Source organism: Malus domestica, chromosome 13, assembly GCF_042453785.1.
Source record: "Malus domestica chromosome 13, GDT2T_hap1".
In the NCBI taxonomy this organism is placed as follows: Eukaryota; Viridiplantae; Streptophyta; class Magnoliopsida; order Rosales; family Rosaceae; genus Malus; species Malus domestica.
In genome coordinates, this window is record NC_091673.1 from 36,113,586 (window position 1) to 36,257,764 (window position 144,179).

Consider the following 144,179-nt stretch of genomic DNA (forward strand, 5'->3'; position numbering starts at 1 on the left):
TCCGCCTTTTAATTGTTAAATGCATGCTATAGATGTTATTCAAATGAACATGTTTTCACAAAATCATCCTTCAAGTGGTATCAGAGCCTAGGTCTAGTAGTTGGTGAATCCTTTTGGGTTTTGTGGTTCATAGTTTGTGATTTAAAAGTTGTAATATGTTACAAGTTTTATTCTTGTTTCCTTGAATGTAAATTTTGTTAGAAAATTTGCCATCTCAAATGTTGTAGATGTAGTTCATATGAGCATGAATATTGGAGCTAAAATTTGGTGCCATGTTTTTGGGAATTTTCGGCCAAATCTAAAGGGTGGATTTGTGGGTTCTTGTTTGACTTGTTAAAAGTGTTTTCAAGTAACTTTTGGAACCCCTATGTACCCTAGTTTGGTTATATGTTATTTCCCTAAAGTTTGAATGGTTTTGGGATGTTTTTGGGTGAAAAATGTTCATGGAGCTCTTATGGGTTTTTCATGAATGTTCTTCATTGTTCTTGACATTTTAGCCAAGAACAAAAAGTTTGGTGTTTTGATTCAAAGTTTTGGTTAATTTCATAAAGTCTTTGTTTTAAGTTGGTCGGTGTGACTTTTCCATCATCAAAAACATTTATTTGAAAAGGAGATGGAAATGTTGCTAGTGTGTTTAATTTATGTACATAATTGTTTTTCTTTCTTACACACATGTTCCCACCAACCAATTTCAACTTACAAGGCTTTATGACTTAGTTAAAAAAAAAAAAAAATTCCAAATTTTGTGGCTTCAATTTTTTCCCTCCCTCTCTCCTAAAACCGGCCCTCCCTCAAGTGGGAGTACTTTTGGGGCTTTTATGCAATTACATAAAGTTTTGATACTTTTGTGTATTTGCACTTTGGCCCAAAAGTTTACGTTTTTACGTTTAGGTCCAAAAACGCTAAAGGACAAATTGTTTTGCTCCTTTAATGAAGTTTTTGCATTGTTTAAATTTTGGGTTCTAGTGTAATTACATGAAGTAGTGGACTTTTGTGTTCTTACAAAGTGACCCCAAAAGTTTATGTTTTTGTAATATTGCCCAAAGGTTGTGGTAATTGCATTTTGGCCCAAATTAGGTTGAGAACAAAATTGTTTTGTCTCTTTAAATGAGAATTGGATTTTCATTTCATTTAGCTCCATTTAAATCAATTTTATGGATACAAAAACCAAATGAAAATGTTGCATTCAATTTAATTAGTTAAAGTGTTAATTAATTAAAGGGTGATTATGAACCTAAGCCTAATATAATTGAGCTATGTGGAAGGCCGTTTCAAATTTGTTTGAACCATAGGAATGTGTAGATTAGATTTTAGTTGTAATTTGATTTGATCAAATGTTGTAAAAGGGCATAAGCCCTTCTTTACTTTAAGGTAATTTGTTTTATGCAAATGTTGTAATGAGAATAAGCTCACCTTTACTTTGAAGTACTTCTTTCTTGTTTTATTTGATATGCATGAAAATGAAGTAGTTGGGTCCAACGCCCCTAAGACCACACGCCTTAATGTGATTCAACGCGTAACTAAAATCAATCACCATCCCTAGACCGAGATTCAACACTAGGCTCGTGTTGAATCTAAACAAAGGTTCATAATCATCCTAAGGCCCTAAGGCAACTATATAGTCCATCAAATGAATGCAAACTTTATGTTAGTAGTATCATATACTCTTGCTTTAAAAACCGTTTTATAAGCATAGTGGGAGTATTATATACAACTAAAACAATCAAATGGACCAATAGTTGTAATAGGACCAAAATTATTTTAATAAGATTAAAATAAATGTTTATATGTGATGAGACCTAAAACCCTCAACCAAACCATTATTAAGTTGATAAGCGTGAGAGTTCTTTGAACACTCTTTCGTGGCCTTCCACCATGGTAGCTCCAATCGTTTATGACTTGTACACCGCCTTCACCCTATCATGGGGGAGTGCAAAGTGCATGCTTATACTCAGGAGGAGTCTATATACATACTTGATGAGGTGAGTGTAGGCAACGAGGATGGCCGATATCATATCATTGTGAGGCTATTCTTGAACCCCTTCATGAACTAAGCATGGTGGGACTGACTTAACTAAGTGCAATGGAACCAATATCATATCATTGTGAGGTTACATTCTCTAGAGGCCAAATAAGATGGGTACTTGCAAGAGATGCAAATGAGTAAGCGTACTCTCTCATTATTATTAATGCTAGCCAATATCATATCATTGTGAGGTGGGCTTGGTAATAGTGAGTCTCCCATACCCTACTAAGAGTTTCATCCAAAACTCTCGAATTCCAATGAGGGATATGGAATTTACCAAAAATAGTGGGTGGTGCTATTTGATTTAAAGACCCGAATCAAATGGCTTAAAATCAATCAATTTATATTCGTTATGTATTTGTTTACCAATATATTTGCAAACGTTATCCAAAACTTGACAAAGAAAAGCCGAATGCTTTAGTTTCCGGACTTGGTACAATAATCCCAAAGATTGTCTTAAATGGATTGTAGAAGTACCTAAGTAGTCTCATCCTCACAATCTTCCTATTGATAATGTATCATTGGAAGAACATGTTAGATAAAGTCTATCATAAAGAGGACAACACTTTTAATGTCATAATTCTTCAATTACAATTTGTTGTATGAAGAAATAAGAGTTGCTTTGAACAACCCTTAATCAATGCAAACATTAGTGCTTGTTTCTTTGTTACATGAACAAGGAACTTTAGAAGAAAGCACAAAGGCATGGACACTTAATGTGCCATGATTCTTCACTTACAAATTGTTGTATGAAGAAATGAGAGTTGCCTTGTACAACTCTTGAAAGTTTGTAATTATGTTTAGAACATAATGGTTGTTTGACAAAAATAGTCCATCAACATGGACTTATGATGATTTTGAATCATTGAGTGTTGAAGTGATAAACCAGTTAACGAGACGGAAACTAGGCTAGGACTTCACCTTTATGTCCCTATCCTAATGGTTCACTAAGTTTATTGTAAACTATGTAGTGAACAATAAACACATGCTCTCCAAAATGTTTGATGTGTATAACACAATAAATAAGTTTCAAGAGAGATAGTGGGAGTTTAGGGACCATGACTAATGTAGTCAAAGGTGAAAGTCAAATAAAGAAGATAAAAATAACTCCAAGGGAACAAACTTTCTTTATGAAAGGATGGGCATTGGAAGGGGTATTTGCAAGAAATGTCTTGCAAGTGTCAAGAACACACCTTTCGAAGGTGTTGTAAATTGTTCTTGAATAGTTCAAAACAGTTGGTTCTTCTACTTGAATGCTTGATTTCGTATTAGTAACTATGTTTTACAATCATTGTAAAAGTGTGACTAATAAGAACTAGAAGATATATGAGAGAAGAAAAAGGTGCTTCACATTCGGAACGTGAATAAAATAAAGATCTCTGCGAAAGCAGATAGTACTTACTTCCTCATATGAACTGCCAAAGAAATTGGAAAAACCAAAGATTGTCTTTACATTCCAATTTTAAGGAACTTAATTCCGTCACTATAGTAGAGATGGATAAATGTTTTGTTTGAGAAAACATTGTTCTTTATTAATCAATGATTGGATTATAGTAATCTAATTGATTGTCTCTATAGTAGAGATGATATGGTAGTGTTAACTGTTTAGAATATAATGATGCTTAAAACCCAAAAGGTTGCAAAGTAGTGACTAATCCCAACTAAAGTTGTGATACCTCTAAAACATAAATTACGAGTTGGTCATAGATGGATGCTTTGGATCGTTAGATCCGGATCCAATACCTTCTTGTTAAAATTGTATAGAGGTGAAATGTTCGAATCTTTATTCTTTTGGAAAGAAGAAAGAATCACAAAGTTGTTGAGGTTAATTCACTTAGATGTTAGTGGCACGTGTCCACAAACATAATACTACTCATGTTATATGACATTCACCGAAGATCACTCTCCGTTGGACTATAGTTTATTTTGAATAAACACAAATCCGAATACTTTGCAAAAGGTTTCAAAGAATTCAAGAAATGTAAGTTGATGAGTAAGACGTCTAAAGTATTTACCTCCTTAGATTTGATCCAAGGAAAAGAAACACTTTAGATGAGTCCCCTTGAAAGATATCAAGGAAAGAAGCATCATAAGATAATAAATTTCTCCATTAAGGAGAAGAACGAACTCGAATAAGATTTAGTTCGTTAGATGTTATCTATTACCCATATATAGGATATATACTTCCAAAACAATATGATTGTCAATTAGAAGATCTTCCAAATTTTTCATGACTCCATAAGATGTAGTTGGAAAGAAAGACAAATCTTAAGCATGTTAAGATTTGGGGTTGTGTGCTAATAAGCAATATTTGTTTGATAACAATCTTGTGGGATATCCTTAAATTAACTTTTGGATATCGCTTTTATAAACCAACTAACAAATGTTGTTTTGTTGGGTAGTTCATTGTAATCCTACAATGTGATTTGCCTAAAAGCAAATGAACGAGAGATAGAACTCAAAGAATGGGTTCTTTGAGAGACAAGAAAGTAATGGGTTCTTTGAGAGACAAGAAAGTAATCAACAAATATAAACAACCTAGTTCCTATACCACAAAGCTCCAAGGTAGTCAAGAAGGATTTATAAACCGTCTCAGTTGAATGGTTTGAACTTTATGACTATGTCATAGAGTTGCACCTCTTAATTCGAAAGAAATAAGAATGAAAATCCTTATGACTACATTGAGTGTATATATATGATATATACTCAAGAAAATGGTAAAGTACCATTTGACCCGAAATAATGAAACCTTCATAAGCTAATTGGTAGCTTAAGGTGACTACAATCAAAGAGAATGGTTGACTTTGAAGAAACCATCTTTGACGTAGTCTTGGTTTCAATTAAATCGAAGATAGCTAGCTACAACTAAATGGTGATTCAATGTTTGGACATTATATGGGTTTCCGAAACCATTATTAAGATAGTCTTGATAATACATGTCTAAAACTATAAATCACAAGACATGTAAGTTGTACAGATCCATCCATCATGAATCTAAGCAAGCTAGTGGGAGCTATGAGCATCTTATGAGAAAAGGTTCAAATTGTTTGATTTCTCATAAAGATGTAAATGAATCTTTTGTTTACTAGGTTTACAAAAGATTAGTGGGAGTTAATCATATTCCTAAATTTAAATATATATTTGATATATTAATTTTGGAAATGAAAAGAAAACTTCTTCATTAAAGTTATGACTTTAAACATTCCATAACGATAGAATGTATATGGGAGTTAATCATGTTCCTAAAATTTAAATATATATGATATATTAATTTTGGAAATGAAAAGAATACTTCTTCGTTAAAGTTATGACTTTAAAACATTATATGAAGATAGAATGTATATGGGAGATATAGTCTATATACATGGGATGGAAATCTATAATGATATATTTCATGATATAATTGGATTATATCAATCCCTAATAATAGACAATAGATGCTAGGAAGTTTCTCATATGATGATAAACTTCAATTAGAAGGAAAACTCTAGTGAGACTAAGAAGTTGCTCTTCTCAAAGAGAACGTACTCTTTGACTCCCAAAGAAACAATGCGTAAATAGAATCCTTTATGCATACGCATAAAGGGGATTTATGTATTTCATATTGTATGAAAAACATTGATATGAGTTGTACATAGAATGATACAAGACGATATCAGTGCAAGCCCAGGATCAGAACCATGGCAACTGTCAAGTGAGTCCTTAAGTATTTAAGAAATACTAAAGGATAGATTCCTCAAAAATTGAGGAAGAATTAGAGTAACGTAATGGAAGCGTAAATGTATTAGATTATGAATCTAATCCATCATTGGATGTTTCTTCACTTTGAATGAAAAGATAATCAGATATCTCTTTATTATGACTAAAGAGATATTTGGATGGAAACATTAAAAGTAATGACTTTAGTGTGTTCCATTATGAATGCAAAATATATTGCCATATAGAAGCTTACAACAATGTTGTTTGGATGGGAAAGTTCATTTATGAACTCTCTATTCGGTTCCAACCAGAAAGTGTATCTAGTGTACTGACACTATGACACTAATGGGGCGATAGCTCAAGCCAGGGAATCAAGGTCTCATCAAGGTCCGAACTCAAATGAGAGACTGAACCACATGATTGAGAATCATGTATAATGGTGACGTCGTTATTCTCAAGGTTGCTTCTATGGATAACATATAGATATCCATTGTCTAGGCCTACTATTCAGCCATTTATGAAATGACTACAGAAGAGGTATCATCACTGATGACCAAGCTGATTGGCTCTAGTGCAAGTGGGAGATTGTTGGAAATGTGCCCTAAAACCAATCATATGATGATACTTTACGGACATTTCACATATTAAACTAATCTAGTTTAATATCAAGGGCAACGATTATTGTTTGAGCCGTCTCATATAAATGTTATATGCTTAAACGATAAGTCCAAGGAATATGTGATTGGGAGAATGCGATCTAAAGAAGTTGGATTCATGAGACCATTCTTTCGTAGACACATCCTAAACGTTCCTGATCATAGGATTGCCAATTGGGCATTGACAGTCCGTTAAGATCAGTAAGTGATGTGTCTTCTCTCAGGGAGAGTGACTAGTCTCGAGTCATTGGTGTGTGTGACATCAAGACAAGTACGTAGGTGCTCAATAGAGAATGAGTTCACTGAACACGATCAACGAAGAGTTCTTATATTCATGTCACATGAGAACTCATGGTTGGGATAATGCAAAGTAGTCCTTTGACCTGAGGCATCATAGTTGTCTTATGGTTAAGTCCTTGATCTTTGATTATGTCAAAGTCACTCCATCAGGAGGGTATCCACGGCATAGTTGGGGTTAAGCCACTTAGCCATGGAGGCAAGTGAATGTGCAACAAGGGATCTCTAACCTTCAAACCGTTTGAGGGAGAATACTCTATGATATGATTAAGAATCTCTGGCCAGAGTATGAATGAGATTTAGGAAAGTCGTTCCAAATCACATTCAAGGTAATCATATAAGCACACGAATTACATTGGATAGTAGACATGAATAAACTATCAAACCAAACAATGTGGTCAAGAGTATTGTATTAGAGAAAGACCGTATTGCATTTGTAATCCTAAACTGAATAGGTTCTCTACCTCTTCTGATTAGCTTGGGTAACCATGATATGCTGCTAGGTGTCACTCATGGTTTGTGGAAGCCCTAAACGTGTATAATCACTAAAGGGAGAATTGAAAGTAAGTTTCAATTCACAATCGATTTTAAAGAGTTTTAATCGCCCACTGCCTCGCTAAAAGGAACCTAATGGATCGTACACCGTGTAAGGTAGAGATTGAAGAAACAACGGAGATGAGTAAGAATAATTAAATGGTTTAATTATTTATGGCAAGGATTAATTAATATGTTAATTAATCAAACGAATAAGTTCGTTAAAGACCTCGGGATAGTTTTGGACCTTAAGGCCCAATGGGCTTCGAACGTCAAGTCCATTGACTTAAGTTGTATGACAACTTAATGAATAATGATTCACAAAGGCCCAAATAGTCCAATGAATCCCTATGGCCGGCCATTTAGAGATGGAGTGGGTTTTGGACTTATTTACAAGTTTGCCACTCCAATGAATTAAGGTATAAATATGACTTTATAGCCAAAATTCATTAAGGGTTTCTTTTAGAGAAAATTGGTGAGAACTTGTCTCTCCTTTTCTCTCTAGGAGGCTGGCCCCCTTGGAGGGTGGATCTAGCAATCCCACTACTCCAAGGTCACTTATTCCTTCTCCAATCTCTCCTTGGTGTGGAGACTTAGAGGTTCTCAATTTTGGGAACTTGGAGAAACCTTTTCACCCATCCAAATCCATAGATTTTAGATGCAAGGAATGAAGGCCCTCTCTTTGGGTGATTAGCCTTTGCTTATGCAAAGAGGAATCTACAAAGGTATAAATCTCAACTCACTTTGTTTTGAGTTGATTCTTGGTTCACCAATCTACTAGGCTTTGAATTTCATGGTTAATGTTTTGTTTTTGAATGCATGCAAGCATGATTCCGCCTTTTAATTGTTAAATGCATGCTATAGATGTTATTCAAATGAACATGTTTTCACAAAATCATCCTTCATTTTATAGAGCAAATCACCTCCAAGAAAAACCGCGGCATGGGAAATGTGAATCCTAACACAGAGTAATACGGATGGAATTTGATAGCTCTCTTCCTAGTAGAGGCACCCTCTCCACATAGTTCTTGGCCGCTATCATCTTTCACCCGCTTAACGCGGACCCTAAACCGAATTGCATGCTTGTACGCCTCTAGAAAATTCTGAAACAACTCGTCGGGGTTAATCTTGACATGCACAGCCTTGAAGTAACCCACCTTGCAGGAAGAACCACCTTGACAATACAAAGGTGGAGGATATTCGTCACTGCTGCGGTCAGAAAAAGACATCTCAAGATTTCTGCAAAAAAACATGAAGGAAAAACATTCCAAAGGCAGCTTGCAAAAAAAAAAAAAAACAAAAAACAAAAAAAATACATATACATATACATACACACACACATACACACACACACACACACACACACACATATATATATATATACATATATATGTGCAAGGAGTAGGCCTTAAGGCCTCTCGGCCCTCTTTTTTTCTACTGCATGCAGGCCGACCCAACACAAGGGGAAGCCCACGCCTCCTCTCCCCTTTCCGCTCGTGTACTAGGTGCCCTAGGAAGCAAGGCCAGGTCATGCGACCAAGCCATTGAAGACCGAAAGCCAGCCCAAGCCGGACTCTCCCTCTCCCTCTCTAATCTGCTGCACGGGCCCCTGCTCAGCAGCTTGCAAGGTGCAGCCATGGAGACCCGGCCCAAGCCGATCTCCCCACGCCAGCCAACACCTTTGTCACACCACCTGCAGCCCGTGGCCTCCTTGCCACGACATTCATGCATCCTTGACACCCACCAAGCCAATTCCTCAAGCCCCAAGGCTCCCAAAACTTCAAGAAGAAAAAATTCAAATTTTTCTTACCTTTGTGCAGTACGTAAAAGAAGAAGAACAACAAGAAACTACTCTTCGCATGGGCAAGAAGAGAAGAATGCTAAGGGAGGGGGAAAAAATATCCTCTGGCTTCTCTTTCTTGTTGGAATAATGATTGTTCTCAAAATTTATTTAATCCCCTACTTAAGGCAAAGTTAAATAGGTATTGGGGGCAATTATTTTCCTTTTCCTAGAAGAAGTCTACTTCCAAATCAAGGAAGAAGATCAAGTTCAAATTGGGAAACAACTCTACAAAGCCAAGCAACTTGGGATTTCTACACCTACTACCTTTTCCATGCGTGCAACACAGTAGGTGTGGGGGCATTTGTGGACCCTAAAATAATCCCCAAAATTCTAGAGGCGACACGTGGACTTTTATTCAAGAAGGACAAGATTACCCTCAATAAATGGGCAAACTTATCAGATTCTCCCATGCGCAGCTCACATCCCTGGAGGACTCAGCAGCTAAACACAACTGCCACAACTCACCTGCCCTTGACATGGAATTAAAGATAAGGATTAATTACCCAAATCCTATCTTTAATACATTCCTACTTGAAGGATAACTCCAATCAAGTAAGTAATCCTAATTTATTTAAATTAGGATAATTACACCATTATCTCAAGGTATTATTTCCTATTTAATATCTTGGGAATATTTAGAGAATATCTCTCTATTAAACACTATATGGCCAGCCCTATCCCTATAAATACCCCATATTCTTCCTTTTTAAAGCTTTTTGCAACCCTCAAAAGCCTTAAACACTTTAGTCTTTCAGAGAAACTAATCAGGCATCGGAGATCCGTTCACCTAACCCCCCTCCCACCTCGTGGGTGCGTGAGGCTTAGGTCTTTGATCAAAGGTGTTGATTGTTTTGCAGGTGCATTTTCATCAAGACAGAAGATGGCGGAAATTTGCATCGACGTAGTTCACCTGGGTTTGAGCTTTGAGAGCTATGGAGCTCTCGGCTTCAATGGTGGATCACTCCATGTTGACCCGATGATGCATGCAAACACATATTCATGTTCCTTGCGTCACAGGGATGTTCAGTATATGATTTTTAGGGTTTGAGCTTTGCCATAGTTCTTGGGTTTGTTGGTGGTTTTTTTTTTTTTTTTTTGGCATGCACCGAGAGGAAGAGTGTGAGGAGAGCTTACAGGAGAGAGAGAGCTGGAAGAAAGAAAAAGAAGGGAATGGAGGGAGGGAGGGAGAAAGAGAGAGAGAGAGAGAGAGAAAGAAATAATTAAAATAATAATGTGATGTGTGTGTAAGGAGAGATTTTTCAGTGTGACTAGTACACGGGGTAGTACACCACATGCCACTAAACAAATAGTGGGATATGTGCGCTAAAAAGTTATTAACTTAAAAAATAAAATTTCCCACCATTCATATTAAAACATGTGGTGTACCACTTTTATTCCCGTCACAACTAAAAATTTCTCGTGTGTAAGAGAGAGAGAGAGAGAGAGAGAGAGAGAGAGATAAAGAAAATAATGAAGTGATGTGTGGGTAAGAGAGAGGGAGAGAACCATGTGGGGGAACCGGCCAAAAAGAAGGAAAAATGATGGTGCTGTGTGAGATGGAACAAGTCTGGGTTTTCAAAACCCAAAATAAATATTATTTTGGGAATTGTTATTAGCACTCCAAAAATCCCATTTGACACTCCAAATTTTTCATAATTGGAAACAAAAATACACTTGTGAGGAAAATACACTTGTGAGGAGTGTAGAATGAGATTTTTAGAGTGCTAATAACAATTCCCATTATTTTAATTCCTACTTGTACACTAAATGAATTAAATATCATGAGTGATCTGAACAAAGCCTATTTAAGGCTGATTTAAGCTTCCCCATGCTAGACCAAGGTGCACACTGCACGAGAAAATTAGAATTGATCTCATGTGGATTTGCATTATTTCGAACATAACTTCTTCGTTATAACTCCGAATTGAGTTCAATCTATGGCCACATGTTCGTAACAATGAGTGCTATTCAAGAATAGTAAAATAAGACTGGAAAAATGAAAGAAAATTTGAGGTTCACGTGGCATCTCAGGGGTAATTTGATAATTTCACTACTACTGAGAATAAAATACAATAAATCTCGGGACGGGATGTCACAAGAGAAGAACACATAATATTTTGGAGAAATTTGCTACGCTTGGACGATTTGTATTACAAGATGTTTTCTATTCTTGTTTTTAATAATATTTTGTTTTATGATTGTTAGAAACTAATTTTCGTTTACTAAGGCGAGGCCATGAGCCTTAGCAAGAATATGTAGTTTCTTTTCAATTTGCTTATGATATTATGCATGTAGGTTTGAATTATTAAGCACCGGTTTAAACTATCTAATTGTCTTAATGCTTAGCTACCATTAGGATCTTTAGAAAAGTAATTTGATGCCATTTTCGTCGGAACTTGGTCCTTGAAATTGATGAAGGCTTCTTGCGGTTAATATGTGCAAGTTCACTTAGGTTGAATACCACATCTTAAGAGTTGTATGGTTTTTCAAAAGGTTTCACAAAGCTTAATAAGTCAAGCATGTTTAGATTTGATATGAATACCACAGACGGGTTGCATGTTTGATATACGCTCTATATTGGGGGTCTAAGTAGGCATACTTTAGGAAAACCTAACCTTCAAAATATGCATTTGTAATTCACAAGTAATTGGAAGAACTACATAGGATTGTTAAGATGACAGAGGAACCCTAGGCTTTTACAATTAATTAAGATTTGGTTTGATACAAATTATTCATTCAATTCATGTGGAGAACGACCTTGCCAGAGTCATCTATACTACAATTACCTTGTACTCTTACAATTATTTTAGGTATTTTTATCCCTACTTTTGCAAGTGGTAAAAATCCTATCAACCATCTTCAAAATAATTAAGTGCTCACACAATCTCTGTTTACCGGCCACGCCCTACAAAACACTCCTGAAAAAGATAAGGCATCTAGTGTTATGGGGAGTTGGGAATCAGCCTGGTGGACACAATGAAGACAGACCTAACACCTAGTGTTTGTCAAAGTTTTGGACACCCAATGCCAAATCCCATACACACCAAGGATAACAAGAAGACTCAAGTAGAGCAAAGGTGATGCGAAAAATAAGTTAACACACAAAATTAAACCCTCTTTTTGACAATTGTAGTATAGATGTAAGTAGGGTATCGTTCTAGGCCGGGGATTAGGAGGGATTGCTAATCTATCCTAAATTAATTTAAAAATATTAAACAAGACTCAAGGATACAAAACTAGGCTAAAAACTCTAATAACTCGAAACACACTTAAAATGACTCAAAATAATGAAAACAATTAAATTAAACACTAGGAACTGAAATGGATGGAAATTAAATTAAAAGACTAACAATAAAGAAAACTAAATAAATAATATAATTTAATAATGGATGGGTGTTTGGTTTTGATGAAAAGTAAATTAAACTTAAATAAATTACAGAATTTACAAAAACATGAAATTAAGGTGAAATGATAAATGACGGACTAGCTAGAGGGTTCTTCTCCACACATGACACATATGCAACCTAAATTGATTTTCAGTTGTTCTTTCAATAAATTGTGAATTTCAATACTCCAGATTAACCGTGAACAGCACTTTTTTAATCTTCAAGTTTTCCTTAAGTTATTGAATTGGACGGGAAAACGCATACAACAATTCAAAACATTCTTCAAAAGTCCCCTACGTGAAAAGCACAATAGAGATACAATCAAAGATCATTAAACTTTGTGAAAACTATAAGCATTGACGAGGCATTCGTAACTATGAAAAGCATGATACTCTTGCCAAGAATTTACTTAACGTGATTGTGACCAGCAACCTTTACTACTTGTGAAAATAAGTTCATAACGATTAGGTGAAATTCACTTATATTCTAGCATCAAATTCATGCATGTAAATTAAGTGTGCACTCTCAACCAACATACACAAATCAGTTTTTATACGAACGGATAAGTAAATTGAAATCACAACTTATGAAATCACAACCGAAGGTAATCAATTCATATTACAGATATAATCATGGCTTTGAATTAACCTCTAGCCAAAATCAATTTATTTACACATTATTAAAAACAGAAATAAAAGAGAAGTTTGGAAAAATTAAACCGAAAGAAAGGATCTGCTGCTTGGACTCTGAACTGCATTTTCATGCTGACCTCCTGTCCTCTCGGTCCTCTTCCTGCATCTCTGCGAAGCAGCTTTCACTTGCCCTCCAGCTCCAGCTGCAGCTGCCAAATGGCAACTCTTCTTTCACATCTCCCCCGTATCCAACAGCCTCTCCCTATTGCCCACGCTGCCCAAGGGCAGCCCTCCTGCTTTCCCCCTTTCGCTGCACAAAGGCAGCTGCTTTTATTTTCTTCTCTGGCGCACACGCTGCAAGGGCAGCGGTGCTCTCTGTTTTTTCCCCAAGGCTCTCTGCTTCTCTCTTTTTCTCCCGCTGCCCCCAACGCAAGGCAGCTGTCTTCTTTTCTTATTTTCCTTTTCGCTGGCAGCTTTGCTGCCTCTCTCTCCTCCCGCGTCAATCTCCTTTTCCAGCTGCCCAAAGGCAGCATCTCTCTACTTCTTTTTATTATTCTTTTTGTTTCTGACCTGTCTCTCACCAGCTGCCAAAGCAGCTCTCCCTCTTGGATCCCTTTCACTTATTCTATTCTTTTCTTTCCTTTCTTCCAATCCCACCCGTCAGTCCACTTCTCTCCCCATTCGTTCCTTTCTTTTCTTCTACAAAACAAAACCATCATGATGATGTTTCAAACATCATCATGATTTATCATTATTATATATATATTTTTTTAATTTAATTTAAAAGCTGATCTACACAGACAGTTTTGACGAATTTATTACATAAAATTTCATTTGTTCTATTTTTATTTTCTTTGCATAACAAATCCTATAAACACAAAAATAACGTAAATAGCTCAAAAATATAAGGAACTAACTAAGAAAAGACGAGTGAATTCGAAGTAAAAATATATATAAATATGATCCGATCAAAAGGTTGTAGAAACTTGTTCTTAAACTTTGATTTTTTATTGTTAAAACTTGTCTCATGACTTGAATTCAATCTCTAACTTCTAAAATATGTTTATGAGGTGTTTTTAATATTAAAAATTGTCTCTTATAGATTGATAAATCGAATTGGAGGTGACATTTGTTCAAGCATCACAATAGATCAACAACAATTTGGTATCGACCTGCCCCTTTTGGGAGTCGAACCTAAGACCTCTTACTCAACTAAGACATTTCATGTCAATTACAAAATAGTATAACCTGTAACAAAAACACTTTCCTAAGGAGAATTATAGAAGCTCAAAATTGCAACTATTGGATAATTACAAATCCTCAACTGACGAGGATTAAATTTCCGAGATTAAAGAGGACACCAATAGTCCTTTATTCAAGTGCTATTTAACTTCCACCAACGCACTACTTCTCTTATCAGAAGACATCCTTTCAGCCATTCTATTAGTTATTTGGGCCCTCTTGCTTATGTTACTCCCAGCTTTCCTTTCGATGAACCTCTGCATTATCCTGATCGGTATTCCACCCAAATCAAAGTCTTCATTCAAAGACCTTTTTAAGAACCTAATGTCTGTTTTCAAGAGCTTTTTCTTCCCACTCAGAAAGGCAACAAAAGTGGGTGGTCGGGCCTGTTGAGGAAAAACTAGAGTACATAGAGTACACAACTCTAACACAAGTGTTGGAGAGACAAAACAAGTACACAAATTACTTGTATTACACTTACAAAATATTACAACACTTAAACTCTCAAGAACACACTTGAGAAGCTATGACACTCACTCACTTTCTAGAGACAAACTCTAGATCACTCACACTCCTCACAAGACTACTCTTACTTCTCACTATCACTTGGTTGGTTGGTTGATTGGTTGCTTGATTGATACAAATGGTGTGGATGCCTTCTCCTTTTATAGGCATGGATGGAACTTTGGAGAAGCATGTAATCATCATGCTAGAGATATCTAGATAATTCTACTAACTACTAATCTTGCATGTTGGTGGAAACCTCACCATTTTTCTAGACTTTTCCACAAACTTGAACTTTACTAGAATTCTCTAGCATGTGTATGGATCTTTCTTTGTCCATGGGTTGGATCCATCTTGGGCCAAGGCAAGATTTCACTTCAACACAAACACCAATTGGGTTGGTGTTGATCTTCAACACCCCCCTCAACACCAGCTCATTCTTTCCTCCATGCTGAGTTGATAATGAAAATTTTCAAACTTGCCGGTACTCAAACCTTTAATGAACAAGTCCGCAACTTGTTCATCTGTATTGATTTGTCTCATCTCAATCTCTTCTTGCAAGACTTTCTCTCTAATGAAATGATAGTGTACCTCCACATGTTTAGTTCTTGCATGAAAGATTGGATTTTTCGCCAAAAGAATTGCCGATTGGTTATCACAGTACAATGGTATTGGATAGTCTACTAGTTGATGTAGATCACCCATCAACTGTACCAGCCATGCATTCTCTTGAGCTGCCATTGCTACTGCTTTATACTCTGCTTCTATGGTTGACAAAGATATCGTTGGTTGTCTCTTGCTACACCACGAAACTACTCCAGAACAAATTTTGAAGACATACGCAGTGGTCGATCTTCTGGTGTCATGATCTCCTGCAAAGTCTACATCACAATAACCAACTAACTTGCAGTCTTCACCTTTCTTGTACAAAAGACCATAGTCAATTGTACTTTTTACATATCTCAGTATTCGTTGAACTGCTTCCAAGTGAGGCTTCTTTGGATTTTGCATGTACCAACTCATCACACCAACTGCATAAGAAATGTCAGGTCGAGTAAAGGTTAAGTAGATCAAACTACCTACGAATTGTCGATACATCGTCGCATCTTCCAAATATTTTCCTTCATGTGCACACATTTTGGCATTTGGCTCCATCGGCGTCGAAATCAGCTTGCATTCGAGCATTCCGAACCTCTTCAACAAATCTTTGGCATACTTTTGTTGACAGAGAAATATTCCTTCTTGTGTGCGATCAACCTCTAGACCAAGGAAGTGCTTGAGTTAACCAAGTTCCTTCATCTGGAAACGGACTGATAAATTCTCCTTCGTCCGAAGAATTTCTGCCTCATCATCACCGGTTATGATTAAGTCATCCACATACACTAGCATGATAGCTAGCTTTCCTTCGTTGACTTTGAAAAATAGGTTGGAATCTGCAGGTGTTACTGAATAACAACTTTGGTGAGAAACTTTGCAATCTTACCATACCACGCTCTTGGTGCTTGTTTCAAACGGTAGAGTGCTTTCCTTAACTTGCACATGTACTCAAGATGAGCTTCGCTTTTAAAGCCCATTGGCTATATCATGTAGATCTCTCGATCTTAGTCTCCATGGAAGAAAGCATTCTTCACATCCATCTGGTATAGATTCCAATCTTTGTTAGCTACAAGCGTAAGTAGGACTCGTACTGTTGTAAGTTTCACCGCTGGACTAAACGTTTCATCGTAGTCTAGTCCGTACTATTGAGAGAAACCATGAGCTACCAATCGTGCCTTGTACCTCTCGATTGACCTATTTGGACGGCGCTTTATCTGGTAAACCCACTTGCAGGATATGGGTTTCACATCTCTTGGCTTTGGCACGAGATCCCAAGTCTGATTTTGCTGAAGTGCATCGATCTCTTCTTTCATAGCTATCATCCACTTAGAACTCTACGATGCTTCTTCGAACGTCTCTAGCTCTGTTGCTTCTTCAATTATGGCTACATTGGTGTATTTAGGATTTGGACTTCGTGTTCTTGTTGACCTTCAGAGTTGAGATTGTGGAGTTGATTCTTCCGTTTCACTAGGCCCACCTTCTTCGTTTGGTTGTTGATACACGCCAGTTTGCCAAGGATTCCGAGCCACTCTTTGTTCAACATCATCGCCATTTGGATCTCCTAATTCATCTGAACTTGGTTGGAGTTGGATAGTATGCTCCCCCATCTTCTGTTGCAGCTTTTCTCCAAATTCTCTAGAGTCTGGTAGCACCTCAAGTTGAGGAAGCCCCTTAAGCATCGACTTTTTCACCATCACACTTAGGTTGGAATAGCTAACGTGACCTAACCGCATGTGCCATAGATTTGATGTCTCATATTTCCTTATCCTATCTACATATGCAGATTCTGCTGACATTACGTAGACTGACTCCAATTGTCGCCCCTCCATTGTTGGTATTTCTGAGATTTTGAGGTCAGGATACACCTTCACATCTTGTGGACTGAACAAGACATAGTGGCCTGATGATGTTAATTGGGCCATAGATAGCAAATTTGTTTTCATTCCTGGGACATGATAAACATCTTGAAGTGGCACCTGGTTAGAATTATATCGAGGCGTAACTATCGTCTTACCGATGTGAGCTATCGGTAACCTTGAGTTGTCGGCTGTCACCACCACACGACCTCCCTTGTATTCAGATAGGTTTTGTAACTTCTGTTTATCACCTGTCATATGATTTGAGCAGCCCGAATCTACGATTCAATCATTTTTGTAGTCAATCCGTTCTTATGTTGTTATCGTGTGGGCTAATTCTTCTTCCTCCGTAGCGAATAAGGTTTCAGCATCCCAACCATCTTCACTATTCTCCTTCGAACTAGAAGTAGTAGTATTACTTTCAATAGGCTTTTTCTTGGTCCAACAATCTTTCGCCATGTGGCCCTTCTTCCTGTAGTTGTAACACTCGCCATCAAACTTTCTATTATTACCACGATTCTTCGAAGCTCCCCCTGAACGAGAGCTTCCCTTTCCTTGGTGACTTTTCACCTTGTCTCCATCCTTTTTAGATCCATTACCAATGTACCGCTTGAAAGTGCCTTTGCTTTTGCTGGTGTAGAGTGCTTCCTCTTCACCCTTCAGCGAGACTCCTCCCATTTGCTTGGCCATAGCTTCTTGACCTGCAAGCAACTTTTCAAACTTAACAAGCAATGGTTGTGTCAGCCATCCCTCTATAGTGGCAACAAACCCTCGATATTCGGGTCTCAAACCATGTATAATTATTCTCTTCATCCTGGTTTCCCCAATAGAAGCTATTGGATCTAACTCTAAAATTTCATGGCATATCGACTTCACCTTGTGAAAGTACTGGGCAATCGTCATGTCGCGTTGTGCCATGGATAGCAGCTCGTTCTCGAGAAGTTGCAGTCTTGTATCATTCTTCTTTGAAAAGAGTGTAACAAAAGTGTCCCATGCTTCCTTTGGCGTTTTGGCATCCCGGATGTGCTCCAACTTCTTCTTCAATTGTGGTCTTTAAAGCAAACATTGCTTTGCCTGCTTTCATTTTCCACTTTCGCAAGATGCCATTGGCATCTTCTGCCGTCGGTTGTGTAACCTCACCACTGCCAACAACCTCCCAAAGGTCCTGACCTTTTAAGTAAGACTCCATACATGTTACCCACGTATTGTAGTTTTTGTTGTTGAACTTCTTGATTCCTCCAACTACTTGAAGGTCACCCATCGTGCCGGCAAGATTTCGACTATACCGATCAAGCTTGACTAACAAACTTGCAGAGTACCAAACTCCTCACGACTCAAGATAGCTCCACCAAGAACGATCCTTGACCGTCTCGCTCTGATGCCAATTGTTGAGGAAAAACTAGAGTACACAACTCTAACACAAGTGTTGGAGAGACAAAACAAGTAAACAAATTACTTGTATTACACTCACAAAATATTACAACACTCAAACTGTCAAGTACACACTTGAGAAGCTATGACACTCACTCACTTTTTAGAGATAAACTCTAGATCACTCACACTCCTCACAAGACTACTCTTACTTCTCACTCTCACTTGGTTGGTTGGTTGATTGGTTGCTTGATTGATACAAATGGTGTGGATGCCTTTTCCTTTTATAGGCATGGATGGAACTTTGGAGAAGCATGTAATCATCATGCTAGAGATATCTAGATAACTCTACTAACTACTAATCTTGCATGTTGGTGGAAACCTCACCATTCTTCTAGACTCTTCCACCAACTTGAACTTTGCTTGAATTCTCTAGCATGTGTATGGATCTTTATTTGTCCATGGGCCGGATCCATCTTGGGCCAAGGCAAGATTTCACTTCAACACAAACACCAATTGGGTTGGTGTTGATCTTCAACAGGGCCTTCACCTGCGTGAAGTACTTCACTTTTGGTTGAGCAGACTCATATTTTCAAGAATGCCTGCTCATAACCTGATCAGACACGGGAAAAGACAAACAGTTACTTCCAAATGACCTTTATGATGGTGGATGGATGGATGATGCATAGAAGGTACCATTAACTCACCTTGAGCAACCAACGATTGAGACGAGCTGTTGACAATCTTGAACACCATTTTTCATATGTATCAATAACTTGGTGCGTGACATCTGCGTGGCCCCTTCCTTCCAAGGCTGAAATGTGTTTATACCATACTTAACCAATCCCGAAACTATTAAGCACCGGTCAACATTATACCATCAAGGACCCAGAAGAGTTTCCCTCTAACCAAGAGGCCAATCACAGCGCGACATGTGTCGACATTGGAAGCCAATCATAGCGCGACACGTGTCAACATTAGAAGCCAATCACAACATGACAAGTGTCAATGTCAGAATGAAACTAGAAACTCTCTTCTATAAATAGAGATCATTCTCTCACAATATTTCCTAATGTCATTTGTACTAAATCATTCACTAGTACTCACTAAAGGAGAGCTTGAACCTATGTACTTATGTAGACCCTTCACAATTAATGATAACTCCTTTACTCTGTGGACGTAGCCAATCTGGGTGAACCACGTACATCTTGTGTTTCCTTCTCTGTCTCTATCCATTTGTATACTTATCCACACTAGTGACCGGAGCAATCTAGCGAAGGTTACAAACTTGACACTTTCTGTTGTACCAAAACCCCCACTGATTTTGTGCATCAATATTTAGTGTCGTCTGTGGGAACGACACTTATTCCCACTATTTTCAGCTTTGTTAAGCTGGTTTCCACCATTCGTACACTCTCTTTGGACCAGGCATCCCTCTCTAACATGGGGAGAGAAGGAAGCCACAACACATAGAATGACACCCCTTTTGCACCTAGTGCGAAGAAACGAAAGAAGGAAGGAAAGAGGGTTGCTCTTCAAGCTAAAGTCGATGAGCTAGAAGCTCAAAACAACAAGATAGCAATGAAGAATGAGGTCCTTCAGGAGCAGTATGAGAAGCTCTTTGAGATGCTCCACGAAACTAGGCGTACTCAAACACGCGAGCTCGTTGCCCCTGTGGACATCAACCATCATCTGGGTGCCCCCAACACGGAGGGTCATCTTCCTTCAACATGGGTATCCCTGATGAGGAGCGAGCTAATCATCAAAACATTGATCAACATGAGACTTCTTTCAACCCAGCTGCTTCGACCTGAATTAGGAGAAGTGGAGGAAGACACCTCATTGCAGAAGGGTTAGAAGGATCGAAAGTTGTTTATCGTGACTGCCGAGACTTCTTAAAGCAACGTCGAGAGAATCCCCTCCATATATGCTTGAAGATCAATGACCCAAGGGTTTCTGAAAGACTCGATCCCCTCCCACGACCTAGGCCAGCTGCCAATCTAGGGAAGGAATGACAGGTCCCAGAGGAACATGAAGGTACAGAGGACTCTGAGGTACTCCGACAGACTCGCCCTAGAAGTCAGTACGGCAAGTCCAAGGAAAAATCAAATTCCCTTGCTTAAACTTTCCTACTTCCAAGAGGCGATGGAGACTTACGAAAGAAAATCCCAATGGTACATGACTCCACTCAGGACCCCCTTGTCCCACAGCTCCTTAAGGAACCAACCCAAGCCTGGCCCTTTCATAAGGAGGATCCTAAACACCCTCCTTCAAGTGAAGACAAAACAAAAGCGTGGTTTACAACTCTATACTGGAAGGGAGGACCTAATTGAACACCTTAACCTCTTTAAGTCCACCATGGCATATCAGATGCATACCGACTAAGAGTGATGTCTTCTCTTCCTCTCCACCCTCTTTGGCAGAGCTCTAAACTGGTATTGTTGTCTTCCACCTGAGACAGTAGATTCATTTGAGGAATTGAGGAAACTGTTTATCTCTTAACACATCTTCCAGATTGATTGCTTGCATTCTGCATATGACTTGTACACTATTCGCTAGAAGCCGGACGAGTCACTACGAGAGTATGCCGGTTGTTTCAGCCTTGAGTATTCTCGCTGCGCTGAGGCAGACGACCAGACCACCCTTAAGGCTTTCACGGCAGGCCTACGTAATTGTTTCTTTAAGTACATGATCAATGCCAACACTTGGAAGACTTACTCTAAGGTGATGGCACATGTTTATAACCATGCCTCCGCCAAGGCAAGGACAGATCAAGCGAAACCCCCCACAGCCACCCCTTATCAGCAAGTAGGGAGTGGAAGCCAGATCCAACCAAATGAGAAGACCTTGACCTTCCAAACGACAGCGGTGCCTCCCCCTACCTTACTTAATACTTTGCCAAGTTAACAGGCATATCAATCTCAGGGCAAAAGGAAAGATTTTCATCCTCACCAGTCTCATTTTAGTAAAAGGAGTAAGGGACATTACCACGATTACCAAGGGTATCGCCATGATAATCCTCGACCTCAGGCAGTCAACACAGTGGGTCAAACACGTGTTAGGACAGCCCTTACCTTGAGGTATGAGGCATACACACCTTTGAAAGCCACATGCGTGGCCATTTACCACAGCATAGCACACCTGATACCGAAGCTAAAGCCGAGGCACCTGGATTACAAGCCCACGAAGAACACGAGCATGTTTTGCTACTACCACGAGCAAAACGGCCATGACGGCGATAAGTGTATCACCTTTCGTGATCATATTGAAGCTTTGGCACGTGAAGGAAAAATTGATAAATTCCTCATTCACCCTCTAAGGGGTAACTGTAACCAACGCCAGGTGAATGTGATATATTCCATAAGTGGTGGCACACCCATATCTAAATCTTCCAACAAGGCCAAAAATAGTGAACGAGCTTTAAGTTCTGGCCACCAAGTGTTTCACGTGGAAGACATCAGGGGAGGTAAGTATCAAAAGCCTAACTGGGATTCAATATGTTTCTACCATGAGGAAGAAGGAGGTATCATCTACCCTCACAACGACCTACTGATCGTGGAAGCTCACATAGCCAACTTTGAAGTACGACGAATCCTGGTAGACACGGGGGCTTCGGTCAATATCATGTTTGTTGAAGCTTTCAAGGCACTTAATGTAATTGAACATTTGCTCAGTCGCTCAATTTCCCCTCTAATAAGCTTCTCTGATGATATCATGCAACCTTTGGGGAGCATACACTTACCTTTCACCATTGGTACAGGCCCTTACACAGCTACCATTACCACTAACTTCCTAGTGGTTGATTACCCAACGGCATACAATATCATCTTCGGACGCACATGCATCAATGATCTTAAGGCCATGGTATCCACACATATGTTATTGATGAAATTTCCAACCCCCTAAGGCAATGGTTACATCAGACCAGATCAACTTAGTGCACGATCATGTTACAACACTTCGGTCAAGCAACAGCACCTGCATGTGCCCAAGGAAACCCTTTCTATACATGACCAAGTCATAAAGACCAGCCTAGACGAAGCCAACTTAGATCTTCACGGTGGCAACAACAAACCTGACGATCCTCGAGATGACTCTTTCACCCAGCAAGCACAACCCGCTGAAGAGTTGGAGAAGGTCTCTATCTCAAAAGATTATCCGGATCGTATGGTGAAGATTGGCACCACCTTGTCACCATCCATTCAGTTGACATTGATCTCTTTTTTGCAAGAAAACACTGATGTCTTCGCCTGGTCATACGAGGACATGTCAGGCATCTCTCCCGATATCATCTGTCATCGCTTAAGTATTGACCCCAAGACCAAGCCAGTAAGACAAAAGCGAAGATCTTATGACGCTGAACAGTACGAGGCAATGAAGGCAAAAGTTGAAAAACTCAAAGGCATAGGCTTCGTCCGCGAAGTCAATTATCCAACGTGGGTAGCAAATGTTATCCTTGTTAAAAAGAATCCGACCAAGGAAAGTCTCCTGCTTCAAAAGGTCTTGTAGAGAATGTGTGTCGATTACACCGACCTAAACAAAGGATGCCCGAAGGATAGTTTTCCTCTTCCTCTCATAGACAGACTTATAGATTCTACGACAAGGTGTGAACTTCTGAGCTTCATAGATGCTTACTCAGGATACAACCAAATCCTCATGAACCCTCCGGACCAAGAACACACAGCCTTTACTACTGACAGGGGACTATATTGCTATGAAGTCATGCCCTTCAACCTAAAGAATGCAGGAGCAACTTATCAGAGACTGGTCAATTCATTATTCGCTGAACAGATTGTGAAGAGCATGGAAGTTAACGTTGATGATATGCTAGTCAAGAGCAAATATGCTGACGAACACATCATCAACCTATTTGAAACTTTCACCATTCTGAAGAGGTATCGAATGAGGTTGAACCCCAACAAATGTGCCTTACGTGTAGGCTCTGGCAAATTCTTAGGCTTCATGATAAGCCAACGAGGCATTGAGGCTAATCCCGAGAAGATCAAAGCAATCCTCGATATGAAGGAACCAGTAACTTTAAAAGACGTCCAGAGCCTTACTGGTAAGGTGGTAGCCTTAACTAGGTTCATCTCTAAGGCTACAGACAGATGTGCTCCTTTCTTCAAAGCACTTAAGGGAAGTAAGAAGTACATTACATGGACTGATGAATGTGCTGAGGCATTCAAGAACCTCAAAGGCTACATGAGTAAAGCCCATCTGCTCTCCAAACCTGAGGTTGGTGATACTCTCATGATCTATCTGTCAGTATCGACTTTAGTAGTAAGTTCCATTCTCATTTGAAAGGATGGTAATGTTGAACGGCCTGTCTACTACGCTAGTAAGGCCTTACAAGATGCAGAGACACGATACTCCAACATTGAGAAATTGGATCTAGCATTGGTCATATCTGCTCGAAAACTTCGCCCTTACTTCCAAGCACACTTCATCATTGTGCTTACCAATCATCCTATTCGACTAATACTCCAAAGTCCTGACACTTCTGGGTGAATGATCAAATGGGCGATAACATTGGGTGAGTTTGACATCTCCTACCAACCAAAGCCAGCTGAGAAGGGCAAGTAGTGGCAGACTTCATCGTCGACTTCACATATCCTGTTGACATTGTTTCTACGCCTAAAGAAGTGGCTTCATTACCCTTGAAAACTCAGAAAATAGAACCAACAACCCTAGCATGGAGTCTATATGTTGATGGCTCGTCTAATCAACAGGGTTGTGGAGCAGGACTAATCCTTACGACCCCTAACAAAGTGGCGATAGAGTATGCTTTTCGTTTCAAATTCAAGGCGTCGAACAATGAGGCCGAATATGAAGCCCTCCTAGTAGGCTAACGTTTGGCCAAACACCTTAGGGTTAAAGAAATTGATATCTTCAGTGACTCCTAATTGGTGGTGAACCAGATCACCAATAACTTTGATGCTAAGGATATCTGGCACAAACACAATTGTTGCTCCAACACTTCCACTACCAGATTACCCAAATTCCTCGAGCGACAAACAGTCATGCAGATGCTTTGGCTCACCTCGCCTCAGCGGTGGAAAACAAGATTGGGAGAAAAATTCAAGTCGAATTGTTGGCAGCACCAAGCACCATGGCTGCGGAAGTGTGCAACTTACAACAGGGGGATAGTTGGATTACCCCGATTTATAGATTTCTTGCTTAGGGCACCCTTCCAAATGACAAAGTCCAAGCTAAGCAAATTCAATACAAGGCTACTCGTTACTTGATCATTAATGACCAACTCTACAAGCGGGGTTTTAGCTTACCATACCTCAGATGCCTTATGCCCGCAGACGCGGAAACTGTCATTCGGGAAATACATGAAGGAGTCTACGGAGATCATGCTAGATCTCGATCCCTAGCACACAAGGTTTTTTGCCAAGGATATTACTGGCCAACACTCAACCAAGATGCCATTAGAATATCCCGCTCATGTGATAAGTGTCAACGTTATGCAACTATTCCTCACTCTCCTCCCGAGCTGCTCACTCCTATGATCAGCTATTGGCCTTTTGCCCAATGGGTACTTGATTTGATCGGCCCAATGCCTGCAGGGAAAGGCAAGGTCCGCTATGCAATCGTTGCAATTGACTACTTCACAAAGTGGGCCGAAGTAGAACCTTTGGCAACCATTACTAAGGAAAAAATAGAAGACTTCGTATGGAAGAACATCCTTTGCAGATTCGGCATTCCCAATGCGATAGTCGCTAACAACGGGTGACAGTTTGACAACAATAAGTTTAGGATGTTCTGCTCTAAGTTCAACATCAACTTATGTTTTGCCTCCCCAGCTCATCCCAAGTCTAATGGACAAGTTGAAGCCATCAACAAAATAATCAAGCGAACTTTGAAAACCAGCTTGGACAAGGCTAAAGGTTGTTGGCCAGAATTTGTACCCTAAGTTCTTTGGTCATACCTCACTTCGTATCGGACATCAACTAGAGAAACCCCATTCTCACTTGCCTTTGGTACAGAGGCAGTTGTCCCAGTTGAGCTTGAGCAAGCAACGTTCCGAGTCCAGAACTACGTGCAAAAAGAAAATGACAAACAACTTTCCCTCAACTTAGATCTATTCGAGGAACATAAAAACCAGGCTCACTTGAGGAATGTCGCCTACACTCAGCGCATCTCCAACTACTATGACTCAAGGGTTAACCTCGTTCTTTCAAAGTGGGAGACTGGGTATTAAAGAAAAGATTACTCTGCGATAGAGTCCCGAGTAAAGAAACACTTAGTCCAAACTGGGATGGACCGTTTAAAGTTGTTGGCATCAGTCGCCCTGACCCCTACAAGCTTAGAAGCTCCGATGGCAAGACCCTTGGCCATCCATGGAACGCTAATCACTTGAAGTACTATTACAAGTAAACTCACATTGTACAAGTGTTAAGCTTCAGCCATTCAGCATCCTATGTAACGAAGACTATTTGGCATGAATTCATGCCACCAACCAGGTGATGAAATGTATAACCCGTACTCTAATATCATTTGGTAACTTGCCATTCATGCCACCAACCAGGTGAAGAAGGAACTCATCCTCGTGCCACCAACCACGTGATGAAATGTGATGAAGGAACTCACCTTCGTACCACCAACCAAGTGATGAAAGCAACTCACCATTCATTCCACCTACCAGAAAACGAGTAGTACAACGTGTACATGTGAACCCCTAGCATTCACAAATAATCAAAAACCCTCAAGCTTGACAACTCAACTAAGGTAGCACTTATGCCCAACAAGAGCTTCATCAAAGTAGTTTAACCACAATTCTCAAAAGCTTCACACACTTTTGATCAAGACAGTGTGAAGCAAAACCAATTTATGGTGCCAATAAAAGCTTCATCAAAGGAGTTCAACCACAATTCTCAAAAGCTTCACACACTCTTGATCAAGACAGTGTGACGCAAAACCAATTTATGGTGCCAATAAGAGCTTCATCAATGAAGGGCAACCATAATTCTCAAAAGCTTCACACACTCTTGATCAAGATAGTGTGAAGCAAAACCAATTTATGGTGCCAATAAAAGCTTCATCAATGGAGGGCAACTACAATTCTCAAACCTTCGAAGCAAATTTAAGGATGTTCGAAGCAAATTCAATTTATATGGTTCATCCAAACATTCAACTACTACAAGGTGTGGCTTGCATCACAATCTCTTGCTCAACAATGTGGAAGCAAAATTTGTATATAGTGTCTCTTCCACATTTTCAAATTTCTAGTTTAACAAAAAAAAAAAAAAAAAAAAAAAAGGGAAATTCAACAAAGCTTCATCAATGGAGGACAACTACAAATTCTCAAAAGCTTCACACTATCTTGATCAAGATAGTGTGAAGCAAAATCAATTCATAGTGCCCAACAAAGCTTCTACACAAAAGCTTCATCAATGGAGGACAACTACAAATTCTCAAAAGCGTCACACTATCTTGATCAAGATAGTGTGAAGCAAAATCAATTCATGGTACCCAACAAATGCTTCAACTCTAAAGCTTCACCTACAAAGCTTCAACTCCAAAGCTTTACCTACAAAAGCTTCAACTCTAAAGCTTCACCTACAAAACTTCAACTCCAAAGCTTTACCTACAAAAGCTTCACCCACAATAGCTTCACCTACAAAAGATTCACCCATAAAAGCATCACCAACAAAAGCTTCACCCACAAAAGCTTCAACTTCATAGCTTCACCTACAAAAGCTTCACCCACAAAAGCTTCACCCACCACAAAAGCTTCACCCAAAAAAGCTTCACCCATCACAAAAGCTTCACCTACAAAAGCTTCACCACAAAAGCTTCACACTATCTTGATCAAGATAGTGTGAAGCAAAATCAATTCATGGTACCCAACAAAGCTTCAACCTCAAAGCTTCACTACAAAGCTTCACCTATAAAGCTTAAAAATATATATATATATATATATATATTTTCAGAAATTCAAAAATTCAAAAATTCAAAAATTCAAAAATTCAAAAATTCAAAAATTCAAAAATTCAAAATGGTGAAGTTTTGTTACTTTGGAAACATCCAAGTCACTGAGTAGCTACTAGCAAGAGGTGTCTTGCTAGTAGCCATGTTTCCAAAAATTCAAAACTTCACCATCTTGTCAACTCTATCGACCAGAGACTTGGGGGACTCTTACCATATGCTATTGCACCTTGATACTCGGAAGTCTCATGACTACTCAGTGACTTGGATTTTTTCAAGTCTCCAACCGAGAAGTTTTCCTCACTCGAGAAATTAAGGGAGCACTACCTCAACATACATGCTTTACTCACAAGGCTTTAACATACAAGCTTCAACAAAAGGAAAAATTCAAAGAACTTAGTGAAGAAGGCCTTGGTGTATTTAACACAATACGTTAAAATGAAGCAAAGCTTGTTTATTGATATCTCTGATAAGTTACAAATATGTACATATACATGAATCAAAATAAACAAACAAGAAGGAGCCTTCACAAAGGTTGCTCAGGAGAAGTCTCAGCAGTCAGCAGAGCCCCAGAAAGAGGAGGCATCAGAGGATGATTATTTGGAGCCTCAGTACTAGGCAGAACCCCAGAAGGAGGAGGACTCGAAGGTTGATCATTTGGAGCTTCATTACGCGGTATAGCCCCTGAAGACGAAGGCAATAAATGCCTTTGGAACAAACCCACAAACCTCTGATGATCAAGTAAAATTTGACCATCAGATTCCTGCAGGTGGTCGAGCTTCCTCTTCATGTTTGTAGCATAGTCATGTGCGAGCCTGTGCAACTGTTTATTCTCATGCTTGAGCCCTCTGATCTCTTGTTTGAGACTTATCACTTTAGCCGCCAATGATTCAACTTGGCACGTTTGAGCAAATAGGCGTTGGGCCATATTAGACACAGAACCTGCACACTGAACATTGAGAACCAAAGAATCCTTAACAACCAACTCATTAGACTGTTTGGAAAGTAGTCTGTTATCTTTGGGAGTGAGAAGGTTCTTGGCCACCACCGCAGCAATCATATCATTCTTCATCACAAAGTCCCCAACGGTAAGAGGACCAGTAGGGGATAAGAAGCATGGGCGCCATATGTTGTCTTGAGAAGGCATGGCTGCCTCTTCACCAAAGTTCAAGTTAAAACGATGGTCGGATGGGCCAGACATTCTCAGAAATGATGAAGGAGAAATGAGGTGCAAAAAATCTCTGACGTAAGGGGAAAATTCCTACAAGCAGTAACTCTTTGAATGTACTTCTTGCACACAATTAGTGCCCTTATAAAAGAAAGGGCAACATAACCGTTGGTTAAAAAATCGAAGAGGCACCACTCTCCAGATTCCTAAGAAGCACCACTTTCCACACGCAACAGTAGCTCATCGGGTACCACAAATAACTTTGCCAAATATCTCTGACAAAGTTTAGACACATAAATTTTGAAGGTTCAACTACCCTACCATTACCCACAAGGGTAAAGGAACAATGCCACTGCTTGATAACTGGAAAGTCCTTGTGTGTGTCAACCTCTGTGCTCCGTGGCAAGGCAGACTGGTAAAAAAGCCCAACCTTTATTCACATCGAGAAAACACTTCCAACAGGATTACTTGCTCAAAAATCAAAGAAGCACCGCTCTTCGAATCTCGAGAGCCAAACTCCCACCAGGATTGCTTTCTCAAAAATCGAAGAGGCATCGCTATTCGAATCTCGAGAGCCAGACTCCCAACAGGATTACTTGCTCAAAAATCAAAGAGGCACCGCCCTCCGAATCTCGAAAGCCAGACTCCTAACAGGATTACTTGCTCAAAAATCGAAGAGGCACCGCCCTCCGAATCTCGAGAGCCAGACTCCCAACAGGATTACTTGCTCAAAAATTGAAGAGGCACATCTCTCCGAATCTCGAGAGCCATACTCCCAATAGGATTACTTGTTCAAAAATCGAAGAGGCATCGCTCTTCGAATCTCAAGAGCCAGACTCCCAACATGATTTCTTTCTAAAAAATCGAAGAGGCACCATTCTCCGAATCTCGAGAGCTAGATCCTCGACAGGATTGCTTGTTCAAAAATCGAAGAGGCACCGCTCTCCGAACTTCGAGAGCTAGATTTCCTTAGATAAAGCTTGTCTGCAATCTTCACACGCAACATCAGCTTTCCAGATACCACATACCACTTTTTCAAAGTGCTCTGACAAAGTTAAAACACGTGAATCTTGTAGCTCCCACTACATTGCTATGACCGAGAAGGGTAAAGGAACAACGTTACCACTCGCTGTTGGGACAATTCCTATATATGTCGACCTTCATCCTCCACAGCTAGGCAGACCTGCAAATAAAAAAAATGCTCAACTTTTCTTCACATCCGAGAGGGCACTCTTAGCATAGTCTTTCGAAATACTCAACTTATTTTCCCCTTGATAATACCTCTGAAAACAAGCCACACCAAAGCAAGAGTATCTCATATCATCAGGGTTAAAAGCAAGAGTATCCCATATCATGCTTATTCCCTGTCTTTTCCTTTGGCCTTGTTCTTACCTGCAAGACAAAGAGAAAGAGAGCAATCAGTCAGCACTTGGAATTAAGCTTCCAGTCAGGAACTGACTGCCTGGAACCCCTTACCTGATTACTTACTTGACATTGCTCTCGAGCACTCATCTTCAACATGTTATGCTTCCAGAGGAGATACCACATCTGCCTGAGGAAAAGATAGGGTAAGTGAGAAGGATACAAGGAAGCATGTGGAGACAAGCGTAACAGAATATGTGCCGATACATCCACTACTTTGTCAACAGCAAAAGTATTCCATATCATCAGGGTCCAACGTACTCTAGATTTAATGGACTTGTTTTGACCCTCAAATTCTTGAGTCGGCCTTATTCTCTAGAGGAAACGAGAAAACCCTTCAGCCCAGTTCAAGAATAAGCCTGTGGAAAGTTACTTCTTCAAAAGTAAAAGCATCTCATATCATCTCTTCTCCATTTTCTTCTCCTTATCCTTGTTGTTTTTTACGACACAAGGAAAAGGAGAACAATCAACTGGAAGCCGAAGTCGAACCTCCGATCCAGGTTGCTTGCTTGGAAGTCTGATTGCTTACCTTGTATGTTACCTCATTCGGCAAATCTCCTAGCTTGGCGACTTGGGGTCCTCTTACTATAGGGTTTGTATCGCACTTGACCAAGCTCGAAACTACAAGTAAGCTTAAAGTGAAATTGATACATTACCTTGTGCATTTTCATCGTTTAAAAATACCATCCCTGGATGGAGGAAAAGTACTTCCAGAGAAGAGGCCACATCTACATATGAGACAAATAAGGCAAATGAAAATGATACCACACTTCGGTACTTAGAAGTTTCGTGATTACTCAATGGCTTGGATCTTGCAAGTCCCTAACCGATGAGCTTCCCTCACTCAGGAACTTAGGGGAGCACTGTTTATACCATACTTAACCAATCCGTAAACTACTAAGCACCGGTCAACGTTATACAGTCAAGGACCCAGAAGAGTTTCCCTCTGACCAGGAGGCCAATCACAATGCGACACGTGTCGACATTGGAAGCCAATCATAGTGCAACACGTGTCAACATCAGAAGCCTATCACAACATGACACGTGTCAATGTCAGAATGAAACTAGAAACTCTCTTTTATAAATAGAGATCATTCTCTCACAATATTTCCTAATGTCATTTGTACTAAATCATTCACTAGTACTCACTAAAGGAGAGCTTGAACCAATGTACTTGTGTAAACCCTTCACAATTAATGAGAAATCTTCTACTCCGTGGACGTAGCCAATATGGGTGAACCACGTACATCTTGTGTTTGCTTCTCTGTCTCTATCCATTTGTACACTGATCCACGCTAGTGGCCAGAGCAATCTAGCGAATGTCACAAACTTGACACTTTCTGTTGTACCAAAGTCCCCATTGATTTTATGCATCAACAATATGAATACAATTGGTATCCCAGTCACCTGTTGTTTGCCACAGCCATGCTACCGTATATGTTGAAATTTTCAGGTCAACGGGCTGAAGGTCCACTCCAACAACACCGATACTGTGCCCACTTAACCACCTGCACAATCCTCGGGTGTGGGGTTTTATCACAAAAGGTCTCTGTATTAGTTAGAGTGGGGTAATTCTATTTAAAGTGCTCTCTCTTTTCCCACTTGGCCGATGTGGGACAATGGGTTCCAACACTCCCCCGCACATGAGGCCTCATTTATGGGTCACACGTGAAATTCCACACATCGACAACCATGTGGAGCCATGTCGGGACTCACCCAATCGTGCTGGGTCATTGGGGACCCACCCAAAAACGTGGCATCTTTGGCCTACGTAGACAATCGCATGGGGCCAACCCACCCAATCACGTGGCAATACTGGCCCGCCCTATGGCTCTGATACCATGTTGAAGTTTTCAAGTCATCGGGCTGAGGGTCCACTCCAACAACACCGATACTGTCCCCACTTAACCACCTGCACAATCCTCAGGTGTGGGGTTTTATTACAAAAGACCTCAATATTAGTTAGAGTGGGGTAATTCTATTTAAAGTGCTCTCTCTTTTCCCTCTTGGACGATGTGGGACAATGGGTTCCAACAATATATTACCATTTAAACCATTGCTCAAAACACATTATCGAAGAGAGAACTTGAATCTCCCCCCTCCCCTGTTTATGTTGTTTCCAGATATCTGCTCATACCAACCTAGAGCATCAATCAAAATAGTTTGTGGCATCAAACTAATAACACAAACCAAAATAGTGTGTGGCATAAAACTAATAACCCAAACTTTTATATCATTGTATTTCATATCATTAACACGGAACAGAAACTCCATATTAACTCAGGCAGCCAAGGAGAAGAATGTGAAAAATATTGTTTATATCAAATTTTGTTTTCTATGAGAAGCATGTGAAACGAGCATGGAGCATTATAGACATTTAACTTTAGAAAATAGTACACAGGCGTACCTGGGGCATAATAGTCTTCTTGGGGCACAGCTTCCATGACCTTGTCAAATAATTGCTTCCCTCTTAGGGCTGGTTTGGTATTGCTGTGTTTTGAAAAAAAAATGCTTTTGTTGTGCTGTGAGAATAAGCTCATTTTTGTTGTTTCACGTTTTCAGCTTTTTTTTTTCCCAAAAACTGTGAAAATAAGTTATTTTTAAGTGTTTACCAAACACCTTTTGAGCTTAACTTTTTTTTTTTATATACCCACTCTTTATAAAAGCACATCAGTACCAAACCAGTACTTAATAGATCCATCTTGTTCGCAACCACAACCAAGCCCCGACCTTCTTCAACTACCTGTCTAGTCTAGCTATAACTACTTCATCATGCTTCAAACTTCTCCTAGAAATTGCAATCTGATCATTAAATACATTGTTACAAGAAAGGAATCAGTTCAATATCAAGGAAAAATACACCATATAGTGCATATATCACTCTTCTAATGCAGTCGAAAAAGTTTTTCTTCTTCCGTATAGCGCCCTCTAGAAAACTCTATACCAATTTTAGAGGTTTAGAATGTTCTTGGATCAGTTTAATAGTATCTGCACCTTCCATCACAAATAACCACCATAGGGAATGCATGCTTCCATCCAGTATTCCATTAATCATTTTCATCGCACTAGACAAGACAATAATATGATACCTAAAAGGCTAAAACCCCGTTGAAAGATTACCTAAGAAGCACATCAGTTCACGGAACTGGAAAAGAAAGGTAGTAGAACACACACTAAATTTTTTTACAATACAGACTTGGATCAACAACTTTGTTGAGAAAAAATGAGGTAGTTCTTAGCACCAAGGGCAACATTCCAATCAAGCAATTTATGACAATGTAATTCATTTCTTGAACAAGTTTTTTATTTTTATTTTTTAGGAGACATTTAAAAGAATTAATCACTCAAGGCACCAAACGACAGCAAGAAATATATTTAACATTTTGTTTTAGTCCTCTCCCAATCCAAAAACAAATGCACAAATACTCAAATAGTCAATGGGCTGACGTGTGCACGTTAGGTGCATGTTTCAACATCAGGGTCGGCCCTAGGGGATGCCAGGCGTGTTACCGCACAGGCCCCCGATTTTTAGGGGGCCCTGAATTTTAATAACCTTTATAATATACTACATACAAAAAGAGTGAAAGTAATTCACAACGTTGCCCTAGTGGAATTGGCAAGCGCTGGTACCTACATACCCTTATGTAAGGGTTCGAGTCATAGTAGAACCCTTTTTGGGCCTTTTTTGAACTACATTAATTTTTTCTTTTCTCTTTAATATTTGTAGTTTAATTTCTATCATTATAAAAGATAACTTTTGATGATAAATTTATGATTAGGAATATCATAATTAATTAAAATCCTTAAAAGTTTGAAGATATAATCTTCAAAACCTCCATTTCCATATATGATATCATTTAATCGAATACATGTCAGTCGTTTATTCTTTGGTCAACTTTTAAGGATCATCTATTTTTCATTCTATTTAAAGACCATTTAGTCATCCATATATATATATATATAATACAACTTTGCCCACAACACTAAAGTGGAAGGTGAGCAGGTGATGCTCATCCCCTATTGATTACTGTTAAATTAATTTGGTTTAATTGATTTAAGACACGAATCTCGAATTCTAACTAATCTAACGACAATCAACCGATTGGAGGTTAGAATCATCCTCACTTTAGGGAGTCAGAAAAAATCCAATAAAAAAACTAACAGTTCATTATAAGATGCTACAATATCATAACCAGTGATTTATTTAGCTAGTTCATAATAAAGAGTATGAGTTGTTCTGATTATGATATAGGTACGGTGATATGTTATGTACATAGCCACCACACCTTGCTTTTTGTATTTAAAAAGTAAGAAGTTTCGAACTCATAAACATAAAGAATGCAGATATATAGCCACCAAACCATGCTTCTTTTTTATTTATTTTCTTTTACGTTTATATCAATTTATACACACAAAAAAATATAAAATATAAAAAAAAATATAGCAACCAAAATTTAGACCTTGTAAGAGTTTCCGTTTGAGTCTCGCACAAGGCCTCCAAAATCTTAGGACCGGCCCTGTTCACCATATTAACATGATACACATTGTGCATACTTCAGACCCTTTTTTCATCTTCGAATAAATTTTCATTTTCATAGGTAATTTGCATCACAAACTACCAAATTTTATATAGAAGACATCTAAACATATTACGAACTCTAGAAATTATCGTAAAAATAAACATGTCGCTTGGCACACCTCTTCTGCATCAAGGACCAGAGCAACTACATGAGCTCTCATTAGATTCTTCCTTGTCTGCACAATGCTTAAGGATGATGGTCCTTTCTCTTGTTTAGCTCGTTACAACCAACCTGCAGTGTCGACATGAATAGGAAGACACAATAAATCAAATAAAATAAGCCATGTACATGAAATTTGAGAAGTTAAAACAAATATACTTATAAAAAAAGAATAAATCAAAATTAGAAAGTGAAATAAACATTCAAACTTTATCAACCACCGTATGGTTGCTTATCCTGGACACCACAAATTAGCATACAAATTTGCACTCAATGTCTCACATTTGGTAACATAATACATTTATAAGCTCTGTTGCGAGTTATATATTAGTTAGAGTGTAAATAGTAGTTTATTGTCCCACATTGGTGAAGTACATATGTAATACCAATTGTAACTCCTATATATACTCCACTTTGGAGATTAATGAATATATAAGAAATTCCCAAATATTGTCATATATATTTTTGGTATTTACCATGTTTAGTTCAATATGGCATCAGAGCAGTTCGCTCTTGGTGACCTGTGTGCTTTAATTTTGCGCCCACATTTTTCGTGATTTCCTTCGTTAAAAAAAAAAAAGTGAATAGTGGTGCGCTACAGTACAGTGCATGAACAGTGGTCCTCTACAGTGTCGTAACAGTGATTGCTACAGTGCCGTGAACAGTACTCTGCTACAGTCTGGTAAATTGTTTTCATTCCGCTACGTATCTTTTGTGCCTTTATTGTTTGTGATTTTTGTTCAATGGCTCAATATAATCATAGTGTTGTTATGCATCTTGGTGGAACAAATAAATGGATAATAGATATTTGGGCTCTGATCATGTGACTAGTGACCCTAGAGTGTTTGATGAGTTATGTGACTATGTTCGTGATCCGTATGTTACTAGTGCAAATGGAGCACATTTCCCTGTGAAGGGTGAAGGCACTATCTCTCTGACTCCAACCTTATCATTGGTCCGTGCTTTACTTGTTCCTGATCTTAAGTGCAATCTTTTGTCGGTAGGAAAACTTCTTGATACCTTATATTGTTCTGCTCACTTCTACCCTACGTATTGTTATTTTCAAGATATTCAAACTCAGATAATAATTGGTCATGGTAAAAGAATAGGGGGTATGTACATCTTGACTATGGAGGATACTGTTGTTTCTGGTTCAAATAATCATCAAGTTTTTAGTGCTAAAGTGGATGACAGACATCAAATTTGGTTGTGGCATCGACGATTAGGACATCCATCATTCAGTTATATGAAACATATATTTCCTTCTTTGTTTCGCACTTGTAGTGATTCAGAGTTCAAGTGTGAAACATGTGTCGTGGCTAAGAGTCATCGTGCTTCATTTCCTGTAAGTGATTCTAAAGCTACCGTGAACACGGAAAATTCCTGAAAACGAAAGCGACAAGAACAACGTGCACAAACAAATATTTGTATTTGATGATTTTGGGTTACAATCTCTCTCTATTTTGATCCTCTGATTCGATCTCCATAAGGTGTTGATTTGCGGATGTTTCGTTGACCCAAGGGCCGTCGAGGCTTGATCTTGGATGAACTGTTGGAAGTTTCTTCAAGGGGCCGTGGGCTTGATCTTTGAAGGTGGATTTGAGCAGATCTTCAAGGAGCCGTTGGGGCTTAATCTTGAGGATGAGTGTTTCTTCAAGGGCCGTTAAGGCTTGATCTTGAATAACGGTGATGAACGGATCTTCAAGGGGTTTTGGGCTTGATCTTGAAGAACGGTTGGATGTGTGGCTTTGTCGACGTTGTTGATCCAAGGGCCGTCGGGGCTTGATCTTGGAAGAACGATGAACGAAGAACGAAGAACGCTTTCTTCAAGGGCCGTCGAGGCTTGATCTTGAAGGTGGATGATTGTTGATCCAAGGGCCGTCGGGGCTTGATCTTGGAAGAACGATGAACGAAGACGAATAAGGCTTTCTTCAAGGGCCATCGGGGCTTGATCTTGAAGGTGGATGATTGTTGATCCAAGGGCTGTCGGGGCTTGATCTTGGAAGAACGATGAGCGAAGAACTAAGATCGCTTTCTTCAAGGGCCGTCGGGGCTTGATCTTAAAGGTGGATGATTGTTGATCCAAGGGCCGTCGAGGCTTGATCTTGGAAGAACGATGAACGAAGAACGAAGAACGCTTTCTTGATTCTTCGGGAACCTGGATGCTTGAGAGCTTCGGAGTTTCAGAGCTTCAGAGCTTCAGAATTTTGCCTAATGATTTTGGTTCCTCTCCCCAAATGAATGAAATGGGCTTGTATTTATAGAATTTTCCAAGGCCTAATTTTGAATATAATATCCCAGATGAAATAAGTCGTTTATGCCAGGTGTTGACACGTGTCCTATTTGATGACTTTTCCAACTCATTTCAATTTTCGTTGAGTCACACGCTACGTGTAAAATTTATGTAATACATGAGCGTTGACACTTTGATTTATCGATCAACATTTATTTACCGAAATTTCGATGTCTACAAATGCCCCCACTTCAAGGCACGTCATATACATGTGCTTGTCACGTGTAGGAGATGCGTTTTGAAGTCCCTTACTGTAGATGTCGATCCAAGGGCCGTCGAGGCTTGATCTTGAATTGGACTGGAGATTTCTTCAAGGGCCGTTGAGGCTTGATCTTGAACTTTTGTTTGAAATTTCTTCAAGGGCCATCGAGACTTGATCTTGAAGGTTGAAATTGGACCACAAGGAGCTTCATGTGGTAGATGATCTTTGGCTTTGGTAGTGGGTGAATCGACACGTATTTTGTTGCGCTTGTTGACTTTCCACAGCTTTGATCTTGAACTGGGTTGAAGGATTTTCTGGATTCCTCCAATTGTTGATTTTCCACAGCTTATTCTTGAACTAGGTTTTGATTCAAGGGTGGTAGACACTTAATCTTGAATCGGACTTGTGATTTCTTCCAGGGCCGTCGAGGCTTGATTTTGAATTTGGCTGGAAGCTTCTTCAAGGGCCGTTAAGGCTTGATTCTTGAAGGCTGACTCGAACACATGGCAAGCAGGCACGAGGTGAAGGTGACGACTTGTTGCTTTGTTCAATCTTTCTAATTCACACCTGAGCAGTTTGGTCAACGGTATGATCTTCAAGATTGATGGGCTCTTCTTCCAGTTGGTGACTTGATCTTTAAGGATTTGATTCAAGGGTGGTGCATCGGCACGTGTAGCCCACAACGCCTGGCGAGTCGATCCAAGAATTTGAGGGTCAAAACGAGTTCACCGTCCAGAGTGATTGCAACCCTGATGATATGAGATGCTTTTGATTTTGAAGAAGTAGCGGATGAATCAGCCCGTGCTTGGTTGCACTTGTCTCCACATGCTTCAATGTATCATTTCCCTTGCCTTATCTGTTCCTCAGGCAGATGTGGCATCTTCTCGAGTTCTTCATCTCAGACTCTTTCTGCTGAGTTGATTGTGCATGCTGCATTCTTCTCTGGTTGTTTCTTCAGGCAGATGTGGCAGCTTCTTGAGGTTCTTCAGCTCGGACTCCTTCTGCTGAGTTGACTGTGCAGACCGCATTCTTCTCTGCTTGTTCCTTCTGCACGTTGTCTCCACATGCTGCAAGGTATCATTTTCACTTGCCTTATCTGTTCTCCAGGCAGATGTGGTAGCTTCTTTGGAAGTACAGCAGCAGTGGGAGACGAGTACTCGAGAGCAGTGCTAGGTAGGCAATCAGGGAAGGGTTCCCAGCAGTCGGTTCCTTACCCGAGTTTGAGTGGAAGTCCCGGCATATTGTTTTCTTTATCCTTATCTTTGTAGGTAGGAACAAGGACAAAGGAAAGGACAGGGAGAACGCATGATATGAGATACTCTTGCTTTCTACCCTGGTGATATGAGATACTTTTGCTTTGGAGTCATTGGCTTGCAGAGGTACCCCAAGGAATAAGGAACACTGAGTGACCCGAGAGGCTTCGTTGGGAAGGCATTCTCAGATATGAAGAAAGGTTCTGTATGTCTGCCTTGCTATGAAGGGTGAAGGTGGACAGTTATAGGAAATTCTTTAGTACCTGTAGAGGTACTATTCTTTTACTCGTGTCGGCAACCAATGCGTGATTGATCAGTATGGCTTCACGTGCTTTCTTCTTTATCAGAAATCTTCGACAAATTGTCCGTAATTTTCGTCAAGCTGAGTGTGCATGTGATCGGCGCTTCGACAAATTGCCCGTGATTTCCGCAAAGCCAAGTTTGCACGTGACGGGTGCTGACGAGGCTGAAAAAGACTGGCGCCTCTTCGATATCTGGGATTGGCGCTTTAACAAATTGCCCGTGATTTCCGTAAAGCTGAGTTTGCGTGTGACGGGTGCTAACGCGTCTGGAAAAGCAAGATGCTTCTCCGATTTCTGAGCTTGCCTCTTCGATTTTTGAATCTGCATTTTCTAACGCTGAGCTCACCTCTTCGATCTCTGAAATCCCGTCGAGTGCTGATTTTTTATAGAGGCACGCAGTTTGTTTCAAAGCACACTTGAATTTTAGTTTGTAGAAACTCTCTTCTTGCACTTCACAGATCTTGATTCGTCCGACCTCTTCTTTCTTCAACACTCTTTGAAAATGTCTGGACCCTCCGACCGTCGTTTTGATTTGAACCTTGGTGAAGAGGCAGCCCCGCCTTCTCCAGACAACATATGGCGCCCATCATTCATATCCCCTACTGGTCCTCTTACCGTTGGGGATTCGGTGATGAAGAACGATATGACCGCTGCGGTGGTGGCCCGGAACCTTGTCACTCCCAAAGATAACAGACTACTTTCCAGGCGGTCTGATGAGTTGGCTGTTAAGGAGTCCCTGGCTCTTAGTGTGCAGTGTGCGGGTTCTGTGTCCAACATGGCCCAACGCCTATTTGCTCGAACCCGTCAAGTTGAATCGTTGGCGGCTGAAGTGATGAGTCTCAAACAAGAGATTAGAGGGCTCAAGCATGAGAATAAACAGTTGCACAAGCTCGCACACAACTATGCCACAAACATGAAGAGGAAAATTGACCAGATGCAGGAATCTGATGGTCAGATTTTACTTGATCATCGGAGGTTTGTGGGTTTGTTCCAACAACATTTGCCTTCGTCTTCTGGGGCTGTACCTCATAATGAAGCTCCAAATGATCAACCTTTGGTGCCTCCTCTTCCTGGAGTTCCGCCGAGTGGTGTGGCTTCAAACAGTCAACCTTCGGCGCCTCTCATTTCTGGAGCCCTGCTGAGTGGTGAGGCGGCCCGCGAGCAATAAAGGCTTATTCCTGTTTGTTTGCACATTTTTTTTTTTTTTGTTTTGCACGTGGAATGCGAATTTATGTAATTTTTAGAGAAATAAATAAAAGATGGACTTTACTCCACTAACTGCATTATATATATATATATATATATATATTTTATATGGTGCCAGATGCACCCAAGACATATATACATATATAATTATAATCTCCGCTATCTTTTGGTGCTGGATGCACCATCCTTTTTTTTTTTTTTTTTTTTTTTTTTCTTGCACATGGTGCCAGATGCACCATCCTTTTTTTTCTTTTTTTTCACATGGTGGTTCTGATCGACCAAGATTTTTTATATTTTCTTTTCTTTTCTTTTGCCAAAAGCATCCCCCTTTTTTTTTCACGTGGTGACAGCACCACTTTGCTTTGCTCCACCATCCTTTATTTTTATTTTTTTTTTATTATTTTTTTTTAATTTAATTTAATTTTTTTAATTTTTTATTTATTTTTGTATTATTTTTTTTTTGTATAAATTTGATGATGGGCTGGGGGAATTTGCAGGGAAGGACGAAGTCGAGGGGGCCAGGCGCTGCGGTGGAAGGAGTCGATGCCGAGAGCGCAGCCCAACTTGCTCCAGGTGTGCGCACCATGTGCAGCAGGTGGGGTTTGAGTGGAGTGAGGAGTAGGCAAAGACGGAACAAAAGGCTTACATCTAAAAGAACTACAATCCACAGGCAAGCAATTCCTCTTGTTGTCAAAGCCCGCCAGTCTCAGACACGCCGGCGGCTCACCCGCGAAGAAGTTATACGAGTAAGTGAAGTTCTGCAGACTCAGCAGCGAACAAATACTCGCCGGAATCTTCCCCGACAGCAAGTTGTGGGCCACATTGAGCTACTCCAAGCTCACCATCCCTCCAATCGTCTCCGGTAGCGACCCCAGAAACTGGTTGAAGCTGACGTCAAACACCGTCAAGTTTTTCAGCACCCTTGTGGCAGCCAGATCTCTGACACCTCATTTCTCTGCTGTGGGCTCCATCCGCGTTCTCATCCGACGGACAGTATTGCATCTTCCTCTGCGTCAGCAAGCAGCACAGGAAACACGAGCCGTCCATTGGATGAGCCTTCAACACCTGCCTAGTTGTTCCCGCCAATTCGGTGATCGTGTTCACTTCCTTCAGAGGCGGTAATGGCGTCGCCGGAGATGATGCCACCGACTCGCAGACGTCTGAGTTCTCCGCCGACTTAGTGAAAGAGTTTTCCTTCGAATTGCCGGGGTAATCACTCGATTTGCTCTTCATGCTGTCGCGTCGCCGGCACCGGAAGCTTTCTCCCTTTCCCATCAGGTCGCGGTACCCGACCGTAAATAACTCGCTCACCGCCGGAGCCAGATACGAGCCGTCGATCACCATCGCGGCCATATTCAACATGCCTTGGAATCTTCCAGAAGGTCTCACTGAAGCAGCCGACGGAACCTTGGACGCGACGTCGAGAAAGTTGTTGATCAGAAGTCGGACGGTGCCGACGAGGTGATCGCTGAAGCAGCCGACGGCGTAGATCTGGATGGAGACATGGGAGGTCTCTCTTGAGAGAAATGCGGACGGGACCTTGAAGAGGAACCGATCATTCCACGTGGGGTTCTCGCCGCCGATCTTGTCGACCCGGGAGCGGATCTTGTGGGCGGAGTCGACCCAGGCGAGGGCGGAATCGTCCTTGGGGATGGCGACGGAGAGAAACGCCGCGAGTTGCTGCTGTTGGTGATGGAGTCCTTGCATCGTTATCTTACTGCTGATGCTGCTTCTGCACTAGATCTAGAAGCATCTCTCATTCTCTCACTCAACTGAGTCGGCTCTGGAACTCTGACTCGGGTTTTTTGATTGGTTTATCCGCAGCTGCTGTTGCTCTGCGCTGTCTCTGTGTCTCTGGACTCAACCTGATCCGTCTTCTGCAGGTGGTGGGACTGGGCCTGTGAATTGAGCTTTTTGCTGCTGTGCCGAGACACAAGTGAGGATGGGCCTGGCATTTGGGCTGCTCCTTTCTGTGGACTTCAACTTGTGTTTATTTGATTTGGCACGGGTCTTAAGTGTAGGAAGACCCACATTAATATGTATACATTTTTTTTTTTTAATTTTAATACCAAGAATATATATATATATATATATATTTTTTAATAAAATTGACTCTCACTAGTCAAACATTTAATAAAACCTAATTTTATTATTATTATTATTATTTTTTTTTTATTTTGACACGACTGTACTCGAAGTTGAACATTTGAGTTGCCTACGTACCCTTCCAAAGAAGAGATCAAGTCATAACGTAGTTCAAATACATTTTTTTTTTCTTGGTATTTTCTTTTTATGCCGTTTGCAGTTTCAGCTCGTGCAGGCAAGGAGTGTTGGTGTTGCCTTTTATGCTCGTGCAGACCAGGAGCTTTGTGCCATGCAGTTTAGACTCGTGCGGGCGAGGAGAATTTGGTGCCGTTTGCAATTTCAACTCGTGCAGGCAAGGAGCATTTGGTGCCGTGTTGCAGTTTCAACTCGTGCAGGCAAGGAGCGTTTTGCCATGCAGTTTTAGGCTCATGCAGGCGAGGAGCCTTGTGTCCTACAGTTTAGGCTCGTGCGGACAAGGAGCTTTGGTTCGTGCAGTTTAGGCTCGTGCAAACAAGGAGCATTGGTGTTGCCTTTTATGCTCGTGCAGACCAGGAGCGTTTGGTTCGTGCAGTTTAGGCTCGTGCGAACAAGGAGCATTGGTGTTGCCTTTTATGCTCGTGCAGACCAGGAGCTTTGTGCCATGCAGTTTAGACTCGTGCGGGCGAGGATAATTTGTGAATTTTGTCAAACAATTTTGGAGAGGCGTTCCTCACAATCTTCATAGCAAGGAGCCTTGACCGAGTGATTGAAGAAGTCTTTGGGAAAGAAATCGCGCATTGTGATGGCAATGGACGATCTTTGTGTCGTAATTTCATCATCCTCAACACTTTCACGTTGCTTTGAAGGTTGACAAGAGCTGCTTTGCTCCCTTTCCGATTGGCGGACTTGTGGAGGAGACATACGCTTCTTGTGCAATTTCTTATGAGTGATTTGAGTCCATCCTTCAACTTTGCTTGTCTTGGAGGATGCCCCCAGTGGTTGAGGTAAAAACCTTAAGTCGGAAGAGCCAGAAGTGATGGTGGTATAGTTTGACTTCACCACATCGTCAAGATCTAGCTCGATGATTCCTTTCTGAGCCAGCTTCATGATGAGATCTTTCAGCACGAAGCATTTTCTGTCGGATGACTGATGAAGTGGTGGAATTTATAGTATCTTGGACTGTCGGTACGATTCATCTCTTCCGGCCGTCTGCACTCAGGTAAACCGATCACCTTCTTGTCCAACAGGTCATCCAGCATGGCAACCACAAAAAAGAGAGACGGGGAATGGATAAGTCTTCTCCTTAAGCTCCTTCAAAGTGCGTCTACGCATCTCTTGATCACGAAAAGCTTCGGTTTGAATCGCCTTGCCTCGTGTAGGGATTTTGACGGGAGCTGTGTTGACCGTCATTGCTTCCTTGGTGGATTTCCATGCAGCCTTCTCTACCTTTGTCTCAAGAACTTTGTCGTTCTTGTAGTCGGCGATCGGTTCCTTCTTCCCATGATGGGCGATGCTTAACTCCATGTCATAGGCGCGGGTGGCTAGCTTTTCGAAGGTCCGTGGTTTGATGCCTTGAAGGATGTATTGCAAACCCCATTGCATGCCTTGGATGCACATCTCGATTGAAGAGGTTTCCGAGAGCCTGTCTTTACAGTCGAGGCTTAGAGTGCGCCATCTGTTGATGTAGTCAATGACTGGCTCGTCCTTCCACTGCTTTGTGCTCGTTAGCTCTAGCATGCTCACAGTGCGGCGGGTGTTGTAGAAGCGGTTGAGGAATTCCCGCTCTAATTGCTCCCAGCTGTTGATGGACTTAGGCTCTAGGTCCGCGTACCACTCAAAGGCATTTCCTTTCAGCGAGCGCACAAACTGCTTGGTGAGGTAGTCTCCCTCCGTCCCCGCGTTGTTGCAAGTTTCGACGAAATGTGCAACGTGCTGCTTTGGGTTTCCTTTTCCATCAAACTGCATGAACTTTGGTGGTTGATAACCCCTTGGCATCCTTAGGGCATCAATCTTCTTGGAATAGGGCTTCGAGTAGAACAAGGAGGTATGTGAGCTCCCTTCGTGCTGTGCCTTGATGGTGTTGGTGATCATCTCCTGCAGCTACTGGATAGAAAGAGATCCCATGAGTGCCGCTGCTTGGTCTGGCTCCGGCTTCCCATCGATTTTCTTCACCGGGGGTTCTTCGTCTCCGCTAGCTCCTCCCCTTAGTGGATCATCCTCTGGGTCGGGTTTATCGCCGTCCTGCGCCTCCAGTCGGTTGACTAGTGCTGCAATTTGCAAGTCTTTTTCTTCCACAGTTCGGGTTAGCCTTGCGATTGCTTCATTCATTTGAGCCAGCTACTCATCGATTGAAGTTGCTCCAATGGTCATGACTTGCATGGCTGAACTGTCGCTTGAATCGGCATCGGAGAGCATGGATTCGGAGTATTTCCTTGGGCTTTCCCCCCTTGGTGCCCTTAGTGAGGCTAAGGTGATCAAAGGCTCGTGCCTTGGGTGCTTTTGTTCCCTTGGCAGAGTTGATGCAGAGGTGAAAGAGGCGGCAGAAGTAGCTCTTGCCATGCTTCGAGTCGTGATGCCCAAAGTGACACCAGTTGCGACGAGGACGCTTTTGTTCTTTGCGCCGGTTGCGGGAACAGTTTGAGCCTTCCTTGATGCCATTAATTTTGGAAGTGCGCTTGAATTTCTTGAACGGAGAAAGAGATGAGAGGCAGAGATGGTCCCACTGGGCGTGCCAATTTGTGAACACGGAAAATTCCTGAAACGAAAGAGACAAGAACAACGTGCACAAACAAATATTTGTATTTGATGATTTTGGGTTACAATCTCTCCCTATTTTAATCCTCTAATTCGATCTCCGTAAGGTGTTGATTTGTGGATGTTTCGTTGATCCAAGGGCCGTTGAGGCTTGATCTTGGATGAACTGTTGGAAGTTTCTTCAAATGGCCGTGGGCTTGATCTTTGAATGTGGATTTGAGCGGATCTTCAAAGGGGCTTTTGGGCTTGATCTTTGAAGAACAGTGATGAACGGATCTCCAAGGGCTTTTGGGCTTGATCTTGAAGAACAGTGATGAACGGATCTTCAAGGGCTTTTGGGCTTGATCTTGAAGAACGGTTGGATGTGTGGATTTGTCGACGTTGTTGATCCAAAGGGCCGTTGGGGCTTGATCTTGGATGAACAGATGATGAACGATGGTGCTTTCTTCAAGGGCCGTCGGGGCTTGATCTTGAATTGGTGGATGGTTGATCCAAGGGCCGTCGGGGCTTGATCTTGGAAGAACGATGAACGAAGAATGAAGAACACTTTCTTCAAGGGCCGTCGGGGTTTGATCTTGAATTGGTGGATGATTGTTGATCCAAAGGGCCGTTGGGGCTTGATCTTGGAAGAACGATGAATGAAGAACGAATAACACTTTCTTCAAGGATCGTCGGGGCTTGATCTTGAATTGGTGGATGATTGTTGATCCAAAGGGCCATTTGGGCTTGATCTTGGAATAACGATGAACGAAGAACGAAGAAGGCTTTCTTCAATGGCCGTTGGGGCTTGATCTTGAAGGTGGATGATTGTTGATCCAAGGGCCGTCGAGGCTTGATCTTGGAAGAACGATGAACGAAGAACAAAGAACGCTTTCTTGATTCTTCAGGAACCTAGATGCTTGAGAGCTTCGGAGTTTCAGAGCTTCAGAGCTTCAAGAATTTTGCCTAATGATTTTGGTTCCTCTCAAATGAATGAATTAGCCTTCTATTTATAGAAATTTCCAAGGCCTAATTTTGAATATAATATTCCAGATGAAATAAGTCGTTTCTGCCAGGTGTTGACACGTGTCCTGTTTGATGACTTTTCCAACTTATTTCGATTTTTTGTTTAGACACACGCTACGTGTAAAATTTATGTAATACATGAGCGTTGAAACTTTGATTTATCGGTCAACATTTACTTACCAAAATTTTGATGTCTACAGCTACTTTGCCATTTGATTTGATACATTCTGATGTGTGGGATCCAGCGAAAGTTACTTCTAATGGATTCTGTTGGTTTGTTACTTTTATTGATGATTGTACTAAGTTAACTTGGGTGTTCTTGATGAAGAATAAGAGTGATGTTCCGTTACTTCTTCAAGAATTTTGTACAATGGTGTCTACTCAGTTTCAGACCAAAGTTAAGGTCTTCAGGTCAGATAACGAGGGAGAATATGTGAATCACACTTTGACATGTTTTTTTCGTGATCATGGTATTATTCACCAGACGACTACTCCATTTACACCACAACAAAAATGTGTGTCCGAACGGAAGAATCGTCAAATAATGGAAGTTGCTCACTCCTTGATGTTGGATAAATGTGTTCCTAATCATTTGTGGGGTCATGCTGTTTTGGCTGCTGTGTATTTGATCAATCGTGTTCCAAGTAGGTTTCTTGATTTTCAGACACCGTTCGATGTGCTACAACAACATGTTTCTCTTGTTTCTATATCAAAGCTTCCTCCGAAAGTGTTTGGGTGTATTGCGTATGTGCATGTCTACTCTCATCAGCGGAGTAAACTTGGTGCATGTGCTCTCCGGTGTGTCTTTATTGGGTATGCTAACAATCAGTAAGGCTATAAATGTTATCATCCTCCGACTAAAAAAACTTATATTACCATGGATGTCACCTTCCATGAGGAAGTTTCGTATTTTGTGAAACCCTCTTCCGACTCTCCACTTCAGGGGGAGAGGGGGAGTGAAGTGCAGATTCGAAGAGATGGTATGGATGATGGGTTACAGGCAGAGTTAGGAACAGAACCTATTATGTTGCGTGATACTGATCAGTCGACTACAAATAGTGATCAGTCACCTGTTATTCTCGGAATTATTTCTATTGATGATATATCAGATGTGCCCAGCGAGTTGCCTGTTAGTATATTTGACGAATTACCTTCTAATGATCGGTTGCCTGCTGCTGATATGTCAAATGAGTTGTCTGATGATGGTTCGTCTAGTGATGATTCTTCTAATAGTTTGGTACAAGATGGTGGCATACATGAGGTAAATTCTGACGATTCTTCTACTTATCAGTTGCCTCCACGAGCTAATCGTGGAAAACCTAAAATACAATATGAGCCTGATATGCATGCCAAAGCCAAATATCCTATCAACAATTATATGTCTACTCATCGTTTATCCAAACCATATGCATCTTACATATGTCAGCTATCTAGTGTATCAATTCCAACAAAATTGCAAGATGCCTTGTCTGACCCTAAGTGGGTTAATGTCACGCAAATTGAGATGGAAGCTTTGGAAAAGAATTCTACTTGGGATTTGGTTCCTTTACCAAACGGAAAAAAAGTTGTTGGATGTAGATGGGTGTTTATTATTAAGTAGAAAGCAGATGGTTTTATTGACCGGTATAAAACTAGATTAGTTGCTAAAGGTTATACTCAAACCTATAGGGTGGACTATCAGGAGACATTTGCTCCTGTTGCCAAACTTAATACTGTGCGTGTTCTTCTGTCCTTAGCAGCAAACCAGGTTTGGCCTCTGTTGCAGTTTGATGTTAAGAATGCTTTCCTTCATGGTGATCTTAAAGAGGAAGTGTATATGGATCTCCCACCTGGTATTGGAACATCTCCTGGAAAAGGTGTTGTATGCAGGTTACGAAAGGCCTTGTATGGTTTGAAACAATCTCCTAGAGCGTGGTTTGGGAGGTTTACAAGTTCAATGAAGAAGTTTGGGTATATCCAGAGTCATTCAGATCGTACTTTGTTTCTAAAGCGACAAAATGGTAAGCTAACTGCATTGATTATTTATGTTGATGACATGAAAGTGACTGGTGATGATCAGAAGGAGATACAACGTCTTCAAAAGTACCTAGCTACTGAGTTTGAGATGAAAGAATTGGGTGAATTGAAGTATTTTCTTGGAATCGAGGTTGCACGATCCAAGCATGGTATTTTTATGTCTCAACGGAAATATGTTCTTGATTTATTAGCTGAAACAGGTATGTTAGATTGCAAACCTGTTGATACTCTGATTGAGCAGAATCATCGTTTGGGCTTATTTCCAGATCAAGTTCCTACTCATAAGGAACGGTATCAGAGGCTTGTGGGGAGATTAATTTATTTGTCTCACACTCGCCTTGACATTGCTTATGCAGTTAGTGTGGTAAGTCAGTTTATGCACTCACCTAGTGAAGCTCATATGGATGCAGTAACCCGTATTTTGAGGTACTTGAAGATGGCTCCTGGCAGAGGCCTATTTTTCTCCAAGAATGGTCATTTGAATGTCGAAGGGTATACAGCTGCAGATTGGGCAGGTTCTATCACTGATCGGCGATTTACATCTGGATACTTTACGTTTGTGGGTGGTAATTTAGTTACTTGGAGAAGCAAGAAACAAAAAGTGGTGGCTAGGTCAGGTACAGAAGCTGAGTTTCGTGGTATGTCGCATGGTGTATGTGAGTTGTTGTGGTTGAAATTTTTTTTGAGAGATCTTGGGTTTAACCCCAAAGGTGCTATGAAACTTCATTGTGATAACAAGGCTGCTATTGAGATTGCTCATAATCCAGTGCAACATGATCGAACAAAACATGTGGAGATTGATCGACATTTCATTAAGGAAAAATTGGATGCTGAAATTATTATGTTTCCGTTTGTGAGATCTGAAGATCAACTTGCTGATGCTTTTACTAAGGCTGTGTCTAATAGTGTGTTTTCCAACTCACTTGACAAGTTGGGCATGCGTGACATCTTTGCACCAACTTGAGGGGGAGTGTTGCGAGTTATATATTAGTTAGAGTGTAAATAGTAGTTTATTGTCCCACATTGGTGAAGTACATATGTAATACCAATTGTAACTCCTATATATACTCCACTTTGGAGATTAATGAATATATAAGAAATTCCCAAATATTGTCACATATATTTTTGGTATTTACTATGTTTAGTTTAATATTAGTATTTACCATGTTTAGTTCAAAAGCTGAAGATTGAAATCCAAAGTGAGGGCTAGTGGTTGCTATAACGAGTTGTATTTAGCACAGGCCCCGCTTATAATTGTAGCATGTGTTCTCAAAACTCAAAATGCTTGAAAGAAACATTTTTGAAGTTTTCTCATTCCAAAACTTCTAATTGATTTCTCTAGCCAAGAAATAGAAAAGTATGAAGTCTACTAATATCACTCAAGCTCTTTATGAGCAAAGATGCGATCCTACAAGTCTATCAGTTCAAGTACACTATAATGAAATAGAATTAACTAACCCCCTTCCCAACTCCCAAAAAAAGATTCCTACATTTAATAGCATATGATATTTGATATATACCATAAAGTTGGGGTTGAGACAATATAATCTCCGACAGATATAAGACAGGGTAATAAAGAGAAGGTCAAAAGAATATGAAGGACTAAAAAATATAAATACAGGAAATCAACTCGTATTGAGAGATTAGAAGCATTATGCTTCTCAGATAATCAAAGAGGTGGAAAGGGGCTGGTGTAATTATCTAGCATTATAACAGGAAAAAAGAAAACAGCACCAAACAAATAATATAATATGTACCAGGTATATAGTTCTCCCTTCAAATTCAAACTGAGCTCTAATTGAATCTCTTGTCAATTCAGCTTCTGGGCCGACCAGCACACGTTCTTCCTGTAACAATGTATTCAGCAAGGTTGATTTCCCAACATTGGGTCTTCCTACAATTGCCAACTGTAATTCCAGCTTACTCTCCTCAACATCACAAGAGCAGCCGTCCTCATCAGTACCTTCTTCATCTAGGATTAGGAAGGAAGCAAAAATGGGGTTATCAATTAGGATAGCATAAAAATTGACCGCTTCATCGCTTAATCAATAAAAGAATTTGAATGATGCGGTGAAGGAGCAACTTGTTTACAGGTTGTATTACAATCAAATATATGAAACCATATGTAGCAGCCTTTTTGCACGATAATAAAATATATAAGATTATAAGTATATCCTATTAAGGGCAATATTGTAAATGCATCATCTAGGGATAATACTTGGAGGTTAAGGAAAATTGTTAGTTGTTATGATTTAGTTAGCCTACACAATTTGTATATATACTTAGATTGTAATCTCATTCATTAAAATGGAATGTAAATATCTTTTCTCAATATGGTATCACTCGCCGACGTCTCACGACTTCTCTCTCTTCGATCCCTAATTTTCCCGCTTCTCTCTGCTGCGAGCTTCTCTCCGTGCCTTCTTGCAAATTGATCCTCTTCGATCTTGCTACTCTCTTATTGTCTCTGAGTTCTTCTCTCTCTCATTCTGGCCATGGCGACTGTGGATGCAAATTTCTTCCTCCTTGATCTTGGACAATTTTGCACCTACAAAACAATTAACACCTTAGGTTAAGGCCAAGAGCCTCACGCACCCACGATGAATGGGGGGGCTTTGGCCGAAGAACCTCCGATGCCAAAGTTAGAATTTAGAGAGAAAGAGTGTTTAGAGAATTTTGGGATTTTTGCCAAAGTGTTGGAATTGGCTTTTTTGGTGAGAATGAGAGTATATTTATAGGGATAGGAGGTGGCTAGGGTTTTTTGGGTTTAATTTAGGTTTAATTAGGAGTTACAAAATTGATTATTTGTATAAATGGGGTAATAAAATGGAGAAAAATGAAAAAGGTTACAAAAAGGGAGGTGGCTGGCCTCTTAGTAGTTTTAGGTGTGAATGGGTGTTTTATTTGATAATTAAGGGATTGATTAGGTAATTAATCCCTTAATTAATCAATTTTTAAGGAATATGAAAGGAAAATATCATTTAGCTAATTGATTAGCTAAATAATGGAATACAAAATATATAGAATAAATTAGGTTTTAGGAATTACCTTATAGAAAGGATTTGATGAAATAGGCTTTAAATTGTTACCTATTTTGGGCACTTTTGACTTGGTTTAGGGATGATTGCCCGCTGATCCCGCGTAGGAATCCCAGTATGCCTCAAGGGTATTTTTGTCCTCTTTTACCCAAGAATCCACGTGTCACCTTGTGATTATTTTTGGCTCCACAAATGCCCCCACACCTGTTGGGCTGCTCATAGGAAAGAGCAGCAGGTGTAGAGATCATCTTGCTTTAGGAAACGTGGGATTGCTTCCTATTTTGATGTAGATTCTCTCTTTAATAGGAAATTAGATCCTTTTAGGAAAGGGAAATAAATTTCTCTCAAAGCCTATTTAAGTCCACCTTAAGTGGGTTATTAAATCAACTTTGGAAAGTGATTTATTCTACCCTACAAGAGCGAGATAGCTTAGAGGATATTTGTTCCCCCTCCTCTAGCAATTTTCTACATCTTGCCCGTGCAAAGGATCGTCTTTCGTTGCTTTATTCGTCTTCCTCATGCCGCACTGAGGTAAGAAAAAATTAATTTTCCTTGTCTTCTTCTTGGATGGTGCTACCTCGGGGCAGCCGTCGGGGTGGTGCGGCATGTAGGCTGGCATGGTCCAGGAGTCGACTCGGCATGGGCCGATGAGGTATTGTGGCAGGGACCACTGTTTTAAGCTGCTCGACTTGGCTAGAACCAAAGGCAGCTTGTATGGCTGGGGCCACGGATTGCGGCGATGTGGCGCAGTGCTAGGCAAGTCACATGGCTCATGTCTTTTTGAGCTTTTGGACATGACGCAAGCTAGGCAGGTGATTGAGAGAAATGAAGAGGTTGTGGGCCTCATGAGCTGCTGGAATGTTGGGTTGAACTCCCCTGCTGGGTACCACGAATGGCGTTGGCTACTTTGACTCTCTTCGTCAGGAGAAACGTGGGCTGCTCCCAAAATAAGAGGTGAATAGGATCAAGGCGGATGCATTGGCTCATCCAATCACCGTTGTGGATCTTGCTGCAAGTGAAGGTGGAAAAAGGGATCTTCCCTGCCTGCTCAAGAGATGCCGGCTAAGAAAAAAAACCAAAGACTTCTTTCGATGCTTATGCAAAGGATGAAAAGTTGATTGCTGCTTATAATCAAGTGATCCACTTCAAGAGAATCGTCGATAGGCTTGAACCCCAAGTGTTGGAACTTCAAGGTGTACTGAAGATCAACGAAAGTTTGAAGAAAGAAATGGATGAGCTGCAGCGCGTCCATGTTGCTATTGGTGAAGTAGTTGGAGAAGTTGGTGCCCAGGCTGAAGCAGTCGGGGGTGATGCCACTGCTAAGAGCTTCGTGGTTGCTGAAGGTGTGGCGACCGAATAGTCGTGGGATGTCCAGGCTGCTAAAGTGTAGTCATCTAGGTAGCCTTTAAGATTTTCTTTGTTTTTCCTTGTAGCTCTTGTTTTGCTTGAACTCTTTCGGCCTTTGCTAGTCGTTTATAAACATGTTTTCCTTAGCTTTTCTTCATTTTTGCTTTTTTTGTTCATGCCCTAACCTTTAGACTTGATAGACCAGTGGCAAGCATGCTACTTTTTATAAGCAGACAAGCTCGCGTAGCCTATGCAGCCGTAGGTGTTGGTGTAGAACTTTGCAAAGTTGTTAGCCATTGGGTTGGCAGCCGGATGCCTTACTTACAGAAGCAGACAAGTTCGCGTAACCACTAGGCTGTTAACCTTGACTTTCTCCAATTCCGTAGGTTACGTAGCAAGTATCACAACACTTTAGGACTTGGTGTAGGTTGTTCCGCGCTTGGTAGAAGTGAAGCTTATCAACTACGTAGCATGTTGGCAGTGGATAAAACTTTGTATATGCGTGCTAGCTTGTTTAACCTTTCACAAGAATGTGCGGTTGTATAAGTCTAGTGCGGCTTTACTGCTTGAAGGGCAAGCCGTAGGTAGTCTTCCGAAATCCGTAGGCTACCTTAGTGCACTCGGTAGTAGCTTTAGGATTCCAAGGCAGCCGTCCATCGAATGTACTGTGTAATGTGCCCTCTCCGTCTTTAGGGCCCGATTCCCCACGGATTAGGCCAAGAGACCCAAAATCCTTCAGTTAGCTAAGCCTTGAAAAAGACCATTGCGACTACTTCTAGGAATCCCGGCGCAAGCCATCATGCATCTAGTTATACTAGGGCAGCCCGGCTCATCCACGCTTGGATATTCAAAGTGTAGAGTTTATCCTCCCGTTCTTGGAGAGCTAACCCATGTGGGTGTCGGGGAATTGGTTTACCCTCTCGTGTTGGAGAGCAATTAGTTTAGCCTCTCGCACTGGAGAGCATGGTTGGTCCCTCGGGGAGTGCAATTCCTGCGGTAAGTCCCTAAGAAGGGCGCGGTCTTCTTTTAAAGTGCAGGAGTGATCAATTGTTGTAAGCATGCAGCCAAGCCAAGTCGTGATTACTTCTGAATTCCTCATTGAAAAATGAGTTAAACGAACGAGAACTTAGATGTAAGGTAAGAACTGCATAACAACTGGATAATCCTCGGTTGGTGAGGTAGTGCCCGTCGAGCTGCTTGAGTCTTCGGGCTTTGATGTAGCGAGAGGTCACACATGGTACTTCCTCATATTGTAGGCGTTCCACTGTTTTTTGATCTTTTTGTCATTTTATGGTGGCGAGGGTGTAATTGTTCTTGCCACATACTCTGCTGATCTTGTACGGACTTTCCCAGATGGGATCCATATTTTTGGAGCCTTTTCTGCTGGCAGTGATGAAGGTTTTTCTTATGACCAGATCTCTGGGCTGGAACTGCTGGACCTTGGCCCTTTTGTTGTAGCTGGAGAGGAGTTGATGCTGGTAGGCTGCAATGCGAGTGATAGTTTGTTCGCGCCTCTCTTCTGCCAGATTTAAGCTTGTGGCCATCTCCTTTCGGTTGCTCGTCTTTTGGTTGTGTGATATGCCCATAGACATTCTTGGAGTTCGTCTGGCCATTTTTTTTTCTTATTGGTGGGGGATTTCTTGTGGCAGTCGAGGATCATCTTAGTGGATGCTTTGGCCCACCTATTGCCTTAAGGATATCTTGGCGTAGACATGTGCTACTTGATGCCATATTTTTGGAAGAACTTCGCCAAATCTTTGCCCATGAATTGCGGGCCGTTGTCGGTGACAATGGATTAAGGGATGCCAAATCGGCAAATGATACTTCTTCATATGAAGCGCTCTATGTCCGTCTGAACCATGATCGTCATGGGCTCTGCTTCTACTTATTTGGTGAAGTAGTCGGTTGCCATGATCATCATGCCTTTGCCCCTAGTAGTCTGGCTGGTGATTAGCTAGGACTCGGAATGAATGGAAAGCTTTTTCACCACCAAGTCTTTTGTCATTCGAAGGCCTGCTAGTGGGGCTTCGTACTCTGCTTCGTTGTTAGATGCTTTGAAGCTTAGAGTGATCGCCTGCTTGAGCATTGACACGTCTGGGGTGGCAAGAACCACATCTGCTCATGAGCCTTCGTAGTTGGATGCGCCGTCGACATGCAAACGCCAGAAATCTCCATTGAAGGAGCAGGTGTGGCTAAAGTGTGCTCGGTTGCCTTCGGGGCGTCGTTGGGCCAAGTTGTTGCGTTCGTCAGAAAACTTTGCATCTGCCAGGGTCTACGCCTTTATCGTCGTCGGTTTGGATTTGACGGAATAGTGCATCATGATGATGACTGCTTGCGTTTGAAGGTAAAACTTAAGCTTTTGGGTTACAACAATTATCGCCAAAGTTAGCTTTTGAATTTTTAATAGCATCGAGGAGAGCTTATGAACTGTAGAATACAGGTAGTCGGGCCTCCATCTCTTCTCGCATGATGGTAAAGCTTATTGTTACTTTAGATACCGTCAAACATGCGAATAAGTCCTCCGCTGCTTCTAGGGAGGTGATGTCGGGTACTTCTTCAAGTCATTGAATGTGCATTGGCAAGCCTCATCCCAAAGTGCATGCTTCTCTGCCAAAGCAAAAGAGTCTGCCAGAGTTAGATCTTCTTTCATGATTAATTTTCCGAATAGCGAGTGGTCTGCTGGAAGTCCTTTTTGGAAGGCTGCTCTAGCTATCGAGTCGTTGCATCCGACTATGTTTACCTTCTCTACTTTGAATCTCCTCACATAGTTGCGAAGCGACTCCTTTGGGTTTTTCTTGACGTCGAACAAATGGTCAGACTTCTTTTTGATCGAGCAATAAGATGAATATTCTTTGGTGAAAACCAAAGAAAGTTCGTAAAAATTTCGGATGGATTGTGGCGGCAGGGTGTAGAACCAATCTTGCACCTTGCCTTGTAGAGTGGTGGCGAATATCTTGCACATGAGATCATCGTTGTTTTGATAAAGGATCATTGCGGTTCGGTAGTGCTTTAAGTGTCTCTCCGGGTCTTTATCCCCTTTGAAAGATGTGAAATGTGGCATGCTGAACTCGCGTGGAGGCTCTACCTGCTTGATCTCGTCCGTGAAGGGTGACCTGCTTATGTTGGTCATGTTCCATTATAGTGCCTCGTTGGTGACCTCGTTGCGTTGGAAATCATGCAATCGCTTAGTCAATAGTCTCTTTACTTCTTCCTGAATTTGCCTTTGTTGGGGTAGCGGAGCTCTTGGCTGCCCCCAGCCATGACTTGCTGGTCTAGGCTGCTATTCCATGTGTTTGGCTCATCTATGTCATGGATGCAGTGCATGTGGTGCGTTCTTAGTAGGCGAACGAGTTCTTCGCAGGCTACTGGTTGAACTTGAGCGGGATTGAGTGACTGCTTCTCTCCGTCCGCCGTGCTACCTACTCTTATGTGAGGTGGAGGATGCTCATTGTGGGCTTAGCCGCGAATGGACACTTTGCCCGGAAGGTTGCTCATGTTGACTATCGGAATATGACCCCAACCATGAATGTACGCTCATCCATGGCCCTAGTCGAGAGTGCATGCTCCTTCGCGCGCTAAGACGGGAATGTGCACTGCCCAAACGTTCAGCTCTTGGCTAGTCGAGTGGCTGCTTGCTGGGATGCTGCTGGAAAGGTCTGTCTGCCCTTGTCCTACTTCGGGATACCTCGTCCGGGCCACGTTGGATCCTGATGTGTTGCAAAAGTTGATTCACCAAGGTTGTCTGTTGTGCAAGGGCGCTCGTCAACTCTATGACTTGTCGAGACAAGTGTTGTTCGCCATTTGGATTGGAAGAGCTTGGAAGGAATGCGCCTCCTTGGGCAGTGGAAGGGTGGTAGACTCTGGGCGCGAGATTTGAGTTGGAAAATGTCAAATCCGTGAAAAAATATGGTGAGAATGCCTCCGGCTCGATGGTAGGTCTGGATGGTTGAGATAGTCTTGGGCCGACTTGGGCTGCTTGGAAAGCCATGAGAGCAGGCTAGGCCGTGAGAGTGGGCGGCTCGACTGGAGCTGGCTGGGCCACGGGAGTGGGCTGCTCAACTGGAGTTGGCTAGACCATGAGGGTGGGCTGCTCGTCGGGAGTAGGCTGGGTCATGACAGCAGGCTACTTGGGAGGAGCAGGTTGGGCCACGGGAGTGGGCTGCTCGACGGAAACAGGCTGGACCACAGGAGTGGGCTGCTCGCCGGGAACAGGCTGGGTCACGAAAACAGGCTGCTTAGCAAGAGCAGGCTGGGCTGCGAGAGCAGGTTGCTTAGCGGGAGCAGGCTGGGCCACAAGAGTGGGCTGCTCGTCAGGAGCAGGCTGGGTCATGAGAGCAGGCTGCTTGGCAGGAGCAGGTTGGGCCGTGAGAGCAGGTTGCTTGGCGAGAGCAGGTTGCTTAGAATGTGATGCAAGCGAATGCGAGGCTTGGGCCCTGGCCCGTGCAAACTTGGATGGCACGACTTAGGCCGTGGCCTTGGTGTCGTGAGCCTTGGATGGCACGGCTCGAGCCGTGGTGAAGGCACCATGAACCTCGCCACGGGTGGCTACCGAGGTAGCCACCGTGGTGGTTCCCATGGTGGAAACTCATGGTGGTGGTGCTGCTCCACCTATTGTCGCATTTAGCCTCACGGATCTCCGCAATCCCATTTCTTGAACATTAGAATTTTCACTTGTGGAATTTTCTAAATTTCTAGCCATTATAATTTGCTTATACGTTTTATCAAAGAACCTTTGCAAGTAAAAAATTCTAATAATAAGAATGTATGAAAAATATTCAAATGGACTAGAAAATAAAGAAAAAACCTTGTTGTGCGAGAGTCTTCTACGAGTATGGATTTCAACTCTCAATGAAAGCACCAATTTGTGGATGCAAATTTCTTCCTCCTTGATCTTGGACAATTTTGCACCTACAAAACAATTAACACCTTAGGTTAAGGCCAAGAGCCTCATGCGCTCACGATGAATGGGGGGGCTTTGGCCGAAGAATCTCTGATGCCAAAGTTAGAATTTAAAGAGAAAGAGTGTTTAGAGAATTTTGGGATTTTTTCCAAAGTGTTGGAATTGGCTTTTTTGGTGAGAATGAGAGTATATTTATAGGGATAGGAGGTGGCTAGGGTTTTTTGGGTTTAATTTAGGTTTAATTAGGAGTTACAAAATTGATTATTTGTATAAATGGGGTAATAAAATGGAGAAAAGTGAAAAAGGTTACGAAAAGGGAGGTGGCCGGCCTCTTAGTAGTTTTAGTTGTGAATGGGTGTTTTATTTCATAATTAAGGGATTGATTAGGTAATTAATCCCTTAATTAATCAATTTTTAGGGAATATGAAAGGAAAATATCATTTAGCTAATTGATTAGCTAAATAATGGAATACAAAATATATAGAATAAATTAGGTCTTAGGAATTACCTTATAGAAAGGATTTGATGAAATAGGCTTTAAATTGTTACCTATTTTGGGCACTTTTGACTTGGTTTAGGGATGATTGCCCGCTGCTCGTGCGTAGGAATCCCAGTATGCCTTAAGGGTATTTTTGTCTTCTTTTACCCAAGAAACCACGTGTCGCCTTGTGATTATTTTTGGCTCCACAGCGACCACCGCCTCTCCATCCTTAGCATTGGATTCTCAAACTTTTCCTCCGCCTGCATCCTCAAACCCTAATTCCTTAAATTCTGCTTCAATTACTATTCAGAACATCGCCTCCATGGTTCTGATTAAGCTTACTACTACCAATTACCTAACATGGAGTGCTCTATTTGCTCCAATTTTCCGTCGGTATAATCTCACAGGTTTGATTGATGGTTCTTCGCCGACGCTGCCTCAATTTCTGACTGATTCTTCAGGAAATCGTAGCCTAAATCCGGAGTATGTTGCTTGGTTTGAGAATGATCAAAACATTCTCATTTGGCTCAACCCAACTCTCTCTAAATCCCTAATTCCGTACAATGTTGGAGTTTCCTTAGCTCGAGATCTATGGGCCAAATTAGAGTCGCATCTTGCTGCCGCCTCACACTCTCACATTCATGAACTCCGATCTCGCCTTCGAAGCCTCACCAAAGGCGATCTCACTGCTACTCAATATCTTCAACGCACCGAGGAAATCGCTGATGCTCTAGCTAGTGCTGGTGTTCCGGTGGAAGACTTTGAATTAATCTCTGTGACTCTTCACGGCTTACCTCCAGAATTTGATTCCTTTATGGATGCCATTTAGTTTCGCCTTGGTTCCATAACAATTGATGAGTTACATGGTTTACTTCTTAGCAAAGAAATCCAACTGAATAATCGTAAGCAGAGTGCACCGGTGTCATCTTTTCAGGCTTATAACACCTTCACTGGTATTCTTCCTCTACTTGTTAACTCTACCTCTCAAGGCTATATTGCTCATAATACATCTTCCTTCAATACTTCAAGCCTTGAAATGGAGCATAATTTCAATTGCACCACCAACAACAATCGTGGAAACTTCAGGCACAATAATAATCAGAGGTTCAATCATTTCCCTCGGGGTAATAATTAGCGTTATAATCGTGGAGCTCAGTCTAATTTTTCATCCAACAACAAGCTCTATTGTCAAATCTGTCATCAACCTGACCATGAAGCATGCGATTGTCCTCATCATATGGATCCTCACTACAATGGCAAGTCATTTCAATCGGCCTTGGTTACAAGTGCCTTTACTTCATCTCCTACATGGATTGTTGACTCCGGAGCTACATCTCACATGACCAACAACTATGCCAATCTCTAGAATCCTGATGCTTACACAGGCCCTGAACAAGTGTATATTGGTGATGGTAAAGGTTTGCCTATCACTCATTCTGGCTCTTCTACTATTACTACTTCACATAGCAAGTTTGCACTCACGAATGTGTTATATGTGCCTGCTTTAAAACACAATCTACTCTCTGCAAATCAATTCTTAATTGATAATCATTGTTCTATGCATCTTTATCCTTATCACTTCATTATGAAAGATCTTTCTTCGGGGATGATGCGTTTTAAAGGTCCTGTCCATCATGGTTTCTATCCATTTCGTCACTATTCTCAAATTGATGATAGGCAGCAAGCACTCATTGCTACCACTAAAGATTCAAGGAACCTTTAGCACAGTCGATTGGGTCACCCTTCAGCCAAGATTATCAATAAACTAGCTTCTAAGTCTTGTATCTCAGTTGTACAGAATGTAAATAAATCCTTTTGCTCAGATTGTGCATTAGGAAAATGCTCTAGACTACCTTTTGCATCTACTACTTATACCACCAGGAAACCACTATAACTCATTCATACAGATGTTTGGGGCCCTTCTCCTATAGTATTTCATGGTGGTTTCAGGTATTATGTCATATTTGTGGATGATTTTACCAGATAGTGTTGGTTTTATCATCTGAGGAACAAGTCTGATGTACTCTCCATCTTCATACAATATAAATCCTTGGTTGAAAATGTTCTGTGTACAAAGATTATTGCCTTACGATTTGATTCTGGTGGTGAATTCATGAGCAATCTCTTTTCTAATTTCTTGGCCAAGTATGGTATCCAACATTAACTCTCTTGACCACACACCCCGGAATAAAATGGGTGTGCAGAACGTAAACACAGACATCTTGTGGAAACTGCACAAACCCTTCTGGCAGCATCTAAAGTTCCTCATCACTATTGGGTTGAAGCATTTGGAACTTCTATCTATCTGATCAACAGGTTGCCTACTCTTACTTGTTGTTCACCATGGAAGTCTTTATTCAAGAAGGTACCTTCTTATAACACACTAAAGGTTTTTGGCTGCCTTTGTTTTCCATGGCCGAAGCCTTATACCTCTTCAAAATTGGATCCCAAAAGTAAATCTTGTGTTTTCTTGGGCTACAGTCTCAATCATAAGGGGTACAAATGTCTTGATCCCATCATAGGGATCATTTATATCTCTCGACATGTGCTCTTTTATGGGGGTACAATTCTATTTCATCAACCTCATCCTCACTCTCCTATCCCTCACCATAATTCTCTTATTTTATCTCCTGTCATACCATCAACCTTAACCTTTACCTTCAATCCTAACATGCCTTCCCCACCTATCCTACTTGTACCAACCCCATCCTCATCTCACTCTATACCTTAATCAACTTCCACTTCTTCACAAATTCCTTCCTCAGGTTATTTACCAAGCAACCCTGTCATAACTCCAATTTGCAATCACCCTATGCAAACCCGATCTAAGTTAGGTATCTACAAGCCTAAAGCTCTTACTTCAACAAAACATCCTCTTCCCTCTCATTTGTCACTGGATTATATTCTTACAACCTATCTACAAGCCTCTAAACACCCACATTGGCGCCAGGCAATGCATGAGGAGTTCAATGCTCTCCTCAATACCAGAACATGGTCTCTTGTTCCACATCATTCTTCTTAGAACATAATAGGTTGCAATTGGGTTTTTCGCATCAAACGAAAACATGATGGCTCGATAGATCGATACAAGGCCCGGCTGGTTACCAAGGGTTTTCACCAATAAGAAGGCCTCAATTACACTGAAACGTTTAGCCTTGTGGCTAAACCTGTGACAATCCGAATCCTACTCACCATGGCTGCTCAATTTGATTGGTTTTTGAACCAACTCGATGTTAGCAATGCATTCTTGCATGGCACTCTCTCTGAAACTGTTTTTATGCAACAACCTCTTAGATTTGAAGACTCAACCAAGCCAACTCATGTGTGTCGTGTCAGTTTCATAAATCCTTATATAGTCTAAAACATGCTCCCCGAGCCTGGTATGATAAGTTACATGCTGTTCTTCATTCCTTTGGCTTTGTTGGCTCTCCCAGTGACCACTCTCTCTTTGTCAAAAAGGACAAATCCTTGGTCTTTATTCTCGTGTATGTGGATGACATTTTAGTGACTGGTCATTCATCCATTAATTGTCAAACTGTGATCAAACAGCTCAGCACTTTGTTCCCAATTAAGGATCTTGGTCCTTTACACTATTTTCTTGACCTTGAGGTCAAACAATCTTCTACTGGTATTTTCCTATCACAAATAAAATACATTCTAGATTTGCTCACTAAAGCCAAAATGGTTGGCGCCAAACCCTGTAGCACACCACTCAGCACTTCCAAACTCGATCATGATTATTCTCCTCTTGATAAAGCCTCCGAGTATAGGTCTTTGGTGGGTGCTCTTCAATACCTAACCTGGATAAGGCCAGATCTCAGCTTTGCTGTAAATCTTGTATGTAAGTTTATGCATACTCCCAAGGTGCATCATTTCCAAGCTGTCAAGCACATACTCAGGTATCTTAAGAGCACCATTGATCACGATCTCTGGTTTTCTAAATGCTCATCTCTTCCATCTCTCAAGGTCTTCTCTGATGCCGACTGGGCTGGTTGTGAGTTAGATAGGTGATCCACTGGAGGTTATTGCATTTTTCTGGGTAATTCTATCATTAGTTGGAGTGCTAAAAAGTAACCAACTGTTGCTTGTCATCAACAGAGGCAAAGTATCCATCCACTGCAAACACTGCTTCTGAAATCACTTGGATTTGTCAATTGCTCACTGATATTGGCTATTGTCTGCCTTGTTCTCCTCAACTTTGGTGTGACAATGTTTCAGTCATGTCCCTTGCTAAGAATCCTGTTTTTCAAGCTTGGACAAAACATTTAGAGATTGATTATCACTACATACGAGAAAAGGTTGTAGCCAAGCAAATCTCCCTTCATTTCATCTGCACACATGACCAAGTGGCTGATATATGTACCAAATCCTTGTCTAAAGCCAGATTTTTGTTTCTCAGAGACAAACTTCAGCTTCGAGTATCTTCGTTTCGTTTGCAGGGGGATATTAAGGGCAATATTGTAAATGCATCATCTAGGGATAATACTTAGAGGTTAAGGAAAATTGTTAATTGTTATGATTTAATTAGCCTACACAATTTGTATATATGCTCAGATTGTAATCTTATTCATTAAAATGAAATGAAAATATTTTTTTCTCAAAATATCCAAGATCTGAAAGACTAGCTTGCTGGTATTGGACTAAGTAGTCATCATTCAGTGAAAAATCCACCAAACATGTTCTGAGACAATCAAGAAAGGTATCCAAAGGTTCAGGGCCAAAAAAAAATGTTCAGACTTTATTATAATACAAACTAAATATTTAAGAAAGTAGATTTGCTTATAGAAAAATCATAGGATTAGATTTTTCGCTCCTCTTGGGGCATCAATGTCAAAGAATTTTAAGGACATTCCTTAGTGTAATTGTGCTTGATGGTGGAGAAGGTTAGTTTTCTGCTTTTGTCTGATATGTTGGTTGATTTGTTTTTTCATGAACATATTTTCCATCCTCCTTGCCCTTGAAATTTTAATATTTTTTGTAGTTTCTCATAAATAAATTATAAACTAGGCAGTATTATATATAGAGCAAAAAATGTATACGATAAGATGTGTGAAAACTAACACTGCAACCCACATCCAAGTTTATATAAGCACGATAGTCTTCATTAATGTTTTCCAAATTTCCTTACTGTTGAATACTTGGAGCATATAGTTCTCAAGCTTAGATTTCAGGCTTTCATAAAGATCTTGCATTCCCAGTCCAGTTTCACCTGATATGGCAACAGGGTCACCAAATCCTAACCTATAAGCTTCAGCAGCAGCCGTCATAAGAGAATCACTACCATCAAAAAGTGCTTCAGACTTATTCAGGGCAACGACAAGATTGATTCCAGGTGCATTTTTGCGCAACCAGCTCTAGTCACAAGATAACACAAAGGAATAAATAAATTTGCATGCAAAAGGCAAAGAGGCAGTGGTGGCGGCTGTCGCAGTGTGAGGTGGTAGAATTCAAGGTGTTCTTTCAAATTAAAACAGTGAACTAAAAATTTCAAGAGAAAGGCCCTAAAATATTACCCCCTAGTCAACCAGATGTGGCTTACTACTAGATCACATTGTTTGTACTCAAAATATACCTATTTTTACTTATTTGGGCAATTTGGGTAAAATATGGCATTTGGAGGATTAATATGCAAGAAAGCTAATTTGGAAAGATATTTAGATGCAAGTAGAGGGGTTGGACACTATAATATTGTTCTTCCAATTTGTTTTGGTGGTGGAGATTTGTCAAGCATTGTTTAATCCAGATACATGCATCCTTGCAAATGGGTTGGAAGGCAACATACGGGTGTGGATGCAAAGAAAATGTGAAGGAGGCCAACTTGCTTCTTTTAAATGTTAGTTTATTACAAGTGGGAAAACATGTGCTAAAAACATGTGGTGGAGATGCAAATTCCCCTTTTAATATTGTTTCTACATGCAAGTTGGCAAAAGCAATGCAAGCTACCCAAGTAAGGAAATGCAAGCTGCCCAAGCTTCTTTTGGGCAAGTACAAAACCTCAGCATGAGGTTTCCTCCAGACCTCTATAAAAAGGAGCAGATGCACAAGGATTATGGACACTCAAAACAACCAATCAAAACTCTACTCAAATTAGCTCACCAGCTTCCTTGTAGACATTTATTTTTAGCCAAGCATCCTTTGCTTTTCTTGTTTATTAGCTCTGCTACTCACTTGTAGTATCGATCTTATTTGTAGCTTTTATGTACTCATTTCCAGTCATATAAATTACAAGCAATCTGCAATATCAGTCACTTTCCTCTGTCATCTATATTTCCAAGCAACCTTGTCATTTACATATTGTTCTATCTCTCCATATAAGTAAAGTCCTTATTTTTAAGGCAAACAAAGAACCTTAATTTGAGCAACTCCCACTCAAATGGCACAATCTCTTGATTTGAAGTCAAAAGGCGCAACCTCAATCATTCAAATCCCATCTACTAACGGCATCTAGTAGTGGCACACCCGCACCCACCAATCTCGTATGTGCAGTAAATCCCCGGCTTGCCCGCAAGGCACCATGGCGGATTTAGGGAGCAAACATATTTTGGCACGCCCGGTGGGATACTTAGATGGAGTTAGATCATGAACAATCCTTATGTTCATAATTTTTCTGCTTTTTCGAAGGATGACGGTGTGGAAGAGCGCCCAAGCTATGACTATCACATAGAGCCAACCTATGAGTTGCCAACTTATGGGTACATGGCGGAAGAGTACTCAAGTCCCATGGAACATGATTGTCGGCCAACTAATGGCCATCAAATAAATAATAATCTTGCAGATTGGCCAACTTATGGCTATGATGAAGGTTATTATTCTTTTGAAGACAATCATATTCATGAATACTATGATAGGCCAACAAATGGCTTTGAGTATCAAAATGCTTCCAATGAGTACGTAGAGCCAATTTATGAGATGCCAACTCATGATCATCCGGATGAAGAGTTCTACAAAGAGGATGTGGGCAAGTTAGAGAATGTGTCCAAACTCCATAAGGCAAGCATCGAATATGGTGAAGAGGTGACTAAGTGTTTTAAAAAGGTGGAGGAAAGCTATACAACTTTTGGAGAAACTTTGAGAAAGTTGATAGATCAAATGTGTCAAATCCCCTCTACAAAGCACACTCACCCTACTACAACCAAGAAAGAACGGATCATACATGTTGATGAAGGCCAAACAATGGCCCCACCCAATGAAAAATCTATGAAAGTAGATATGGTTGTAGAAGACCAAGCCGACATATCAAAATCGATAACGGCTAAGATGGAGCTTGTGGCTATTGTAGGCCAAACACCAACGCTCGGGGGGCACGAGCCCACACCTCATGTGGAGCCCGAAGAAGAAGAAAATAGCTCCTACACTCTTCCCCGCCAACACGAGCATGTTGTCCACATCGAGATCTCAAGGAGGACAAAGCTTGGGATCAAACATGAATGGCCACCTCCTATGGTTCCCAAGCTATATGGCATGGCCAATTTAAATGGTGGGTATGATCTCTCTACACTCAATTTTAAAAAGAGAAAAAGATTTAAGTGTTGAGAGAAAAATAACACTTGAGCAGCCAAAGGGCTTCATCCAATCTGCCCGAATGGCTTTCTTTTGTGTTATTCTTTTGTGCATTTTCTCCAGTACCTTTCTCCTCCTTTTCCTTTTCCTTCCTTTCTCCTTTTCTTTCTTTCTTTCTTCCTTTCTTTTCCTTCCTGTCTCTCTCTCTCCTGTCTTTCTGCTGCCCAAAACACTTTTATATCTATGTATCTATATTTATATTATATTATATTCTATGATAAAAGTGTTTTGCCCGACAGGGGCTGTATGTACATGTATGTTATAGTGGGGGATGGAGTATATATATATATATATATATATATATATATAGTAATATATTTTATAAAATGTTGCCCGAAAGGACTATATATATAGTTTTTTTTATATATATTTTATATGTTAAATTGCTTTGCCCAAAAGGGCTATGTCAATATATATATCTATATATTATATGTCAAAAAGGACAGTGGAAGTTCTTTGCCCGATTGGGCTTGTCATATATATATATATATATATAGTATATTATATTATATTATATGTATAGCTTTGAAGATAAGACAACAAAGAAAATATAAAAAAATTTGGTTTGTTTTAATTTGCCCGAGAAGGGCTCTCTCTCTCTCCTTTTTGCTTTTAAAAATCTGGGTAACCTTTTTCACTTAGCCCGAGTGGGCATTTCTGTTGCCCGACTAAGGGCTTTCTTTTTGTTGTTTTGGTTCACCCAATAGGGCTTTGTCTTTATGTTCTTTATGTTTTACTGTTTTAATAGCCTGACAAGTCTTTTTATTTATTTATTTTTATATCCACTTGCCCGTTAGGGCCTTTAATTTCCTTTTTCTGTTTGCCCAAAAGGGCTCTGTTTTCTTTGTGTGTTTCCTGTGTTGTTACAAAGAAAAGCCATAAAAATTAAAAATTCCAAAAATTACAAAAACATTTTGCTTTCATGCTTTTGTTTTTTCTTGCTTTCTTTCCCTTTTTGTTTTCTTGCTGGGGAACTTTACAGTAAATATCAAAGAGTTGGGCAGTTTGTGAATAGCCATTTTCACCCTTCTTTCCATTTTTCTCTTATCCAATGAATGTATTTAGCCCGAACCCAAAAGTTGAAATTAGAAAACCATCCAGTGGCTGTACCCAAATTCATGGAATGAGGAGTTTCATAAAAAGCTGAAACTATGGCTTTCTTGCTGAAAAGCATGTCATCTGTGTCTCAATGGCTATTGCAAGAAGAACATGGGGCTATCTTGCCCGACTGGTGGTGCCCGATGGAACCATAACCATGCCTGACGGGAGTGACGTCTTCCCTGCTCACCACCAACAGACTCTGCATGTCTCCCTAACTCTCACCAGCACCTACGACCAAAGCTCGGGCTAATTCGGCAGCTACCAGTAGCGGCTAGAAGAAAGCTCGAAGAAGATAGCAGAAAATGGATGTTGCAGTTTGCCCGACTGGGTTTTCTTTGCATTTGCCCAACAATCTTTCACTCAAATATAGCTGGGGGAGCTTTATATTGAAGATTTTGTCACAGAGCCTCCCAAAGTCTCCGCAGCTATTACAGAAGGGGCATGGAATGTTACTATTGCCCGATGGAGCTATAATCTTGCCCGAAGGGCATGACATCTTCTACACTGCAAATATTTAAATATTGTCAATTAGACATGGGCCCCATGTTTGATCTGGCAAACATATTTGAAGTATTCTTGCCGCAGCTGCTGTATCCCAATCCCTCTGGTGTCTTTGGCTCTTCTTGAAGCCTTTGTGAGTCGTGCAACGCTAAAAATGAATGAGGAAGTCCGCAGGCAGTTCAATATCATTCCAGGTCTCATGAAGGGTATTGCTAAGCCCGACTATGCTACCTGCGTCATGATCTCCACTAATGCACACTTTAAGAAAATGATTCCATCAGATGGCAATATATGCTTCTTACACTGGCGGTGCATAGAACAATACTAAAAAGTACATTCAGGCTTATGCTTCAGAGCATGCAAGGAGTCTTGGGTCGAAGGGTTCAGACCCATACAAGGCAGCAGTAATTGGTGACACCATTGGAGACCCACTCAAGAACACCTCAGTTTGCCCGAATGACCGACAGTTTCTCTCGGTCCTTCTGTTATCCAAGATGAAACCATCAGGGTAGTGTACTCTTCCCAAACCATGGCTCATGTTTCAACGGAGCAGGCCTCTTCCTCAACAACCAGATGGAAATTTTGCGTAAGATGAATCTGTCAAAAATGAGGCGAGCAGCGAAAAAACCAAAAGTGAGGTAGACAACGCGAGGAAATCCCATGAGCCCGGGGTGGCGTTGTGGCTCCAGAACGAATACATGGGTGGTGTCTTGGAGTTGCAGCTTGTGCGAAGAACATCAACCAGCAGAGCAAATTCCAGTACAGCTCAATGGAATGGATAAGTGAGCAACAAATGCAATCTGATTATCTCTCAGTATGGGAAGAGAAATCTGGATTTTTGCTGGCTAGGGAGAGGAGTGTGTGAGCACTAATCATACAAGACTGTAAGGCTCTCTCTCTTTCCCTGTCCTCTTCCTTTTCTTCATTTTTCTTCCTGTTTTCCCCTCTTATCTCTTCTGTTTTCCTTTGGTCCGAAAGAGGGTCTCCCCCTTTTTCTTCTTGTTTATTTTTTATTATTTCTTTCTCTTCCTCTCTCTCCTTCTCTTTTTATTTCTTTTCCTTTCTCTTTCTCCGTGTCTCTGTTAAAGTCTGTTATCTTTACTTTGACCAAGTGGGATATATATATACATATAGAAGAAAAGTACTGAAAAGAAACAAAAAAAAATATATATATCTTATAAGACTGGCTGCTTTTCTTCCTGCAGCCTGAAATGGCTGTCTCTATCTTCTTTTCCTTCTTGTCCCCTTTCGTTTCAAGTTGCCCGAATGGGCTATGTATTATATATATATAAATGGTCTAAGATAGGCAAGTCTAATCCAACCTTTCGGGCAAAGAAAAGGTTGTTGGACTATAATATAATATATATAGTAGTATATTATATTATGTAAATATAAGGGAATTAGAGTACTTTTGCCCGAAAGGAGTAGATTATATATATTATATTATATATTATATATTATATATGAAACAGGCAAAAAAGAAAAAGAAGAATAAAAATGATAGTTGCCCAAGTTTCTCTCTTCTCCATCTGTTTCTATACTTTCCAGTTTGCCCGACTTCGGGAATTTGTCCAGTTTATTATCTATGTAACCAATGAGGATGCTTCCACGTTTTTTTGGTATCAACAAGAAGGATGCATAAGTCAGACAACATTTTTCCAATGCTAGTTGCACTACCAATTGCCTTGCTCATCTTGCCAAGTTTCTCAACGACAAAAGGATCGAGGAGGTAGACGTGCCTCTTCCTTCGACATCAATTCTAGCAGCATTGGAGTTGTAAGTTTCACAAACTTTGCTCAAATTTGTAAAACTTGGGGGGCACTGTTTGTACTCAAAATATACCCATTTTTACTTATTTGGGCAATTTGGGTAAAATATGGCATTTGGAGGATTAATATGCAAGAAAGCTAATTTGGAAAGATATTTAGATGCAAGTAGAGGGGTTGGACACTATAATATTGTTCTTCCAATTTGTTTTGGTGGTGGAGATTTGTCAAGCATTGTTTAATCCAGATACATGCATCCTTGCAAATGGGTTGGAAGGCAACATACGGGTGTGGATGCAAAGAAAATGTGAAGGAGGCCAACTTGCTTCTTTTAAATGTTAGTTTATTACAAGTGGGAAAACATGTGCTAAAAACATGTGGTGGAGATGCAAATTCCCCTTTTAATATTGTTTCTACATGCAAGTTGGCAAAAGCAATGTAAGCTACCCAAGTAAGGAAATGCAAGCTGCCCAAGCTTCTTTCGGGCAAGTACAAAACCTCAGCAAGAGGTTTCCTCCAGACCTCTATAAAAAGGAGTAGATGCACAAGGATTATGGACACTCAAAATAACCAATCAAAACTCTACTCAAATTAGCTCACCAGCTTCCTTGTAGACATTTATTTTTAGCCAAGCATCCTTTGCTTTTCTTGTTTATTAGCTCTGCTACTCACTTGTAGTATCGATCTTATTTGTAGCTTTTATGTACTCATTTCCAGTCATATAAATTACAAGCAATCTGCAATATCAGTCACTTTCCTCTGTCATCTATATTTCCAAGCAACCTTGTCATTTACATATTGTTCTATCTCTCCATATAAGTAAAGTCCTTATTTTTAAGGCAAACAAAGAACCTTAATTTGAGCAACTCCCACTCAAATGGCACAATCTCTTGATTTGAAGTCAAAAGGCGCAACCTCAATCATTCAAATCCCGTCTACTAGTGGCATCTAGTAGTGGCACGCCCGCACCCACCAATCGCGTATGTGCAGTAAATCCCCGGCTTGCCCGCAAGGCACCATGGCGGATTTAGGGAGCAAACACACATGATATAAGGTTTCTCATTCACAATCAATAATCCCACATACACACATATTCGGATGTATTTGCATGCATGCATAGTTTTACATGTATACCCAAAATCCCCCAAAAACATACATTTCATTTAATAAACCAAATTAAACCACATTTTCATTTTACATAAAGAAAGCCATGCTAGCCTCCACATAACTAACCTTACATCTATCAGGAAAACCGCAAACTGAGACCTTGCAAGAACGCTTGCAGTCATTCCTGATGTTCTATCAAGAATAGAGCCTGAAGATGCAGCCGTTTCTAAGCCAGCTGAGTCCAATACCCTAAATCGTAGATCACCCAATTTGGCAATGCCTTCTCTTATGTCACGAGTAACATGATCATCTGGTGTGTTGTAGACAAAAGGCTCCCACCTCCGGATTAAACTAAAAAGAAACCCACACAAATTAAAAATAAAAATAAAAAAATTAGAAAGCAAGGCCAAGAACATTACAAATTACAACATCTGCCTTCATTTTCTCTTTTTGACAAGTAAAACGAAAATTATGCCAAATGCACGTAGTATACAAAGTTTAATGAAAAAAAGGGCAACATGAACTACTGACCGATTAAACAAAGCTGACTTTCCCACATTCGGGCACCCAACAAGAACTACAGTGGGAAGCAGATTCTTGTTCACTTTGGTGAAATCCACTGGGTTTTGGTACAATCCCCTAATTTTCTCGGCAGTTACATTGCAATCAGAATTGACATTGGGTTCCTCCAAATGACCAGCTGTACCCTTGCAAGAATTAGAAGTAGACAGTTGATAACTGGGTAGTGTGCAAAGCTCCTTTGTGGCCTGAAGAATCCAGGGATGCAAGATTGATTTTGACCTGCAGTGAACCCTAAACCATAAAGATGGATTTCCAATGCAACTTGTTGATGCACAAAATCGGTGAGGACTTTGGTACAACAGAAAGTGTTAAGTTTGTGACCTTCGCTAGATTGCTCCGGTCACTAGTGTGGATAAGTATGTAAATGGATAGAGATAGGGAAGCAAACACAAGATGTACATGGTTCACCCAAATTGCCTACGTCCACGGAGTAGAAAAGTTCTCATTAATTGTGAAGGGTCTACACAAGTACATAGGTTCAAGCTCTCCTTTAGTGAGTACTAGTGAATGATTTAGTACCAATGACATTAGGAAATATTGTGAGAGAATGATCTCTATTTATAGAAGAGAGTTTATAGCTTCATTCTGACATTGACACGTGTCGTGTTGTGATTGGCTTCTGTTGTTGACACGTGTCGCGCTATGATTGGCTTCTGATGTAAACACGTGTCGCGCTGTGATTGGCCTCCTGGTTGAAGGGAAACTTTTCTGGGTCCTTGACAGTATAACGTTGACTTGTGCTCAATAGTTTCGGGATTGGTCAAGTATGGTACGAACATTGCTCCCCTAAGTTCCCAAGTGAGGGAAGCTCTTCGGTTGGGGACTTGGAAGATCCAAGCCATTGAGTAATCACGAAACTTCTAAGTACTGAATAGTGGTATCATTTTCACTTGCCTTATCTGTCTCATATGTAGATGTGGCATTTTCTTTGGAAGTACTTTTCCTCCATCCAGGGGTGGTATCTTTAACCGATGAAGATGCACAAGGTAATGTATCAATTTCACTTGAAGCTTACTTGTAGTTTCGGGGTTGGTCAAGTGCGATACAAACCCTATAGTAGGAGTCCCCCAAGTCACCGAGTTAGGAGATTTGCCGAAGGAGGTAACATACAAGGTAAGCAATCAGACTTCCAAGCAAGTAACCTAGATCGGAGGTTTGACTTCGGCTTCTGGTTGATTGTTCTTCTTCTCCTTGTGTCGTAAACAGCAACAGGGATAAGGAGAAGCAAATGGAGAAGAGATGATATGAGATACTTTTGGTTTTGAAGAAGTAACTTTCCACAGGCTTATTCTTGAACTGGGCTGGAGGGTTTTCTGGTTTCCTCCAGAGTATAAGGCCGACTCAAGAATTTGAGGGTCAAAACAAGTCCATCAAATCTAGAGTACGTTCGACCTTAATGATATGGGATATGTTTGCTGTCAACAAAGTAGTGGGTGTGGTATGGCGAGGCTTTGCTTTTTAGCGATGGTGTCAGCGAAAGGTTGTTGAAGCTTCTCGAGTTATTCGGATAGGGCAGCGATGCTGGGTTTGGATTTGATTTAGACTTCTTTGTCTGGGTGGTGTGGTTCTATAGGAAGGGCATTGTGTTGTAGTGATATGTTCCAACTCATCATTGATCTTTCTGCTTCAATCTCTTACAGCATTTGTACTCGATGTAGGAGTGGAATGCAACCTTTGCATTTAAATGGTCCTTAAGAACACTACTTCTCAGCGACTCATCTATGTGTGTCAGCTTCAATGTAAAAGGTCAATATCGTATCAACTATTTTGAGGTATTTGTAGAAGGGCTTTGTGACCTTGACAACAGTTGAGGATGAGTACTCGAGAGCAATGTTGGGCAAACAACCATGCAAAGATTTCAGGCAATCAGTTCTAGATCGAAAGTTTGATTTCAGGTTCCGACTGATTGCGTTTTTTCTCCTTGTTCTGCAGGTAAGAGCAAGGGCAAAGGAAAAGACAGGGAAAAAGCATGATATGGGATGCTCTTGCTTTTAACCCTGATGATATGAGATACTCTTGCTCTGGTGTGGCTTGTTTGCAAAGGTATTATCGGGGGAAAAAAAGCTGAGTATTTCGAGAGACTATGCTGGGAGTGCCCTCTCGGATGTGAATAAAAGTTGAGCATTTTTTTTTATTTGCAGGTATGCCTGGCTGTGGAGGATGAAGGTCGACATATATAGGAGTCTCCCTAACAACAAGTAGTAATGTTTGTTGATGCACAAAATCAGTGAGGACTTTGGTACAACAGAAAGTGTCAGGTTTGTGACCTTCGCTTGGTTGCTTCGATCACTAGTGAAGATAAGTACGTAAATGAATAAGGACAGGGAAGCAAACACAAGATGTACGTGGTTCACCCAGATCGGCTACGTCCACGGAGTAGAGGAGTTCTCATTAATTGTGAAGGGTTTACACAAATACATAGGTTCAAGCTCTCATTTTGTGAGTTCTAGTGAATAGTTTAGTACAAAATCACATTAGAGATTATTGTGGGAGAATGATCCCTATTTATAGAGGAGAGTTTCTAGTTTTGTTCTAACATTGACACGTGTCGTGTTGTGATTGGCTTCTGATGTCGACACGTGTCGAGCTGTGATTGGCTTCTGATGTCGACACGTGTCGCATTGTGATTGGCCTCCTGGTTGAAGGGAAGCTCTTCTGGGTCCTTGATGGTATAACGTTGACCGGTGCTCAGTAGTTTCGGGATTGGTCAAGTATGGTACAAACAGTGCTCCCCTAAGTTCCCGAGTGAGGGAAGCTCCTCGGTTGGGGACTTGCAAGATCCAAGCCATTGAGTAATCATGAAACTTCTAAGTACTGAAGTGTGGTATCATTTTCACGTGCCTTATCTGTCTCATATGTAGATGTGGCATCTTCTCTGGAAGTACTTTTCCTCCATCCATGGGTGGTATCTTTAACCGAGGAAGATGCACAAGGTAATGTATCAATTTCACTTGAAGCTTACTTGTAGTTTCGGGCTTGGTCAAGTGCGATACAAACCCTATAGTAGGAGTCCCCCAAGTCGCCGAGCTAGGAGATATGCCGAAAGAGGTGACAGACAAGGTAAGCAGTCAAACTTCCAAGCAAGCAACCCAGGATCGGAGGTTCGACTTTGGCTTCTGGTTGATTGTTCTCCTTCTCCTTGTCTCTCATTCAGCTCCCAGGATAAGGAGAAGCAAATGGAGAAGAGATGATATGAGATACTTTTGCTTTTGAAGAAGTAACTTTCCACAGGCTTATTCTTGAACTGTGCTGGAGGGTTTTCTGGTTCCCTTCAGAGTATAAGGCCGACTCAAGAATTTGAGGGTCAAAACAAGTCCATCAAATCTAGAGTACGTTCGACCTTGATGATATGGGATACTTTTGCTGTTGACGGAATAATGAATGTGGTATGGAAAGGTGTCGTGCGGTAGTGATCTGTTTCAGCTCACCGTTGAACCTTCTGCTTCAATCTTTTGTATGGCAGAAGTGGTGTGCAACCTTTGCATTTAAATGGTCCTTCAGAACATTCCTTCATAGTGACTCATCCACGCTTGGCAGCTTCAGTGTAAAGAGCCAATATCTGATCAACTGTCATGAGGTATGTGCCGGTGGAATTCATGACCTTGACAGCAGTTGAGGATGAGTTCTCGAGAGCAATGCTAAGTAAGTAACCAGGCAAAGGTCTCAGGCAGTCAGTTCCAGATTGGAGGTTTGATTTCAGGTTCCGACTAACTGCTCTCTTTCTCTTTGTCCTGCAGGTGTAGACAAGGACGAAGACAAGGACAAGGAGAAAGCATGATCTGGGATACTCTTGCTTTCGACCCTGATGATATGAGATACTCTTGTTCTTGGTGTGGCTTATTTGCTGAGGTATTATCGGGGGGAAATAAAGCTGAGTATTTCGAGAGGTTATGTTGAGGGTGCATTCTCGAATGCGAGAAAGGGTTGAGCATTTTTGCAGGTTTGCCTATCCGTTGAGGAGGGAGGTCGATGTATATAGGGATTTCCCAATAACAAGTAGTAATGCTATTCCTTTACCCTTCTTGGTCACAGCAATGTAGTAGGAGCTGCCAGCTTCACGTGTTTTAACTTTGTTAGAGCACTTTGAAAAAATGGTATGTGGTATCTGGAAAGCTGATGTTGCGTGTGAAGATTACATACAAGCTTTATCTAAGGAAATCTGGCTCTCGAAGTTCTGAGAGCTGTGCCTCTTCGGTTTTCGAACAAGCAATCCCGTCGGGGATCTGGCTCTCAAGATTCGGAAAGCGGTGCCGCTTCGGTTTTTGAGAAAGTAATTATGTTGGGAGTCTTTTCTCGAATGTGAGTAAAGGTTAGACGTTCTTGCAAGCCTGTCTTGCCACAGAACACGGAGGTCGACACACATTGGGACTTTCCAGTTGTCAAGCAGTGGTTCTGTTCCTTTACCCTGTGGGTAATAGTAGGGTAGCTGGAACTTCGAAATTCTCGTGCCTAAACTTTGTCAGAGATCTTTGGCAAAGTTATATGTGGTACCCGAGGAGTTGATGGTGCGTGTGGAGAGTGGTGATTGAACAGTAAGATTCACGTGCTTTCTACTTCACCAGAAATCTTCGACAGATTGCCTGTAATTTCCGCAAAGCTGAGTGTGCATGCGGGTGCTGACGAGGCTAAAAAAGCAGGTGCTTCTTCGATTTCTGAGATCGGCCATCGTGGTCTCTGAGCAGCTCAGCTTTCGAGAAAGCAAACGCCTTTTCGATTCCTGAAGCTCCGTCAAGTGCAGATTTTTATAGAGGTTGGCATTAAGTTCCACAGCACACTTGAATCTCCACCAGTAGAAGCTCCCTTCTTGCACTTCTAAGATCTTGATTTGTCTAACCTCTTCCCTCTTCAACACCTTTGAAAATGTCTGGCCCCTCCGACCGTCGTTTTGACTTGAACCTTGGAGAAGAGACAGCCACGCCTTCTCCAGACAACATATGACGCCCATCCTTCATATCCTCTACTGGTCCTCTTACCGTTGGGGATTCTGTGATGAAGAATGATATGACCGCTGCGGTGGTGGCCAGGAAACTTCTCACTCCCAAAGATAATAGACTATTTTCCAAACGGTTTGATGAGTTGGCTGTTAAGGATTCTCTGGCTCTTAGTGTTCAGTGTGCAGGTTCTGTGTCTAATATGGCCCAACGCCTATTTGCTAGAACCTGCCAAGTTGAATCATTGGCTGCTGAAGTGATGAGTCTCAAACAGGAGATTAGAGGGCTCAAGCATGAGAATAAACAGTTGCACCGGCTGGCACATGACTATGCTACAAACATGAAGAAGAAGCTTGACCAGATGAAGGAATCTGATGGTCAGGTTTTACTTGATCATCAGCGGTTTGTGGGTTTGTTCCAAAGGCATTTATTGCCTTCATCTTCTGGGGCTGTACCGCATAATGAAGCTCCAAATGATCAACCTCCAATGCCTCCTCCTTCTGGGGTTCTTTCCAGTACTGAGGCTCCAGATAACCACCCTCCGGTGCCTTCTCTTTCTGGGGCTCTACCGACTGCTGAGACTTCCCCTAAGCAACCTTTGTGAAGGCTCCCTCTTGTTTGTTTATTTTGATTCATGTATATGTACATATTTGTAACTTATCGGGAATATCAATAAACAAGATTTGCTTCATTTCAACGTATTGTGTTAAATACACCAAGGCCTTCTTCACTAAGTTCTTTGAATTTTTCCTTTTGTTGAAGCTTGTATGTTGAAACTTTGTGAGTGAAGCATGTAGGTTGAGGTAGTGCTCCCTTAATTTCCCGAGTGAGGAAAACTTCTCGTTTGGAGACTTGAAAAATCCAAGTCACTAAGTGGTCGTGAGACTTCCGAGTATCAAGGTGCAGTAGCATATGGTAGGAGTCCCCCAAGTCTCTGGTCGAGGGAGTTGACGAATGAGGCATTTCCTTTCTAAGTGGTAGCCCAAAACTCCTTCTTCATATATATTTGTTATGAAAGTTGTTAGGCCCAAAGAAGAGGAGGCCTAGGCAATTTTTTTTTTTGATTTTTTTTATTTTATTTTATTTTATTTTATTTTGAATTTTCAAATTTCCGGATTTTTGAATTTTCGAATTTCCGAAAAAATAAAAATTAAAAATAATATATATATATATATATATATATATATATATATTTAAAAGCTTTGTTGGTGAAGCTTTAGTGTTGAAGCTTTGTATGTGAAGCTTTGAGGTTGAAACTTTGTTGGGCATCATGAATTGATTTTGGTTCACACTATCTTGATGAAGAGTGTGTGAAGCTTTTATATGTTTTGGTGTTGAAATTTTGTATTGTAGGTGAAGCTTTGGGGTTGAAGCTTGATAGGTGAAGCTTTGGTGTTGAAGCTTTATAGGTGAAGCTTTGGTGTTGAAGCTTTATAAGTGAAGCTTTGGTGTTGAAGCTTTATAGGTGAAGCTTTGGTGTTGAAGGGTTGAAGCTTTATAGGTGAAGCTTTGGTGTTGAAGGGTTGAAGCTTTATAGGTGAAGCTTTGGGGTTGAAGCTTTATAGGTGAAGCTTTGGGGTTGAAGCTTTATAGGTGAAGCTTTTGTTGGCACCATAAATTGATTTTGCTTCACACTATCTTGATGAAGATAGTGCAAAGCTTTTGAGATTGATATTTGTCCTCCATTGATGAAGCTTTTGTTGGCACCATAAATTGATTTTGTTGGCACCATAAATTGATGAAGCTTTTGTTGGCACCATAAATTGATTTTGCTTCACACTATCTTGATGAAGATAGTGCAAAGCTTTTGAGATTGATATTTGTCCTCCATTGATGAAGCTTTTGTTGGCACCATAAATTGATTTTGCTTCACACTATCTTGATGAATGAAGATAGTGCAAAGCTTTTGAGATTGATATTTGTCCTCCATTGATGAAGCTTTTGTTGGCACCATAAATTGATTTTGCTTCACACTATCTTGATGAAGATAGTGCAAAGCTTTTGAGATTGATATTTGTCCTCCATTGATGAAGCTTTGTTGAATTTCCCAATTTCCAATTTCCTCTTTTTTTTTTTTTTTTTTTTTTTTTGTTTTTTTGTTTTTTGTTTTTTGGGAAAACTAGAAATTTGAAAATGTGGGAGAGACAACGTATACAAATTTTGCTTCCATACTGTTAAGCGAGAGATTGTGATGGAAGCCACATCTTGTAGTAGTCGAAGGTTTGGATGAACCATATAAATTGAATTTGCTTCGAACAGTCTTGATCAAGAGCGTTTGAAGCTTTCTATGAGTTGTAGTGTTTGCATTGTTACAGAGGAGAAATGTCTGAAGCAGATGCAAGAGGGCTGAAGAGCTTGATCTTCGTATACCATGCACTGAAGCCATTGTTGGCTTGCAATAAGACTTTGTTGGTGACTATAGCTCTTGTTAGGCATAAGTGCTCCCCTAGTTGAGTTGTAAAGCTTGATGGTTTTTGATTATTTGTGAATGCTAGGAGTTCACATGTACAAGTTGTACCACTCGTCTTCTGGTTAATGGAATGAATGGTAGGTTGCTTTCATCACTTGGTTGGTGGTACGAATGTGAATTCCTTAATCACCTTTCATCACATTTCATCACCTGGTTGGTGACATGAAGGAGAGTACGCGTTGTACATTTCATCACCTGGTTGGTGGCATGAAGGAAAGTACGCGTTGTATATTTCATCACCTGGTTGGTGGCATGAAGATGAGTTCCTTCTTCACCTGATTGGTGATAAGGGTGGCAAGTTTCCAAATAATATTAGAGTACGTGTTGTACATTTCATCACCTAGTTGGTGGTACGAAGGTGAGTTCATTCATCACCTAGTTGGTGAGAATAAGGGCAAGGTGTCGAGGCACATTGTGGCAAATGTCGAATGACACAAAGTGTGTTGAACCTTTTCGAAGCACAGTTGGCTTATGTATGGATGTGTTGGAATGTATGATGTTTATGCATGAATGTGTTGGAATGTATGATGTTTATGTATGAATGTATTGGAATGTATGATGTTTATGTATGAATGTGTTGGAATGTATGATGTTTATGTATGAATGTGTTGGAATGTATGATGTTTATGTATGAATGTGTTGGAATGTATGATGTAGATCCTTTGTATAGTCTTGTTGACACATACTTAGATTTTGTTTTGTATTGGAAACATTTGCGTTGAAGCTTCAACACTTGAGTGTTTCATTGCTCAGAATGGAAAAGAGTTTATGGCCGAGTTGGCTAAATCACCTCTTTATTGAATTCATACCAAATGGTCTTTGTTACATAGGATGCCGAACGGCTGTAGCTTAACACTTGTACAATGTGAGTCTATTTGTAATAGTACTTCAAGTGGTCAGCATTCCATGGATGGCCAAGGGTCTTGCCGTCGAAGTTTCTGAGCTTGTAGGAGCCAGGGCGGCTGATGCCGACGACCTCGAACGGTCCGTCCCAGTTAGGACGGAGTGTTCCTTCACTCGGGACCCTATCACAGAGTAATCTTTTCTTCAGTACCCAGTCTCCCACTTTGAAAGAGCGAGGTTTGACCCTTGAGTCGTAATAGTTGGAAATGCGCTGCTTGTAGGCGACATTCCTCAGGTGAGCCTGATTTCTGTGTTCCTCGACTAGATCCAGGTTGAGGGTGAGTTGTTTGTCGTTCTCACTCTGCATGTAATTCTGGATTCGGTATGTTGCTTGCTCAAGCTCAACCGGGACAACTGCTTCTGTACCAAAAGCAAGTGAGAATGGAGTTTCTCCTATGGAAGTCCGATATGAAGTGCGGTATGACCAAAGAACTTAGGGTACGAATTCTGGCCAACAACCTTTAGCTTTGTCCAAGCTAGTTTTCAGAGTGCGCTTGATTATTTTGTTAACGGCCTCGACTTGTCCATTAGACTGGGGATGGGCTGGAGAGGCAAAACATAAGTTAATGTTGAACTTAGAGCAGAACATCTTGAACTTCTTGTTGTCGAACTGCCGCCCATTGTCCGTGACTATCGCATTGGGAATACCGAATCTACAGAGGATGTTCTTCCATACGAAGTCTTCTATTTTTCCCTCAGTAATGGTTGCCAAGGGTTCTACTTCAGCCCACTTTGTGAAGTAGTCAACTGCAACGATTGCATAGCGGACCTTGCCCTTCCCTGTAGGCATTGGGCCGATCAAATCAAGTCCCCATTGGGCGAAGGGCCAAGGGCTAATCATAGGAGTGAGCGGCTCGAGAGGGGAGTGAGGGATAGTTGCGTAGCGTTGACACTTATCACATGAGCGAGATATTTTGATGGCATCTTGGTGGAGTGTTGGCCAATAGTATCCTTGGCGAAAAGTCTTGTGTGCTAGGGATCGAGACCCAGGATGATCTCCGCAGACTCCTTCATGTATTTCCCAAAGGACAATTTCCGCCTCCGCAGGTGTAAGGCATCTTAGGTAGGGCAGGGTAAAACCGCGCTTGTAGAGTTGGTCATTAATGATCAGGTAGCGAGCAGACTTGTATCGAATCTGCTTAGCTTGGACTTTGTCATTTGGGAGGGTGCCATGGGCAAGGAATTTATAAATTGGGGTGATCCAACTATCTCCTTGTTGTAAATTGCACACTTCCGCGACCATGGTGCTTGGTGCTGCCAACAATTCGACATGAATTTTTCTCCCAATCTTGTCTTCCACTGCCGAGGCGAGGCGGGCCAAAGCGTCTGCATGACTGTTTGCCGCTCGAGGAACTTGGGTGATCTGGTAGCGGAAGTGCTTGAGTAAAAGTCGTGTTTGCGCAAGATATACTGCCATGGAGCTATCCTTAGCATCAAAGTTGTTTGTGACTTGGTTGACCACTAATTGGGAGTCACTGAAGATATCAATTTGTTTAACTCCAAGATGCTTGGCCAAACGTAAGCCTGCTAGAAGGGCTTCGTATTCGGCCTCGTTGTTCGATGCCTTGAATTTGAAACGAAGAGCGTATTCTATCGCCACTTTGTCAGGGGTAGTGAGGACTAATCCTGCTCCGCAGCCCTGTTGGTTGGATAAGCCATCAACATACAGACTCCATGCTGGGGTTGTTGATTCTATCTTCTGAGCTTCCGATGGTAATGAAGCTATTGCTTCAGGTGTAGAAGCGATGTCAACAAGATATGTGAAGTCGGCGATGAAATCTGCTACTGCTTGACCCTTTTCGGCTGGTTTTGGTTGGTAGGAGATGTTAAACTCACCCAATGCTATCGCCCATTTGATCATTCGCCCAGACGTATCAGAACTCTGGAGTATCTGTCGAATAGGGTGATTGGTAAGCACGATGATGGCGTGTGCTTGGAAATAAGGGCGAAGTTTTCGAGCAGACATGACCAATGCTAGAGCTAATTTCTCAATGTTGGAGTATCGTGTCTCCGCATCTTGTAGGGCCTTGCTAGCATAGTAGACGGGCCATTCGACACCACTGTCATTTCGAATAAGAACAGAACTGACTGCTGAAGCCGAAACCGATAGATAGATAATGAGAGTGTCACCAATTTCTGGTTTGGAGAGCAGAGGGGCTTTACTCATGTACTCTTTGAGGTTCCTGAATGCCTTGGCACATTCCTCCATCCATATAATGTACTTCTTATTTCCCTTGAGTGCTTTGAAGAAAGGAGCACATCTGTCTGTGGCCTTAGAGATGAATCTGGTTAAGGCTGCCACCTTGCCAGTAAGGCTTTGGATGGCTTTTGAAGTTACTGGCTCTTTCATGTCGAGGATTGCTTTGATCTTTTCGGGGTTAGCTTCAATGCCTCGTTGGCTAATCATGAAGCCGAAGAATTTGCTAGAGCCCACGCCGAAGTCACATTTGTTGGGGTTCAACCTCATTCGATACCTCTTTAGAATGGTGAAAGTTTCAGATAGGTTGGTGATGTGTTGGTCAGCATGTTTGCTCTTGACTAACATATCATCAATGTAAACTTCTATGCTCTTCCCAATCTGTTCGGCGAACATTGAATTGATCAGTCTCTGATAAGTTGCTCCTGCATTCTTTAGACCGAAGGGCATGACTTTGTAGCAATATAGTCCCCTGTCAGTAGTGAAGGCTGTGTGTTCTTGGTCTGAGGGGTTCATGAGGATTTGGTTGTATCCTGAATAAGCGTCCATGAAGCTCAAGAGCTCACACCCTGCCGTAGAGTCTATAAGTCTATCAATGAGAGGAAGGGGGAAACTATCCTTCGGGCATCCTTTGTTTAGGTCGGTGTAGTCGACACACATTCTCCACAAGACCTTTTGAAGCAGGAGACTTTCCTTGGTCGGATTTTTCTTAACAAGGACAACATTTGCTACCCATGTTGGGTAATTGACTTCACGAACGAAGTCTATGTCCTTGAGTTTTTCAACTTCTGCTTTCATCGCCTCGTATCGTTCAACATCATAAGATCTTCGCTTCTGTTTTACTGGTTTGGTCTTAGGATCAATACTCAAGTGGTGACAGATGATATCGGGAAAGATGCCCGGCATATCTTTATATGACCAAGTGAAGACCTCGGCGTTCTCTTGCAAAAAGGAGATCAGCGACAACCGAAGGGGTGGTGACAAAGTGGTGCCAATCTTCACCATGCGATCTGGATGGTCTTTGGAGATAGAGACATTCTCTAACTCTTCAGCGGGTTGTGCTTGCTGGGTGAATGAGTCATCTTGAGGGTCGTCGGGTTGACTGTTGCCATCATGAAGATCCGAGTTGGCTTCATCTGGACTGGTCTTTACTACCTGGTTATGTATAGAGAGGGTCTCCTTGGGGACAAGCAGGTGTTGTTGCTTAACTGAAGTGTTGTAACATGATCGAGCACTAAGTTGATCTCCCCTAATGTATCCATTGCCGAAAGGGGTTGGAAACTTCATCAACAACATATGCGTGGATACCATGGCCTTGAGATCATTGATGCCTGTGCGCCCAAAAATGACATTGTATGCCGTCGGGCAATTGACCACTATGAAGTTAGTGGTAATAGTAGCTGTGTAGGGGCCTGTACCAATGGTGAGGGGTAAGTGTATACTCCCTAAAGGTTGCACGATATCGCCAGAGAAGCTTATCAGAGGAGAAATTGAGCGATCGAGCAAGTGTTCAACTACATTAAGTGCCTTGAAAGCTTCAGCAAACATGATATTAACTGAAGCACCTGTGTCTATCAGGATTCGTTTCACATCAAAATTTGCTATGTGAGCCTCCACGATCAGCGGGTCATTGTGAGGGTAAATGATACCTCTTTCTTCCTCAGGGTAGAAACATATTGGATCCCAGTTAAGCTTTTGATACTTGCCTCCCCTGATGTCTTCCACGTGAAACACTTGATGGCCAGGTCTCAAAGTTCGTTCACTGTTTTTGATGGCCCTATTGGAAGATTCAGACATAGGTGTGCCGCCGCTTATAGAATATATCACATTCACCTGGCGTTGGTTACGGTTATCCTTTGGAGGGTGAAGGAGGAACTGATCAATTTTTCCTTCACGTGCCAAAGCTCCAATATGATCACGGAGAATGACGCACTTCTCGCCATCATGGCCATTATACTCGTGGTAGCAGCAAAACATGCCCGTGTTTTTCGTGGACTTGTAATTTGGCTGTCTTGGCTTTGGCTTTGGTATCAGATGAGCTATACTGGGGTAGATGGCCGCGCATGTAGCGTTCAAAGGTGTGTATGTCTCATACCTCGGGGTAGGGCCTGTCTTGACATATGATTGGCCCACTGCATTGACTGCCTGGGGACGGGCGTTATTGTGACGATATACTGAGTTATCGCGATAGTGCCCCTTATTCTTTTTATTAAAATGAGATTGGTGAGGATGGAAATCTTTCCTTTTGCCCTGGGATTGATATGTCTGCTGACTTGGCGAAGCATTCAATGAGGCAGGGGGGTGTGCTGCTACCGTTTGGAAGGTTGAGGTCTTCTCATTCGGTTGGATCTGGCCTCCACTCCCTACTTGCTGATAAAGGGTGACTGTAGGGGGTTTCCCTTGATATGTCCTTGCCTCGGCGGAGGCATGGTTGTAAGCTTGTGCCATCACCTCAGAGTAAGTCTTCCAAGTGTTGGCATTGATCATGTACTTAAAGAAACAGTCACGTAAGCCTGCTGTGAAGGCCTTGAGGGCGGTCTTGTCATCTGCCTCAGCGCAACGAGAATACTCATGGCTGAAGTGGCCAGCATACTTTGGTAAGGACTCGTCCGGCTTCTGGCGAATAGTGTACAAGTCATCTGCAGAATTCAAGCGATAGGTCTGGAAGATGTGTTGAGAGACAAACAGCTTCCTCAACTCTTCAAATGAGTCTACTGTCTCAGGCGGAAGACCGCAATACCAGTTTAAAGCTCCGCCAGAGAGGGTAGAGGGGAAGAGAAGGCACCGTTCTTCGTCGGTGTGTCTCCGGTATACCATGGTGGACTCAAAGAGGTTAAGGTGTTCAATCGGGTCTTCCTTTCCAGTATAGAGTTGTAAGCCAAGCTTCTGCTTTGTCTTTGCTTGGAGGGGGGTGTTGATGATCCTTCTTGTGAGGGGGCCAGGCCTGGGTTGGTTCCAGTCAGGTATCTCGGCTTGACGTTCAGCCTTCAACTTGTTTACTTCCTCCAGGAGTTGTAGGACAAGGGGGTCCTGAGTGGAGTCGTGCACCACTGAAGTTTTCTTCCGTAAGTCCCCATCGCCTCTTAGAAGTAGGAAAGTTTGATCAAGATAGCATGATTTTTCCTTGGACTCGTCACACTGACTCCTAGAGTGAGTATGTCAGAACATTTTCGAGTCCCCTATACCTTCATGTTCTTCTGGGACTTGTTGCCCATTCCCTAGATTAACTGCTGGCCTGGGTCGTGGGAGAGGACCGAGTCTTTCAGAAACTCTTGGGTCATTGATCTTTGAGCTTATGTGGATGGGATTCTCTCGACGTTGCTTTAGGAAGTCTCGACAATCGCGATAGACAGCTTTTGATCCTTCCACTCCTTCTGTGAGGAGGTGCTTTCCTCTACTCCTTCTGCTTCGGGTTGAAGCAGCTGGATTAAGAGAAGTCTCATGTTGATTATCATATTGATGTGTAGCTCGATCCCTATCAGGGATATCCGTGTTGGATATCGGTGACCCTCCGTGTTGGGGGGCATTCAGATGATTGTTGACCTCAGCAAGGGCGACAAACTTGTGTGCTTGAGCATGCCTAGCCTCGTGAAGCATCTCGAAAAGTTTTTCATACTGCTCCTGGAGGACCTCGTTCCTCATCACTATCTTGTTGTTCTGAGATTCTAACTCATCGACTTTGGCTTGAAGAGTAACTCTATTTCCTTCCTGCTTTCGTTGCTTCATACTAGGTCCAATGGGGGTGTCATTCTGTGTGCTATGGCTTCTTTCGCTCCCCATGTTGGAGAGAGATGTTTGGCCAAAAGAAAGTGTACGAGCGGTGGAAACCAGCTTAACAAAGCTGAAGAGAGTGGGAGTAAGTGTCTTTCCCACAGACGGCGCCAAATGTTGATGCACAAAATCAGCGAGGACTTTGGTACAACAGAAAGTGTCAGGTTTGTGACCTTCGCTTGGTTGCTTCGATCACTAGTGAAGATAAGTACGTAAATGAATAAGGACAGGGAAGCAAACACAAGATGTACGTGGTTCACCCAGATCGGCTACGTCCACGGAGGAGAGGAGTTCTCATTAATTGTGAAAGGTTTACACAAATACATAGGTTCAAGCTCTCATTTTGTGAGTTCTAGTGAATAGTTTAGTACAAAATGACATTAGAGATTATTGTGGGAGAATGATCCCTATTTATAGAAGAGAGTTTCTAGTTTTGTTCTAACATTAACACGTGTCGTGTTGTGATTGGCTTCTGATGTTGACACGTGTCGAGCTGTGATTGGCTTCTGATGTCGACACGTGTCGCATTGTGATTGGCCTCCTGGTTGAAGGGAACCTCTTCTGGGTCCTTGATGGTATAACGTTGACCGGTGCTCAGTAGTTTCGGGATTTGTCAAGTATGGTACAAACAATGTTATTCCTTTACCCTTCTTGGTCATAGCAATATAGTGGGAGCTGCAAGCTTCACGTGTTTTAACTTTGTCAGAGCACTTTGAAAAAGTGGTATGTGGTATCTGGAAAGCTAATGTTGTGTGTGAAGATTGCAGACAAGCTTTATCCAAGGAAATCTGGCTCTCGAAGTTTGGAAAGTGGTGCCTCTTCGGTTTTCGAACAAGCAATCCTGTCGGGGATCTGGCTCTCGAGATTCGAAGAATGGTGCCTCTTCGATTTTTGAGAAAGTAATCCTGTTAGGAGTCTGGCTCTCGAGATTCGGAGGGCGGTGCCTCTTCGATTTTAAGCAAGTAATCTTGTTAGGAGTATGGCTCTCGAGATTCGGAGAGCAGTGCCTCTTCGATTTTTGAGCAAGCAATCTTGTTGGGAGTGTTTTCTTGAATGTGAGTAAAGGTTGGGCATTTTTACCAGTCTGCATTGCCATCGAGTACAGAGGTTGACACACATAGGGACTTTTCAGTTATCAAGTAGTGGTGCTGTTCCTTTACCCTTGTGGGTAATAGTAGGGTAGCTGGACCTTCAAAATTTATGTGTCTAAACTTTATCAGAGATATTTGGAAAAGTTATCTGTGGTACCCGCGGAGCTGATGTTACGTGTGGAGAGTGGTGTCTCTTCGATTTTTGAACCAATGACCCTGTTGCCCTTTCTTTTATAGAGGCACCAATTGTGTGCAAGAAGTACATTTAGAGAGTTATTGCTTGTAGGAATTGTCCACTTATTTTTGTACATCAGACATTTATTGCACCTCATTTCTCCTTCATCATTTCTGAGAATGTCTAGCCCATCCGACCGTCGTTTTGACTTGAACTTTGGTGAAGAGGCAGCTATGCCTTCTCAAGACAACATATAGCACCCATCCTTCTTATCCCCTACTCGTCCTCTTACCGTTGGGCACTCTGTGATGAAGAATGATATGACCGTTGTGGTGGTGGCTAGGAACCTTCTCACTTCCAAAGATAACAGACTACTTTCCAAACGGTCTGATGAGTTAGCTGTTAAGGATTCTCTGGTTCTCAATGTTCAGTGTGCAGGTTCTGTGTTTAATATGGCCCAACGCCTATTTGCTCGAACCCGCCAAGTTGAATCATTAGCGGCTGAAGTGATAAGTCTTAAACAGGAGATCAGATGGCTCAAGCATGAGAATAAACAGTTGCACAGGCTTGCACATGACTATGCTACAAATATGAAAAGGAAGCTTGACCAGCTGCAGGAATTTGATGGTCAGATTTTACTTAATCATCAGAGGTTTATGGGTTTGTTCTAAAGGCATTTATTACCTTCGTCTTTTAGGGCTGTACCGTGTAATGAAGCTCCAAATGATCAACCTTCGGTGCCTCCTCCTTTTGGGGTTCTGCCTAGTGCTGAGGCTCCGAATAATCACCCTCTGGTGCCTCCTCTTTATGGGGCTCTACCGACTGCTTAAACTTCTCCTGAGCAACCTTTATGAAGGCTCCCTCTTGTTTGTTTATTTTGATTCATGTATATGTACATATTTGTAACTTATCGGAGATATCAATAAACAAGCTTTGCTTCATTTCAACGTATTGTGTTAAATACATCAAGGCCGTCTTCACTAAGTTCTTTGAATTTTTCCTTTTGTTGAAGCTTGTATGTTGAAGCTTTGTGAGTGAAGCATGTAGGTTGAGGTAGTGCTCCCTTAATTTCCCGAGTGAGGAAAACTTCTCGGTTGGAGACTTGAAAAAATCCAAGTCACTGAGTGGTTGTGAAACTTCCGAGTATCAAGGTGCAGTAGCATATGGTAAGAGTCCCCTAAGTCTCCAGTCGATGGAGTTGACGAATGAGGTGTCTTGCTAGTAGCCAAGTTTCCAAAGTAACAAAACTGTTGGAAGTATGCCCACAAAGCCACTCATTTGATGTAATAGCTTTTGGAATACTTATTGTATTAAACTATTATATGTTTAATGAAGGGCAAAGCTTATTGTTAATCACTATTTATTGTATCATGTGTTTAAGCAATAAGGGAATCCAAGGAATGTATTTGATCTAAGAGAGAAGTGATTTAAGTAAGTTAGATTAATGAGACCTTTCTCTTATGTTCATTCCTAAAACGTTCCTAGCCATAGGATTGCTAATTGGGCATTGACAATCTGCTAAGGTTAGTATGTGTTATGTCAACTCAAGCGTAAGTATAACTAGTCTCAAGTCATTTAGTGTTGGACACTAAGACAAACACATAGGTGCTTGAAAGAGTAATCAAGTACACTGAACAACGATCAAAAGAGAGTTCGAACATACATGTCATGTAAGAACTTGTAAGTTGCAATATGCAAAGTAGTCCTTTGACCTGAGGCATCATAGATGTCTAATGGTTAGGTCCTTGATCTTTGATCATGTCAAAGGCATTTCATCGAGAGTGTCCACTCATAGGAGTGAGCGGCTTAGGAGATGAGTGAGGAATAGTTGCGTAGCGTTGACACTTATCACATGAGCGAGATATTCTAATGGCATCTTGATGGAGTGTTACTAGTAATATCCTTGGCAAAAAGCCTTGTGTGCTAGGGATCGAGATCCAGCATGATCTCCGCAGACTCCTTCATGTATTTCCCGAAGGACAATTTCTGCCTTCGCGGGCGTAAGGCATTTTAGGTATGGTAGGTTATAACCCCGTTTGTAGAGTTGGTCATTAATGATCAAGTAACGGGTAGCCTTGTATCGAATCTGTTTAGCTTGGACTTTATCGTTTGGAAGTGTACCATACGCAAGGAATTTATAAATCGGGGTAATCCAACTATCCCCCTGTTGTAAGTTGCACACTTCTGTAGCCATGGTGCTTGGTACTGCCAACAATTCGACCTGAATTTTTCTCCCAATTTTGTCTTTTACCGCTGAGGCGAGGCGAACCAAAGCGTCTGTTGACTGTTTGTCGCTTGAGGAATTTGGGTGATCTGGTAGTGGAAGTGCTTGACCAACAATTGTGTTTGTGCCAGATATGCTGCCATGGAGCTATACTTAACGTCAAAGTTGTTGGTGACCTGGTTAACCACCAATTGGGAGACACTGAAGATATCAATTTGTTTAACCCCAAGGTGTTTGGCCAAACGTAAGCCTGCTAGGAGGGCTTCATATTCAGCCTCATTGTTCGATGCCTTCAATTTGAAACGAAGAGCATAATCCATCGCCACTTTGTCAGGGGTCGTAAGGACTAGTCCTGCTCCACAACCCTGTTGGTTGGACGAGCCATCAACATATAGACTCCATTTTGGGGTTATTGGTTCTATTTTTTGAGCTTCCGAGGTAATGAAACCATTTCTTTAGACATAGAAACAATGTCAACAGGATATGTGAAGTCGGCGATGAAGTCTACCATTGCTTGGCCCATCTCGGTTGGCTTTGGTTCGTAGGAGATGTCAAACTCACCGAATGTTATCGCCCATTTGATCATTTGCCCCGAAGTGTCAAAACTTTGGAGTATCTGTCGAAAATGATGATTGGTAAGCACGATGATGGAGTGTGCTTGGAAGTAAGGGCGTAGTTTTCGAGCAAACATGACCAACGCTAGAGCCAATTTCTCAATGTTGAAGTATCGTGTCTCCGCATCTTGTAAGGGCTTGCTAGCGTAGTAGACCGGTTGTTCGACATTACCATCATTTCGAATGAGAATGGAACTTACCGCTGAAGCCGATATTGACAGATAGATAATGAGAGTGTCACCAACCTCAGGTTTGGAGAGCAGATGGGCTTTACTCATGTAGTCTTTGAGGTTCTTGAATGCCTCGGCACATGCATCGGTCCATTTAATGTACTTCTTACTTCCCTTCAGTGCTTTGAAGAAATGAGCACATCTGTGTGTGGCCTTAGAGATCAACCTAGTTAAGGCTGCCACCTTGCCAGTAAGGCTATGGATGTCTTTTGAAGTTACCGGTTCCTTCATGTCGAGGATTGCTTTAATCTTCTCGGGATTGGCCTCAATGCCTCTTTGGCTTATCATGAAGCCTAAGAATTTGCCAGAGCCTACGCCGAAGGCACATTTGTTGGGGGTCAACCTCATTCGATACCTCTTTAGAATGGTGAAAGTTTCAGATAGGTTGGTGATGTGTTGGTCAACATGTTTGCTCTTGACTAGAATATCATGAACGTAAACTTCCACACTCTTCCCAATCTGTTTGGCGAACATTGAATTGACCAGTCTCTGATAAGTTGCTCCTGCATTCTTTAGGCCGAAGGGCTTGACTTTATAGCAATATAGTCCCCTGTCAGTAGTGAAGGCTGTGTGTTGTTGGTCCAGAGGGTTCATGAGGATTTGGTTGTATCCTAAGTAAGCATCCATGAAGCTAAGGAGTTCACACCCTACCGTAGAGTCTATAAGTTTGTCTATGAGAGGAAGAGGAAAGCTATCCTTCGGGCATCCTTTGTTTAGGTCGGTGTAATTGACACACATTCTCCATAAGGCCTTTTAGAGTAGGTGACTTTCCTTAGTCAGATTCTTCTTAACAAGGACAACATTTGCTAACCATGTTGGATAATTGACTTCGTAGACTAAGCCTATGCCTTTGAGTTTTTCAACTTTTGCCTTTATTGCCTCGTATCGTTCAACGTCATAAGATCTTAGCTCATGTCTCACTGTCTTGGTCTTAGGGTCAATACTTAAGCGATGACATATGATATCGGGAGAGATGCCTGACATGTCCTCGTATGACTAGGCGAAAACCTCAGTGTTCTCTTGTAAAAAAGAGATCAATGCCAACCGAATGGGTGGCGACAAGGTGGTGCCAATCTTCACCATGCAATCTGGATAATCTTTTGAGATAGAAACCTTCTCCAACTCTTCAGCAGGTTATGCTTGCTGGGTGAAAGAGTCGTCTCGAGGATCGTCGGGTTGACAGTTGCCACCGTGAAGATCCAAGTTGGCTTCGTTCGGGCTGGTCTTTATAACTTGGTCATGTATAGAAAGGGTTTCCTTGGGCACAAACAGGTGTTGTTGCTTGACCGAAGTGTTGTAACATGACCCTGCACTAAGTTGATCTCCTCTGATGTAACCAGTGCCATAGGGGGTTGGAAGTTTCATCAACAACATATGTGTGGATACCATGGCCTTTAGATCATTGATGTCTGTTGATAGGAGCATATTTATGCGACTTAGTATGTTTGTTTTCGTGCATTTATGTTCTTAGTTCTTAGTTATGTTAGTAGTTTAAGCCATTTTTGTGTGTTTGTAGGTTCTATGGGCCAAGGATGCAAGAAGATGCATTTGGAGCATTTTGGAGCATTTTTGGGCTAAGATTGGATGGTGCAAACATGGAGACATGAGGATGGACGTTTTGGGCTTTTGTGTGTGCAAGTGTGTGTGTGTAATTGCAAGGATAAACACATGCAAAGAAGCCCACATGCAAACTCAAGGCAAGAGGGGAAGAAAACCAAAGAGAACACAATCCACCCATCCACCCTTCACCATAACCCACCTATATCCATCCACCACCATAATTTACCACTCATCCATCAAACCACACCTTGTGCCGCTACAAAGAGAAGAAGAAGGATCTTGGACGTGCTTGCCATTCAAATTGGATTGTTGGAGCGTTTTTAGGTGTTTTCTTTCTTTTGTTTTCAATGTTTAAATTTGTTTATCTTTGCTTTGTAAGTATGAGTGGCTAAACCCCTATTTAGTTAGGGGGAAGTTTGAAGCCATGAACATGCTTGAGATTTAAATTGATTTCTTCCAATTGTGATTTGATAAGTTGTGATTGCAATTCAATTATCTATTTTATTCATAACTAATTCTTGTATGTTTATTAAGGATGCATACTTAGTTTTCATGCATGAATTAGATGCTAGAATATAAATGAGTTTCACCTAATCGTTACAAGTTTATATTCATTGGTAGTGAAGGTTGCTAGTCACAATCGCGTTAATTGAATTCTTGGCAAACATATCATGCATTCATAGTTACGAATGCCTCGTTAACACTTATGATTTTCATAGAACGTAATGATCTTTGATTGTATCTCTATTATGCATTCATGTAGAGGACTTTTGGAGAATAATTTGGATTGTTGTATGCATTCATCCAATTCAATAAATCAAGGAAAATCTGAGGATTAATTAGTGCATCACGGTTAATCTGGGGTGTTGAGTTTCATAGTTTATTGAAAAGCAATTGGAAATCAATTCATATACAAGTGTGTCATGTGTGAAGAACGGACCTCTAACTAATCCATCCATCATCTTATTTCTTAAATTTGTTTTACAATCTTCCTAGTTTTATAACTTGTTTGTTTGTTTCAAATTCATCAAAACTAAAATCCCCCTTTTACTTTCTTGTTTCAAAGTGTTTAAAATTTGTTTGTTTGTGTTTTAGAGTGTTTTGAGTCAAGTCAAAACCCAAATTTCGTCCAAAGTTGTGCTAGAGTCAGAAACTGCCTAGTTTGTGTTTTTAGGCAGTTTTGAGTGTCTTTAAGTTATTTTGAGTCTTGTGAACCTGTTTTGAGTTCTTTAAGTCTATTCAAACGTTTTTAACTTTGTTTTTATGTTTTTGAGTTAGTTTAGAGGTTTTAGCAAGCCCTCCTAATCCCCGGTTTAGAACGATCCCTACTTGTGTGCTTATATATTTCGCATCAAATTTTGGCGCCGTTGCCGGGGATTAGCAAACTTTGCTAATCCCTTGGTTCTTTTCTTTTTGTTTAGTTTGTTTTTGTTTTAGTTTCTGACTTAGTTTTGTTTTCCTTGTTTTGTGTTACTTTTGATATTTGATTTATTTTTCTTTCTTTGATTTTAGGTACAAATGGAGCGAGACATGGCACTTGCGACCATTCAAGCTCAATTGGCACAGCTCACTGCTCAATTGACTCATAATGCCGAACGGACCACAATGCCAAGTGTCCCTACATTTGATGTGCCCTATGGGCAAGGTTATCAAAGTCCTCAATTTTATGCAAATGAAGATGTTTGGGGATATCAAGGCCATAACCAATCGAGGGGCAACATTTTTTCCAACGCTTACAATTCAGATTGGAGAGGTAATTCAGATTATATGTGGGATGAACCTCAACAATTTCAACAAGGTGGATATTGGCAGCAAGACGAGTTCTATTCAAGACCTATGCAGCCACCACAGCATTCCCCACAACAATTCCAATCAAATCAAAGTATGCCCATGAATTATAATGAAATTCTTGAAGGACTAATTTCTGTAGCGCAGGGTTTACGAAAAGAAGAACAATTGCCGCCATCGGAAGAGTTCTATCAGTGGCCATATGAACCGTCACAGCCACCACAACAATCAACCCAATTCAATTCAGGTACGTCCTTGGATAATGATACACTTAATAAGTTACTCACCTCTTTGAATCAGGGAGTAGAAAATCAAAACCAGGAGATGCAAGACCGAGTCAAAAGAGTGGACGAATTGGAAATGCAAGTTGGGCAGATTGTGGAATTCATGGCACAGATTCAAGATCAAAGTGAATTTTCTAACTCAAACATTGCAAATTCAAAGGCAGAAAGTGAGATCGATGAAGCCACCACCTTGGAAGGTGACATGAAGGATGAAGCTGTCCCAGAACCATCCAAACACAGCCCAAACATGGATGAATTGCTGCTGCAAGCAGAAGAGGAGGAGGACGACCTGGGCAGTTTAGAAGAATTCTTGCTGCAAACTCCTCAAATCCCTATGTCATCTAACTCAGGTGAGGAAAGTCTAAATTCACTTCATTCTAACATTATTCCACCGAATGTCCTTTGTCCTTGCAGGTTTTTGATTCCAAATATCAAAGAGAGTGAAAAAGACATTGTGGAAGCTCTTCCAAAGGTGCAAAGTGATATCCCAATTCTTGGTGCACCAAAACAAGTTCCCGATGGTATTGAAATGTTCAAAGAACCTTGCACACCAAGAAAAGGGATTCAAGAGAATGAAGTGGTTGAAGCAGATCAAGAATACATCCAAGAGGCTGTGCATGAGACAATCAAACCCAAAGCAGTTGGATTTGATGACACGGGACAAGCCACAACCATTATAGTAAACCTGGCCGAGTTCAAAGTCCCGGAAATGTTCACAAATGTGGTGTTTGTCATTGAGTTTGTGTCGAAAAAAGAAAATAAGCCATTTTCTCCAATTTCAATTTTAATTTATACTAACATGTTTCTAATTTTGATGATTCAGGCACCCACTCTTGAATTTAAACCATTGCCGAATCATTTCAAGTATCACCTCCCATTAAAAGATAAATTCCATGCTTTGGAGCCGAGGGGAGTTTAAAGGAAAGTTTCGTCCGGCTAAAGACGTTAAATCAAGCGCTTCTTGGGAGGCAACCCAAGCATTCAACGAAGGGAGACTTTGGAATCGCTAACCAAATCAGATTTGAATTCTTATACCCTTATCTTTACTGCTTTCATTTTGTTTTGTTTAGTTAGTTGTGTTATTTGGTTGATTTCTGTGAGTTTGTGTTATTTAGTTTAAGTGTGGGGGAAGGTTAACCAAAGTCTTTCTACATTAATTTACATATTAAAAAAAATAAAAATAAAAAAAAATAAAAATAAATAAAAATAAAAAAAAAATAAAAAAAAACAAAAAAAAAAAAAAGTACAAATATTTTACAATGATGTAAACTAATAGTATTCATTGGTCGGGTGGTGCTTCAGCAGTCGGCGGGGCCACAGAAGGAGGAGGCGGCAGAGGTTGATCAGTTGGAGCTTCACTACGCGGTGCCGCTTCAGAAGACGAAGGCAGATGTTGTTGGAACAAACCCACAAACCTCCGATGATCAAGTAAAATTTGACCATCGGTGTCCTGCATCTGGTCAATCTTCCTCTTCATGCTGGTGGCATAGCTGTGTGCGAGCTTGTGCAATTGTTTATTTTCATGCTTGAGTCCTTTAATCTCCTCTTTGAGACTCTGTATTTCAGCCACCAACGATTCAACATGACGGGTTCGGGCAAATAGGCGTTGGGCCATGTTGGACACGGAACCGGCACACTGCACGCTAAGAGCCAGAGACTCCTTAACCGCCAATTCATCAGATCGTCTAGCGAGCAGTCTGTTATCTCTGGGGGTGACAAGGTTTCGGGCCACCACCGCAGCGGTCATGTCATTTTTCATCACCGAATCCCCCACAGTAAGGGGACCGGTAGGGGATATGAAGGATGGGCGCCATATGTTGTCTGGTGAAGGCGGGGCTGCCTCTTCACCACGGTTCAAGTCAAAACGGCGATCGGAAGGGCCAGACATTTTCTGAAAGTGTTGAGAAAGAAGAGATCAGACTGATTAAGATTTTGGAAGTTTACAGGAGGGAGTGTTTACAGGAGGGAGCTCAAGTGTGTTATGGAACAAAATTAACGCCTCTATAAAAAGAAGAAATCAAAGAGGCGCTCCTCAGAGAAGCGTCCTCTCGCAAATCGAAGAGCTGGGGCTCCTTTCTCAAAAAGCCGGATTCTTTTCTCAAAAGAGGCGTTTCATTTCTTAAAGGCTGGGCTTGCTTAGAAACCACGAGCCGAACCCCGGATTTCAAAAGATCAATTTGTCCTGACGTGTCGTCACTTGTCACACGCAAATTGCTTTGCGAAATTCTCGGGCAGTTTGTCGAAGCACCAATTCAGAAATCGAAGAGGGAAATTCAACAGTCAAAGACATGCTAGCTTTCTCAAAAGCTGGGCTTCAACCCACGGGCAAATCTTCTTTTCCAGATTTATCCGCACGTGTCACATGCTACCTCTACAATCGACGATGCTCAGAGCTCGAAGCGCCGATTCCAGATATCAATGAGGAATCTGCTTTGCGGAAATTACGGGCAGCTTTGTCAGAAAGCGCGTAATTTGTACTATTCATCCATCCACCGGCTGCCGACAATGAGTGAGAGAATAGTTCCGGTTGTGAAGAAAAGTCCTACAAGTATTTACCTTCGCCTTCCACAACAAAGGCACACCCTCTCAGCACTTCTTCATCTCCGAGAATGCATTCCCAAAGAACCCTCTCGAGTCACTCTGTATTCCTCATTCCCTGGGATACCCCTGCAAACAACCCATCCAGAGCAAAAGTATTTCATATCATAATGGTTGAAAGCAAGAGTATCTCATATCATGCATTCTCCATGTCCTTTTCCTTGTCTTTGTTCTAACCTGCAGGACATGGAGAAATTGCTCTCGAGTACTCGTCTTCCACTGCTGATGTACTTCCAAAGAAGCTGCCACATCTACCTGAAGAACAGATAAGGCAAGCGAAAATGATACCAACAGCATGTGGAGACAACGTACAGAAGAAACAAGCAGAGAAGAATGCAGCTTGCACAATCATCCCAGCGGAAGGAGTCCGAGCTGAAGAACTAGAGAAGCTGCCACATCTGCTTGGAGAACAAATAAGGAACTGCAACATCACCAAAGAGCAAAGCTTCGCCGTACAATATCATCAAATCATCACTTGCAAGTAAAAAGCTAAGTGTCACCCTGTTCAAGAGGAAAGCTGTGGAAAGTCAACAAGCACGACCAATGATCACTTATTAGTTCCATTCATTGTCTTTTATCGTGATTTTCAATTTTTCGTTTGCAATTTTTTTTTTTTTACATTTTCTTGCGTTACTTAACTGAATTATTTCTTTTCTTTGCAGGAATTTTTGGTTATTTCCACCCTTGAAGTTGATTGCAGAATTTTAGCTTGGGGGGTCATCGCTTGGTTTTACTGCAAACTAGGGAAGTTTTCAGTCCAATTGCTTTATTTTGTTTCTTATTATTTATTTATTTTATTTTTATTTGCATTATAGTGTTTTCTGACATTGGGGTATAGATTTCATGGGTCCTTTCCCTCCATCTTTTGGTTTCACTTATATCTTGCTAGCTGTTGATTATGTTTCCAAATGGGTGGAAGCCAAAACCACCCGGACTAACGATTCAAAGGTTGTTGCTAGATTTTGTGAAAACTAATATCTTTGCTAGGTTTGGCATGTCTAGAGTTCTCATTAGTGATGGAGGCAACCCATGGAAATAAAGAAGACCTAGGAATTTCCGACTCCAAAACCAGGTGTTTGCGTTCTTTAACCCTCCTCTCTGTTGCTTTTACTTTGCCATGTTTATCATGTTTCCTCGTTGTTTGTTTGTTTGCTTTTGTGTGAGTTTATGTTTGAAACATTGAGGACAATGTTAGATTTAAGTGTGGGGGGGGTAAACAAGTTGTTGTTGCATGATTTTCGTGGGATTTTATTCACCTATCACTTACAATGTTGTTTCTTGCTGTTTTAAGTGTTTTTAGTGTGTTTTTAAGCATGTTAGTATGTTTTGACATAAAAATCCGAAAATTTGACAAAAGTTTGAAAAAAAAAATTGTTTTGAAAAAGCCAAAAAGAGTTGTTTTTGTGTGTTTGTTTGTGTCTTAGGATACCTTCCAACACAATAATGAGGATTTGGTTTGTTAATTGCATGACTGTTAAAGAAAGTTATAAACATGGATGAAAGTTTGATATGCTCTTGATTTATGCTTGGTTATAGTTATAGTTTACGAATTCACATGTAATCACAAAGAAAAAAAATCAGTTTTTGTAACATGCTTGAAGGAAGGAACTCAAACTAACACTACAACCTTGAGAGACTTGAGCCTAATACGTTCTTTGGAGAGTTATTAATCTGTGCATTTTTGTTTTCTAAAGTCGTTGCATGATCTCATCATTCTTTGCTTGGTTGCTACTTAGAAGGCGTTTCATCATTTAGTTCCAAATACTAGAACTTATGCCCGTTCCATTCAAAGCATGACATTGATTTGCATAACACATATTCAAGATGAAGTTGTGTAGTGAACTAGAGCCAAAAAGCTTATCCCGTGCATATTTGTTTAAGTTTAACCCCATTGAGCCTTGTTTAGCCTGTTTTCTTTGTTAAACCACATTTCCCTTACCTAGCCTAGATTAGGACTATCCATACCCTTGTTTTTAAAGCATAATGAAGCATGACTTAAAATGAATTCCTTTTGATTGTCCTTATGCAGAAAACAAGTATGGGGGAATGAGATTTTTGTGTTTTGTGTGCCAAAAGAAAGTAATAAGGCACGGGTTAGAAAAGAAAAAGAAAAAAAGAAAAGAAAAAGAGTTTGAAATAAGTGAGGAAAGACTCACAAGTGTTGTTTATAGTTGAAATCGGCCCTAAAAAGTTGAATGAATAACCCCATTGTGTTTAAAGTTAGTTGCTGCATTCAAAGGGAATTCTAAGCATCAATTTCATTACTTTGCTTATTATGCTTTAAAAACGTTTGTTTCCTTACCTTTCATTGTTAGCCAATCACCCCTAACCCCGTTACAACCCTTAACTTCAATCTTGAGTGTTATGCGTTTCAATATGTGGAGTTTGGGATTGGTACGAGCATATGGTGTCCCTGGTTCTCGCATCTAAGTAGTAGCATTCCAGTCATGAGATCATATCTATACATGCTTAATAACTCCAGAAATTGCTTTCTTTGCTATAAACATATGTGAGTGTTCGTTTTCATGTTTACATCACTCTTCTCACATACACCTAGTGTAGGGTGTGTAGTCAGAAAATCGGAGTGAAAATAAGAGTGTATCTTGTAAGGAATTGAGCAGATTCTCTAAGGCATGTTACTACATTCAAAACATAGTTTTAATTGGTTATATGTGAACTAGTATGTGGTGACTATGATTAAGTATGTGCTCAAGGGTAGGGAAGGCCAACATATGTGGTTATGATGATCTTTTGCATGTCATGTTGCATTGAAAATCCCTAAGGTAAATATTGGAAGGTTTAGGTTTTGTTTTGTTCTTATGTTTTGTTTCTTTGTTTTGCTCGAGGACTAGCAAAAGCTAAGTGTGGGGGAATTTGATAGGAGCATATTTATGCGACTTAGTATGTTTGTTTTCGTGCATTTATGTTCTTAGTTCTTAGTTATGTTAGTAGTTTAAGCCATTTTTGTGTGTTTGTAGGTTCTATGGGCCAAGGATGCAAGAAGATGCATTTGGAGCATTTTGGAGCATTTTTGGGCTAAGATTGGATGGTGCAAACATGGAGACATGAGGATGGACGTTTTGGGCTTTTGTGTGTGCAAGTGTGTGTGTGTAATTGCAAGGATAAACACATGCAAAGAAGCCCACATGCAAACTCAAGGCAAGAGGGGAAGAAAACCAAAGAGAACACAATCCACCCATCCACCCTTCACCATAACCCACCTATATCCATCCACCACCATAATTTACCACTCATCCATCAAACCACACCTTGTGCCGCTACAAAGAGAAGAAGAAGGATCTTGGACGTGCTTGCCATTCAAATTGGATTGTTGGAGCGTTTTTAGGTGTTTTCTTTCTTTTGTTTTCAATGTTTAAATTTGTTTATCTTTTCTTTGTAAGTATGAGTGGCTAAACCCCTATTTAGTTAGGGGGAAGTTTGAAGCCATGAACATGCTTGAGATTTAAATTGATTTCTTCCAATTGTGATTTGATAAGTTGTGATTGCAATTCAATTATCTATTTTATTCATAACTAATTCTTGTATGTTTATTAAGGATGCATACTTAGTTTTCATGCATGAATTAGATGCTAGAATATAAATGAGTTTCACCTAATCGTTACAAGTTTATATTCATTGGTAGTGAAGGTTGCTAGTCACAATCGCGTTAATTGAATTCTTGGCAAACATATCATGCATTCATAGTTACGAATGCCTCGTTAACACTTATGATTTTCATAGAACGTAATGATCTTTGATTGTATCTCTATTATGCATTCATGTAGAGGACTTTTGGAGAATAATTTGGATTGTTGTATGCATTCATCCAATTCAATAAATCAAGGAAAATCTGAGGATTAATTAGTGCATCACGGTTAATCTGGGGTGTTGAGTTTCATAGTTTATTGAAAAGCAATTGGAAATCAATTCATATACAAGTGTGTCATGTGTGAAGAACGGACCTCTAACTAATCCATCCATCATCTTATTTCTTAAATTTGTTTTACAATCTTCCTAGTTTTATAACTTGTTTGTTTGTTTCAAATTCATCAAAACTAAAATCCCCCTTTTACTTTCTTGTTTCAAAGTGTTTAAAATTTGTTTGTTTGTGTTTTAGAGTGTTTTGAGTCAAGTCAAAACCCAAATTTCGTCCAAAGTTGTGCTAGAGTCAGAAACTGCCTAGTTTGTGTTTTTAGGCAGTTTTGAGTGTCTTTAAGTTATTTTGAGTCTTGTGAACCTGTTTTGAGTTCTTTAAGTCTATTCAAACGTTTTTAACTTTGTTTTTATGTTTTTGAGTTAGTTTAGAGGTTTTAGCAAGCCCTCCTAATCCCCGGTTTAGAACGATCCCTACTTACATACTTTACTACAATTGTCAAAAAGAGGGTTTAATTTGTGTGCTTATATATTTCGCATCATCTGTGCGTCCAAAGATGACATTGTATGCCATTGGGCAATCAACCACCAGGAAGTTAGTGGTAATGGTAGCTGTGTAAGGGCATGTACCAATGGTGAAAGGTAAGTGTATACCCCCTAAAGGTTGCACGATATCATCGGAGAAGCTTATCAAAGGAGAAATCGAGTGATCGAGCAAGTGTTCAGCTACATTAAGTGCTCTGAAAGCTTCAGCAAACATGATATTGACCGAAGCCCCCGTGTCTACCAGGATTCATCGTACTTCAAAGTTGGCTATGTGAACCTCCACGATCAGTTAGGCTTTTGATACTTACCTTCATTGTGAGGGTAGATGATACCTCTTTCTTCCTCAGCGTAGAAACATATTGGATCCTAGTTAGGCTTTTGATACTTGCCTCCCCTGATGTCTTCCTCAGCGTAGAAACATATTGGATCCTAGTTAGGCTCATACTCTATTTTTCATGGCTCTATTGGAAGATTTAGATATGGGTGTGCCGCCGCTTATGGAATATATCACATTCACTTGGCGTTGGTTACAGTTATCTCTTGAAGGGTGAAGGAGGAATTGATCAATTTTTCTTTCACGCACCAAAGCTTCAATATGATCACAAAGTGTGATACACTTCTCGCCGTCATGGCCGTTATGCTCGTGGTAGCAGCAAAATGTGCCCGTGTTCTTCATCGGCTTGTAACCCGACTGCCTCGGCATTGGCTTCGGTATAAGGTGTATTATGCTGGGGTAAATGGCCACGCATGTGGCGTTCAAAGGTGTGTATGTCTCATACCTCGGGGTAGGGCCTGTCCTGACACGTGCTTGGCCCACTGTGTTGACTGCCTGGGGGCGGGCATTATCGTGGCGATACACTTAACTATCACGATAGTGTCCCTTACTCCTTTTACTAAAATAAGACTGGTGAGGATGAAAATCTTTCCTTTTGCCCTGAGATTAATATGTCTGTTGACTTGGCGAAGTATTAAGTAAGGCAAGGGGAGGCACCGTTGCCGTTTGGAAGGTTGAGATCTTCTCATTTGGTTGAATCTGGCTTCCACTCCCTACTTGCTGATAAGGGGTCGCTGTGGGGGGGTTTCCCTTGGTATGCCCTTGCCTCGACGGAGGCATGGTTATAAGCCTGGGCCATCACCTCAAAATAAGTCTTCCAAGTGTTGGCATTGATCATGTACTTAAAGAAACAGTCACGTAGGCCTGCCGTGAAGGCTTTGAGGACAGTCTTGTCGTCTGCCTCGGCATAACGGGAATACTCTTGGCTGAAGCAGGCAGCATACATACGTAATGACTTGTCTGGCTTCTGGCGAATAGTGTACAAGTCATCCGCAGAGTGCAAGCGATCGGTCTAGAAAATGTGTTGAGAAACAAACAGTTTCCTCAATTCCTTAAATGAGTCTACTGTCTCAGGTGGAAGATGGCAATACCAGTTTAGAGCTTCACCAGAGAAGGTAGAGGGGAAGAGAAGACATCGCTCTTCGTCGGTGTGCATCCGGTATGCCATGGTGGACTAAAAAAGGTTAAGGTGTTTAATTGGGTCCTCCTTTCCAGTACAGAGTTGCAAGCCAAGCTTCTGCTTTGTCTTTGATTGGAGGGGGTGGCAAGGATCCTTCTTGTAAGAGGGCCAGGCCTAGGTTGGTTCCAATTAGGTATCTCAGCTTGTCGTTCGGCCTTCAACTTGTTTACTTCCTTAAGAAGCTGTAGGACAAGAGGGTCCTGAGTGGAGTCATGTACCATTAGAGCTTTCTTTCGTAAATCTCCATCTCCTCTTGGAAGTATGAAGGTTTGATCAAGAGCATGTGATTTTTCCCTGGACTCGCCGTACTAATTTCCAAGGTATGTCTGTCGGAACATCTCTGAGTCCCTTATACCTTCGTGTTTCTCTAGGACTTGTTCCCCCTTCCCCAAATTGGTAGATGGCCTAGGACATGGGATTGTCTCGACATTTCTTTAGGAAATCTCGACAATCGTGAAAGACGGCTTTCGATCCTTCCACTCCTTCTGTATGGAGGTGTCTTCCTCCACTTCTCTTGCTTCGGGTCGAAGTAGCTGGGTTGAGAGAAGTCTCATGTTGATCAATGTTTGGATGATTAGCTCGCTCCTTATCAGGGATACCCATGTTGAAGAAAGGTGACCCTCCGTGTTGAGGGGCACCTAGATGATGGTTGATGTCCACAGGGGTAATGAGCTCGCGTGCTTGAGTATGCCTAGTTTCGTGGAGCATCTCAAAAAGCTTCCCATACTGCTCCTGGAGGACCTCATTCTTCATTGCTATCATGTTGTTCTGAGCTTTTAACTCATCGACTTTAGCTTGAAGAGTAACCCTCTTTCCTTCCTTCTTTCGTTGCTTCGCACCAAGTGCAAGAGGGGGTCATTTTGTGTGTTGTGGCTTCTTTCACTCCCCATGTTGGAGAGGGATGCCTAGTCAAAATAGAGTGTACGAATGGTGGAAACCAGCTTAACACAGCTGAAGAGAGTGGGAATAAGTGTCGTTTCCCACAGATGGCGCCAAATGTTGATGCACAAAATCAGTGAAAACTTTGGTACAACAGAAAGTGTTAAGTTTGTGACCTTTGCTAGATTGCTCTGGTCACTAGTGTGGATAAGTATGTAAATGGATAAAGACGGGGAAGCAAACACAAGATGTACGTGGTGCACCCAAATTCGCTACGTCCACGGAGTAGAGGAGTTCTGATTAATTGTGAAGGGTCTACACAAATACATAGGTTCAAGCTCTCATTTAGTGAGTACTAGTGAATGATTTAGTACCAATGACATTAGGAAATATTGTGAGAGAATGATCTCTATTTATAAAATAGAGTTTCTAGTTTCATTATGACATTGACACGTGTCGTGTTGTGATTGGCTTCTGATGTTGACATGTGTCGCACTATGATTGGCTTCTGATGTCGACACGTGTCGCGCTGTGATTGACCTCCTGGTTGGAGGGAAACTCTTATGGGTCTTTGATAGGAGCATATTTATGCGACTTAGTTGGCTTGTTCTTGTGCATTTATGTCGTGTTTCCTTAGTTATTTTAATGTTTAAAGTCATTTTCGTGTGTTTTCAGATTTTATGGACAAAGTAGGCAAGAAGATGCATTTTGGAGCATTTTGGAGCAAAATGGAGCTTGGAATGCATGTCACATATTTGGGCCAAAGTGGATGGACGAATTTGAGAACTAAAGAGGCCAAGAATGTGAAGAATTATGGTCCAAAAGATGAAGAACTCAGCCGAAAAATTTGTCACCCCAACTTGCCTTCATTGCCATGCAAAACAACATAGAATTCCCTTTGGATTCCCATGCCATGCTTGATCACTCTTGTCCCCTACATAATTTCTGATTTCATGCTTCAATTCATTTAATTATTACACTTAATTGCTTGATACCTCTTGTTCCCTTCACCCACAAAAATGTTATACAACTTTCACAACCATAACATGCACCAATTGATGCTCCATCATTCACATTTGGAATCCCATGCCTTGTGTACCACATGTTGCTGCACCTTTGACCCATTTATTGACACATTTTCACCTCCCTTTCCATCTCTATGCAATGTACATAATCATTCATGCCCCCTAGCTACAAGACCACTCCATTTTACCCTTCACACTTTGCATCATCACTTCATTTTCACCCTTGGACCATTGCACACCATATACACTCTTTGCCGTGCTTTCTCCCTAGCCTAACCTGATTCTCTAAGGTTTTTGGGGCCTATATATACATGTTTACACCCCTTGGCAAAGGGTTCACACTCTCATATTCACCATTCATCACAGAAATTCGTCCATACTCACCCTAGGTAGCAAAACACCCCAAAAACACCATTCTAGTGCCTAGAAAACATAACAGCCACTCCACCTTCTTCCACCCTCTTTGCCTAGTTCTCCACCACCCTCCAACCCTCAAACACTCCTCCACACTTACCCTAAACCTTTCCATACCATTCCCCATCCATTCTACATCATAAAACTACCCAAAAATCCGTCCACAAAGCAATCTGCCGCAAGCAAGCAAAGGAGAATTCTTGGATGCACTTGCTACCCAAGTTGGAGCATTTTAGGTGTTTTCTTTCCTTTGATTTTAATGTCTAATTTTATGTATCTTTGCTTTGTGAGTATGAGGAACTAAACCCCTCTTAGTTAGGGGGTGATTCGAAACCATGTTCATACTTGCAATATGATTTGATTACATCCAGTTGTGATTCATAAGTTGTGAATTCAATTTACTTATCCGATCGTATAAAAAATGATTTGTGTATGTTGGTTGAGGGTGCACGCTTAATTTTCATGCATGAATTTAACGCTAGAATATAAGGGAGTTTCACCTAATCGTTATGAACTTATATTCACAAGTAGTGAAGGTTGCTAGTCACAATCACGTTAAGTAAATTCTTGGCATAAGTTTCATGCAAATCATAGTAACGAGTGCCTTGTCAATGCTTATGTTTTTCATAGAACTTAATGATTCGTGCTTGTATCTCTATTATGCAATTCATGTAGGGAACTTGTAGGGAATGTTTTGGGTTGTCGTATGCAATCATCCAATCCAATAACTTGTGGAAAAACTGAGGGTTAATTAGTGAAATTCACGGTTAATTTGGGGCGTTGAGTATTCATAGCTTATCGAAAAGCAACTGGAAATCGTTTTGTATGCAAGTGTGACATGTGTGGAGAAGAACCTCCTAGCTAGCCTTCCATCCATAAGTTTCATTCAAATTCATTTTACAATCTGTTTTGATTCACTTAAATTTGTCTAAGAATTTGTTTACTTTGTTCTTGTCTTAATTTAATTATTTTCGTCCAAAATCAACCCCATCTTATTTCTTTGAGTCATATTAATTAGAACTTGTCTTAGATTATGTTTTTAAGTGTTTTAGTTCATTAGAAAACCAAAATTCGTCCAAGTTTGTGTTAGAGTCCCAAAACTGCCCAGATTGTGTGTTTAAGGTAGTTTTGAGTGTTTAGGGGCTGTTTTGAGTCTTTTGGTTTGTTTTAGTGTTTTAAAGTATAGTTTTGCATTCTTTGAGTCTAGTTAGTGTTTTAAACTTTGTTTTTACGATTTCAAGTCAGTTTCCAAGTGATTTAGCAATCCCTCCTAATCCCCGGCCTAGAACGATCCCTACTTACATACTTTACTACAATTGATAAAAAGAGGGTTTAATTTGTGTGCTTATATATTTCGCATCAGTCTTTGACAGTATAACGTTGACCGGTGCTCAGTAGTTTCGGGATTGGTCAAGTATAGTACGAACACAACTTAAAAAGGCAGCGGTGATTAATGATCTTGAAAGAAAACAATTATCAAGCACATATAGTTGCAACTACTCTTGGAAATTAAAAAATATAAGAAGTTGATAGCAGGAACAACAAATTCTTACTAAAATTAGTTGGGCACTTCTGTTTCTCTATGTACAAGTTGGGGATTGTGTTGGTGGAAATCTGAAACAGATTATGGAGGAGACCAAAACCAAACTTCTTCTTCCAAGCTGGAAGTGAGCGAAAGCACGAATAAGACATACCCAACAAGCTTCCTCTTCCTCTTCTTCTTCCTCTTCCTCTTCCTTCTCAGAATATGAAGACATGAGAAGATTGTCCTAATTTCATTCTTCGGTCACAAAAGAGAGAGAAGTTCAGCTTAACCATTCAAAATCAAAAGGGACTGCTTGCATTGAAAATTCAACACGAGCAACCCAATAAGCTTGTGCTTTGGTAACATTTTTCTTTTTGTACATTATTGGCATGCAATCTATATAACTATAAAATGTGGAGAGCAAGTATAACAAAGATATCTAGTGCTATGGGTGTGGCAGAGGTAGAGCAGAAGATGGGAATGAAGGGTGGCTGACAGAAAAGTGATGTAGAAGGGACGAAGATAAGGAACTTGGATGGGCTGAACTATAAGCCATTGTCCCTAACGAAATTTTGGCAGAGTTTCCTTTGTATGTATGACATTTCCAAAATATGCAGAAGCTATTAAACACCTGTGTTATTTATTTCTACATTTCCACTGCATTCTGAAGTAGAATATAATGAATTACTGAATGATGGCGGATGAAAAGAAAGAAAAAGGAGAGAGAATGGGAGGTTGTGAAAGAGGAGGAGGAGGAGGAGTAGCCTACTCGCCCGCCTACTGCTGGCTGGGTATTTTCTTATTATTGGGGAGGAAATGACATATATAGTTACAAATTGTTTTCAGAAGAATGGATATATGGCTGGGTATGGGTAGAGTTTCAGGTTTTTTTTTTTTTTTTGTCCTCTGTCAAAAAAAATTTCCGTTCACTATATATTTATGAGGTGTTGTGTTGTGCATTTGCACATCCTTTCGAAATATTAGAAAAGGTTGTTTCCATCCCAGCATTTACACATTATTTCCAAAAGATTTCAATGGAAAAATCCAAAAAGCGGTATGCTTTGAAATAAAATTTTATTATTTGAACCTAGGTTTTGTAAAATTGGGAAATTTGGGTTTTGGGTGTGAATTAGTGTTTTGTACTGCTAGGGTGTGTTTGTTTGCCCTCACTAGCTTTCATTGGACTGGACTGGATTAAGTGCTAGTCCAATCTCTTGTTTGTTAGCTGCATAGACTAAGTTTAACGAGACAAAGTGGGACTCGCATGGACTAAACGCTTCGTTAGCCAATCTTAGCGAGATCCGCTGAAGCAGAGTAGACTACTAAGACCGCTTTGTCCCTCCTCGCTTCGCCCATCCCACCTGCTTCATCTTCCTCACTTTGCCATTCCCATTTGCTTCATCTTCCTCTCTTCACCCGTCCCACTGAGCGCATCTCGAGTTTTTTTCCATTCGGAGCCAAATACCACAACCCAATTGAAAATCGATCAGCAAGATCAATAGAGAAGCAAGAAGGGTCGTCATCGTCCTCAATGTTGAAGATCAGCAATAGTAGCAGAAGCGGCAGCGGCTCTGCTCTCAATGTTGAAGTTGGTCATCACTGTCTAATCTCTCCTCCATTCCGATTCATATTGATCGGATCATATTTATATATATTTTTACTTTAAATTCACTCGTCTTTTCTTGGTTAGTTCCTTATATTTTTGAGCTATTTACGTTATTTTTGTGTTTATAGGATTTTTTATGCAAAGAAAATAAAAATAGAACAAGTCAAATTTTATTCGTGAAAAGCAAATTTAAATTACAATATTGCTAACCCATTGTGACGCTAAATGATAAACCAATATTTAAACTATATATTTCATCATTTTATATTTCTTTTCTTGTCTAATTTATTTGGAAGCTTTAAGTATTTATGATACTTTTGATATATTGTGTTTGTAGGAGTAACATGATCGAAAGAACTTATTTTTCTACTATGTGGGGCTGCTAGAAACTAAATGAAAATAAAAGGAGAGCATCGGGAGGAGAATATAGAGGAAAGCAAGCTGCCTTTGCAGCTGGAGGAAAGCAGGTCAGCGACAAAGGGATCCAAGGAAGTCAGAAGAATTAGGGGACAGCAACTGGCAAAGCAGAGGAAATGGAGGAGTCCACACGGGGGACGGAAAAAGAATCCAAGGGAGAGAACCGAGAGCTGGGGGTGGTTTAGCTGCCCTTGCAGCTTTGAAAAACACGTGCAGGGAGAGAAGGCGACTGACGCAGGTGGGAGGTCCACACAGACAGCCACACGGACAGAAGAGCGCAGGAGAGCTGAGGGAGGACAGACAGCTGCCCTTGGCAGCGTGAGTGCACAGGAAAAAAGGCAGCATAGGCGAGAGGTCAGTACGCAAGAAGGGAAGGCAGGCGAGAGAGGTCAACAAGAGGAAAGCTGCCATTTGGCAGCATGAGAATGGGGAGGATGGACAGAGTGAAGACTTGCGAGGAGCTGCGGGAAAGAAGGAGGTCAGAGTCAGTACGGGACAGCAAGAATAAGGAGGGCACGAACGCAGCAGATCATCCCCTTTCGGTTTAATCTTTCCAAACTTCTATTTTATTTTTGTTTTAATAATGTGTAATTAAATTTATTTTGGCTAGAGGTTAATCCAAAGCCATGAATATATTTGTAATATGAATTGATTACCTTTAGTTGTGATTTAATTTGCTTAACTGCTTGATTGATAACTTATTTTTGTATGTCGATTAAGGATGCATACTTAATTTACATGCATGAATTTGATGCTAGAATATAAGTGAATTTCACCTAATCGTTATGAACTTATATTCACAAGTAGTGAAGGTTGCTAGTCACAATCACGTTAAGTGAATTCTTGGCAAGAGTATCATGCTTTTCATAGTTACGAATGCCTCGTCAATGCTTATAGTTTTCACAAAGTTTAATGATCTTTGATTGTATCTCTATTGTGCTTTTCACGTAGGGGACTTTTGAAGAATGTTTTGAATTGTTGTATGCGTTTTCCCGTCCAATTCAATAACTTAAGGAAAACTTGAAGATTAAAAAAGTGCTGTTCACGGTTAATCTGAAGTGCTGAGATTCACAACTTATTGAAAGAACAACTGAAAATCAATTTAGGTTGCATATGTGTCATGTGTAGAGAAGAACCCTCTAGCTAATCCATCACCTATCCTTTCACCTTAATTTCATGTTTTTGTCAATTCTGTAATTTATTTAAGTTTAATTTACTTCTCGTCAAAACCAAACACCCCCCATTATTAAATTATATTATTTAGTTAGTTTTCATTGTTGTTAGTCTTTTAATTCAATTTCCGTCCATTTCAGTTCCTAGTGTCTAAATTGAGTGTTTCCATTATTTTGAGTCATTCTAAGTGTGTTTCAAGTTATTAGAGTTTTTAGCCTAGTTTTGTGTCCTTGAGTCTTATTTAATATTTTTAAATTAATTTAGAATAGATTAGCAATCCCTCCTAATCCCCGGCCTAGAACGATACCCTACTTACATCTATACTACAATTGTCACAAAGAGGGTTTAATTTGTGTGCTTATATAATTCGCATCACATCAGTTTTCATTTTCTAATCCAGAGTTTCGTTTTTATGCTTAAGATTTTTTAGATTCGTTTATAATATACCAGAGCCCATTGAGGGGGCATGAATCTCAAAGAGGTTCATGCACTGACAGTGCCCCCTTTTTCTCCCAAAACAAGAAAAAGAAGGTCCACAAAATAAGAATTAAAACTTTAATTAATCTAAAAAGATGAAAAATTTCACCCATTTATTATCTTATTCTTTCCTTGCAAAACTACAACTTTGTTTAGTCACCAATTTTAGTTTTTGTCCAGCTATCGAAATCTTCTGCAGGTCAGTTAGGATAAAAATATTTGCTTAAAAGCTCCAATCTTTGTTGATCCAAATGCATTTTGTGCGGCGGATTCTGTTTCTTAATTATATGCATGTATATTATGTTTGGTTTCTGAGAAAATAAGAGATCATAAACTTGATTAATTGGATTCCAGGTTGATGTTTTGGCTCATTGCATTCTATGTATTAATGTCGAAGATATAAGGAAAATAGGTAATTTAATTGGAAGCCTAGGAATTGATCTAGAATTAGAAGTTAGTCCATCTTTTTAGTCCAACACTGCACCAAACGCTTCACATGAGAGTGTCGTTGTTGGCGTAAAGGGTCATGGCACTTCAGTAATGCATCAAGTGCCTGTCCGAATCTTCATCTCCCCTAAACGAGGTGAAATGTGGCGGGTTGAACTTCCACAATGGCTCTGCCTGTTCAATCTCATCTGTAAAAAGTGACCTACTCATGTAAGCTACGTCTCTATGAAGGGCATCGTCGGTGTTATCAATGCGCTAAATCCGCGCAGCTGCCCTGCTACGAGCCTTTGTGCTTCCTCTTGGATTTGCGCCTGGTGGCGCAACGGAGCCTCTAGTTGCCCCTGGTGTTTACCTGCTGGTCTATGTTACTCTTCAGCGTGTTTTACTCGTCTGTGTCACTGTTGTGGTGCACTTGGTTCACCCTATGTTACTCGCCATCGCTCTGGGCTAGGGCTGCCAATAGAACTTAAGTTGGACTGCTCATGTACTCTTCTCTGGGCGTCATGCAGCTGCCTACTCCGTTGCCTCACAAGAGGATATCCTTGTGAGCCTAGCCTCGTATGGACGCTTCTGCCGAAATGTCTTGAGTGCTCGTCGGAGTGTGAACCCAACCTTGTATGCACACTGACTCGTGAGCCGAGTCGAGAATGAACGCTGTACATTTAGGCAGGAGAAGATGTTTCCCTGAGGGCCCAAATGAGAGTGCACACTACCTGAACACATGGTTCGTGGTGGGCTAAGCGACTCTTTGCTGGCACGTCGTTGGAATGAGTCATGTTCTTCTGCCCTTATCCTGTTTCGGGACACCTTGTTTTCGGCGTGCTGCATCTCGATGCGCTCAAGGAGTTGGTTCACTAAAGTGGTCTGCTACGCAAGGGCATTCGTCAAATTGGCGACCTGCTAGGGTAGGTGGTGCTTGCCATTTGGATTAGAAGAGCTTTAATGATAGGCGTCTCCATGTGTGGTGGAAGTATAGTGGATTGCAGGTACAAAGCTTGAGCCCAAAGTGGGTAGTCCTGCAGAAAAATAGGGTGTAAGTAACCCTGAATCGATTGCAAGACCTGTGGTCAGAATTTGGATCGCTGGAGGTGGCCTCATAATGGATTAGGTCGCGGGCCAAATCGTCAGAGCGCGTCATGAGGCACGTTGGACCGGCACCTGTTCGCCTTGGATCTGCATGGCCGTGGGCTCTTCTGGCCGTTAGGCTGCGACATTCTAGCCTGCTGGCTGAATGGCTTAGGCTTGGGCCCGTTGAGCTGCCTAGCTGGAGGCAGCTACCACAGTCTGGGCTCGGGTTTAGGCCTACTATGTAACAAGGCCTACTGCTGCATTGGGATGGGCCTCTTACCCAGGGCTTGCTATGGCATCTGCCAAGTTCTAGGCCTCCTGCCTTGGGTTTGATTGCCTAGGGTTTGGTGGGAATGGTGTCATGGCCTGGTGGCCTTGCCATAGCTACTGGGTCACAATGGTGATGGTGGTGGTGCGACTCCGCAGTGATGAGGCTCCTCCTGCCATTGTGTTGAGCCTTGAGGATCTCCATCGTGGGGCTATGTCCCCGTCTCCACTCTCCGATCCAAATCCTTCCACGTATGGGGTTCTGTTCATCGTAGCTTCTGAATTTCCTACCATTGTATCCTTTCTCTAAGGATTGATCAAGAAATTTTTCTAGGAAAAGTTAATTAATACGACGTGTAAGAAACTCAACGTAACAGAAAATTCGAGCAACTAATGCGAGAGGCTTCTTCAAGTATTTTGAATCAGCTCTCAATGAAAGCACCAATTTGTCAATGCGAATTTTCACGGTCTTCAGTCTTGATGAAAATGCACCTGCAAAATAATCAACATCTTTGATCAAAGACCTAAGCCTCACGCACCCCCGAGGTGTTGGGGGGGTTAGGTCAACGGATCTCCGATGCCTAAGTTAGTTTCTCTGAGAGAGTAAAATGTTTAGGGCTTTTTTAGGGTTGCAAAAGCTCTCAAAAATTCGTAGAATATAGGGTATTTATAGGGCTAGGGCCAGCCATATAGTGTTTAATGGAGAGATATTCTCTAAACATTCCCAAGATATTTAATAGGAGATAATATCTTAAGATAATGGGGTAATTATCCCTAATTGATTTAAATTAGGATTACTTACTTGATTGGAGTCAATCTTAAATTAGGAATGAATTAAAGATAGGATTTGGGTAATTAATCCTTATCTTTAATTCCTTACCAAGGGCAGGTGAGCTGTGGGCAGTTGTGTTCAGCTGTTGAGATCTTCAGGGATGTGAACTGGGAGTGGGAGCATCTGAGAAACCTGCTCATTTATTTAGGGCAATTTTTTCCTTATTGAATAAAAGTCCACGTGTCACCTCTAAAATTTTTGGGATTATTTTAGGCTCCACAATATTAATACATGGGTGCATGAATACAAAATGACACTGAGAGAAAATCCTTTACATAAATTCATATAATCTTTTCATCTAAATCGTTGTTGAGAATTTATACCTTTCGCTCAACCTTAAGATCTGCAATTTTGGTTGTTTCCTGCTGTAGATCCGAGTGTCCTGCACAAGATATACACATGCATTAGGTACATCTCATCTCTCTCTTCCATTTCATCTAAGCAAAAGCACAAAAATCACAGACGGAGAAAGCATTTTTACCTTGCATGGAGGACAAAGATTACAGTGATGGCTGTACTAAGATGGGATGGATCTGGTGATTGAACAAGGAGGCGAGTTTGTTTCAAGTTTAGGGGTAGCAGGTTGTAATTCGAATTTGAGCTATGGTTATGGAGGCACGGCTAGGGAGCAGCAGTTTTGTGTTAGGGTTTGAGAGAAATGAAGAGAAAGGAAGAGAGCTCTCATGGCTCTGGGCTCGAGACTAAAGAGAAGAAGGGAGAAGAGCTCAACGGCATAAATGGGAAATGAAGGAGCATGGGCTGCTAAATGGTTATATAAAGAAGCATCTAGATTTATTCACACATGTGGTTCTGTGTGTTGTGTAAAGCTCAGCACCTCTTAATGTGATCTAGGTTAGGGGTTCCACTCCAAAGCTCAACACCTCTTCTTATACATTTTCAAAATTTTACGATGCTCCCTGGTCCTCTTCCGGGTCCCGGTTCGAATCCCAGGTGTGTCAGTTTCCTTATCTTTTCTTTTCTGTTTTATTTGTTATTTTATATTTTTTTTATTGTTTTCGATTTTTATTTCCTAATTTTATTGTCCTAGTTTATTTTCTTTATCTTTGTTAGTTGTTTTAAGTTTTTATTTTACGACTTATTATTTTTGTTTCTTTTCGTTTATTTTATTTTCCACATTAAGGACAATGTGTGATTTAAGTTTGGGGGTGGGAAATAAGAATTTTTAAATTTTTATTTTTGAGTCATGTTAAAAAATTTCGTTTTTAAGTTAATATCCATAGATTATTTTAAACATTAGAACAAATGGACATGGTGAATGTTAATCTCACAGTAGAGTCTTTTCTATTTACCGTTGCTTAGACACTAATTCATGAGTTGTACATTGAAAATTTGCACATTCACATCAACATGATTTGTGGGGAGTGAGATGGGAACACTTAATTTTGGTCTATGTTAATTTTTAATTTTTGTTCTTAATAAAGTAAAGTTTAGTTCGTATCATAAAAAATAAAAAATAAAAAGAGTAATAATTGTTCCACCAAAGACTTTGCTTAGTAACCAGGTCAGTTCTGCTTGATCAACAGTGATTCTCGCTTCAAACGGTAGTGTCTTGACATGGGTTGGTTCAAACGGTAATGCCTTTTTAGCGCGAGTTAATAAGTTCTTAGAGGTGTTCTACACCTAGTGCCTTCACGACCTTGTGGTTTGGGAGTCATTGACCTAAAGCTCGTTACATGGGTTGATTCGAAAGCTTAAGGGAACTGACATTGCATGACCACTACTATTACTGAAAGAAAAAAAATTAAAAATATATACATATATCAAGTTAGTATGTGACACACCCCAACCCGGAATGTCCACTAGATCTTTGAAATTGAGATGTGTTGGTTGGCACCTGGAAGGTGACGAAGCCATAAAGTGTAGTTGTGTGGAAGATGTGAATAAATTTAAACCTAAAGGTGCCAAAATATAAGAGTGCGTTGGTGAGCAGGATTGAACCCACCTCACACGTGATGTCAGAGCATAAGTAAAGTACAGTATAATAGGGTGAGAATTATAGCATCGAAGGTACTCGTCTGCACCAATATTTGCCAATATTCCTCGTCAGCACAAAAGCTCTGCTACCAGAACCTGGAAGGGTAAAAAACAGAAGGGTGAATGGGCAAAAACAAAACTTTAGAAAACACATTTCTCTTTTCTAAAAGTTATAACCCCTCGCTATAAAACTTGTATAGTTTCCAGAAAATACTACTACGTAGGTATGAAAACCAATGCACAAAAGCATAAAAAACTGAAGTATGCCATGTCATAATATCTCAGCAATAATAAATGTAAGCCAGGTATGAAACCAATTTAAAATAGTATGCCAGTCGGAGTCACCTAACGTGACATGTACGACTAGACCTGTAGCTCATCAATCTAGGCTAACACACGAGTCGGAGTCACCTGGTGTGACCTGTACAACAGGCTAGGTATAAATATGTACGCTCAAGTGCTACGATCACATAAAAGCTATGCAATAATTCGGGGGTCACCTATGAGTCGGAACCACCTATTGTGGTCTGTACGACAAGCTGGCACCAAACTTGGATCCAAGGTGAGCGTGCGGTATGGGAGGTGAACAATCAAGTGAAGGCTGGCCCTAGCCCCGAGCGGGAGCCCTAATACCGGGCTACAGCCATGATGAGCTCTAAATAAATGTGTGCATACCAATGCAATACAACTCATTCAATCACATAATACTCACATGAAGCTTACCTGAGTCTCCGCAGCATTACACAATACAATTCACAAGTGCAACAATGCAATATTTAAAATGTAACTTATTTATGACATGGCAAGCAAAGCATAATTCCATATAAAAACGTTTTTGGAAACTGCATATAAATATATATATATATATATAACAAATGCCCACTCACAGAACATGATGTCGGGTCAAACCCGCCTCGCGGACTTCGAAGATCCTTGCAATGAGTTTCACCCTTAGAAGGCCCAATAGAGATCGAAGTTGGCTGGAAAAATGGCTGGAAAGTGGCCAAACGACCATAGATTGGAAATTTCCAGGATGAACAGTGACCTTCCTTTGTGTTTTTCTAAGCTCCTTGGCCGGAAATGGTAAAATTCACCGAAGAAGAGTCATGCACAGTGATGGTACTGTGCAATGCGGGGAGGTAGTTTTCAAAGTACTTTTCTCCTATTTCTAGATCCAATGGCTCACAAGGATTACAAAGGATGATGGTGGGGGTGTTGCCTTGCTGTGGTTGCAAGTGTAGATGTGGGGGTGTGTCTCGACAAAAGAGGAAGAGAATGAGCAATGGTGAGTGAGACTAGAAGAAGAAGAAGAAAATAGAGAAAGTGAAAGAGAGATATCACAGGACAGAAAAGGAAACCCCTAGAAAAATGGGGAATCTTGCCACATGTCAGCGCAAGTGTGGTCCAAAAATGTAGAAATATCTCCAATACAGAAATTACCCAAAATGCCCCTATCATTATGAGTTCCGTAAAATCTTCATTTTCGCTCCAAATGCAATTCCGCTTATGCCCACACATTCGTATCGTCGAGAACTACGCAAATACGCTAACAGAATGAGCCCTATGTCCCTCTAACCGATGGTCAACGGGAGTCAAAATGCTTGCCTCTAGGAGCATTGTCGTCAAATCACTCATTTAAAATTAATAAAATTATAAAATTAGGGATGAATTGTCATAGTATGTGTAGAAGTATTAAATAAAGAGGACAAAATGTAGGGACTTTAGTCAATTCTCTATGTTGGTTCACTTTACATCGAAGAAAGTTCATGAATTCTTTTCTAATTGATTCTAAATGGCTTAGACTATGTGGTCATCTTAGTTGGAACTTTTGGAAAGATGTTTTGATTTTTAACGTTTTCTATGGATTGCAATTTGAAAATGAAAATTTTGTCTTAGTTGAGTTTTAATAAAGTTTTTAAGTTTGTTAGTTTTTGTTTTTGTGTTTGATTTTTGTTTTTGCTCGAGGACAAGTAAAAACCTAAGTTTGGGATGGGTGATGCGTAAAATAACTAAACACACAAATTAAACCCTCTTTTGTCAAATTGTAGTAAAGATGTAAGTAGGGATCATTCTAAACCGGGGATTATGAGGGATTGCTAAACTCTTGAAAACTAACTCAATAATGTAAAAACAAAGTTTAAAACACTAAACTAGACTCAAAGAATGTAAAATTAAAAGTTAAAACACATAAAACTCAAAACAACAACCTAATGACTCAAAACTGCCTAAAAACCACTTTATGGGCAGTTTTGAGAACCTAACAAGAAATTGGACGAATTTGGATGAAAACTTGGATCAAAACACTTAGAAACACAAATCAAAACGCTTTCTAACTAATCTAAGACTTCAAAATAAAGGGGGATATGTTCTGGACGAAAATTGAAAACAAAACAGAAACTTTAAAACAAAACAGATTGTAAAACGTTTTTGGATGAAAAGGATGGATAAAAGGCTAGTTAGGAGGTTCTTCTCCACACATGACACACTTGCAAACAAAACGATTTTCAGTTGTTCTTCCAATAAATTATGAAACTCAACACCCCAAGTTAATTAGATACGTTTAAATTAACCTTCAAGTTCTCCTTAAGTTAATGAATTGGATGGGAAAGCGCATACAACAATTCAAAGCATTCCTCAAAGGTTCCTTACGTGATGAGCACAATAAAGATACAATCAAGAATCATGAAGCACAATGAGAACTATAAGTGTTGACGAGGCATTCGTTACTATGATGAGCATGAAACTAGTGCCAAGAATTCATTCAACGCGATCGTTTTCAAGCGACCTTCACTACTTGTGATTATAAGATTGTAACTATTAAGTGAAACTCCCTCATAATCTAGCATCATATTCATGCATGAAAACTAAGCGTGCACTCTCAATCAACATACAAAAATAAGTTATCAATCAAGTAGATGAACGAATTGAATCCACAACTTATGAAATAACAACTGAATGTAATCAAATCATATTGCAAGCATGTACATGGTTTCGAATCACCCCCCAACTAAGGGGGTTTAGTTCCTCATACTCACAACACAAAGTTTATTGAATTGAAACATTGAAAACATAAGAAAGATTACACCTAAAAGTTCCAGCAATCTGCAATAGACTAGCAAGCACATTCAAGAGCACTTCTTCTTCCTTCTTGCTGCGGCACAAGGTATGGAGATGGTTTGGATGGGTTTTGGATGATGGAGAATGGTGGGAAGGTGTCTAGGATGGGTGTATGGCACGGCTAGGAAGGTTTGGGGTCAGAAGATATGGATTTGGGTGAAGGTTGGGCACGGCAAAGGTAGGGGAAAGGTTTCTGGCGTGAATGGATGTGAATGGGTGTGTGTGGAATGTTTTGTGGCTGCAACAAGGAGGTTTATTTAAAGGAAAACAGAAATTAAAACCCTAGGTTGATTAGGAAATCAGAAATTAAGTCTAAGGATTCTAGAATTAGGAAATAAAATCAGAAACTTAAAGGAAACCCACCAAAAGTTGCGGCAATCACTTAAAACACAAAAGGAATGTGTTTTAAGTCAGATTTTGGGAAAGAAACCCTCTCCCTTGCACGGCAAGGAAGAGGAAAAGTCAGAAATCCCTTACAAGGTGCGGCAAAGCTTTAGGAAAGGTTTAAGTGTCCTAAAACTTAAAGGGAAAGGGAAAGCTTGTGCGGCAAGGACAAGGGATTGGTGTATGATGTGCGGCAAAGGTCCCTAAGAATTCTAGGGCCTTTGTTTGGTGTCCCAAAATGCATAAAAGGCAATCAAAGTGGCTGGAACTTAAGGACATTTAGGAATAGGAAAGGTCAACCAAAATAGGAAACCTTGGCTTAACTTTCCTACTTCAAGTAGGAATCCTTGTTGGAGTAGGAATCCTTGTTCTTCTAGGAATCCTTTTTCAATTAGGAATCCTTTGTTGATTAGGAATCCTTCTTGGATTAGGAAACCAACTTTCTTCAAGACTTCAATTCATCCATTCCTTTTGCTCCAAAAGGCTCCATTTTGCTTCTTTTTGCACACTTTGACCTTAGAACCTGAAAACACACAAAAGTGACTTTAAACACTAAAATAGCTAAGTAAACACAACCTAAATGCACGAGAACAAGCCAATTAAGTAGCATAAATATGCTCCTATCAAATTCCCCCACACTTAGCTTTTGCTAGTCCTCGAGCAAAACAAACAAAAGAAAGGAAACAAAACGAAACAAACTAACCAAAACAAAATCCTAAACCTTCCAACGTTTGCCTCAGGGATTTCCAATGCACATGACATGTTAAAGATTGTTATCCCCACAGATTTGAGTCATCTTTACACAAGCACATACTTAATTAAAGCCACTACTTACTCGTTCACAAGTAATCAATTAAAACAATGCTTTGAATGTAGTAACATGCCTTAGAGAATTCCCTCAATTCCTTACAAGATATACACTCTATTTTCACTCAGATTTTCTAACTCCACACCCTACACTAGTCATATGTGAGAAGATTGATGTAGATATGAAAACGAATGCTCACATATATGTTTCACAAAGAACGCAATTTCTAGAGTTAAGCAGCATGTTTAGATATGATCTCATGAATGGAATGCTACTACTTAGATGCGAGAACCAGTGACACCATATGCTCATACCAAATTCAAACTCCACAAATTGAAACACATAACACTCAAGATAGAAGTTAAGGGTTGTAATGGGGCTTGGGGTGTTGGTTAACAAGGAAAGGATAGGGGAAAACAAACGTTCTTCAAGCGATAGTAAGCAAAGCAATGAAATTGAGACTTAGAATTCACTTAAATTGTAGAAATTAACTTTAACACACAAGGGGGAGACTTAAACAACTCCTTAGGGCCGAATTCATTGTTTTGGACCCTCACTTCAACAAACAATACTTTGGAACTCTTTTTCTCAACTTTTCAACTCTTTTTTCATACTTTTCACACTTTTCTTTTTTTTTTTCTTCTTTCAATGCCGTGCCTATGGCACACTAATTCACATGAGAACACTTCCCCCACACTTGTTTTCTGCTAACATAGATCAAAAGGAATTCAATTCGAATTATGCTTTACTATGCTTTAAGAACAAGGGTATGGATGGTCCTAAACTAGGCTAGGTGAGGAAAACATGGGTTAACAAATAATGAAGGCTAACAAGGCTCAACGGGGTTAAAAACCTACAAAACATAATGACATAGGGCACACGGCATTTGGCTAAGGTGGTGGTCACTACACAACTTCATCTTGAATATATGTTATGCAAATCAATAACATGCTTTGAATGAAATGGGCATGAGTTCTAGCATTTGGAACTAAATGATAAAACGCCTTCTAAATAGTAACCAAGCAAGGAATAATGAGATCATGCAACGACTTAGAAAACAAAGAATGCATAGAATTTAACTCTCCGAATAAACGTTTAGGCTCAAGTCTCACAAGGTTGTAGCGTTAGTTTGAGTTCCTTCCTTCAAGCATGTTACAAAAACTGATTTTTCCTTTAGGATTGCATGTGAATTCATGAGTTATAACCACAACTAAGCATAAACAAAGAGTAAATCAAACTTTCATCCATGTTAATCACTCTCTTTAACAGCCATGTAATTACAAACCGAATCCTCATCATTGTGTTGGAAGGTACCCTAAGACACAAACAAACACACAAAAACAACTCTTTTTGGGTTTTTAAAACAAATTTTTCAAATTTTTATGTGATTTTCGGATTTTTGCATCAAAACACACTAAAACACACCAAAACTGCTCAAAAACACTTAAAAACAGCAAGGAACAAGTCTCCAAGTAAAGGGTGATAAAATCCCACGAATTTGCATCTAAAACACTTAGTTACCCCCCCCACACTTAAATCAAACATTGTCCTCAATGTTTCAAGCATAAAACCACACTAAACAAAAAGAAACACACAAACAGCAAGTAAATAACAAAACTGGGCAGATTAGAAACAAGCAACAAAGTGAAGGGTTTTAGGAACGCAAATCTGGAATTGGAGTGATTCCTAGGGCTTCCTTTGTTGAATTGCATGGGTTGCCTCCCAAGTAGCGCTTTCTTTAACGTCTTGCAGCCGAACGAAAAACATAATCATGCCCCATTGGAGCCCACGGCATCTAGTGGGATTTCTTCCACAACATGCTCAACAAAGTTCTCGTAGTAGGGCTTCAATCTATGTCCATTCACCTTGAATTCTTGGCCGGTTTTCAAACTTTGTATTTGGACTGCACCATGCACAAAAACATTAGTGATAACAAATGGGCCAACCCACTTAGAACGTAACTTACCGGGAAATAGACGAAGACGGGAGTTAAATAGCAACACTTTCTGCCCTATGGAGAATGTTTTGCCTCTAATCATCTTGTCATGGAACGCCTTGGTCTTCTCCTTGTAAATCCGGGCATTCTCATAAGCATCATGCCTAATCTCCTCAAGCTCATTCAATTGGAGCTTCCTATGATTTCCAGCCATGTCCACGTCCATATTGAAAGTTTTGACCGCCCAATGTGCCTTGTGCTCAAGCTCCACGGGGAGATGGCATGGCTTGCCATACACTAGCCGAAATGGGGACATACCTATGGGTGTCTTGTAGGCCGTTCTATACGCCCACAATGCATCCTCCAAATGCAAGCTCCAATCTTTTCTATTTGGCCCAACGGTCTTCTCCAAGATTTGTTTGATTTCTCGATTGGAAACCTCGGCTTGGCCACTCGTTTGGGGGTGATAAGGTGTGGCAACCCTATGCATCACATTATACTTCCTCAACAATGCCTCAATGGTGCGGTTGCAAAAGTGAGATCCACCATCACTTATAAGCACTCTAGGCATCCCAAATCTAGAGAAAATGTTAGATTTAACGAAATCTGCAACAACTCTAGAATCGTTAGTTCGGGTGGCTTTAGATTCCACCCACTTCGACACATAATCAACAACAAGTAATATGTAAGTAAAGCCAAAAGATGTAGGAAAAGGACCCATAAAATCAATACCCCACACATCAAAGATTTCAACAACAAGAATGGGGGTTTGCGGCATTTGGTCCCTTTGGCCCAAATTTCCCGTTCTTTGACATCTATCACACGTCAAGCAAAACGTCCTAGCATCTTTAAACAATGTAGGCCAATAAAAACCACATTCAAGAACCTTATGCGCTGTGCGTTGTGTGCCAAAGTGTCCACCACATGCATATGAATGGCAAAAACTCAAAATGGAATGAAATTCAGATTCAATCACACAACGACGTACAATCTGATCCGGACAGATTTTCCACAAATATGTGTCATCCCACACATAAAACCGTGCCTCCTTTCTAAGTTTATCACGTTGGGCCTTGCTTAGGGTGTTAGGAACTTGCTTAGACACCAAGAAATTGACCAAATCGGCATACCAAGGGGTACTTACCTTAATGGACAGAAGTTGTTCATCCAGAAACGTCTCAGAAATGGGGAGGGACTCTTCTTCACGCACCAATCTGCTCAAGTGGTCAGCCACCACGTTTTCACAACCTTTCTTGTCCCTAATTTCAATATCGAACTCTTGAAGTAGGAGCATCCAACGAATGAGCCTTGGTTTAGCCTCCTTTTTGGTGAAAAGATACTTCAAGGCTGCATGGTCAGTGAAAACAATTACTTTAGTACCAATTAGATATGATCTAAATTTATCTACAGCAAATACAACCGCCAAAAGTTCTTTTTCGGTTGTAGAATAATTCAATTGAGCATCATTTAGAGTGCGTGAAGCATAATAAATAACATGGGAATGTTTATTTTTTCTTTGACCCAAAACAGCCCCAAGTGCATAATCCGAGGCATCACACATCAATTCAAATGGAATGGACCAATCCGGAGAAGTGATGATGGGTGCCGTGGTAAGTAGCTCCATGAGATGCTTGAATGCCTTCTCACATGCCTCGTTGAACTCAAAAGACACATCCTTTTGGAGGAGGCGGCATAGGGGTTGTGCAATCTTGGAAAAGTCTTTGATAAATCTTCTATAGAATCCTGCATGACCAAGAAACGAACAAACCTCTCTAACCGAAGTAGGAGAGGGTAAGTAACGTACAAGATCTACTTTAGACTTATCAACTTCAATTCCTTTTTTAGAAATTATATGACCCAAAACAATACCTTGTTTAACCATAAAGTGACACTTTTCCCAATTCAACACAAGGTTTGTTTCAACACAACGTTTCAAGATTAAAGTGAGATTATCCAAGCATTTGTCAAATGAATCACCAAACACACTAAAATCATCCATGAATATCTCAATAATCTTTTCAACATAATCCGAAAATATGCTTACCATACACCTTTGAAACGTGGCAGGAGCATTGCACAAGCCAAATGGCATGCGTCGATATGCAAACGTTCCAAAGGGACAAGTAAAAGTGGTCTTTTCTTGATCATCCGGGGCAATGACAATTTGGTTATAACCTGAATATCCATCAAGAAAACAATAAAAGGAATGACCGGCTAACCTTTCCAACATTTGGTCTAGAAACGGCAAAGGGAAGTGATCCTTCCTTGTGGTGGCGTTTATCTTCCTATAATCAATGCACACACGCCAACCGGTTTGAATCCTCATGGGTACAAGCTCATTCTCGGCATTTTCCACAACTGTCACTCCGGATTTCTTAGGCACACATTGGATAGGTGAAACCCAACGACTATCGGAGATGGGATAGATCACCCCACAATCTAGAAGTTTAATTATCTCCTTTTTCACAACTTCCATCATTGGAGGGTTAAGACGGCGTTGAGCCTCTCTAGTTGGTTTGGCCCCCTCCTCAAGAAATATGTGATGCATACAAGTCGTAGGGCTTATACCTTTGATATCGGCCAATGTCCAACCTAGGGCAGATTTGAACTCCTTCAAAACTCGAAGCAATTTCTCCTCCTCTTATGCCGTGAGGGAGGAAGAAATGATGGCAGGTAGTGTTTCATTTTCTCCCAAGAAAATGTACTTCAAATGGCTTGGCAAAGGCTTGAGTTCAAGGATAGGTGCCTGAATTATGGATGGAAGCAATTTGTTAGTCGAAATGGGAATGGACTCACGGTTAGTATACTTACCATCAAGCTTAGGTGAGGACTCAAGGGCAGCCACAACTTCAATTAGTTCCTCACTAGGGGGCACGGCAAGAATGGTGTCATTCATGCCGTGGGTTTGCATGAAATCTGCCCCTTTGTTTTTGCCTTCCACGCCTTGTGTAATGACTTTTTCAAGCACATCCTCGTTCAAATCTTCAAGATATCCCTGCGCCAAAGAGTCAACAATATCAATAGAGAAACATGAATGATCTTCACAAGGATATTTAATAGAATCAGAAAGATTGAAGTTAACAACTTCCCCATCAAATTCCATGGACAAAGTTCCATGAAACACATCAATTTTAGTCCGGGCCGTCTTCATGAATGGCCTTCCAAGTAGAATGGGCAGCGAGGGTGCATGATCTGATTCATCCATCTCAAGAACATAGAAATCCGCCGGAAATATCAAATGGTTAACCTGCACCAAAACGTCTTCCAAAACTCCCTTTGGATAGGCATTAGATCTATCGGCCAATTGTATGATAACACCATCATTTTTCAATACTCCTAGGTTCATAGATGCATAAATGGAATATGGCATAACATTTATAGAAGCACCTAAGTCAAGCATGGCAGATTCAAATCTAGTGTTACCAATGACACAAGGAATGGTAAAACTACCCGGATCTTTGCATTTGGGAGGTAATTTGCGTTGCAAGATAGCGGACACATTCTCACCTACCTTTACCACTTCTTTGGTCGAAATCCTCTTCCTAGTGGTGCACAATTCTTTCAAGAACTTAGCATACCTCAAGACTTGCTTGATTGCATCTAACAAAGGTATGTTAACTTGAACTTTCCTAAAAGTTTCAAGGATATCCTTTTCTGCCTCTTCTTTCTTCGTTTGCATGAACCTACTAGGAAAAGGCACATTTGAAGGGAAAACATTAGTATGAACTGAATTGGACACATTCTTACCCTTATTGGCCGAATTGGACAGATTGGGGGCCTTAGGGACTTGCGGCAAAGGTGGAACCTCCTTTGCCGTGGGCATGCTTGATTCCTCCTCTTGTATTTGCACATTTACATCACTTTTGGGACCTGTTTGTGATGGTGTAGAACCTGCCCCAATCTCTTTTCCACTTCTCAAAAGTATTGCCTTTGCACTTTCGAAACCTCCCTTCGGATTTGGAATGGTGGAACTAGGGAGTTGTCCGAGATCTCGAAACTTACCTACAAACTCGGCAATCTGCCCAATTTGTTTCTCAAGTTGATCCACCCTTTTGTCTTGGTTTTGCATAGCTTTAGCTTGATCTTCCTGCCCATTAGACAACTTAGTTAGTATCTTAAGAAGTGCATCATTGTCAAGAGACGTACCTGAGGCACTTGGGCCGGATTGGGCTTGATTTTGGGGTGGGCCGTAAGTTTTGGGAAAGAACCCCGGGGGTTGTTGCCTAAAGCCTCCTTGGTTTTGAGGTTGTTGGGGCTCCCTCCACTTGAAATTTGGGTGGTCTCTCCAACCGGGATTTTATGTGTTTGAATATGGATCGTTCCTTGGTTGGTTTTGACCTTGAAACCCAATTGCATGGGTGCTTTCCCATCCACCATTTTCAATCAACTGTGGACACTTTTCAGAGGCATGTCCTTGGATGGAACATACGCCACATACAATTGGTCCTTGCATCTTCATGCCCTCGGCCATCTGAGACACAATAGAAGTAAGATTAGCCAATTGTGAATGAAGATCGGAAGTTGAACTTACCTCATGTACTTGGTGCCGTGGGGGTCCCCTTTGGCCTACTCCTTCGTATTGTTGAGCGTTCAACGCTCGATTAGAGATCAAGATCTTGGCAGCCATGGGTGTTTTGTCCACCAATGCTCCCCCCGCTGAAGCATCAAGCATTTGACGTTCTAGAGGTAGGAGACCCTCGTAGAAGTATTGCAAAAGCAACTTTTCCTTCATCTGATGCTGTGGACAAGAAGCAACAAGTGATTTAAATCGTTCATAATATGTAGGAAAAGACTCACCTTCTTCTTGCTGGATTCCGCTTATCTTTTTGCGTAGGAGGATGATGCGAGAAGTTGGAAAGAACTTCTCCAAGAATGCTCTCTTCATACTCTCCCAAGATGTGACAGTGCCAGGAGCTAACGCGTAAAATAACTAAACACACAAATTAAACCCTCTTTTGTCAAATTGTAGTAAAGATGTAAGTAGGGATCGTTCTAAACCGGGGATTAGGAGGGATTGCTAAACTCTTGAAAACTAACTCAATAATGTAAAAACAAAGTTTAAAACACTAAACTAGACTCAAAGAATGTAAAATTAAAAGTTAAAACACATAAAACTCAAAACAGCAACCTAATGACTCAAAACTGCCTAAAAACCACTTTATGGGCAGTTTTGAGAACCTAACAAGAAATTGGACGAATTTGGATGAAAACTGGGATCAAAACACTTAGAAACACAAATCAAAACACTTTCTAACTAATGTAAGACTTCAAAATAAAGGGGGATATGTTCTGGACGAAAATTGAAAACAAAACAGAAACTTTAAAACAAAACAGATTGTAAAACGTTTTTGGATGAAAAGGATGGATAAAAGGCTAGTTAGGAGGTTCTTCTCCACACATGACACACTTGCAAACAAAACGATTTTCAGTTGTTCTTCCAATAAATTATGAAACTCAACACCCCAAGTTAATTAGATACGCTTAAATTAACCTTCAAGTTCTCCTTAAGTTAATGAATTGGATGGGAAAACGCATACAACAATTCAAAGCATTCCTCAAAGGTTCCTTACGTGATGAGCACAATAAAGATACAATCAAGAATCATGAAGCACAATGAGAACTATAAGTGTTGATGAGGCATTCGTTACTATGTTGAGCATGAAACTAGTGCCAAGAATTCATTCAACGCGATCGTTTTCAAGCGACCTTCACTACTTGTGATTATAAGATTGTAACTATTAGGTGAAACTCCCTCATAATCTAGCATCATATTCATGCATGAAAACTAAGCGTGCACTCTCAATCAACATACAAAAATAAGTTATCAATCAAGTAGATGAACGAATTGAATCCACAACTTATGAAATAACAACTGAATGTAATCAAATCATATTGCAAGCATGTACATGGTTTCGAATCACCCCCCAACTAAGGGGGTTTAGTTCCTCATACTCACAACACAAAGTTTATTGAATTGAAACATTGAAAACATAAGAAAGATTACACCTAAAAGTTCCAGCAATCTGCAATAGACTAGCAAGCACATTCAAGAGCACTCCTTCTTCCTTCTTGCTGCGGCACAAGGTATGGAGATGGTTTGGATGGGTTTTGGATGATGGAGAATGGTGGGAAGGTGTCTAGGATGGGTGTATGGCACGGCTAGGAAGGTTTAGGGTCAGAAGATATGGATTTGGGTGAAGGTTGGGCACGGCAAAGGTAGGGGAAGGTTTCTGGCGTGAATGGATGTGAATGGGTGTGTGTGGAATGTTTTGTGGCTGCAACAAGGAGGTTTATTTAAAGGAAAACAGAAATTAAAACCCTAGGTTGATTAGGAAATCAGAAATTAAGTCTAAGGATTCTAGAATTAGGAAATAAAATCAGAAACTTAAAGGAAACCCACCAAAAGTTGCGGCAATCACTTAAAACACAAAAGGAATGTGTTTTAAGTCAGATTTTGGGAAAGAAACCCTCTCCCTTGCACGGCAAGGAAGAGGAAAAGTCAGAAATCCCTTACAAGGTGCGGCAAAGCTTTAGGAAAGGTTTAAGTGTCCTAAAACTTAAAGGGAAAGGGAAAGCTTATGCGGCAAGGACAAGGGATTGGTGTATGATGTGCGGCAAAGGTCCCTAAGAATTCTAGGGCCTTTGTTTGGTGTCCCAAAATGCATAAAAGGCAATCAAAGTGGCTGGAACTTAAGGACATTTAGGAATAGGAAAGGTCAACCAAAATAGGAAACCTTGGCTTAACTTTCCTACTTCAAGTAGGAATCCTTGTTGGAGTAGGAATCCTTGTTCTTCTAGGAATCCTTTTTCAATTAGGAATCCTTTGTTGATTAGGAATCCTTCTTGGATTAGGAAACCAACTTTCTTCAAGACTTCAATTCATCCATTCCTTTTGCTCCAAAAGGCTCCATTTTGCTTCTTTTTGCACACTTTGACCTTAGAACCTGAAAACACACAAAAGTGACTTTAAACACTAAAATAGCTAAGTAAACACAACCTAAATGCACGAGAACAAGCCAATTAAGTAGCATAAATATGCTCCTATCAATGGGGGCATTTGATGAGTCATATTATACCGTATATTTTACCTTATTCTTAGTTATGGTTTATTAGTTCTTTTGGTAGAATTTTGATACTTTGTTATGTATATTCTACTAAGTCAAACTTCAAAACTATATTAGAGAACTTTTGGGGGAATATTTGTATAACGATGACCTAGAAAATGATCTAAGTCAAATTATAGAAAAGCATTGTAGAGCTGGCCAAATGAACAGTTAGTGCCATATTAACTTACTAATTAACTAGCATTTGCCTACACACTTTGTGTGTATGGACATATTTTTTTAGAAAATGAGAAGGAGAGAGGGAGAGAGGGAGAGAGAGAGAATGTGGGCGGAATGGGAGGTTTTTGTTTTTGGTTTTTTTCTTAATTCTTCTTTAAATATTGGAGGTATTTTAACATCACCTGTAGGTGAGGCTTCAATAAAAACAGTACAATTTGGACTTGTAAAATTACATTATTGCCCATCAATTTTTTTTTGTGTGATAAAAGACTAAGTAGTCTTTTCACCCTCTTTTGGTTGACAAAGAAGGTTTTATTAATTAATAGAGATTATCGTTGGAGTTTGGATTTTTTTTTAACAAGATATGCGTAAAGAATGAAGACCACCGACCAACGGTTTTAGTGTCGTATTGGCGCACATGGATAATTTGAGCATACATGAGCCAACGGTTTCTAGAAGCGCAATAATCGACTTAGTTTATTTAGGGTTTTACTTGACTCACACAAAGAGGAGGGACAAAGTAGTTTGAATTGAAGAAAGGAAAACAATTACTTGTCCAAAGAGAAAGAGGTTTCAAGTTTGTTGGTTTGTTGTTTTGTTAGTTTTGGATTTGACGAAGAAAGTATGTAGCAGTGTTGCAGTAGTAGGGACCGGGATCACCTCCGGATCCCTTCTGCTAAGCAAACTTAGCAAAACATCCTATCCTTTCATTTTTGATCTTGTGGTCAGAAATAAATTTAAATAGTGAAAATTTCTAACACAAAACAAGAGAAGACGAAAACGGAAGGTTGTGATGTCTTGCTCAGTTTGCTCAGCAGGGGGGATCCGGAGGTGATCCCAGTCCCAGTAGCAGTGCAGTACTAGTACCATCGCATGCCGCCACTATCTGGTACTTTCTATTTTATTCCTAAAAATGCTACTCTTACCACTTATTTGTATCATCTTTCCAATAGAGATGTGACCCACATGCGTTGGCGAGCTCTACCTCTATTAGAGAGATGGTACATGTGATGGTACAAATAAGTGATGAGTGTAGTATTACTCTTTTATTTCACATACCCACTCCTTATATAACAAGCAACAAAAGCGAATACATACCTTAAGTAGGCATGGATCATATTAGGAGTGGGCACGTTTCGGTTCTATGCAATTTTGAGTGAAACCGAAAACGAAATCGAAAGTTTTTGCGGTTTGGTTCGGTGCGGTTTTCAGGCTAAAACCGAAATGAAACCAAGCCATTTGGTTCGGTTTCAAAGGTTTTAGTTTGGTTTTAAAATGAAAAAATAGAATTTAATTTGCCAACTCTTTGTACTCTTTCAATGTCGTTTCATAATAGTATTATCAAACCATTAAAATAGATTGCTGAATGACTAATTAGCAATATAAGTTCTAAACTTTGTGTTGGAAAATATAGTTTCCTGTTAGACTTGTTGAATCGGAAAGGAGCAAAAGGGACATCCCATCTATGGGCATATTGGAAGGAGGAAACACCTTCTCTTTTGTTGTGAAATTTCTCTTTCAAATCAAGACAATGTTGTTGACTTTGGAGCTGTGAAAGGAAACTTATAGGCTTACAATGGTTCATTGTTTACGGGGTGGGGGGTTTAGCCTCCAAGAATCAAAGTTGTTGCGCAATGTGCTTGAGAGAAATTGATTTGCAGATTTTGTTTGTGTAAGGTGTGAAGAACATATGACAGTTGGGAGAGAAAGAATAATTGGATGACTGATCGAGAGTCGAAGACTAAGAGAGAGATGAATTTCTAGCATGGTCAAGTCCTTACTAGATGTATGGACTTAAATATTTTATGTTTTACTGTAACGATCCATCCCGAATTTTACAAATCAAAAGGGAAATTTTGTAATTTCACTTGGGTTGCGAGATATTTTGAAAGGGATATGATCTCCACACACCCCATTTTACTTCTCACACACCTTTTTAATTTTCGGCCGTCGGATCGGATGAATTGAAGAAGATCAACGGATAGAAATTATGAAATGTGTGTTAGAAGTAAAATGGGGTGTGTGGATAGCACACCCCAATTTGAAATGGTTACTTTTTGGATCTTTTTTTGTGTGCCAGGTGGGGCTCACTTTCCTTTTTGGTCCCCCGGTCAACTTTCTCTTCTTCTCTCCCCCTTCCTATGACTCATACTCTCTCTCTCCCTCACTTTTCTCTCTTCTTCCCGTTCCACACCTCTGACACTTCTCTCTCTGCAAACTCTCCTTCCTTCTCTCTAAGTTCACTCACACGCACAACCACCCTCACCACTTGGAAGCTTTGAATACCCAATATCAGGCCGTAGAACTCCACAGTGATAGTGTCACCATTCATTTTCTTCCCTGACTAACTCCGGTGGCTTTTGAGGTTTTTTCGATGTAGATAAGCTCCTAGAAACCTTTGGGTTATGTTTTAAGGTTAGATCGAGGCTTGTTGTAAGTTTTTTAAGCTTGTTGGATGTTGAAATAACTCAAAATAAGCTTTTTCCAGATTCCGGTCAAACATGGCGAATTAGCCATCATGCAAGGTACGATTCTCTTTGTCTCATCGAGAACTATGACTTTCATTTTTGAATCACTTGATTTCGTTGAGTTTTGAAGAAGTTATGAACGTTTAAAGTTTACCCAATTTTGAGCGAGTTTCCCATTTTTCCCTGCAGACCAATCACCTTTCAGGCCATTTTCTGGCCATCTCCGGCAACTATTGGGCTTCCAAATAGGTATAATCTGGTTCTACACTTTCCTATCTTCATTTTTTTATTATGGGTCGAATTTGGTTAAGAAACAAGTGAGTTACGAAGCTTTGAAAATTGCCTACACTTCTGACCAAAAATCCCAATTTCCGGTATGAGCTTCGGCGACATGGCTTGGATCGGCTCGGCTTGGCTGAGTCAGCCGTTGACTTCTCAGTCATCGTTGACCATTGACCATTAACTGTTGACTGGTGAACGTTGACTTTTGAGTTGACTTTTTGGGTTTCGGCCGGGACCCCTCCTAGACTAATTTCAACGTCCTGATTCCAAATCCGCGCTCCATTTTCCCAAATTCAATCGTTATAGTATAGTTTTATTAATTGGTCCCTTTATGTGCTTAGGTGCATTTGTTAGCGGTGTTTCCGTCTTCTTTAATTTGCACGGCTCTTCGACGACGGAGTAAGGTAAGTGGACCCCTTCCAAAATGCATGTTTTTACTATTAGAAATGCATACATGAAAAGCATGATTTTATGGATACATTTTATGAAACGTTTATGAGAAAATTGGATTCATGCTTTATGAAATATCATGCTTTATTGGATTTACGTTCTTTGAAAGATTTAAGATTGTATACCATGAACATGGTTTATGATGATGATTTGAGCTAGAACACTCCTATGATTTATGATATGATGTTTGAGCTATTAAGCTTTGATGAGATATATTTTGCAAATATTATGTTTATGATTTTATGTGCTTATATACGCCTACGAGTGAATGTTACTAATATATGGCATTCGTCGGGAGATGTATTGCCTACGAGCAGAATATATTTATTTATGGATTTGGCCGAGAGATGTAGTGCCTACGGGCAGAAGATATTAATATATGCCTTTGTGATACTACTACTAAGCACACTATATATGATATATGTTTTTAAGAAGGTTTTATGGCATGCTAGGGTTTTCGGAAAACCTATTACATATTATGCTATATGAGTTTTCATAAATTGGGGGTTAGTACGTTATTGAATAACTATTTTAGTATTACTTATATATATAAACTTGGTTCACTCATGTTTTGTTTTGCACCCCCTTAGGACTTAGAATCGAGGCGTACAATCCCGGCATCAAGGCACTCCCACATTAGTACCTTCGAGTCTTCTCAGTGTAGGACCATTTTCCTTCGTTCGTACATTTGTATAATATTCCTTCTTAAATGTTCTAGATTAGTTGTATACTCTGAACACATTCCACGATTGCATATTAATTTTAGTTAAATTTTACAAGTTTTATTTATATTCGTTCTTTCTTCATAGTTCTCATGAATGCTATTATGGCTTCGTAACCTTCAGGTGTTGGCCAGCACATGCCACCCTGGTGTTTGAAGGATATCAAGGTTGGGCATGTCATTTACGATGCGGTTCGATTTCAGAAGGCCGATACTGAAACTAAACCATTTTCCTTCATTGCAGTTCCGTTTCAAACCGAAATAGTTTCAAAACCACAAAATCAAACCGTTCGATGTAGTCTGGTTTTTTTAATGTTTCAGTTTTCATTTTTAAGTACCCACCCCTAGATCATATAATACTTTTGAAAAAAGTTCTCTATTTAATTATATAAAAAATTAGAAAATAATTCATATGATTGAAGTATAAAATTTAAACTCATATTCAAATATAATGTTAATGCACATGAAATATGGATTAAGAAAGCATATAACCTATCAAGGCATACTTTTTAAGGCAAACTAATAAAAGGAGATCAAAACTTTAAATCAGAATAAAAAAAACATTCAAACTGTTGTAGGGGCTATTTGAGTGAGAGGGTGCAACAAGCATGGAGAGAATTGGGTGAATTCTGAGGTTTGATTTCTCAACCCATTGGGCCTTTATTATTAGTAATAGGGAAGGTAAATTCCTTACCCTAATAGGATTACAACTTAAACAAGATACTATCTAAATATAGGTATTGGTAGAATCCCATAAGGTCCTCAACGATGAAGTACGTACAGTTAATGAAGTCATTGGCACAATGAGCAATTGCGAGTTTCAAATCAACAGGAGAGTGCATAAAAAGGTAAATCTCACCAAACCTCGCTATGAAAAAACCCAAGGTGAGATAAAAACTCATAGACTAAGGAGAAACATGAGAAGTTGTACTAAGTTAAAATTATACGTCTTTTGGACGCAAGTAGCAAGCTCATAAGGGTGTGACCAGCCTAGGATGAATGCCTCATTAAAACCTCAATTCATCGAAATGTCGAACTGTAACAAGTTTGATTTCACTAATTTGGAAGTTTTGAACAAATACTACTTTATATGGATACAAGATGTAACATTTCGCTTGACTATGAAAAGCTACGAAACCATTGTAGCCAACTATTGTGTGGAAGAGCTGAATAAGCCTTCGCCATGATCTTTATTTGAAGACTTATGCCTGAAGCATTACAAAATGGAAGTACTTGATTGACTAGGATTCCATGGCTCTTTAACTCGCTTATACTAATCGTTCCAATCATGCAAAGATGATCTCTTGCCTGAAGCAAGACATGGTTGAAACCTTTACATCCATGAATAGGTACAATTTTAAAATTTATGGAATCCGATTGAATTTTGACGGGAGAAGATTTTCTCGTCCTTCCATATCTCTAATTTGCTCCAGAAGCAACAGTATAAAGAGTGGAAGTTTACCAAATTCTCATATCTGATCACTACCACACCTATGAGAGAAAGGTACCCTAGTGATTCAACTGGGAGGTACCGAACTGTATAGACCTAGTTTCAGCTGGAGTCTACCAAATGGTGGTACCCTGCTTCGGCAGAGATGCACCGACATGCATGCTCTTCTTTGGCAGAGGTACATCGAAATATATGCTTTACTTCACAGAGATGTACCAAACAGGCCCCTTTAGCTTTGACTGGAACATTTCAAACCCAAGTTTGGGTATGTCTCTCTCTCACCCACTTTTGAGTTTGTCTTCCAACATATGGTAGAATCAGGGCTTTCCAAAGGGTGGCATCATAGCCAGAAAAGTGATCCTTGACACCTAAGGCCTAAAACTTCAACAATACAGGACAGTCTTCCCAAAACTTAACCGTGCATAATCTACTTCTGCTTTGACGAAAGAGATCGTTGGTTAAGCACTTGTCTATGTTTTTACCATTGTTGTTGTTAAGTACCATTCTTGTAGTCAATCCATGAGACAAATTTTGCTCCACCTAACACATTTGGAAGAATGAAATTTTGACATGGAAGGCTACATTGGCCGAACCCCTAGTAGATTTGGTTTAATTTGTGAACAATTTTCTATGTTCCTGGATTTAAGTTTGGTGTTTAGATAACATTATTCTCGAATATAAGTCAATTGACAAAAGTTAATATATATGACGAACCCAATTAACTCATGCTTAGGTACATTTTGTAAGGAAGTTAGTTGTCTAGTTCTACGTGCTAACTTCATACCTAATCACCCCTGACAACCCTTCAAGCTTATCCAAACTGATTGTGGGGCATAGCACTGCTCATATTATGTTGTCCAACGGTACTAAATTCTTCCATAAGGAAAGCCTCATACTCACTCTGTTCCAGAAGAACGCTTTTGAGCTTTAAGGATATTCGAGATAACTATTGCCATATTGAAACCAATGTAGAAAATGCAATAAATTTCCTTAGCACCTCATAGGAATATTGCCAGAAGCGTATTCCAGAGAAAATGGAACGCCTCCCGAATGGATTAAAACCATTCAGGCCCACTATGTGGTTGGCCAAAAGTTCATGTTTCTATAAGAATTTCATTATGGCACGAATGTTTGGGACATCCAAGATGATTACTGATGCACCGTATATGGCATCCCCTTACCAGAAGTAAGGACGTCGTACCTAGAAGCGTACCTTGCCAAGCATGCTCACCGATCTTCACTGGGCAAACTATTTATTGAGCTATTAAGATCAATAATAAGCCAACCAATTCCTCACCAACAATCCTTACTGATCCTTCATCCTTTCTATAGTGGATTCAAGGAAAAATTTGTAGACTAATCCAACCAAAATGTAGACCATGTAAATATTTATGGCTTTGGTTAATGTATTGACTCCTTGGTCACATGTTTGTCCACACACATTACTGCTAAAAACCTCATGGCCAATTTTGTGGGCTCACCTTAAAAATCCCATAAAGTCTGGAATACTGGATAATGTTGGAAAATTTATATTGAAGATGCTTCGAAAAGTATTGCATGTCTTTTGGGTTTGTAATTGAACATTAAATTCTTCTGTTTATCCCAAAATGGCCTAGCAGAAGCATTCATTAAACGCCTTCAAATGATCGATTGGTCGTTGGTCATACGTACCAAACTCTCGACCTCCGCTTGGGAACATGCACTACTTCACACAGCTAAGTTGGTCCACCTGAGGCTTAAGCCACCCAATCCTATTTTGTAAGGTTACAGTTGATAACTGGGTACAAATTTGAAGTTTTATACTTACCTATTTTTGGTGTACACTTTATGTGCCAATTACGCCGCCGTAATGTACCACTATGAGTTCTCACAAAAAGGATGTGAATCAATGTCGATTCTAATTCTATGCCTTTGCAAGCGATCCATTTACCGCTTAATTTAGAGAATTGTCACTTAAAGTCGTTAGGGGAGATAAGAATTTCCACATTCCTAAAGAATGGTATGAATTATCGTGGGCGTCCCTGCTATATCTCATCTCAATCCCTATTATAGATCATCAGAATGTTACCAGACACTTTCTCTAATCTAGTAAACATGACAAAATTGCATATACCAGTTGCAAACATGGTTGCAAGGATAGACGAATCTAACAGACGTCGTTGTCCCAAGAAAGACATGACACTGCTAGGTAGGTGGCTGTACCTAGTAGTCGATCCCAGTACATAGGTGGCTAGCCAATCAATCTGTCCTCTGCTAGAAGCACAACATATCACTTAGTTCAAAGGATTCACCACTTTGGAAGTGGAGGAATATGGCAGAAACAAATCCCTTCCTCTATCGTTGTCTCAATCATTTCCTATCACTTAGTTCAAAGGATTCACCACTTTGGTCTAGTATACTAGTTTGGATGATGTTTTCTCTTATATGGTAGCTACCAACATAAATGAAAAATGACAATATCGAACCACGTTCCATTGATTAGTGACAATGTAAAACTGATTGGTCAACTGAAAGAAACACAATCCATGTCGAATGAGATGAATAAAATAGCACGATATAACACTGCCTTATGGCGCAAGGCTTCTCTCATACTCCCTGTGGTTGTAGTGTATCTCTAGGATCATGATACAAAATCTACATGGAAGTTTCTGAATGACTTACATGTACTGATTCAAATAGTTGTAGACCACAGAACACCCTCTCGGTTTAGATTAGGCTTTCACTTTACTGATGCAAAAAAATTTGGGCGGATGTAGTAGACCCGTATGAGTGAATATTTGATCAGTTAGGGATATATGCCCTTGCGTGTACAAAATTTGAGATTGATAAAGTTGCAATTTATGTCAATGACATGAATCTCACTAGGACTTTGGAAGAGCTTGAGAAAACTGACTAGCACCTGAAGTTAGACTTTGAGATAAGTGATCTTGGGAAAACTTGACACTACCTTGACCTAATATTTTGAGCATAGTTTTGACTATATTCTAGTCCACCAGTTGAACTACATTTCGAAGGTCTTGCTTTTGGATATACCCATGATCGTATGTACGCTAGATGCAAATGAGACCTTCCAAAAGGTTGTGGAGCTAAAAGTTCCATATCTGAGTGCAATTTGTGTTTATTTATACTTAGCTCAATACACTAGATCATACATCTCAAGTGCTAATAATCTTTTGGCATAAAGCAAGACTGTACCTACACACCACCACTAAATTGATGTTAAAGACGTTTTTCTATTACTATGGATTTGGACTTATTTTATCCCTATGCATCTTAGAATGAATCACACCCCCTTGGTTCCCAAAAAGATGCCTACCTTGTGGGATACGCTAACTCTGACTATCTGTCTGATCTACACAACGTACATTTCCAAATGGTTATGTTTTTATCGTTAAAAAATATCACAATGTCTTGGAGATCAACGATATGATCTTAGTTATGAAATTTTCGAGTCATTGCAAGACTCACCATGCCTGACTATGCCACACAAGAGAGATATGGATGAGAGTTCTTGTTGAACACATTCGAAGTACCTATGATTTTCATTCATCGTTGAGTCCCAACAACGATCTATGAACACAACACCGTATTGATCACCCAGATAATACCATGATACATCTAAGAAGTTAACACCAAGCACATTGTGTCTATATCAACATGAGCATTAGAAGATTGAAGTCAAGCAATATGATCCTAGACAACCTGTAGACCTCTACACGGAGTCACTACCGAAGTCTACCTTTCATAAACTTGTCCGAGGAATTGGTATGTGTAACTATCTCATTAGTTATCCTTAAAGTTTCATTTGGAAGTTTTGTCAAACTTGGGGAGATCATCCAGAGGTATACTCAATTGGCCGTAATGTACTATTTTTCCTACGATTATGAGCATTTTTTTCACTGGGTTTTTGCTACTTGACTAGGTTTTAGCGAGGCACCTATCATAGTTTGATCATACGCTTGTGAGCACTATGCTTACGTCCTGAAGACGTTTAGTATTGACTTAATGCAACTTCTCACTATTCTCTTCAGACTATGGTTTTTATCCCACCTTGGATTTGCCTTAGTGAGGTTTTGTGAGTTTACTACCCATGCATTCTTCATTTGTTTTGAGACTTGCATTCGCTACTTGTGCCAATTTGACGATGCGACTTCATCAACTACTTCAACATTTACTTGAAGATCTGATGCACCATCTACTTGAGTATTTATACACTAAAGGGGGAGTGTTATGATATAAATTTTAATACATATGTGATTGTATAAATCCTAAGTAGAAATAAATTATGAATCATTCGGGATCTAGAAGATCTTTCCTGCTAAACTTATTACTTGGAGAGCAAGTTTCTCTCCTTATTACTATAAATAAAGGCAAAGGTCTGGTAATAACACAAAATTCCTCAACCCTATTCTCTATCTCTCTCTTCCTCTTTGCCGCACCCTTCTCCCTCAGTTATACAACACTAGCTAACTAGCACACACGATGCAAGTGTAAAAACTCTTTGAGGCCTCATGTGGAAGTCTTCTAGCCGCCACCACTGCCACCTCCTTCCGATCTCTATCAAATCTATTCTTGATGCATATGTGTCAATTTTTAATTATCACACAATTATCTCCGTTATAGGCACATCTTTAATTCTTTAACTTATAAAACCCTAATAAACTTTAAAAAAATTAAAAATAAAATACTGCAATACGACCATTCCACCCTGCCACCTCTGTGAATGGTGCCTAGTGAAACACAATAAGCAGTGGCCTCATCCAATGCTCATATCACACGCCCACCTTTAGATCTCAAAATCAGCCGCACACCCTTCCACCACCTACCTGGCCCACCCTCTTCAACCTAACCTCCGCGATTTGATCCACCACCCCCTCCTTCAAACCGCTGATGATCTCTTCTTGTTCCCACACACCCCGTCCTTCGAGGCCCATCCCCATCCAAGCTCGACCCGGATCTGTGTCGACAACAATGAAAAAGAAAATAGAGAGAGAGAGAGAGAGAGAGAGAGAGAGGAATATGGCGAGAGGTTAAATTTTCAAATAGGAGATTTGTTCAAAAAATACTATACTTTAGAAATATTTTTCTTCACTTATAAGTTTATTTACACAACATTATTATAGCCACTCATATTGTAGCTTAACTCAAACCCACATCCTATGATGTAAAATATCGTTGAATTATAAAGGACAAAAGTTGATATCATATTTCACTTTGAGCTAAACAAAGCATAGCCTTTTTATTTTTCAGAAGGCTTAACCATCAAACACTATTTCCATGTAAATAAATATTTAATTTGTAACTAAACAACCTATTAATAGAACCATCTTTGTCGACCAAAATAGGATGAAAATATTATTTAGTCTTCTATCACATAAAACAAATGATGTGCAATAATGTAATTCCACAAATCCAAATTTCACTGTTTTTATTGAAGCGTATAGGTGATGTTAAGATATATCTAATATTAAAATATAAAAAAATCCTCCCAGTCCCACTCTCACCCACGTTCTCTCTCTCCCTCCCATTTTAAAAACAAAAATAAAAAATATTCAAACGCACAAAATCTGTAAACATATACTAGTATAATATGAATTAAAAACTTTCCACACACCAGTGACTTGGTCAGGCATGTCAGACTACACCTCCACATTCGCATGTGCTGGATATGGATCTTGTTACTAGCTCATACTAGTGTTATTTAAAGGAAAACTAATAAAAAAGACTTGAAAACTTTGAATTTTAACTAAAAATCATATAATAACTTTATTTAATGGTTAGGACAAAGCCCAACATGAAACCAGTCCATTTAAAATGGCCCAATCATTAGTTTTCGATTTTTCCCTTGATAGCAAGCCTTTTTAGGTTAATTTCATTTTCGAATCTCCCTGCTATTCTCTCTCCCCTATTTCTTCCCAACATTTGAAACCTTCCATTTTTTTTCTTTCTAATTTCGGATTGCAACTCCATCTCTATGACTATAGCAATCAAGAAATATAGTTTTGGATCGTGAATTAGGAGTTCAGATCAGTGTTGTTTGCTAGTGTTAATTGTTTTAGCTAGATCATAGTGAGAATGTCATACTATTTTTTTTTTTCGTTGAGTCAAAATTGAGACAGAAGTATATAGAATTGAGTCATTTTTGTAGTTTATAGCTTTTCTCTGTCCAAGGAAATAGGTATATACGTTTTATTTTATAAATTTGACTATACACTTTGCGTTTTCTTATGCGATATAATCATAAAATAATAAAATCATTCGGTTTATATGTTATTATAAACTGATTTTAAATTATTTTGATGCTTTTGCATTTTTAAGCTTTGATTTCTGAGTTCTTCTAGAATTTTGGTATATATTTTTTATTGTGACTTTTACATTCATCTTTCCACTACGTGAGTATATTAGTTGAAGAGAATTTGGATAAGTGAAAGTATCTTTTTGTGCTCTTGACTAGTGAAATGGATACATGATTGTGTGTAATTTTTTAGTTTGTTTTAAGTTCTTAATGCTGTTTTCACTTTTAATGTACTTCCTCGGTTTCAAACTTAAGTGTAACTTTTCTATGAACATATTCCCAGTAATCCACATTTCAGCAGTACCCCAAAACCTTTCAAGACAAATGATTAAGGCACTTTTTTTATTGATCAATGCATGTCAAATTATGTTTCGTTATGGCTGTGCATTTTCAGACAAATTGCAATTGTATTTACATGCCTCTTCATTGTGAAGAGTTGTAGTCCGTGTAGAAGTTTCCTAAGTGTTTTGTGATCACATCATCTTTATCAATCATAAAATTTGGTTGAAGCTTATTCTTTTCATTCCACTACATTCTCAGTTCTTGTTCAATGGAATATATGTTTCATAGTCTAGTGCATGTGATGGAAGTTATTTCATGTTCATTTGAAGAACTTTTCAAGGCAATAACAATATCTGTTTCTTGCGTAAAAAGTGCACGTGACAAAGGTGGAGACAATTTCTCCTCCTTGGGACTTTGTGGACACTCCTTGTGATTATGCTTCTTACTATGGAGGATACAAAACACAAAATTTGATTTATGAGCGCAAATCAAAGCTAAGGAGCAGTAAGTTCATCAGTTGATTATTAATTTTGGAAAGTTTTCTCACACAGAATTGGAATCTCAAAGCATCATGAAGCCCATCAAAAAACATGCTTTTGCCATAATGCTTTCCTCTTGTTTTTATCACATCAAAAAACAGTTACTTAATTTAGCTCACACAACCTACTTGCTATTTGTCATTTGACACCTTCAAGAATCAAAGTATCAAAGTACTATATTCTGGTGTAAGGTATATATGCATATTCTTAACTTTTACCTGGAAATTTACTGTAAAATAAATTTCTAAGAATCTGTAAAACCTGTGTACTTTGTAATTATTTTATTTTATCAATGTGTATTTGTAACATCCGACATCGCCCAGGGTGAGGATTCGGTAAGCCTTATATGTATATTCCCATCTCTACCTAGCACAAGACCTTTTGGGACCTCACTGGCTTCGGGTTCCATCAGAACTCCGAAGTTAAGCTAGTTCACGCGAGAGCAATCCCATGATGGGCGACCCACTGGGAAGTTCTCGTGTGAGTTCCCAGAAACAAAATCGTAAGGGCGTGATTGGGGCCCAAAGCGGATAATATCGTGCTATGATGGAATCGAGCCCGGGATGTGGTGGGGGCCCGGGCCGGGATGTGATAGTATTCATTTTTATTTTGCAAAAAAAAAGTAATTTTTGATATTTTCCAGTATCATAAATATGTCTTTGTAATTGTAAGAGTGGTTTTTGGTTAAAATGCTCATGATCCAAATTCTTTTCATTAAAGCTCTTCTTCCTACATCAATTCTCCTTCAAATAATAATAAAAAATTTAATATAAAATCATATTTTCTCTCTCTTCATTAACCTTTCTGACTTTCTCTTCTTCTTCTTCATGGATGGAAAACTAAATAATAGAATTTTTTTTTTTCTTTCTACAATTAATTTGCTTCAAGTGGGACCCAAATAAGACTTTGATTGAGAAGTGAAAATCCACATGTATGCAAATCCAATAGTCTTGCTAGCATCTCCCTTCCATTTTTCTCACAATCACATGCATGGACAGATAGTCAAATATGTTGACATTCAGCACTCATTATACCACAAGCATAGACACACCAAACAAATATTTAATGGGAGTGTGCCTGACAAATTTTTCACCCAGTTCAAAGTGTATTGGGATAATTAGGAATTGGACTAACTGAGGAGCTTCCGTCAGGGGCATAGGCTAGAAAAAAATTGTAGTTTTGTGTCACATCCCGGCCCAGACCCTCACCACATCCCGGGCTCGACTCCACTGTAACACGATATTGTCCTCTTTGGGCTCCGACCACACCCTCATGGTTTTGTTTCTGGGAACTCACACGATAACTTCCCAGTGGATCACCCATCATGTGATTGCTCTCGCGCGAACTCGCTTAACTTCGAAGTTCCTATGGAACTCGAAGCCAATGAGCTCCCAAAAGGCCTTGTGCTGAGTAGAGATGGGAATATACATATAAAGCTTACAGGCTCAACTCCCCTAGGGGATGTGGGATGTTTTAATCCATCCCCCTTAGGAACCCGACGTCCTCGTCGGCACACATTGCGCTAGGGATTGGCTTTGATACCAAATTGTCACATCTCGACCTGGGCCCCCACCACACACCCCGACCTAAATCAAGGCATGTTGGCCGTCATGTGAGGGTGACGTAGCCATGTGCATAGTGCGGAAGCAATAGAGATATAAGGGATTACGAATAAACAAAAACCAAATCAACTAGAGTACTAGATAAGATAAGGTGTAAGTGCGAGATTAAGTGTGAAATACACAATCAGAGCATAAATAGCCTAAGTGCAGTCAAGCAGGACAAGTACTAATTATACAACACCTAAAGGTGATCCTACATTTATGATGTTCTGTCAGAACCACCATCGAAATTCCCGTGAGCAACCAAAGCACTTCTACCTAAAACCTAGAGGGGCGCAAAACGGAAAGTGTGAGTGGGCAAAAACAAAGCTTTTCAAAATCATTTCATTTCTCAAAAGTTCTAACCCCTCGCTGTAAAACCTGTATAATTTCCCAGAAAATATAATATATGCTATATCAGAAATCACGCTCAGGATGAAAATCTACAGAATTATACCATGCCAAAGTATCTCAATGAAATGCTATAAATAATCCAATTAAAATGTATCAATGCCAGATATCATATCAGCTAAATCCACCTATATGACCTGCACGGCTGAGTCTATAGCTCATAGACAATCTCAATCATATCAAATTCTGCACAAGAGTCAGAACCACCTAAAGTGGTCTGTACGACAGGACTAGGTGTAAAATAAATATACTTCAGTGCTACAATCGCGGGTCACCTACTAGTCGGAAGCATCTAAAGTGGTATGTACAACAAGCCTATGCACCTAACTTGGATCCAAGGTGAGCATATGGTGCGGAAGGTGAACATCACTTGAAGGACTATGCCCTAACTCTGAGCGGGAGCACTAACACCAGGGTGCATGTTTATGAGCTCTCAATACATCACATCATATCTTGCATAATGAAGCAATCTTATACCTTTAATTTATGAACTTACCTGGCACTTACCTGTGCGTCCGCAGCTCCAAGCATAAATATATGCAACTACTAATGCATAAATAAAATAGGCAGATACTTTGCATGGCATTTCAAAACATATAATCATTTAAACACATTTTCTAGGAAAATCTCAGGTATATAGGTATATACGGAAAACCAAAAGCCCACTCATTGGTATGTCAAAGGGTCATAGCCCCCGAGCCTTGATTGATGGCGCTCGTCCTCAAGATAGGTCTCACCTATATGCGAAATAACTGAATAAATGTTATTTAAATCACATACAAAAAACTAGGAAATAACTTCTCATACATTGCTAAAATGGAGTATTTGAATATACCACCATGACCTACTCAACCTCAAGAACATCCCCATCTTTTTAGAAAAAAAATTTATGACCCCACGCACCGGCCAAGGCACGGCCAGACTCGCGGCTCACGCGCAGGCATGTGCCTAGCACAGGGGACGAAATACTTAACGCCGTTAGGGAATATTCCGTTAAACACTAGAATATGCCCTTAATTATACCTGATGGTGTTAGAATATTCTGTCAACTTTGACGGAATATTCTCCTCCTTCTTCCATGGGTCGCCGGAGTCCGGTGTTGGTGCAACTACGATCGCCGAAAACTGGAAAATCTTAGAACTTCAATATCTTCTTCATTTCTCAACCAAAATTTATGATATTTGTACCAAAATGAAGCTTACAATGAGAAGAACAAAACCTTACCAATTTTAAGCCCTGAAATCCACAGGATTTCGCCAGAGAAACCTCAACATTCTGGCCAAACTTGAAACTTGCCAAACTCAACTTCCTGACGTCCAAAACACTTCGTTTTTCTTCTCCAAGCTTCGTGAAGGTGTTTTAAGGCTTCCTATAACCTTCAAACTCCTTGAAAACTTCACAATCACAAGTGCATGAACAGTACTCTAGATCGATGTTCTTGGGTTCTCAGGTTTTCGAGGTTTTCACGTCCAATAATAGTATCAATGGGTTCATGGGCTCGCAATGAACTTAAAAATGGTCTTCATAGGTTTGATCTGAGGATGGAAGTGAAGGTTCAAGGTTTGTCCATACAATTGTACGAAAATGGTAGAAAATGCGAGAGGGATGAGAGAGAGAGTCAATGGGATAGGGTGAGGGTATGTGTGTGTGGTCCAGATTGGTCCCTAACCAAAGACAAATAACTTAAAAATATCAAATTGGGTCCAATTAGTTAGGAAATGAACTTAATTGGTCCAAAACCTTAGCTTAATTCACAAACACAACCCAATGCTCAGGGGCATTTTAGACTTTTCACACCATCGATAAAAATAATTAGGGATGGGCTGTCACAACCTACCCCCCTTAAAAATTTCATCCTCGAAATTCAAACAATAATTACAAACCATTAATACTTAAAAAACAACCTTGGATACATATATATCATCTGGTCCTCTGTCTCCCAAGTGGCTTTTTCCACCGAGTGATTCCTCCACAAAACTTTCACTAAGCGCATGGTCTTATTTCTCAGAACCTTATCCTTCCAATCCAAAATAGTCACTGGCTCCTCATCATAAGTTAAATCCGGATTAATGTTCAAAGGTTGAGGAGGTATCACATGAGAAGGATCTGAGATGTAATGACGAAGCATAAAGACATGAAAAACATCGTGCACTTTTGATAACTCTGGAGGCAACTCAAGCTTGTAAGCAACCTCACCAACTCGCTATGTGATCATATATGGTCCAATGTACCTATGACTCAGCTTGCCTTTCTTTCCAAAACGTACTACACCTTTCCATGGTGATAGCTTCAGAAATACCCAATCACCTACATTATACACCCTGTCAGTGGCATGTCTGTCTGCTAGACTCTTCTGTTGATCCTGGGCCGCTTTCAAGTTAGACTTAATCACTTGAACATTCTGCGTAGTCTCATCCACGATCTCAGGGCCCACCAAAATTCTTTCACGAACCTCCAACAACCATAACGGTGTACGACAAGATTTACCATAAAGTGCCTCAAATGGTGACATACCAATACTTGAATGAAAACTGTTGTTATACGCAAATTCCATTAAACCCAACCGCTTATGCCAAGCGTCACCAAACTGCAACACTGAAGATCTCAGCATGTCTTCCAATGTCTGAATAGTCCTCTCTAATTGTCCATCTGTCTTAGGATAATATGTTGTTCTATAAAGTAATCTTGAACCAAGAGCTTCCTAGAATGCTATCCAAAACTTACAGGTGAATCTAGGATCCCGATCTGAGATAATACTAACTGGAATCCCATGGTACTTCACAATCTTCGATATAAATAATTCAGCTAATCAGCTTAAAGGATATTTATCCCTCATGGGAATAAAATGTGCTAACTTAGTAAGCTGATCAACTA

The 144,179-nt window shown here is 40.4% G+C and overlaps 1 pseudogene; it reads right to left on the reverse strand.

The window, feature by feature from the left end:
- Positions 1-14,455: 14,455 nt before the first annotated feature.
- On the reverse strand, positions 14,456-105,228 carry LOC114820443 (uncharacterized; annotated as a pseudogene).
- Positions 105,229-144,179: the final 38,951 nt, after the last annotated feature.